Source organism: Bidens hawaiensis, unplaced genomic scaffold (assembly GCF_021521415.1).
Source record: "Bidens hawaiensis isolate Kalapana, Puna unplaced genomic scaffold, B.hawaiensis_p1.1 tig00040191_1, whole genome shotgun sequence".
In the NCBI taxonomy this organism is placed as follows: domain Eukaryota; kingdom Viridiplantae; phylum Streptophyta; class Magnoliopsida; order Asterales; family Asteraceae; genus Bidens; species Bidens hawaiensis.
In genome coordinates, this window is record NW_027497099.1 from 31,945 (window position 1) to 176,123 (window position 144,179).

The window sequence follows — 144,179 nt, forward strand, 5'->3', positions numbered from 1 at the left end:
CTTTAGGGATGTTACACTCTGCTTGGAGCTTTTCCTGTAAATAGCTCATCCATTGAGAGTGAATACAAATCCTGATTGTGAGAGAGAATCATCTTGGTCAGTTTGGAAGCTAGCATCAGTGTAACTCCTTATAGTGATCTCTTCTTCCACTCCTCCAAACACTAAGAACATATCCTTGGTCCTTTTCAAGTGCCTTAGAATTCTTCACTACAGTCCAATTGGCAACGCCAGGACTTTCCTGAAAATGGCTAGTCATGCTTAGAGCATACGAGGCGTCGGGTCTAGTGCATAACATAGAGCGCCTTATAGAACCAATCCCTGAAGCATATGGAATTGCTTGCATGTGCTTATTTTTAATGTCCGTTGCCAGAGATTGCGATTTGTTAAACACGGTTCCTTTAGCAATGGGAACACCTCCTTTCTTGGAGTTATCCATTGAGAAGCATGCCATGACTTTGTCTATATATGTACCTTGAGTTAGCCCTTGAAGCTGCTTAGACCTATCTCGGTAGATCTTGATTCCCAGAATATAAGCAGCTTCACCAAGATCTTTCATTGCGAAACAAGATCCCGACCAGTGCTTAACCAACAGGATATTTAGGATCGACAAAACCTTCAGGCTGAACCATATAGACATCTTCAGAGAGGTGTCCATTAAGAAAAGCGGTTTTGACATCCATCAGCCATATCTCGTAGTCATAATACACGGCTGTGGAAAGTAATATCCTTATTGACTTAGTCATAGGAACGGGCGAGGAGGTTTCATCATAGTCAATGTCCGAGTTTGAGTAAAACCTTTCGCGACTAGTCGTGCCTTATAGGTTTGTAAATTTCCATGCATGTCAGTTTTTCTTTTGGAAATCCACTTGCTCCCTACAGCCCGACTTTCGAGGGGTAGCTCAACCAAGTTCCAGACTTGATTGCATGCATAGATTGCATCTCGGCGTTCATGTCTTCTTGCCATTTCTCAGATTCCGGATCTAAGATAACAGATTTGTAGTTAGTAGGTTCGTCATTTGACTTTTCTACCAATAGGACTTTGAGACCATCTAGATGCCATATGTATATAGAATTTGGTACGCGAGTCCTACTACTTCTGCGAACACTCGTGTTTATGTCAGATGCATCAGCAACAACATCTTGTTGATCAGACGCTCAAACTTCCTCAACGATTGTTTGTGGTTCTTGAATTTCTAAAAGATTGACAATATTATTTCCAGTTCCTCAATCGAGAATTTCTTTTTCGAGGAAGTGGCCCTTCCTTTTGATAGAAATCAAATTTTAATCAGGGTGGAATAAAAAAATCCGCTTTGGCTATAGTACCTGACCAAAACAACTTTCACGCCGCAGGGATCGAGTTTGTCATCAGAATCATTGGTGACATATACATCGTATCCCCATACTCTAAAGAAAGACAAATTGGGTTTACACCCATGCTATATCTCATATGGGTTTTTTTTACCTTTTTAGTTGGAGCCAGATTAACAATGCAGGCTGTGGTTATAAGGGCAAAGCCCCAAAAGGAGTGGAGCAAGTTAGTTCTACACATCATCGATTAGACCATGTTTAGCAAGGTTTGATTTCTCCTCTCGCTCATGCCATTATGTTGGGGTGTGCCGGGTGGAGTGACCTGTGAAACAATTCCACGATCTTTTAGATGATTGATGAACTCTGAGCTGAGATACTCTCAACCTCGATCTGATCGAAGCATTTTAATAGTTTTTTCGATTTGGTTTTCCACTTCGTCTTGAAACTCTTTAAACTTTTCAAAACTTTCATGTTTGTGTTTCATAAGATACACATAATCATATCGACTATAATTATCAATAAAAGAAACGAAGTATCTTTCATGGTTTCTAGACATAGTTTATGAAAGGGCCGTATACATCAATATGTATAAGTCCTAACAGATCCTGTTGGGATTAGAAAATGACTAAGGAAGATTGGAATCTTCTCAACCTCTTCTGAAAATGGCTAAGTATGGAAATCGAGCACACTAAGGCATCAGAGCAAGCCTAAACTTAGTCAAGCAAGGTATTTTGCTTTCCGAGCAAAGTTATCTTTTTGAAGTCTTCTAAGTGTTAGTTCTAGCAAACTAAACTTCATCAAGCATGGTTGTTCTTCAAGTCGAGCAAGATTTGTTTCAGGACAAACTCTTGACTAAACCAAGCTAAAACCAAGTATTCTAGTGGATGAGCAAGGTTTGATAAAACAGTGGTACAAGAAAACTTGAAGGAAATTAATAAAGAACTTACTCTAAGGACTTCCAACGAGCAAGGTTCAACCTCGAGCAAGCTACAGTGTCACCATCACACTTGGATTTGTTCAAATAAGTTAAGGAACAAAAGGTCGAAGGGATCAATGAAGAACAAGTTTGCTCATAGGGTATATATCGAGCAAAGCTTAGTATAAATCAGAAGATTAAAGTCTGCTTGATGAATATTTTCTAAGGAAAATATTCTAAGTAAAGCTTACTCGGAGCTGTTCCTGAGCAAACTTAATGGTTACCAGGTCTGATCGACAAAGACAAACGTTGCCAAGCATACTCGAAGACCTGTTTTACACTTAGTAACTTTTGTAATATGTTTGAATATATTTTTTATCATTTAATAGGGTTTCTAGAAGGAATGTCAGGTGTGCCTATATAAGGAAACTTTAGGGCACGCCTATGACAACAGACACTAAGCGAATAATTGTAATTTGACGACTATCTTTTTCTAGAAACAATATTCTTGTACGAAAAAAGCTGTCGCAAAATACAAACCTGCCACCTAGAAACCTTAATTGATTTTCTTTTTATCTTTCACAATATAAATGGAAACTTTTGAGTTTATTTGTGTGTTTGTTTACTTTTGTGTCCTAGTCAGTAATTATTTGAGTACCTTTGATTCCGCCTTTGATATTCATTATTCTTTCACAAAAAGTAGCATTTTGTAGCCTTCTTGTCGACACGTTTGTGTGGGTTATGAGTGTGATTGAGTGAGTTAATCGGGACTGCAAGTGGTATCAGAGCTTGTGTGGCTACATTTGTGAAGAACGATGCTGATTTGTTGCTGAAAATTATTGATTTTGAAGATGAAGAATGACGTCAACTGACAACTATTCCTTTGATTTGTGACGTCAGTTGCCATGTTTTTCATTTTTCTCAGATCTACGGTTGTTTGTGGTTTAAAAGTGTTCTTTACTCAGATTTACTTTGATTTCTTTCGTTTTTATGTCTAGATCTTGTTATTATCCATCTAGATTTATCAGATCTGAGGATTTATTTCACATATCTGGTTATTTTGAAAAGTTTTAATTAAGTTTTGTTTCCAAAATATTTCAAAATACCAAAAATATGTCTGGGATAATGGATGAACAAGATGCTTCAACTAACAAAATTCCAAGATTGATTGGAAAGGAATATTACATTAAATGGAAGATTATGTTTGAGGCTGCCGTGTGTTATAGTGATGTGGAAATATGGAATTCGATCAAGGATGGACCCTATGTCCCTGATGGCATAAACAACAATCAAACAGTTGAAAGACAGATGAAAAAGAAAGATGATAAAGCTCTGCCAGCGCTAAAGCTTGGTCTGTCTTGGAAAATACTGACAAGTGTGGCTCATCACACCACTACAAAGGCTATGTTTGATGCCATTGTAGAGATGTTTGAGGAAAACACTGAACTAAAAGACATCAAGAAGGACAAACTGAAGCAGCAGCTAGATAGGTTCAAGTTCAAAGAAGGAGAAAGATTGAAATCTATTTTGCAGAGGTTTGTTGCAATTGTCAATGAAATCAGAATCACTGACCTTGCAATAACAGATTTTTATCTAAACAAGAAGCTTTTTTCATCTTTGTCTAGAGAATGGTATACTGCTAGCAAATTCATCAAGGAGAAAGTCAACTTTCCAACTTTCAAGCTTGATGATGTGATCTGTTTCTTACAAGCTGTTGAGCATGAGATGATAGAGAACAACATGATTAAGGAAGACAAGCCAAGTTTCCAAGTGGCTAATGCTCTTATTGCACCTATGGGGAATTTGTCTACCAAGAACCAACAACAAATCCCAATAATTAAAGAACTAAGTGAGTATGGGGGTGAAACACCAAGGGTGTTTGTTGCTGGTCAGCCAAGTAATCAAAATGGACAGTCAAGATTCAATGTTCAATTGATTGATGTTAGTGACTCTTTTTCAATGGCTAGTGGACATGCTCCTTACGTGGTAGGAAATGTGAATCATGGAAATGAATATCAAGCTCTATTCTCCATGTTTACTGAGTCTTATAATGCTTTTGTAGCCAAGAATCTGATTCATACTAGTATGGTTTAAGAAGACCTTCAACAAATTGATGCTGATGACTTAGAAGATATGGATCTGAAGTGGCAGGCTGCAATGTTAGCCTTGAGAAGTAAGAGGCTGTATAATAACTCTAGAAGGTTTTTGGTCTCTGATCCAAATGACAGAATAGGCTTTGACAAGTCAAAAGCAATATGCTATAACTATCAACAGCTAGGACACTTTGCTAGAGAGTGTAATCAGCCAAGGCAATTTCAGAACAACAATCAACAAAGAAATCAGTTTCAATACCAAAACCAGAATCAAGGCCAACAATGGCAGTTTAACAACAGCAACAACTTTCAACAACAAAATCATCAACAAGTGTTCCTACTACAGCAACTATTTTAGTGAAACCAACATGTCCCTCCACAATCTCCTGTTAATCAGAACAAAAATAATGCAAATCAACCAAGAAATCAAGGGAATGTTGCATTAGCTCAACCACAGCAAGAAGGTGTATTTGATTGGAGCAATCATGCTGATGATATTGAAAAGGCCAATGTATCATTCATGGCAAAGATAGAGAATGAAGTAGAGTCCTCTTCATCTCAGGTACATTCAAAAGTCACAAATCTTGAATTACTTGAAATGAATGATTCTTTGAAAATGAAAATTGGTCATTTGCAAAGTGAATGCTTTAAGAAACAAAGCATTATTAATGTGTATGAAATGAGTGAAGTGACTTATGACAATCAAATCAAAAGTTTGGAACAAGAATGTATGGACAGTTACATCATTCAGTCAAGGTATGCTATTAAAATTAAAAAATTGAAGAACTGAAGAAAATGTATCTTGATGAGAAGTTGAAAAATACTCAACTTCAAGTTGAGATAGACTTTCTAAAGAATTTGGTGTCAACTAGAAATATTTTTGGTAAGTTGAAAAGTATCAAGGAAAATGATAAGTATAAGGTTGTTCCTCCACCTTTTAATAATAATTACTCATTGAAAGTGGATAAGGAAAAAATAAATGCTTACCTTAAACAGTTTAGAGATGTGTTTAATGATAGAAAGGATTTTGTTGAAAATTACAAGTTGGTTGAGGTTGATTACAAGGATGATTTTGTAATGAAGGCTGTTGAAACAAAAGTTGAAAATTTTGTTGGTGTGCAAGTCTCAGAAGATGAATTTGATGAAGATCTATTGGATAGGGATGAGTTGAGTGATTCAAGTGACAAAAGTTCAAGTAGTGAAAGCTTGAAAGTAGAAAGGAATGGCAAACAGAAACCAAAGAACAAGATTCATTTTCTATCAAAGATAACTCCCAAGATGAAGAAACATCATGAGCAAATGAGAAGAGAACACAAATAATTTGATATTTGTGATGGTTCCATGTCACACCCGGTCCATAGGCGGAAACAACCGGTGTGCGACTCATGAAAGGTTTTTCGAGAGCGCGGTTAAGCAACAACTATATGATAAAATACATGAGGATTTCATTCATAATATAAGTTTTACAAAAATATCCATAAAAAAAAAGTTGACATATAACATATTGAGATTTCACAGTTATGTCCTGCCGAAGGGAGATATAACCGTGAAAACTCCAAAATATAAAATCCTCATACATGAAATTTCCATAGTTAAACATAAAACCGTAGTGAGACACCGTGACCTCTCCACGTAGCTAAATACCTGAAAGACACGTAAAATAATTTAATCAGTATAAACTGAGTGAGTTCACAAGTTTTGTGACTCGATAAAATGCTTTATAATATAATTCTCATAACGTCATGAATGCAGTATCCATGACTTGCAGTGTAACGTGAATACATGAGTTCGTAACCATTCCTTGACTATATATACACACCATAAAGCCCCACATAACATCCCACGAGTCCACGAGGGAATAAATAAATCGGAAAACTAAGCACCCGTCTTATAAAGTGGCGCGACCACTTACGAGTGGGTTGGTCAGACCAGTAGTACTACCCGTAGAGTTCCTCGGCTATAGTTGCCTATAGTTTATGGTTACAATATATACCGGGGACTATATGTACCATGAGCGCGCCAAATATCTCATGTACACGCACATTGTAAATCAAGATATACACCATGATAAAACATATTTAAACACGTGTCCCTCGCCCCGAAAACAGTTTAAAGCATAGTGAAAATAGTGAAAATAGGGGCTGTGAGACTCACCTTAAATGAGGAATAATGTTCCGTTATACTTGGCGAGTTTCCTGTATTATATCGTATACGTATGCACTTCAGTACATAATATATAACTATTAATACTTAGCCCGATACATACTATGAGGTGACGGTATATATGTATACTTTTTATACATTAGCGATACGGACGTTAGACAACGTCTTATACTTGTTATGTATATCCGTTATATCCTCTTTATATATATATCCTCCGAGCATTAGGGAATGCTGATACAAATTATTCGTCGGTAATCATGACGTTCGTGACATGCTTTAGCCTAATAGGTTTTGGTGCTCTCATCGTTAGTCCCCAGGTAGGTAACCGGCCCATCTATGATATATTCGTTTACCAGCCTAGACAGGACGTCCCGACTACCGGCACCTCCACCCTTCCAGTTACTCGCAATGTCCATCACAAAAACCCGTATTTTATATTTGTTGCACATATATAGGAATATATGTGTATGACTTGTATACTTGTTTTGTTATGTATATATTATAAGTATTATTAATATTCTTTTTAAATCTTATAATTATATTACATGCTTTTACCATTATCCTTGACCCATACAATATTGTATATTTACATTTACTTATATATATCTTACACGTATTCCCCGTGTATTCATAGGATTATACGAGTGTATTTATATATATATATCTCTTTGTTTTAAAGCCATTATATCCATGTATCCTCCGTGCAAAGGATTGCACTTTTATATATATTTTAGTATCCGATTTCCCGTAGTCGTTTCTCTTATTATTTTTGTTACTTTTATTATTATTATTATTATTATTATTATTATTATTATTATTATTATTATTATTATTATTATTACTATTATTATTACTATTATTATTTTTACTTTTATGATAGTAAAAATATTTATTCTCATACTACACCCGATACGGTTTTTAATACGTTAGTTATATACCTTTTTAAAGTTTAACATAACCAAGATTCCGTCTTTACATTTATATTATCTTGTTTATTTATAAGTGGGTTTTATTACTCAAGATCCTAACTAAGTGTTCTATTAACCTTAACCTTCCTTAAACACCCTTTTAACACTTGTAATTTTTACCCAACATGATTTACTCCTCATTATATGTCATTTTAACACACTTCAAGTTTATGTTCATGATTCATCACCTCATTATGTATATGTATCTTAGGCTTAGTCCATGTTTTTCTACTAAACATTACATGGCATTAGTACCTTGGGAATGTCGGTTTTTGAGGCGTTCTTGAGCGGGTTTAAGGCGAGATCCAAGTTCCTTGACGTTAATCACGATGTTGAGGGTCTACATTATGTTTAAATAACATGAAATAGGTGAACTAGGGTCAAGTAAAATGATGAAACCGTGGCTGGACAGAATCTGTGTTTTTTCCAGCCACCATAAACTGTTACAACTCGAGTTTTCGGCTTACCTAATGCTGAAATGAAGCCGGAAATGGATGTTCAAAAGGTGGTTCGTGATCCTTGCGAGTTTCCTTGGATTCCTAAACAAGAATCACCCAAAAATACCAAGTGGTTTGTGAGATATGAACAAAAGAAGAGAGGGGGGTACTGCTGGAAAATGCAGTTTCCAGTAGTGACCTTCGAAGGTTCAAAGCTTCTTACCGAGTTTTCCGGGCAGAGATCCGTTCAAGGCTTTCTACCACGGTTTAAGGATTTCTTCAAGCTTTCCAACGATATATAGGGTTCAAGATGTTAACAGTAGAATTATAGAGAAAACAGGTTGCAAAGAGGCGGCTGTGGCGGTGCACTGCTGCTGCCTTCGGCCGAGAGAGGAAGGGTTTGTTTTTGGAGTTAAGTTTCTTGAGTTTGGGTGGTGATTTTTGATCAAGAAAGCTAGAGTATATATAGAGTGGAGGATGGAAACATAATCCCTTAAATTGGGGAATCACAATCCCATGAATTAAGGGTGGCAAATCACTCATTCAAGTGCAATAGTAGTCAAGGCATGGTGTAAATTGTTGTTTATTTGGGAGGGGAATGGGAGGCCGGCTCTTGGAAGGCTTTTTGGAGACTTTTTGGTGGCTTGCAAATTTCCAAGGTCATGATAATGTTGGTGATGATGATAGTTAGATGGATGATGCTATGGATGATGATGAATATGTTAATACATGGATGTATGTAATGGTGTTTTGTCTTGTGTTATAACCGAATGGGAAAAGTTGGGGTTTGGCTTTGGGCTGCAAAGGGAGGGTATTATGGTCATTTAATAAATATATTGGTTGTCCAAATGTAGTGCTAAGTTCAATCTTGGTTCGGGTCTTAAATGGATAGTCGTTAGGACGAGTAGTTTATCGAATGAACGAGTTATGGGAATTATATTGGACTTGGGTATTATGAGCTTCTCTTAATTTATTTGGTCACCTATAAAGTATTATAGATGGTATGGAACCCGGTATTTATTTCGGTTCCCGGTATGATGTATATTTAAATTTAGCCCGGAGTTATATTCGGTTAAATAGTGCTCCATATTGTAATCTTTCATGGATTGTTTAAATTATTATCTTTATATTATTCCGACTAGTATACCTTTAAACACTTCATAGTTTCATATCTTGATCGTCTCACTGTATAATGTGTCATTAATTTGGCCGGTTCGGCGACTATATTCCATTATTTAAACGTTTTTGACGTTTCGGTCCTAATTAGGGAATTAGGACATTATTGGGCAAAGTCTTATCATTACCCATTATATTGGATCATAGGTATATATTTAGCTTGATATGTTTGTCACCTCTGACTATTACTGGGCTGTCTTTATCATATAGCCGTTCTCATCGGCTCTTTATACGATCCTATAGGCATAACGACTGTTCTCGTTCACATTTCAAGTATACTATGGTTTATACCTCATATAAATTATATAAATAATACGTAATTTAAATCAAATATATACATTAGAGTGTGAAAAATTACCGGGTGTCACATTCCAAGGCAAAGAACAACGAAAGATCAACATACAGAGTGCCACAAAGAAGGGAAAGTGTCAAAGAGAATAAGAAAACAGAAGAAACAATGAAGAATGATGATCTATTCATTCATGTTTATCCTCTCTTCTCTAATAAAGAATTGTTTGATGTTGGAGAGGTGGAAAGCATGGAAGAATATGATAAAAGACAATCAAGATTTATAAGCAACAAAGATGATGAACCAATCAAGATGGAAAAGATAACTTTTGTCAAGAGTTCAGTTGAAATACAAGAGATAAAAATTGAAGAATTTGTACCTTTCTCAATTAACTATGATGGTCTCTTTACTCAAAAGGCTATTGGATTTGATCCTCCAAGACCAAGTGAAAGATTTAAAAAGGGGAAGTCAAGTGAGAGCTTCAAGGGAAAAGTTTGGTGCAAACATAGTGATGTGTATAGACATCACATTGACTCCTATCATGAAAGATTTACTTTTAAACCAATTCATGTCCCTGATACAACAAAGTTTGGACAAGACTTTGGCTTTTACAAGAAAAAGTACAATGATTATTTGGGAAAAAGAAAGAAGATGGTTGATGATCCTGAACAATCTTGCACAGGGAAGTGAGAAAAGTAATGAAACAGTTGACAAGAAAGAGAAAAAGAAGGATTTGATAGAGAAGACGAAGGCTCCAATGAATAGACAACCCCTCAGAATTAACCCTGATTCTAAATCTGTGAAATCTGTTGATTCTGAAAAGTCAACAAATGTGAAGAGAAATTAAGAAGAATGTTTTCAAGAGAAAGAAGTCAAAAGAACTAAATGGTGATGAGAAATTTCTTTTGTGCATGGATTTGAGCCACATGGATTTTTGTGAAAACCAAGGACAGAAACACAAGTAATAGTGGTAAAAAGGGAATATGTGATTGAAGAATGCAAAAGCATAGTTCCTTATGTTGGGAGAAATATATGAATTTGGTTATGAATCTGATGATTCATGTGAGATTGTTTATGATGACCCCAAACCAAATGAAATAGTTGATCATGTTGCTGATGATTTGCATGCTGATTTAGCTTGTATTCCATCACTTAACTGATTCCTTTTATTTGATTTGTGCTGGAACAGTCCACACCAGTGAATGATGTAGGGTATATGGACAGTTGATGTTCTAATCACATGACATGTGACAAGAGGTCACTGGTTAATTATGAAGAAAAGTTTGAAGGACCAGTTGGATTTGTGAGTGATGAAAATAAAGGGAAAATTATGGGGAAACGCATTCTCACTATTGGAAAGGTATTTTTTGATAATGTGTTCTATGTGGAAGGATTACAATATAACCTATTGAGCATATCACAGATGTGTGATAAAGGTTATAAGGTTGGATTTGATGATTCTCATTGTTTCATCCTCAAACCTGAATTTGTATTTCCTCCTGATGTGATTATGATGATGGCTCCTGGAATGGAAACTTATATGAACTGAGAATGAAATATGCTATTTTCTAGAGGTGGTACTTGTTTTGTGTCAAAGGCCACTGAAAATGAAACAAAGTTGTGGCACAGAAAACTTTGTCATGCCAATTTAAAGAATATGAACAAACTTGTTAAAGGTGAGCATGTCATTGGTTTACCGACAAGAAAGTTCAAGCTGGATGACAAGTGCATTTCATGTAAAAAAGGAAAGCATCATAAATCCTCTCACAAGACAAACCTCATAAACACCATTGAACAAGTGCTGGAAATGGTTCATATGGATCTCTTTGGTCCTGTGAGTATTGCTAGTACTGGGAAAAAGAGTTATTGTTTAGTGATCATTGACGATTTTTCAAGATATACTTAAATTTACTTTTTGAATTCCAAGGATGAGGCTGATGAGTTAATTAAAGGTTTTGTAACAAGGATTGAGAATCAACTAGATGTGAAGGTTAAGGTAATGATAAGTGACAATGGAACTGAGTTCAAGAATGGGGTTATGTCTGAATTATGTCAAGCAAAAGGAATCCTTCAACAATTCAGTGCCCCTAGAACTTCTAAAAAAATGGGGTAACAGAAAAAAGAAACAAAACATTGATTGAAGCAGCAAGAACCATGATAGCATATGCTTATCTGCCTGTTACGTTTTGGGCAGAAGCTATCGACACTGCTTGTTATGTTCAGAATAGGGTTCTTCTCAACAAAAGTCAAGACAAAACTCCCTATGTGATTTTGTTCAAAAGAAAACCCTACATCAAGTTTCTCAAGCCTTTTGCATGCAAGTGCTCATTGTTGAATACCAAAGACTACCTGGACAAGTTTCAATCAAAATCTTTAGATTGTCTTTTTTTTAGATACTCCACACACTCAAAAGCTTATAGAGTCTATATGAAAGATCATTTGAGTGTGATTGAATCTTCAGATGTGATTTTCAATGAAAATCAATTCAATATTGTTGATGGGGCATCCTGGTTATTTGATCTTGAGAAGTTAATAGAGTCTTTCGAAATTTATCCTGAGGACTTTGATGAAACTTTGTACAGAACAAGTGTCAATAAAGAAAAAATCAGAAAAGAAGGTTGATTTGGATAAATTATGGTGCAAGGTTGTTGACAGAAATGTTGAATTCTCTTTTGATATAAATTCTTCTGACATTGAATTAGAAGATGACCAAAGTGATCATCTTGAGCAACCACCTGTTCAAGAAAGTCTTGTCATGGATGATGTGCAACCTGACAACCAGCATGATCAAGAACAAAATGAACGATAATCAACTTTTGAAACTTTGTTTCAAACTTTGAACTCTGGAAATGATATTGCTTCAACATTCCAAATGAATGTTGAAGAAGGGGCTGAAATGAACAATACAACATCTGATTTGGTCATTGAGGAACTTGATCTTAATGACATAAATCTTGACTCTAACATTACTTCATCCAAACTTCCTTTGTGGAAAGAAACCATCCATCTGGGAACATAATTGGTGACCTACATGAAAGAGTAATAAGAAGTTCATCTGAATCTGCAAACATTTGTTTGTACTCCCGCTTTCTATCCCAAATAGAACCCAAGAACGTTGTTCAAGCATTAAAATACAATAGTTGGGTAGAAGCAATGCAAGAGGAGTTGTCACAATTGAAAATTTTGCAAGTGTGGGAACTTGTAGATAAGCCAAGAGGAAAGTATGCAATAGGCACCAAATGGGTTTTTAGAAACAAAAGGGATGAAAGAGGCATTGTAATGAAGAACAAAGCAAGACTAGTTGCACTAGGATGCTTACAAGAGGAAGGGATTGATTTTGAGGAAGTGTTTGCACCAGTGACAAGGCTAGAAGCAATCATTATATTTTTAGCCTATGCTGCTTTAAAGAACATCAGAGTATTTCAGTTGTATGTAAAATCTTCTTGCTTAAATGGATAGATTGAAGAGGAGGTGTATTTGACTTAACTTCCAGGTTTGGAGGATCCTGAGTTTCCTAACAGAGTATACAAATTTAACAAGGCTCTATACGGATTACATCAAGCTCCAAGAGCTTGGTATGATAAGTTATCAAACCACCTGCTTGTGAATGGTTTTCAAAGAGGAGCCATTGATAAGACCCTCTTCTACAAGAAAAGAGGAAGATATTTGCTCCTTGTTCAAATTTATGTTGATGATATCATCTTTGGGTCTACAAATGAAAATATGTGTTTGGAATTTAAGGAAGTTATGAAGTCTAAATACAACATGAGCTCAATGGGTGAAATGAATTTATTTCTGGAATTGCAAGTTCAACAAAAGAAGGATGGTATATTCATTTGCCAATCAAAGTATGTGCAAGATATCTTGAACAAGTTCAAATGTCAAGACTTGAATACTGCTTCTACTCCAATGGACACACATGAGAAGGTGATAGCTGATGAAAAAGGAAAGCTTGTTGATGAACATGAATATAGAGCGTAGATTGGATCACTAATGTACCTGACTGCTTCAAGACCTGACATTATGTTTGCTATTTGTGTGTGTGCAAGATTCCAATCATGTCCAAAAGTGTCTCATATGACTGCTGTCAAGAGGATCTTTAGATATTTGAAAGGAAAACATGATAGGGATATGGTATCCAAAGAACCATGCCTTTGATCTGCTTGTTTACACTAATAGTGACTATGATGGCTGCAACATGAGTAGGAAGACTACATCTGGTGGATGTCAATTTTTGGGAGACAGGCTGGTGTCATTGCAATGCAAGAAGCAAATAACCGTGTCAATCTCTACTACTGAAGCTAAGTACATTGCTGCATCTGCCTGCTGTGCACAAGTCCTTTGGATTCAAAATCAACTGCTGGATTATGGTTTGAACTTCTTGAACACTCCTATTCTTACTGATAATACTGTTGCTCTGTTCATATTTAAGAACCCAGTCCAACATTCAAAGACCAAGCACATTGAAATCAGACACCATTTCATTAGAGATTGCAGTGAGAAAGGTCTTACTGAAATGAAAAGAGTTGATACTATTGACAACTTGGCAGATTTATTCACCAAGCCACTGGATAAAACTAGATTTCACTTTCTCCTGAAAGCTTTAGGCATGATCAACTCTGATGAAGTATGATTGATGATGTGTGCTCATTGTGCTAACTGACTATCTTTAGAAAGGTCTTGTGAGTGAAAGTTGTGATTATGTGCTTGGATATGTGTTTCTTAAATGATATATGCTTTGAATGACAATTTGTGTAACTTAGGTGTCTATGATGCTTAGGTTTGATTTCTAAAATTATTGATGATATCTTGATAAGTGTTTCTACATGTGATTTGAAATGATAAATCTGTATGCTTATATGATATCTTGAATATGTTGAATGATTTGAAATGGTGGAGTGCTTAAGACAAGTTAGATTATACATAGTTAATCTTAATTGAACATTGTGTTTGATCTGTTTGATTTAATGCACATCACTCATTTCATGATTATATTCTGAATATGTTGCAAATTGCTTGTGTCAAATCTTTGTTTTGTGATAAACTTGTATGCTCAAATAAATATTATGCAAAATAAGTTTTTCCAAGAAAATCATTTTTGACAAACTGAGCAAGTTGATGGTGTAGAGATATGATAAGATTATTCAGTTCAAAGCTTTGTAGAATCTTAAAAGGTTTTCAATGAAAATTGATCCAACCTTTGGAAAATGAAATGATAGTAGATTGCTTATTTATGCCAATCATATGGATTTAATAGGCTTAAAAGACTATTAGTGCAGTTATTGATATGTATGGTTGCTTTACATGATGTGTAAGAATTGAGGTGATATAAACATAATAAAAAAATGCAAAACTTAATGTGGAGATACATTGTTGAATATGCATGTTTCAAGATAAATCTCTCTAAATGATAGGTAGAAAAATGATTACCCAGTCATACACGAGCTTCACACCAAGGAGGGGATGTTCATGAAGGATAATTCAAGAAAGGGATGTTACCAATCTTGTACGGATTTTAATACACCACATCATACAGGGCTTCACATCAAGGAGGGGTACTTGGACCCTCATGAGTCGGGAGATTGCAAATGGTTGTAGAGTTGCAGTTATTTATAACCAACAATTTAATTTTTCAAGACTGATATTTGAGGGGCTGATGACTAATCTAAGGAAGAGAAAGGAAGACATATTTTTGGTCTATCCTCGATTCTTATAAATAATCTTTAACATTGTGAGCCCTAATTTACCAACCTTGGGCACAACTCATGTCTTGAAAGATCCAAATGTATACAAAAGAATTGCAATGCTGGGGCAACAAGCAATTTTAATCCGGAGGTTGAGTTTGATATTCTCCCATGGCTGGTTGACAATAATACGGAGATAATGGAGGTGCCAGAGTCACCAAGAGTGACTTCTGATGAGGATGAGAGTGATGATTCTTTTGATGATGATTCTTCTGATGATAATGATCATGATGGTGGAGGAGATGATGTTGTTATGCAGAAGAGGGAGATGGATAATGTGGATGAAGTTATAAATGTTGTGGTAACAACTGTATTGGATCAAGCTCAGGGGGAGACATCAAACCTTGACAACCCTATTCCTACACCACCAACCTCACCCGAAAACCCATCACCACCTCACTACCATACCTAAGACCCATATATTCCATCCCCTCCAATTTAACCACCTACCAAAAGCCCAACCCGAAGCCCAACCTAAGCCCAAAGCCCAACCCAAAGCCCAATCAAAAGGCAAACCCAAACCCAAAACCAACCTGAACATGAACCTTATATAACTGAATACATACCAACCCACCTTATAAACCAACCAAAAACACCATATCAATCCCCAACCCATTCACAAACATCTGACCGACCAACTACTCATACATTCCAAATTATACACACATATACACTTACAATCCAAACTTGAAACCCATTACCCTCAACCAATACAAACATAATAGAAAGCCCATCTCATAAACCTATCCAAACCCAAATTACTGACCCATTTCCCATATCACCAATCAACTCCCCTTCCCCTTATGCCAATTTTAGATTATTTGACAGGCGTATGGATGTCTTACTTGAAAATTTTTCCTTGAAGAGAGAAAATGAGGGGTTAAAGAAGAAGAATGCTGAGTTGGAATCCATGTTGGAGCAAGCTCAACAAAGGATTCAAGCCCTGGTCAGTGAGGTTGAGAACACCTCAGCTGCACCAAAATGAGGAGGAGGATGATGAGGAAGAAAGAAATGATGCAAGGGGGTATGAGGCTGATGTGTCAGATGAGGTGTGTCACACCCCAACCTACGGCGGAAATGCCGGGGCGTGGATTGATTGTCACAGCTCTCAAGGTTACTATCATGCAACATTATAACTTTCAATATCTATTTAATAATTTCCATTAAAACAACAATATCTCAAAACAAATAAGTTTCAAACAAATATAGAATTTTAAATAATATTATCTTATTTAAATTTCTTCTAGTATAAATCCCTAAGTAATCTTAAAACTTCAATCATACGATGACCTTCATATGCGTTGAAAATAAAATAGTTTTGTCAACACACGGTTGAGTGAGCAACACACCAGTTTAAATGTACATATAGTATGTATAAAAATAAGTAGTGCACCAAGTCATATGAGAATAACAAATTAACCAAATGAGAAAGTATAACTGAGATGTCGAGAATCACAAGGCTATGACGACTGACGTATGATCATACTAGACTGAGATTATATTGGACCTCTCCGAATGCGAAAGAATATAAGCACATAAACAAGTAAAGTATAAGTTGTTAACGCATAAGACTAAGTTGCAGTTTTGTGTATAAGTATATATGGGAAATATAATTTACGCATATGTCTCCAAAACGTGGAAAATAAGTAATTTGGGGGAATGTGGTAATCACCTGATTGGATGAACGAAATATAAATGAGGATGAAAAGAAAAGTAAACCCTTAGGGATATACCATCAAGGATTCCTAGTTAAATAATTTTAATAATAATTAATTATAAGTGATATAACATACTTTAATGAATTAAGATTTCATGGAGATTGAGTTATGATTGTGGTTGAGATGTTATTACTTGAATTATCGATTAATCTCTTCGGTCATTGATATTAATAGTTTTGTTAATTATAAATTCCCAAATAATTACCCATGATATAAAATTAAATACTTAAATAATTTAGATAACTAAGATATAAGATATGCTTGTAATAATAAAATATACATAATTAAATACTTAAATATACAAACTAAATAAAATATTTTAATTGGAATATACCTTTAATTATTTAAATAAATAAGTAACTAATATAAATAAATAGATAATTAAAATAATTTGTAGATAATTAAATATAATATGTACTAAGATATAAATGATTATTTTGTTTAAATCTTTTAACGAAAAATATACTTATTTTGTTTACTATATATATAATAAAAATAAGTAAGTTTATAACGACGTTCAATGATAACAAAAACATGAACTAAAGTGTCGGGTTTAAATAAAAAAAATTAGGTTTACTATGATTATTAAAATATACTTATACACACACACACACATAAAAGAGAGATTTTAACGAGAGTTGACAGAATAAAAAAAACTCCAAGATTTCAGTTTTAATAAAATAATATTTACTTAAGATTAATTATATTGATTAAATAATAAAGAAATAAGCTGATAAAAAGAAATATCTAAAATATCGGTTGGCCAGGTTCGAACCTGTGACCACCGAGTTCAAACGCACACGCACAGACAATCTGTTCCAGCTTGACAGTTGTTTATAAAATAGAAACAAAATAATAAGTATAATAACTGATTTAACCCAAATAAACTATAAACCTTAGAATCAGTGATTGCCCAAACCAGTTTATGTTCGATCGATTAAAGTTAGGGTTATTGTTAACAAGATCAAAACGAGTCAGAAACATATAATTTATACCTTCAAAAGTTTTGAATTGATGGCGTAATTAGACGGTGAATAGACGGCACGAACGGGTCATAAAACTACGATATACGGCTGCTGAAGTTGCAATTAATCATAGGGCTATGGGTCGCGAGATCATGAAGGAGGTACATACACGTTTATTTGGATTGTTATTGTTGTTTTAGTGTATATTAATAAACGGGTTTTCCCTAATATGCAAACGAGATCAAACAGATCATATATTCCAAATAAAACGTGTCGGTGAGGCCGATTAAGGCAAGATTATCAAAGTGATTAATTCTATTACCAAGTTTATAATGAGAAGTGTGGTGCAAGCTTGATAAACGGTTTGTGGGTATGTGGGATGGATATGATAAACGGGTTCGGGTAATTGGTAAACGGGTCAGGTGGATCAAACCAATAATAATAATATATATTTACATTTTAGTCGCTGGGGAATGAAAGTGGAAACATAATGGGGTGACAATTTTTGTTTGGGTTATAATTGCAATAATGTGAAAGTTATATATATAAATAAATATTAATAAAACAATATTATCACGAATAACGTGATGCTTTGTTGATTAATTTGCCGAATATGAAAACGGGTCGGGTAACGGTTAATAAATAATAATATTGAAAAACCGAGTTGTTACAGTGTCCTCTACTTTAGAGAATTTCATCCCGAAATTCAACACCGTTAGATTTCGAGGAAAAGAAAAAATTTAAATATAACTTTTAAAATTTATCATAACACAGAACTTTGAATAGTCAAAACAACGCTTCAAATGAAAATCCGATAAGGATACTTATATATAGGATGTACCAGCGGCGTATCCACCATGGCATTATCATCTCTACATTTGTACCATTATCCCAACTACTTTTGATTCTATATTATGACACACAATTACACGCATTATGATTCCCATGCGATGACTTCAATAATTATGTTCCGGACCATAATTATTTTCGTCGTCGGATGGTCCACATAACTCGTCCCATCGTGTGGGTTACAAAACATTTGAAAGATATGATTTTCTTTTGAGAAAACAAAATATTAATACATTTTGATTATAAACAAAAGATAGCCTCATTGTATTGAATATTTGTTATAATGAATTGAACTTTTGAGTTGTTAACATATTAAAATTTCAAAACATCTTTTGAAAGTATAGTATTGCAAACAGTTGTCTTTGAAAAGATAGATTTATTGCATGAGCATAATCGCTTAAGATTAATAAATTATTAGAATTGTTTAAATCCAAAAATCGAATAAAGATTTGTCATAATATACGATTGAGAAAGACAAATTATGTTTAGATGGAACGCCTTCTTTATAAACTTAGTTATGCATAAATTGATTAATTAGTGCTTTTAAAATTTGAATAATTAAAGTTGATTGAACTGAAATGTTTTGATTAGGTCGTAAAGTAGGGTTTAATAGAGTAAGTTTGGAAACTTTGAGCTTGATTAATATGATTGAATCGGGAACACACATGGCGTAGGTGATTAGGATTTGCATAATTGTGGCAAGTGTTAACAAGATAATCGAACGATTACATCGGGTACAAAACAATATGAGGATTGAATTAAATAGTGATAGTGGCAAGTGAAGGATACTGAGTGAATTTTGACGTAAAGTTCCTTGTTAGAGACACTATGATTTTGTTGAGATTGATTGTTAATTGGATTAATAGCATGTTTTTGTTGTTTATAATTGCGTTTGTTATTGTTGTGGTTATGAGAATGAGCAGGGGTGAATGAGTTAAAATTACCAACAATTAGTTTAATGAACAAGATTGCATTTATGTTTTGGAAATTGTGTTGTTATATTAGAGATCGCAGGAGCTATCTCCTTGACTTAATATGTGGTCATGAGGCGGTTATAGAAATTAAATGATTGATGTAGTTTAATAATACAGAGAAAACATTCTATGATTAATAAAGATGTGATTTAATGAGAGGATTGGATAGTTGTGTAGATCTCATATGAGCTATTGTATAAAACGAAACTTAGATATGTTATGCTGATGTTTATTTATAACTTAAGGATAAGGTAGAATCTAAATCGATAATCGATGAGTTGATTTGATGAGAGAAAAGTTTTATCAAAGTTTAATATGTTTTTAAAAAATTAGAATTTGAGGTTAAATGCTTGAAATATGTTTAATGGTTTATGTATATGATATCATGAGTAATAAATTGTGATATATTATTTAAATCACTTGAGGTATTGATATTATAATAATGTGATAAGATGAATAGTTGAAAACCAATTTCAATAATATAGTGTAAATTGTTTTGGTTGACTTGTGATAACCGAGTCTTGGTGAATGAATGATTTGTATATGTTCAGGAGAATAAAAATGTTTTGAGTGTATGAGTAGATCAAATCAATAGATCTTGATTCAAAATGATTTAGTAAATAAGGAATTGAATAATTTAATAATAGAATAATTGAAAAGTTAAATCAAATCATAAATTGTTTCGTATAAAATCAAACAAATAAACAAATAACGAATGTTCTTTGATGCGTTGGGTTTCCCATGAGCTTTCCATGACATTTTGTTTCCCCAACTTATTAGAATACCAAAACCAAAACAAGTGTGTTAGTCGGCCTCCCATGAGCATTACATGGCAATTTTAATGGCCCAACTTAATTAACGAATGAACGAATCAATTGAGTTTGTCGGCCCATAAGCGTTACATGGCGATTTGACCGACCAAACTTAATAACGAATAAACGAACTCAAGCATAAGTAGTTTGTAAGGCCCCGTTACCGGTGCCCTACATTGGACGTTGGATTTACTCATAAACACATTTTTATATATCAGAGTTAATTAAAACTTTCACGGAATATAAAACTTCAACCATAATATATATTACACAACCTTCAAATCTCGTCTTAACAAACATTCATCGTTATTTAAACATAAAACATAGTCTTTAAAACATCGTAACATTTCCTTGAGATGCCAGTATCTTCAATTCCATGCCATGTGTCCTCATCAAGCGAGCTGCCTCATTCTACTCACCTGCGTGCATACTAAAAGTCAGCTACGCTGAGTGAGTTCTAATTAATCAGGTAACATACAATACATCCATACACATTCATATATACGCACCCGAAGGTACATATACATACATAGTTCTTTACCTTTCTTCGTACGTTCATACTATCATACCTTACTTCTTTCTTTTTATACATACACATATACATATATCTCATCCTAAAACATTCGCAGATATTATTAGGGTCTGTTCCCAACATTCGCGGATATTATGAGGGTCCGTTCCCTACATTTGCAGATATTATAAGGGTTCGTCCCCTGCATTCGCGGATATTATTAGGTCCGTTCCCTTCATTCGTGGATATTATTAGGGCCCCTTCCCTTTTTAACCATACCTTCCATACCTTTCTCTACATTCATAATTATAACTTCCATACGTACATACGTCATTTTTATATCACACACATATATATATATATATATATATATATATATATATATATATATATCAATCATATCTTTAAACTTTCCCTTGACGATAAATGTAATATCCAAAGATCGTTCATGCATCATCAAGCATTCATTCATACATAAATCATATAAGACATACACTTACCACTTAAGGTAAGTGAATTAACAAATCACAACGAGTATGCACACAGCCCGAAAACATAACAAGGAAGTGGGGTTAGAAACTCACCTGAATGCGGTTACGTTCACCGTTAATGGTAACCCCTTTCTTTTGTTGTGCATGGCTAACTGTATAACAATTACGCGTTTTAATTACTATCACTTTCTATATCACCTTTCTAGTTTAATTATTACCCTCAACGAACGGGGTCCCTAGCGGGGTCAAAGGGGCAGAGCCCCTGGCTGGGGTTAAGCTGCCAGGCCAACATGGAAAAAATTTATTTCCATTAACTGTCTTAACACAATTTCTATTAGGATTTTATATTATTATTTTATTCTCATTCGTTATAGCGAATTAAGCCTAGTTCGTTACCTGAACGTAGCCTGATTCGTGGTCTAATTCATTATTAGAACTTAGCGAATTGGTGAGTAACGAATCACCTGATTCGTTATCGGATTCGTCATCTTACATGATCTGATTCGTTAGATTAGTTCGTTATCTTAGTTCGTTAGCTAATTCGTTATCTTGGCTTGACCTGATTCGTTATCTGAACATAACGAATTGGGTGAGTAACGAATCACTTGATTCGTTATCTGATCATAACGAACTGGGGAACGTATTTGTTATCTTGTCATGATGAATTGGTTAACTAATTCGTTACCTTATCATAACGAATTGCATCAATCTTATCCAGACTTTGACTCAGAGGTCAAAGTCAAAATCGCCAAGAACACCCATAGTTAACCTTCCTCAGATATGCGATTAAACCTTCGTTTCTTAGCGAAACAACATGATTTAGGTACCACTGAACTCGTAATCACCTCGCCTACAAACCCCAACCATCCATTCATCCAAATATCCATGTTTATAGGGTGCGATTTATGCATCTATATTACGGTATGGGTTCTTTTAAGTTAACAATTAACCTATCAAATGTTAATCAATTTCAGTCAGATTTGTTTTTTTGGATTCGTTTTTAACATAATAAAACAGATTTATGATTTCTAGACGTAATCCGGACTTAAACGAACAAGTTCTCGATATAAACGTACCATAAACAAGTCGTTTCACGAATACGGTCTAGTCTTGATGTTGTTTAGGTTTGTCACGATGATCTAGCACCAACGGGTTCGGGTTTTCACCTTCGGATCTTGACTCGGGTTATAGGATAGTGTTTGTGTGTGTTTTTGATGGTGTAGGCTATGGTGTAGAGATAAAAATGGAAAGGATTAGGGTTTAAGGGTTATTTATACTCCCTTAAGCCCATGGACTTAAGGCACATTCCATCTATTATTCCATCTTCTAAAGTCCAAGCCAACTCTCTTATAGATTATTATCTATAAAATAAACAAAATTTATTTTATTAATTCTTAACGAAAGTAGGATGTTACATAGTTGAAATATCTCGTGTATCACCACGGATGATAATGTTCCAACAAAATATCTCAAATAAACCAAATCGTGCAAATGTACAGCTGGCGTGTCCATGGCGTCCCATGGGTATTACACCCGACTAGACATTTTAAAAACAATAAAACACAATAAATGGTGTAACCGTTTGGCTGATTACGTTAAACGGTTAAAGTGTCGGTCGCGTGACAATTTCCACTATGGCGGAAAATCTTGTCCACTCCCTAGTTTTAAGTGAAAACGAGGAAAAATAAAGCTAGGAAATCGCAATGAAATTTTCGACAATAAAAGGCAATCTAATAAAATTTAATATAAATATTTTAAGATTTAGGCATTGCCTCGAAGCTCTAAGAATATTTTGAGAATGAGACATAAACTCGGAGTAATAAAATATTTTGAGAGTGAAGTATAGCTTTGGAGTTGTGTGTGTGTGCATGACAAATAAAATAAACAATTAATTAATCAGTGAAATAAGTACCTAATCTAGCAAGACAAATACGTAAGCTGTAAACAATTAAATAGAACACATCAGGTAAACGAATAAGCACGTATGGGGCTCATAAGCATGTTACTAAGGCACCACTAACGGCCTATCTTAAACCTTTGGCTTTGATACCAATCTGTCACACCCCAACCTACGACGGAAATACCGGGGTGTGGACTGATTGTCACAGCTCTCAAGATTACTATCATGCAACATTATAACTTTCAATATCTATTTAATAATTTCCATTAAAACAATTACAACATTAGAATTCTAAATAATATTGTCTCATTTAAATTTCTTCTAGCATAAATCCCTAAGTGATCTTCAAACTTCAATCATACGATGACCTGCATATGCGTTAAAAATAAAATAGTTTTGTCAACACACCAGTTTAAATGTACATATAGTATGTACAAAAATAAGTAGCGCAACAAGTCATATGAGAATAAGAAATTAACCAATGAGCAAGTATAACTTGTGATACTTGGGAAAATAAGAAGTATTATTATATTTCATAAACGAGATTAAGACTTGTTTAGACTATGTTAAGCAAGAATTAAGACCATTGAGTTAAATATATTATTTTATTTTAAGAATGAAAGGAATATATTTATATTAAATCACATAGAAGTCAGAACGGATAAAGAAATTGTGGTGATATTTTATGAAGGAACGTACGTTTTCGGTTAAATGTGTGAATATTCAACCCAACATTCGAGAAAATGTCCATGGGTGAATCCATTTTAATATTTTAGAGGATTGAAAAGTGAGAACGTCGGCGAAAACGTGACACAATTCTGAGTTATAGCGGAGCGGGAAAATGCAAATTACTATTTTCAAAAACGATCGATAATAGCTTATTAACGGAAATAATAAGTTAACGAGACAAATTTAAGTCGAGAACGTAATAAGAATAAGTATTTTGACAAAATGTATTTGGAAAATACAACGTCACGCGAAGTAGCAGGATCGTTGGAGCGAGAAACCGAAACGCGATCGAAAAACTCGTTTAAAACCGGCACCTATATAAGGTGGGTTACCCCACCATTCTCTCATTTTAACAAAATATCTGCGTTTTAGAGAGAAAGAGAGTAGAGAGAAGGCTGGTATTTCTGGCGGTGGTCAATGGCGGTCCGGCAGCAGCCGATGGTGGCCGGTGACGGTCCAGCGGCGGCCGGCGGTGGTCCGGCGAGGCCGAGAGTGGTGATCGAAGCCCGCTTCTATCCGGAACCATTTTTCGACATTCCGAATGTGATGGTAAGCTCTGATCGTCCTAATTTTGAGCTTAAGTTCGTTAAAAACTCATTTTAAAATCTGGACAGATTGTATTCACTTTGTATGTCTGCAAAGATTAGTCTATTACAAAAGATCTAACGGTCCGATCGTCTTGAGTTTTATACAGAGGGTTCATAACACATAGAAGATAGTTTTTAATGGTGGAGATGAGAATCGGAGTTGTTTAAGTTGGGTTTATAGACTCATTTTCGTGTTCAGTTCCCTTGGTGTTTTTCTTGGAACACAGCAGTGAAGAACGGACTATTTCCGGAGATCCGACCGTCGGATCGACCTGAAAATTTCGGTGAACCTTAATATCATATAGATCTAAGATTCCACCAAAGAAATAGATGACATATGTCCGGATGGTGAGTTATAAGCCCCGTAAGTTTCTGGTTGGATTCTAAAACGAAAAACAATATACTAAAATGAGTTATGTGTAGGTTTTGAGGTGTCGTATGGACGATCCGAGACCGGAGAAACGTTCGTGATGCAAAAACGAACATGTTGATGTACCCAAATCGTATTGCATGCGGGTGTTGAGCATGTTTCGAGATTCGAATCGTACGCGAGGAGGTATACCTTTATATCGTTAAGTGTTGAAAAAGTTAGACAACAAGATATTCGAATAAAAATTTGTTATCATTAATAATTTGGACAATGAAATATTGTTACTAAATATTTAGATAATTGTTGGTTAATATCGACTGTTAAATATGGTACAATCGAAACTTGGACGATTTTGTGTATATTTATGATATAAAAATATATATACAATAGTTGGACAAAAATATTTATTTTTGATATCGATTTATAAAAAGATTATTAGATTTTGCAATATATATATATATATATGTATATATATATATATACTATATTATACATATAGGAGGGACAAAAAGGTCATTTCACACAAACTCTTAATTTTAAGAACTTTACAAGTTTTAAAGCAATAGGTACAAGTCATAACAAATTCTTTTGAAATCCCCTCACGATCGAGCCGCTTTTTATTCTCCCAGCTCTCTTTTTCCCTTCAGGTGTTCAAAATTCAAATTCAAATTCAAATTCAAATTCAAAACCATAATCTCTCTCATTTTCTCTTTCCAAAGCTTGGCTACAAGCTGGCGATTTGTGAATCGGTGGTGATGGAGGTTTCCGGTGATACAGAGACCAGCGGCCAAAACCGACTTTTGACAACTCAGTCGAACGAACAATGTAGCGGTGTAGGTCCAAAATAATGCTCAGTGACCTGGGATGCGTTATTGGTGTCTAGGGTTAGCTAATCAACTTTCCGTGGTGAGTCTGATAGGGAAGTATTCATCTTCGCATGCCTTATTTTCTACTTCATGTCTCTTATTTTTCTAGATCGTTCACACCTAAGGTACATTTCATTGATAAAGTCATCGATATCCTAATTAAAAATTGAAATATTTGACCCTTCGTTTAGTTTTTTTTTCACTTATTAAGTTGGTATATTGGTAGTATTGAAATTCAGAAGAAGTAAACTTTTTCTTGTGTTAGGTATATGGATCTTGTCAACAACACAAAGGTAACCAACCGATGCAGTTTGTGGCACATCCAACAACCCATGGCCTTTTCTGATATGCTGTTTTGTAGGATACGGAAGGTACACTACTAACGTTCTGTAATTATTTTGGTTATTCATTTATTAATAGTTTGGTTGCTACAATATGTATATGATAAATGTTGGTGTTAAAGATTATAAAATGGGCATATTATATAAATAGTTAATGAAATTTTATTACAAAAATAATACCAATATTGGGAAAAAAAATGATTAATTGGTTGTTCGTCTGCGTGGGTAATTTTTGTACAGGTTGAAACGCGTCAAATTATGTTGACCTGAAATTTATATTTTGTGCATTTAGAAAGTTAATGCTTTAATTTTGATTTCAAAAACAGTATTATTATTATTAGTATTATTATTCAAAGTTTCAGCAAAGTAGTTTAGTATGTTTTCATTCAGCTTTCACATTTTGAATTTTTTTTTGTAGTGTAGTTTAACTTTGATTACTGGTTTCATTGCAGATGATCAAACATGCAATCTTCCCATGCAATAAACTTCTATGGATTCTTTTCTTTAGCGAACAACTTAGGAGAGGTTTTTTTTGTTCTTTTTTTTTTCTAATAAAAACTTCTTTTATATTCCGTTCACAATAGATTTAGAAATTTTTTACCGGTTCGTAGATCCAGTTTCTTACCATTGTTAATTCTTTCAGGGACAATCTTAGATACTAAACTTCGCCATACTAAGAACAATGGTTTTTACCTCTGCGCTTCAAATGGACCGATTGTGAGTATTAGTTATCTATATGATCATTTATAATTATATTAATGTTTGACATAAAACACAATAAAAGGAAGTTTCATGGTTTCATTATTTGTTAAGTGTGGTCAAAATGTATATTTAGTAATTACTTTTAAAGTAGAGGTCAAAATTGACATTTTAAACAAACCTGGAGTAAGGTTCTGAATGGCGTTAAATTTTCTAGGTTTCTTGCTCGAGGATTTGATTTTGGGGGATAATGTTCATTCAACCTGCATTGCTTTTGTTGCGCTTAAATGCTACAGCCGTTCCACTTTTTGAGAAGGTTTTGAGTGCCAATGATGTGGGTCGGATTGATCGTTTAGTTCTCCCGAAAGCATTTGCTAAAGTAAGTGTTCACCATTATGGAGTTATGGCTATAAGAGATCAGTTGCTATTTGTTTGTTTAGTTATTAATAATTTTTGCATGTGGAATTAAGTAGCAAACAAAAGAGTACTACAAAGCGATTCTAACGTCTAATTATCAGTTTTAACTTGCTGAGATGGAGCTCAGGTAAGTTTTTAACTTTATGGATCTTTTAATGTACTGTTATTTTAAATGAATATATATCGGTGAACATAAACGAACAACATGGTTATTATTTATGTCAGTTATTTGATTCTACATGCTGATTTACAAGCTATGGCCTGTGCTCATCAGATCGAACAGAAACACGGTTAGAAGTTAGTTAGAATGGACAGTGGTAATCTGTCAAAATATGTTTTGGGTTCAAACTTGGACAGTGGTAATCTGTCAAAAAAGGATGAGATTTGTGTATTGGATTTAAAGTAAATTTCAAATAACTGATCAAGTTAACAAATCTTCTTCTCTCTTAGTTAAATTTAGTTGAAATGATTGATCTTATGGTTGTCAATTTTCAATCTTTTAATAAGTTTAACATTTTAGTTAGGTTTTAGCTATTGCACGTTATTAGAGGTTATGAATGTTTATTTATTATTTCCAGTTGGTTGGGTGATTATTATTATGTTTTGCTAACTGTCTTTGTTTTACAGGTGTTTGGATGCGTCACCAAACTTTGAGGCTGTTAAGAATAGCATGGCAATCACCTTTGAAACTATTATTATCTTCTCTTTATATAGTAAGCATTATTATTTATATCTGTTTACATCTTTTATTGGACCTTAAATGACAATATCACCCTTTATTATAAAATTATGATATCTTATTTTAGTCATAAGTTTTTTAACTTTTTTTGTTTAGGACATGACACGAGTTAAGCCTACACAAGATTATCATTCTTGGATCTACTAGGAACTAAATGGTTGGTTAAACATATTTTTAGAGGTCAACTGAGAAGGCATATCTGCTTAAAACTGGATGGAGTACTTATGTTACCGGTTTCATTTGTATTCCTTAGGTACTATCAGTTGTATTTTGTTTTATTTTATATTAAATTTTACTAAAATATATATTTATAGGGGTGGGAATGATGAATTAAAAGTAGGAGTTAGATATTAAGCACGCCACCGCCAAGAAAGCTCGATGGTGTCTTTGGTAATTTCCAGCTGGAGCATGAGTTTTGGCATGGTTGCAGTCGCCTATTTTTATTTTTTTTATCACCAAGAGTAATTTGAATTTTTGGGCAGAGCGCATTTTAATTTGCAGATTTATACTGTTTGACCTCTAATAAGTCAAATTTTTGATAGTTGCGAAACGAAACTATTAGATTTGATGATTAAATGCTGGTTATATCTGTTAATACCAGTCATTTTGGGGAATTCTGAGCGTGTCGTAGGTTATGTGTGTGTTTCACATCAGATTAAACACAAGTGGGGGGGGGGGGGGGGGGGGTATTCTCCTCAAACTGCAAACTACATGTCAAATTAATAAATTGATTTATAGGGCAGTTTGGTCAGTTTGAAGTTATAGTTTAGTTTGAATTAGATTGCTTAAAATTTGCTGCAGAGGTGGGTTTTGGATAAAGTTGGCTTCGAGTTATGGGTTATTTTTGGTTTGCGGTCAACCTAAAGCAGCAAACAAGAAGTTTAATATGTTGAAAGGGCAATTTGGAAACATAAAAATCAAATTGATGAAAATATGTTGGACAACAGAATCAAATCAAATGTGATTTGCTGCTAATAATAAGTTGAAGCTATAGTTGACTTTGTATAGTCAAGATTAGCCACTGCAGTTACAATTACAAGATTTGGATAAAAAACTTACCTAAAAGTATGCCTTTTAGATTCATAAACTTTGGTTTGAAAAATGGGGGTGGATCTTTGGGCGGTTTTGTCTCAAACAAAGTTTGGTTTATAGGCTTTGACACAAACTAGAGGTGCACAAATCGGGTATTTTCAGGAACCGGGTAGGAACCGGTTTCGGGTATGGTTAACAAAAGTCAAAACCGGTTTCAGATATAGTAGGGTATTTGACCGGTTTCCCCGGTTTTTTTTCCAGGTTTTGGGTAGGGGAGGGTCGGGTTTTGACCGTGTATTTCCGAGTCGATTTCAGTTCCGGGGAGAAATCCTATATCTGACCCTACCCGTGTGCCGGGTACGGGTAGGAACCTTGGGTCGGGTACACCGGGTTGGGTGCGGAACTAGGTATTTTGTGCACCTCTGACACAAACTGGTCACTTATTTAGTGATAACTGCTTGTTATTTGTTGTTTTTCTTTGAAATGGGTATTTATGAACCCTTTTCTCCCTCTTTTGTTATTGTATGAAAATAAATACTATAATTATAATTTTACGTAAAATAAATGTTTAACAAAGATTTGAACAAGGATGTTTATAGGACATATACTTATGATACCATTTGAAAAGAGAGTGACTATATGTTCAAGTGTTTGAAACCACATGGCTTCCACTAAGTACATGTACATGTTGAACATGTGCATAAAATTGCAATAACCATTATATAATACTAAACCCATACAACAACGAATAAAACAAAATATTATTTCAAGAAGAAATATATACCCTATGAGATTATTTTTTTTAAATTAGTATGTTTATGACGGGTTTTTATCTTTCTTAAGTTTGTTATTTTTTAAGTAAGATATATAAGGTCCATTATATAAATAAATCACTCTAATACTATGAGTAAAAAACTAATAAAAGTATCATAAAGTACATCACGAGATGAGTGACAAACTAACATAAATTGAGTATCGTGTTGTAAATTGTCGTCTTCGCCGCCGCATCGCGCGGGTTTCCTGCTAATATACATATATATATATATACACACACACACACACACTTTTATTAAATAATGCCCAAGGTATAATTATAATAAATAAGACACGTGAGGATAAACGAGCTAAATTAGGATACGTTCTTACTTGTATATGTGTATATGTGTAAATATATTTTTCATTAAACATAGGAATCCAGTTATCATTGGATAACTGTTAATAAGACTTTGACGTCAACTGGTTGTGAATTACATCGGGAGTGTTATTCGTGTTGAGGCAAAGGTGAGTTTCTCTATCGACCATTCGTTTTCGAATCGATTTTTATTATGTTTTTGGGGAAAAGGCATATTATTTATATTGATATTTATATTGAAGTTTTATAAAGGCATCTTATTTTACAAAACGTGTCAAACGCGGGATGAGTCTAGTTGGCTAAATAACGGTTAACCCTAGAAAGGAGCACAAAAATATGGGTAGATCTATCGGGGTGACGCCCCCTACTTCTATCGCCCCTATTTTGAGTCTAGTATGTATCAGGTTATCAACAATGATAGTCATACGTAATGTTGTATTCTTTGCTCGTCTACAACAACACGATTTGTTTAAGAAGTAAAACGCCTATTATTTTTGTGATGTAATGACGGTAGATCATTATACACGGGTTTGTGTTATAATGGGGTAACCATTATACACGGGATATTTTTGATATCATTCTGAGTGTGGTGACGATTACACACGAGGTGATATTGGTATATAATGACAAAAGATCATTATATGGATGTTGTTTTGATATATATATATATATATATATATATATGATATGGAATTGCTATTATGTTACTTGATTTGTTGTCTTTTCATGACGAATTATATGGACATTTCGTTATATATATATATATATATATATATATATATATATATATATATATATATATATATATATGATATGGAATTGCTATTATGTTACTTGATTTGTTGTCTTTTCATGACGAATTATATGGACATTTCGTTTGCACTATTTTCATTCTATTATAATATATGTACTTATATATATAAATGTATATGTTATTTTTAATAAAGAGAAACTCACCAACATTCGTGTTGACCGTTTATTTTAATATGCCTTTCAGGTAAATAAAGTATTGAAGCTTCTTGGAGGGCGTGGGAAAGTGAATGTGGTGTGTTTGAATAGGAGTAAAATAACAACTTGGACTTGTAATAATAAAATCGTGTCTTTTGACACATGTAAACTCTGATCGTTTTGTAAAAGTCCAACTTTTGTGGTTGAAAACAATTTCTTTATTATGATTGGCTAAACTTCCACTGTATCAAATTAAGGTTTTCGGGGTGTGATTGAAGTTGGTATCAGAGCCAATCGATATAGTGAACTAGAAATTTTGAATAAAAATTTCTAGACTATAACCGAATATTCAAACACACATGTTTCCCCTCTTAAGGAAGTAAAAAAGTAAAAGTGAAAATTGTTTTGTACTATTCAGTTATTTATATGTGTGCGTGTGTGTGTGTATATTATTTGGTTACTTTATTAGCAATTAATAAGCACTAATTATGTTACATGCCATAGGCGCATGATTCATACGCTACTATCTTGGCACTGACAGTAAGTCGGGGGACCGCTTCCACCGACCTCTGTTATGCTGGCATCCATGAACTCGCTTCTATAACATACTCCCCTACTAGCTTTTGGCTACACGTCGCCTTTTCTACACAAGTCAATTTACGTTTGTTACTGTTGGCTATCCTGTGACTAACTCAAGTAATAAGTAGATTGACGATGACATTGTGACCCCACCTCTAGTGATTCTCGAGGTTGTCTAACTCCGTTGTGAGCGCTATTGTTGTTACGGTTCAGGTGTTAGAACCATAGATGGAGTGCTTGGACCTATAATTTTTTTCTCTTGTTGATCTAGACAGGCATCACAAGCCTTGGATATTTTAGTATAGAAAATTAAAAAAAAAGAAAAAAAAACTTGTGATTGGTGTAGATACGTATTCACACCTATTATAGTTGTTATCTTATTAACTTCTACACAAACATTATAATTTTTCAAGCTAAAATGTCACGATGATATTTGGCTGAGTTATTGATTATTATGCGAATGTGATTATTTCGTATATATAGTCACATGCATTTAATAATTAATAATGAATATTTTTTTTCTGTGTTATTCGAAAATAACATAAACGACAATATGCCACCGAAAACAAGACAAATTTTGCTAGTATAAGATATGAATTATCCACCCATTCTGAAGGATTAGACTAACAAACTCTCAACACGTTAACACTATTATGGAAAAGTAAAACGGGTACTATGACTTGGATATTAAGAACGCCTAATTTATGAGTATAAATATTTCAAGTGTGGCGTGAAAACTTGGTCAACTTAAGTGTACGCGGTTACACAAATTAAAGTTCTTGTATGGACTCTAAAAACGAATAAGTGGAATATGCAATTAGTATTTAATACATGTATCTCTGTGCAATTTGGTGTTACCTACAAGTATAACCCCCAATAGGAGAATACTACAATGACAATTACACTTGATATCATGTAATTGTGAATTTACAGGTACGGGAGAATTTTGGGAAATTCTATTGTGATGACCTACGAGTATACTATGCTAGTAAATTACTATTGACGATGCGATCGTAATCATCAAGTTACCCATCCATTCATATAATATTGTGAAAATAAAATAAAACAATATAAATAAAACAAAAAAAAAAAAATAAAATAAAATAAAAGTGGAATCTCTAATCAGGAGTATATTGAGACAATAATCTGGTTTAAGATCTTAGTGAACTCTTTCTTTCGATTCCTTGGTGATCAACTGTGAAAACTTCATATGAGCCAAGATCTAGTCGCAATTGGATACATCAATGATCAACGAGACGATAAATAACATAGACCAATATCGAGCCGAATGATTACTCGTTTATTGATAGCCGAATGCTTACAATTATCTTCATACGTGAATACAAACGGATAAGCTCGATCCGCCTGTATGTGCACTTCGAAGTGGCCTATCATTCTATAGAGAATCCGGCGTGGTAACGGTACATGTTGAATGAATGGCACATATCTCTATGCACATTCTCTAGGGAAGACCTATTTCTTGGCACCTTCCCCATTCGTTAAACATACCTAACGAATGAGGCTTCCCATAGCGAATAGCCTCCCGTCCGCTAAACACCCTTAGTGTATGAGCTCCTAACTTAACGAATGGGCGGGCTAGTCTAACGAATAGACTCCATTTTCTATACAATCCATAGCGGATGAGCCATATTACATTGTAGCAAAATGACTAATCTACCCTTAACCTATTCGATCAGCTAAAAACAACATATCATGCACTTAAATCATTCTAAAATTTTCGGGCTTGGTTATGTGTACCATGCGATGATCCTTGCACCATGATTTCATATATGTCTTGACTATACTGATCTCTTGATGACTTACGTGTTTCTTCTTATTCCTAAACAAGTTATGCTCCGTATCTAAAATTAATCATGTCATTAAGATAATATATGTACAAATTCCTTTACGGAATTAAGATATTATAGTTGACTCTGGCAAATGCATCAAATAATTTTGAACATGAAGTACATATATCATATATTTGATAGAGAAATCGTCTCCTTTGGAACTTAGGCCTGAGTAGGATATTCCTACTTGTCATACCCTAGATTGACACTACGCTTGAATGAGTTATTTCTTTGCGAAATCACAATGACTTCTTCGCTTAATATTCCAATCAGACACTTCCCTTATGCGCCTCTTGTATAATAAGCGAAGTTATCTTTTTATGCGTGTTATAGCGAAATGTTGTGTAAATACTAAAACAAAGACAAGTAGGCATCGTAGCTATTGTCAAAGTTTACAACTCAGTTCTCATAATGAAAACGTCGACCCTAATTCGACGTAACATAATGATCTTATGAGGATAAGTCTTAAAAAATGTGTGTCCGTACTCGATTTCTGTCAAAAAGGATTTTCGATGCATTGATACAAGTAAGTGTAAATAAAAAGTTATTAGGTTTACGAAACCTAGTTACTTGAATAAGGCTTATTGTAAACGCCTATGATAAAAATCTTGTAAGGCCATTTTTATATTATGTTGTCTACTACTTCACTTTATAATGACACGTGGTCATTTGACAAATCTTTGAAAGTAATATGTATTTCAAACTCTTGTTCGCTCTCTACTTTTAGACTTTAACCGCAAACTGAAATTTAAGTCGATTTATAAATTGCCCAGAATAATAAATATATGATCTTTCATTTGGAATTCATCACCTATGATCTCGTTATTTTCTTCCTTTAATAATGATGACTATCACGCAGTTATTACTAATACCATTACTTGGTATCAATATTTCGCAACATAGGATTATAATTAACACTACTCTTTGTTAATTTGAATTGAACCTCCTTGGTGCTCGCAGCACTCGAGTTTCTCAGTAGGATTAAACACTTTGATCTCAAAAATTTATCTTAAATTCATCCTAACTTCAAATTCGGTCATTAGTTACATGACATGCATCATGTTCATTCTTACTAATGCTTAGTCATATCTTTATGACACACTAACTCCACGGTTTAAAGAATGAAACCCTCGTTAACCTTTACCTTCAATGAATATGTTGGTATAATGTAAAGGGAACCCATCCTTGTTACTATTAGGCCCCATTGAATCTACTATTTCAGATGTATTGCGTATATACACTAATCTTGTCATTTCTTCATATAACATCATATTGTTACCACTTCAACAAACAATGATTGTTGTCGCTGACAATAGTGGATTAATGTATTATCTTTCTATGCTTTATTTCAATTAAAGACAAGTATAGTCTCGTAAGACTATGCTCGAACACAAAAATAAGTGTAATTTATTAACGTTCTATGCTAGGTTGATCCATCCCTTAACTAGAGAAACGTTAAGTAATTAGACCCGAATTTGTTATAAGTATATTATAAAACTTTTAAACACTAGATATTAAATCTTAGTTGGATGCTTGTATTGTGAATTCATAGTAAGTTATACCCAGTACTTACGTTATGAAAAAGTGTGACAATAGTTCATACACAATTCCATGATCTGAATATCACGTATATCTATATCACGTATATCTGTATATACGATCCATCTTCTTAAACATTGTAATGCCAAAATATATATATAGTCACGCTAAACTGTATATAGTGACGCCGAACTGTGTAAGGCTTACGCTCTAACTTAACCAATTCGTATTACATTCCCAGCAAAAGTTTATGAGACAACATCTCTTTGTCAATTGAAGATAGTATTAAGATGTTATCCTCGCATATTTATCAACATCATTATTCTTCGAATATCGTGCAACGTTTGCATCCACAATATTCTAAGATCTTTAAGTTTCGTTGTAACTTCGTCTATAAACTTATTAATCCTGTTGTGGATTCATTCTTGCCATTCTATTTGTATCCAGCGTACATTGTTTACACATATTTCATGGTGAAGTATATTAAACATTTAGGTCCTTTTGTAACATGACATTTAACATTTATGTCATACTAAATGAATATTGTGCCTAAAATATAATTGATTCCTTAGATTAGAGAGATAATATAAGGACAATATTCTTTACCACTTGTCATAGAAAGAAGCAATATAAAAAGAAGGCGCTTACACAAATCTCTTTTCAAGATACGAAATGCACATAATTGTAGCAGGCTATCTAAAGACCGGCTAATACCATTTCGGAAAAGACTAGCTTAGAAGGATGACAAATATGGATGTAGGCATCGAGAAAATAAATTCCTCCTGATGTTAGAGATAAGATTAAGCTCAAAGAACTAGTGTTTAAACTAAAGGCAAGATCTAGTAGTTTATTCGATAGACTTATCATACGTTTGGACGTGTGCTTACATAACGAGGTAGAGTATGTGTTTATGCGCATCACAATTTAACTCATAAAGATAGCTGTTTAATTAATGATTTGGAGTTAATTAAGGATCTTGATAGAAAAACCCATACCATTATAAGTAGATATCGCTACCGTTCCAAGCAATATTACCTTGCGATCAAGAAGAGACATTGTTGTTAATACCGATTGACGATTTCATTCAGATCAAAAACGTTAACCCTGTGACGATAAATAATCTGAAAATCGGTAATTTACCGGTAAGCTAGCAAGAAAAATCAAAGCATTAGAATGTTACATCCTCTAGGCTCAGTCGAATCTCGAGGACGAGATTCAAATAAGGTAGGGAGAATGTGATGCTTGGAAAAATAAGAAGTATTATTATATTCCATAAATGAGATTAAGACGTGTTTAGACCATGTTAAGTAAGAATTAAGACCATTGAGTTAAATATATTATTTTATAAGAATGAAAGGAATATATTTATATTAAATCACATAAGAGTCGGAACAGATAAAGAAATTGTGGTGATATTTTATGAAGGAACGAACGTTTTCGGTTAAATGTGTGAACATTCAACCCGACATTCGAGAAAATGTCCATGGGTGAATCCATTGTAATATTTTAGAGGATTGAAAAGTGAGAACGTCGGTGAAAACGTGACTCAATTCTGAGTTATAGCGGAGCGGGAAAATGCAAATTACTATTTTCAAATACAATCGATATAAATATCAATATAAAGAATATGCCTTTCCCCCAAAACACAATAAAAATCGATTCGAAAACGAGGGGTCGATAGAGAAACTCACCTTTGCCTCAACACGAATAACACTCCCGATGTAATTCACAACCAGTTGACGTCAAAGTCTTATTAACAGTTATCCAATGATAATTGGATTCCTATGTTTAATACAAAATATATTAACACATATACACATATACAAGTAAGAACGTATCCTAATTTAGCTTGTTTATCCTCATGTGTCTTATTTATTATAATTATAACTTGGACATTATTTAATAAGTATATATATATATATATATTGTAAAATGTAAAAAAAATTTTATAAATCAATATAAAAAATAAATATTTTTTGTCCAACTACTGTATATATATTTTTATATCATAAATATACACAAAATCGTCCAAGTTTCGATTGTACCATTTTTAACAGTCGATATTAACCAACAGTTATCTAAATATTTAGTAACAATATTTCATTGTCCAAATTATTTCTGATAACAAATTTTTATTCGAATCTCTCGTTATCTAACTTTATCAACACTTAACGATATATACCTCCTCGCGTACGGTTCGAATCTCGGAACCTGTTCAACACCCGCATGCAATACGATCTGGGTACATCAACGCGTTCGTTTTTGCGTCACAAACGTTTATCCGGTCTCGGATCGTCCATACGACACCTCAAAACCTACACACAACTCATTTTAGTACACTGATTTCGTTTTAGAATCTGACCAGAGAATTACGGGGCTTATAACTCACCATCCGGACTTCTGATCATCGATTCCTTTAATGGACTATTAGATCTTAATGATATTAAGGTTCACCGAAATTTCCAGGTCGATCCGACGGCCGGATCTCCGGGAATAGTCCGTTCTTCACTGCTGTGTTCCCAGAAAAACACCCAGGGAACTGAACACGAAAACAATTCTATAAACCCAACTTAAACAACTCCAATTCTCATCTCGACCGTTCAAAACTATCTTCTATGTGTTATGAACCCTCTGTATAAAATTCAAGACGATCGGACCGTTAGATCTTCTGTAATAGACTAATATTTGCAGACATGAAAAGTGAAAACAATCTGTCCAGATTTTAAAACGAGTTTTTAACGAACTTAAGCTCAAAGTTAGGGAGATCAGAGCTTACCATCACGTTTGGAACGTCGAAAAATGGTTCCGGGTAGAATACGGGCTTCGATCGCCACTCTCGGCCTCGCCGGAAATCGACGGCCGTCGCCGGACCACCACCGGCCACCGCCGGCTGCTGCCGGACCGCCATTGACCACCGCCAGAAATCCCAGCCTTCTAAAATGCAGATATTTTGAGTCACGTTATATAGGTGCCGGTTTTTAACGAGTTTTTTGATCGCGTTTCGGTTTCTCGATCCAACGATCCTGCTACTTCGGGTGACGTTGTATTTTCCAAATACATTTCGTCAAAATACTTATTCTTATTACGTTCTCGATTTAAATTTTTCTCGTTAACTTATTATTTCCGTTAATAAGCTATTATCGAAGTTTTATAAAGGCATCTTATTTTACAAAACGTGTCAAACACGGGATGAGCTTAGTTGGCTAAATAACGGTTAACCCTAGAAAGGGGCACATGAATATGGGTAGATCTATCGGGGTGACGCCCCCTACTTCCATCGCGTTGGGTTAAAAGTAGGCGTATTTGGAGTCTGGTATGTATCAGGTTATCAACTATGATAGTTATACGTAATGTTGAATTCTTTGCTCGTCTACAACATCACGATTTGTTTAAGAAGTAAAATGCCTATTATTTTTGTGATGTAATGACGGTCGATCATTACACACGGGTTTGTGTTATAATGGGGTAAACTGTTATACACAGGATGTTTTTGATATCATTCGGGGTGTGGTGGCGATTACCCACGAGGTGATATTGGTATATAATGACAAAAGAACATAATATGGATGTTGTTTTCAATTTATATATATATATATATATAGAGAGAGAGAGAGAGAGAGAGAGAGAAGATGGAATACGCTAATCCCTATCGTACAAAACCATACGCGACAACAGAAAGCGTCGATCTACACTTATCATTCAGTTGAAAGCGGTTGAGGAGATCCCGTGCATTTTTTAGCGAGAAGGGTTCGATTGTCTTTTTGATTCGTCATTTAAATTTGGAATTTTGCGTATAAATGGTTACGATCCTGATATATAGCTTAATCAAAATCAATTTCTTATTTTACGAAACAATTTTTGTACCAAAAACTATCAATTGAGCTCTCTTGAGTACACGAATCAGTTTTTGAAGCGATTTTTGTGATTTTAGGGGTTTGAAATGGAAGACGATCGCGAACGTAAGTTTTTGCTGTGTTTTTGAATTAATCTACTGTAGATGTATACTATGTTTACAATCGACGGGGTGGTAGTAACTTGTATGTTAGTTCTCACGAGAATCACATGATAATTGATTAGTCATGCTTGTGAGTGTGTTACGAGCGTTCTCATATTAGGACTGTCTTGTTTTTTTGAGGTTTCTTAATACGAACGTATCATGAGCGTGTTACTATAATTGATTATGAGCTAATTATATTGTTGTATAATATGAGCGTCTCATGAGCGTGTTACTATTAGGATTGTTAAAATGGTTTGATTATAATTTTGAGCGTGTTTGAATTATAATTTTTATATTGATGCTTTTGTGTAGATGATTCAAGTGTTTTGGTTGAAGGTCAAGGGGTTGATATCATTCATAAAGTTGCTTCTTCATACAAACCTGTTAAAGGAATGATGTTTTCATCAATTGAACAAGCATTTGATTTTTATTGTGAATATGCCAAAAAAGCTGGATTTGGGGCACGTAAAGGTGGATCTTACATGCATTGTGGTGTATTAAAGACTAAGTACTTTACATGTTGTAAAGAAGGTCACAAGCCAGCTAAAATGTATGATTCAAAAGGTGATTGCAATGAATTAAGCAAGCCATATTACAAAAGGAGGAAGAGGCCGACAGTTAGATGTGATTATATTACAAATGATCTTGATTAATTATTTTCTAACTTAAATTCTTCACTAAGTCTTCACCAACTTGCATTAAATTTCTATGATAACCTGCATATGAGTATAAAATATAATTTTGTCAACAACACATGTTCAGTGAGTAAAACACCAGTTTAAGACACAAAAATAATAATATATAATAAATAAAGAAAGATGCAAACTATTCCCGTGAGAATAAACAGTTAAGCCATAGCACATACACAAATAATCAAACCATAAAGAAAGCAAACTATAAAGAAAGAAAACCATAAAGAAATGGCACAACCAATCCATTTAAATGGACATTGGATATCAAACAAGGACTAAACCGTTGCCATAAAAATGGACATCGGTTGCCGAAGTAAGCAAATAGTGTTCAAATAAAGCAAGTAAGCAAATAGAAAGTTAAGCATAAACTGATATACACACAAGGATTAACAGTTGTGCTGTTGAATACTATATAATAGATAAATATGATGGATACGTACATGTCCCCCAAAAGGTTTAAAAATGAGTTAAAAAGGGGAGTGATTACTCACCTTAGCAATTAAGCAAGATATAAATGAATGCAGTAACAACAGTGGTAAACAAGAGTCACGCTCTTCGGAAGTTATCGACGAGAAATCCTAAGTAACAATAGTTGCGGAATAAATACGGATTGAATACACAGAGGTTCGGGATTTAATGATCTGGTATACTATTACAAAAGTTAAATATTACTTGAGTTTATTACTAATTTTATTAAATAGTATATTTTAATCACAAAATACTTAGATAAATATTTATAAAATTTTGGATAGATTACAATAAGATATTTGTTTTACTCTAAACTAAAAATACGTTTAAGTATATATATATATATATACATATATTATTAATAAAGATTTCTTTTAAATAAATATCGTAAATAATAGATAATAACTAATAACTAATAATATTTGTGCAAAATATGATCTTTTATATAAATGCTTGAAATTGTGCTATGTTTTAACCTATTAAATAACAAGATGAATTTTAAGTATATATTCTATATTGAAACTCTTTTTATAAAGCAAAAACCTTTAACAAATTTATTACATATATATATATCTCTGTGTGTGTGTGTGTGTGGCGTTTAAACAAAATTCGAAAAGATGATCGGTTTATATGTTGGTTTTAGTAAAATAACTTTTATTTAGTATTTGATACTAACTATATTAAATAAATAAAACCCATTTAAATTTATAAAACAATTAAAAAATATATAAAGCTAAAACTGCCATGGTCGGGGCTCGAACCCGCACCATTGGCCGGCTCAAGGTGTTTAACACACACATAGTAGACCAGCCGCGCTGGTGTGTTCAGTTGTTAAGGATTAAGAACGAAACCTTATATGCAGATAAAAAAAAGAATCCCCAAATTGATAAGAACCCTAATTTTGTAAATCAATTAATCAGATATTGTTTGATTAATTAAAGTTAGGGTTAATGTTTCTTGATTGAAGACGAACTGAAAACAATAATCAATTACCTTATTAGATGATCAGATGATGGTTAAATGGTTATGACAGCTGGCGGCTCGGACGGGAATAAATAACAGGTTTAGCAGGTCTTGTTAATCTAATTAATTATAGGGCTTAGATTGGCGCTGCATTAAGAAGGGTGTGGGTAGGTTTAATTGTGTTTTAACGATCGGTATGATGTATAATCAAAAACGGGTTTCGGCCGAACTAATATATCACGCATATAATATCAAATAATATATATTTTACATAATTACGATTGTCGGTTTGCTGAAAAAGGAATGTATAATATAAATGTTGATTCAATTTCCATAATCGTTACGATAATTGTGGTCTAAGAAATGATATCGGGTATACGGGTTAAACAAAAACGGGTTTGGATCAACCAGGTAAACGGGTATATGGATCTGGATAACTATTATATATTAATATATTAGAATTGCAGATTGGTCCCTCTAGAATTAAGATGGATACAAAAATGGTTTAAAGTATATGGTTAGGGTTAAAGTTGGATATATAACAAAGTTGTTTTATATTAAATAAATATAATAAATAATAACAATTCGATAACGCGATATTTTATTGGTAAGATTTCCTGAACATATAAACGGGTCGGGTAAACGGTTAAAATAGAAAATCCGATTTGTCACAGTCTCCCCTACTTTAGGGAATTTCGTTCCGAAATTAAAGAATACTATAACAAAACCATTAAACTCTGAGAAAAAGAAACTCTAATATAAAATTTAAAAATTTATTATCGCACAGAACTTTGAATAGTTAAAATAATGCTCCAAATGAATATCCGATAAGGGCACTGATATATAGGATGTATCAGCGGCGTATCCACCATGTCCTTATCATCTTTACATTTGTACCGTTATCCCAACTACTTTCGATTCTATATTATGACACACAATCTTACGCATCATGATTTCCATGCGAGGACTTCGATAATTATGTTCCGGGCCATAATTATTTAGATCGCCGAATGGTCCACATAACTCGACTTATCTTGTGGGTTTACAAAAACGTTTGAAAATAAAAATTTTAGAATAGAAATCCTTTAGGTCAAGGAGTTTTAAGTGAGGTGTCTTTAAAATAGACAAAAGTTTATAGTTTTGGTTATTTAAAATGGGAAAATTTATAAAACAACCCTTCAATAATTTTAACTTTACTCGAGGGGCATAATATTAAAAAATCTTAATTAGTACCTCCATATTTCATAAAAACGTTAAATATAAATTTATTAAATAGGCGATACAGAGCAGAAAAGTCAAATTTAAGTAAGATAGAATACGATGAGCGACAAAGTCTTCTAGTAGCTTAAATCTTCAGTTGCACATGACTTGAAACCTTGGGACTTGAGCATCTTGAATGATTTGATCGATGCGAGCTTGAGCAGTCGAGGTAGATTGATTCGGCATTGCTTTAATAGCTTGAGCATGAACGATTTGCAAGAGGGTTGATTGGTTAGAGTAAGCTTGGTAAACTCGAGCTTGTGGGTGCGGAATTTGATAAGCCTTGGTTACTAGTGAATGATCTTGCTTGATGAAAGGAGTTTGAAGGACAAAGGATCGATAGATTTGGACTTGATGGGTAATGTAGTATGGTGTATTTATATTTTGAACTTGATTAGTTTGGAAAATCTTAGGGCACATATCAGGGGGGGGGGGTATTAGGATCTCCTGAATGGTAGCAAGCACAGGCAGTAGGGGCATCGGGTTGAGCATGAGGGGTAGGCGGTGTATGGCGAGTATATGCAAGGATAGTTGAAGCAAGTACATTGGGTGCTAAAAACGACATGAGGATCGAGTCGAATGATGAAAGTTACTAGTGGGGTATAACGAGTGAATACTGATGAGAGTTTCTTGCACGGGATACTTTGATTTTGTCAAGGCTGATGATTGATTTGATTAACAACATAGTTTTTATAATTAGACTTGCGCTTGCTGTTGTCGCGAGGATGAGTAGGTGTAAATGAAATAAATTTCAATCAAGGAAGTTAATGAACAAGTTTGAATTGGTTGTATTAATGTTCTGAATTTGAGTTTATATTTTAGAGGTTGTAGCAGTTAACTCATTGGGTATACACGCGTTGGTCATGAGAACTAGACGATTGATGTCGAGGACGACAATGATTTCTTAGATGAGACATTCTACGAGGACCAAAAATAAAGATTTATAGGAATAAGTTGAGGAAATCATTTACTAATAAAACGTGAATTGCTTAGATAACTAAAAATTTTGCTTTTAGAATTGAGGAATTGTGTCGTATTAAGAGGAATAAAGATAAAAGTTTATAAGTTAAGGGGTATATAGCGTAAATAGTTTTTTTAGATGATGTAGTCAATATGATTAAAGTGTGATGACTACACGAGGAGATAAGTCAGTTTAAAATTTAGATTATTAAGTTTACAATAAACTAATGAAATATAAATTATGGATGTTGGCCTCCCATGAGCTTTCCATGGCAATTTGAATGGCCCAACAAACTAACGAAAAAAAAAACAACTGAGTTGGACAGCCCATGAGCGTTACATGGCAATTTGATTGTCCCAACCAATTAACGAATTAACAATGCAATGAAGTTTGTCGGCCCAATGAGCGTTACACGGCGTTTTAACCAACCAAACTAAATAACGAACTATCGAAATGAATATGAGTAGTCGGAGTATATTGTGAATCACCACGTTGATCACTCCAACAAAATACGAAAACAAGTTAAGAAATGGATAGTATGAGTGCCCATGGGTTCCATGGATTTTTCACCTAACTAACCATTTAAATAACGGAACACAATAATCGGGAATACCGAGTTTAGCCACGAACCACATTGAATTCGGTTTAAAAACAACCTAAGGTGTCGGTCGTATGATAGTTGTGTTCCTCTTTGGCCGAGAGGAACTTGTCATGCTACCAAGCCTTAAGATGAACGAGTAAAAACAAAAGTAGGGAACTCTTAAGGAATTTCCCAAAAATAAAAGGCAATCTACTTTGATTTAAAATATTTATGAAAAATTTTCTTTGAAAGTTGAGGCATAGCCTCGGAGTTGTGTGTGTGTGTGCATAACAATATAATAATAATAATCATTATTTAAACAGTTAAATAAGTAATTCATCTAGCAATCAATTACGTAAGTTGTAACAATCAATTAGAACACATCAGGTAAACAAACAAGCACGTATGGGGCACCTAAGCATGTTACTAGGGCACCACTAACGACCTATCTTAAACCTTCGACTCTGATACCAATCTGCCACACCCCAACCTACGGCGGAAATGCCGGGGCGTGAACTGATTGCCACAGCTCACAAGGTACTATCATACAATATTTAAATGACAATATCTATTAATTAAATTCAATTTTCAAATAAATCAAATGCAAACAAGTACATAATCAAGTATCATACAACAATACAACTTATATTACAAATGATCTTGATTAATTATTTTCTAACTTAAATTCTTCACTAAGTCTTCACCAACTTGCATTAAATTTCTACGATAACCTGCATATGCGAATAAAATATAATTTTGTCAACAACACATGTTGAGTGAGTAAAACACCAATTTAAGACACAAAAATAATAATATATAATAAATAAAGAAAGATGTAAACTGTTCCCGTGAGAATAAACAGTTAAGCCATAGCACATACACAAATAATCAAACCATAAAGAAAGCAAACTATATGGAAAGCAAACCATAAAGAAAGGGCTAAACCGTTGCCATAAAAATGGACATCGGTTGCCGAAGTAAGAAAATAGTGTTCAAATAAAGCAAGTAAGCAAATAGCAAGTTAAGCATAAACTGATATACACACAAGGATTAACAGTTGTGCTGTTGAATACTAAATATGATGGATACGCAATTGTCCCCAAAAAGGTTTAAAAATGAGTTAAAAAGGGGAGTGATTACTCACCTTAGCAATTAAGCAAGATATAAATGAATGTGGTAACAACGGTGGTAAACAAGAGTCACGCTCTTCGGAAGTTATTGACGAGAAATCCTAAGTAACAATAGTTGCGAAATAAATACAGATTGAATACACAGAGGTTCGGGATTTAATGATCTGGTATATTATTACAAAAGTTAAATATTACTTGAGTTTATTAATAATTTTATTAAATAGTATATTTTAATCACAAAATACTTAGATAAATATTTATAAAATTTTGGATAGATTATAATAAGATATTTTGTTTTTCTCTAAACTAAAAATACGTTTAAATGTATATATATATTAATAAAGATTTCTTTAAAATAAATATCATAAATTATAGATAATAACTAATAACTAATAATATTTATGCAAAATATGATCTTTTATAAAAACGTTTGAGTTTATGCTATGTTTTAACATGTTAAATAACAAGATGAATTTGAAGTATATATTCTATATTGAAACTCTTTTTATAAAATAAAAACCTTTAACAAATTTATTACATATATATATATATATTTGGCGTTTAAACGACATTCGGAAAGATGATCGGTTTATATGTCGGTTTTAGTAAAATAACTTTTATTATGTATTTTATACTAACTATATTAAATATATAAAACCCTTTTAAATTTATAAAACAATTAAAAACAAAAATAAAGCCAAAACTGCCATGGTCGGGACTCGAACCCGCGCCATTGGCCGGCTCAAGGTGTTTAACACACACATAGCAGACCAGCCGCGCTGGCTGTTCAGTTGTTAAGGATTAAGAATGAAACCTTAAATGCAGATAAAAAAAGAACCCCAAATTGATAAGAACCCTAATTTTGTAAATCGATTAATCCGATATTGTTTGATTAATTAAAGTTAGGGTTAATGTTTCTTGATTGAAGACGAACTGAAAACAATAATCAATTACCTTATTAGATGATCGGATGATGGTTAAATGGTTATGACTGCTGGCGGCTCGGACGGGAATCAAAAACGGGTTTCGCAGGTCTTGTTAATCTAATTAATTATAGGGCTTAGATTGGCGCTGCATTAAGAAGGGTGTGGGTAGGTTTAATTGTGGTTTAACGATCGGTATGATGTATAATCAATAACGGGTTTCGGCCGAACTAATATATCACGCATATAATATCAAATAATATCTATTTTACATAATTACGATTGTCGGTTGGCCGAAAAAGGAATGTATAATATAAATCTTGATTCAATTTCCATAATCGTTACGAGAATTGTGGTCTAAGCAATGATACCGGGTATACGGGTTAAACAAAAATGGGTTTGGATCAACTGGGTAAATGGGTATATGGATCTGGATAACTATTATATATTAATATATTAGAATTCCATATTGGTCCCTTTTTAATAAAGATGGATACAAAAATGGTTTAAAGTATATGGTTAGGGTTAAAGTTGGATATATAACAAAGTTGTTTTATATTAAATAAATATAATAAATAATAACAATTCGATAACACAATATTTTATTGGTAAGATTTCCCGAACATATAAACGGGTCGGGTAAACGATTAAAATATAAATTTAGAAAATCCGAGTTGTTACAGGCGAAAACGTGACTCAATTCTGAGTTATAGCGGAGCGGGAAGATGCAAATTACTATTTTAAAAAACAATCGATAATAGCTTATTAACGGAAATAATAAGTTAACGAGACAAATTTTAGTCCAAAACGTAATAAGAATTAGTATTTTGACGAAATGTATTTGGAAAATACAACGTCACGCGAAGTAGCAGGATCGTTGGTGCGAGAAACCGAAACACGATCGAAAAACTCGTTTAAAACCGACACCTATATAAGGTGGGTTACCCCACCATTCTCTTATTTCAACAAAATATCTGCATTTTAGAGAGAGAGAGTAGAGAGAAGGCTCAGATTTCAAGCGGTGGTCAATGGCGGTCCGGCAGCTGCCGGTGGCGGTCCGGCGACGGTCGTCAGTTGTCCGGCGAGGCCGAGAGTGGCGATCGAAGCCCGTCTTCTACCCGGAACCATTTTTCGACGTTCGAAACGTGATGGTAAGCTCTGATCGTCCTAAGTTTGAGCTTAAGTTCGTTAAAAACTCGTTTTAAATTCTGGACAGATTGTATTCACTTTGCATGTCTGCAAAGATTAGTCTATTACAGAAGATCTAACGGTCCGATCGTCTTAAGTTTTATACATAGGGTTCATAACACATAGAAGATAGTTTTGAACGGTGTAAATGATAATTGGAGTTGTTTTAGTTGGGTTTATAGACTCGTTTTCGTGTTCAGTTCCCTGGGTGTTTTTCTAGGAATGAAATATTCCCGGAGATCCGGCCGTCGGATCGACCTGAAAAGTTTTGGTGAACCTTAATATCATATAGATCTAAGAGTCCACCAAAGGAATCGATGATCAGATGTCCGGATGGTGAGTTATAAGCCCGATAAATTTCTGGTCAGATTCTAAAACGAAATCAGTTTACTAAAATGAGTTGTGTGTAGGTTTTGAGGCGTCGTATGGACGATCCGAGACCGGAGAAACGTTCGTGAAGTAAAAACGAACGCGTTGATGTACCCAGATCGTATTGCATGCGGGTGTTGAGCAGGTTTCGAGATTCGAACCGTGCACGAGGAGGTATACCTTTATATCGTTAAGTGTTGAAAAAGTTAGATAACGAGAGATTCGAATAAAAATTTGTTATCAGAAATAATTTGGACAATGAAATATTGTTACTAAATATTTAGATAACTGTTGGTTAATATCGACTGTTAAAAATGGTACAATTGAAACTTGGACGATTTTGTGTATATTTATGATATAAAAATATATATACACTAGTTGGACAAAAATATTTATTTTTGATATCGATTTATAAAAAGATTATTAGATTTTACAATATATATATATTGTTATTAAATAATGTCCAAGTTATAATTATAATAAATAAGACACATGAGGATAAACGAGCTAAATAAGGATACGTTCTTACTTGTATATGCGTATATGTGTTAATATATTTTGTATTAAACATAGGAATCCAGTTATTATTGGATAACTGTTAATAAGACTTTGACGTCAACTGGTTGTGAATTACATCGAGAGTGTTATTCGTGTTGAGGCAAAGGTGAGTTTATCTATCGATTGTTTTTGAATCGATTTTTATTGTGTTTTGGGGGAAACACATATTCTTTATATTGATATTTATATTGAAATTTTATAAAGGCATCTTTTTTTACAAAACTTGTCAAACGCGGGATGAGTCTAGTTGGCTAAATAACGGTTAACCCTAGAAAGGGGTACAAAAATATGGGTAGATCTATCGGGGTGACGCCCCCTACTTCCATCGTGTTGGGCTAAAAGTAGGCGTATTTTGAGTCTGGTATGTATCAGGTTATCAACTATGATAGTCATACGTAATGTTTTATTCTTTGCTCGTCTACAACAACATGATTTGTTTAAGAAGTAAACTGCCTATTATTTTTGTGATGTAATGACCGTAGATCATTACACACGGGTTTGTGTTATAATGGGGTAAACCATTATACACGGGATGTTTCTTTATATCATTCGGGGTGTGGTGACGATTACACACGAGGTGATATTGGTATATAATGACAAAAGATCATTATATGGATGTTGTTTTTGATATATATATATATATATATATATATATATATATATATATATATGTGATATGGAATTGCTATTATGTTACTTGATTTATTGTCTTTTCATGACGAATATGGACATTTCGTTAGCACTATTTTCATTCTATTATAATATATGTACTTATATATATATGTGTATGTTATTTTTAATAAAGAGAAACTCACCAACATTCGTGTTGACCGTTTATTTTAATATGTCTTTCAGGTAAATAAAGTATTGAAGCTTCGTGGAGGACGCGGGAAAGTGGATGTGGTGTGTTTGAATAGGAGTAAAATAATAACTTGGACTTGTAATAATAAAATCGTGTCTTTTGACACATCTAAACTCTGATCGTTGAGTAAAAGTCCAACTTTTGGGGTTGAAAATAATTGATTTATTATGATTGGCTAAACGACGTCTGTCACTACCCGAATAACTTAGTCAAAGTCTTCCGCTGTATTAAATTGAGGTATTCGGGTTTCTAGACTATAACCGAATATTCAAACACACATGTTTCCCCGCCTCACGAAGTAAAAAGGTACAAGTGAAAATTGTTTAGTACGATTCAGTTATTTATATGTGTGCGTGTGTGTATATATATATTATTTGGTTACTTTATTTGCAATTAATAAGCACTAATTATGTTACATGCCACATGCGCATGATTCATACGCTACTATCCTGGCACCGACAGTAAGTTGGGGACCACTTCCACCGACCTCTGTTATGCTGGCAACCATGAACTCGCTTCTATAACCTACTCCCCTACTAGCTTTAGGCTACACATCCTCTTTTCTACACAAGTCAATTTATGTTTGTTACTGTTGTCTAACTCCATTGTGAGCGCTAATGTTGTTTCGGTTCAGGTGTTAGAACAATTAATGGAGTGCTTGGACCTATAATTTTTTTCTGTTGTTGATCTAGACAAGCATCACAAGCCTTGGATATTTTAGTATAGAAAAAAAAAATAAAAATTTGTGATTGGTGCTAATACGTATTCACAGCTATTATAGTTATTATCTTATTAACTTCTAAACAAACATCATAATTTTCCAAGCTAAAATGTCACGATGATCTTTGGCTGAGTTATTGATTATTATGCGAATGTGATTATTTCGTATATATAGTCACATGCATTTAATAATTAATAATGAATATTTTTTTTCCTTGTTATCCGAAAATAACATAAACGACAATATGCCACCGAATACAAGACAAATTTTGCTAGTATAAGATATGAATTATCCACCCATTCTGAAGGATTAGACTAACTAACTCTCAACACGTTAACACTATTATAGAAAAGTAAAACATGTACTATCACTTGGATATTAAGAACGCCTAATTTTTGAGAATAAATATTCCATGTGTGGCGTGAAAACTTGGTCAACTTTAGTGTACGCGGTTACACAAATTAAAGTTCTTGTATGGACACTAAAAACGAATAAGTGGAATATGCAATTAGTATTTAATACATGTATCTCTGTGCAAATTGGTGTTACCTACAAGTATAACCCACAATAGGAGAATACTAGAATGATCTTGTAAAATAAATTGACAATTACACTTGAAATCACGTAATTGTGAATTTACAGGTACGGGAGAATTTTGGGAAATTCTATTGTGATGACCTACGAGTATACTATGCTAGTAAATTACTATTGACGACGTGATCGTAATCATCAAGTTACCCATCCATTCGTATAATATTGTGAAAATAAAATTAAACAAAATAAATAAAATAAAAATAAAAATAAAATAAAATAAAATAAAAATGGAATCTCTAACCAGGAGTATATTGAGACAATAATCTGGTTTAAGATCTTAGTGATCTCTTTCTTTTGATTCCTTGGTGATCAACTGAGAAAACTTCATATGAGATAAGATCTAGTCGCAATTGGACACATCAAAGATCAACAAGACGATAAATAGCATAGAAAAATATCGAGCCGAATGATTACTCGTGTATTGATATCCGAATGCTTACAAGTATCTTCATACGTGCATACAAACGGATAAGCTCGATCCGCCTGTATGTGCACTTCGAAGTGGCCTATCATTCTAAAGAGAATCCTGCATGGTAACGTTACACCTTGAGTGAATGGCACGTATCTCTATGCACATTCTCTACGGAAGACCTATTTGTTGGCACCTTCCCCATTCGTTAAACATATCTAACGAATGAGGCTTCCCAAAGCGAATAGCCTCCCGTCCGCTAAACACCCTTAGTGTATGAGCTCCTAACTTAACGAATGGGTGGGTTAGTCTAACGAATAGACTCCATTTGCTATACAATCCATAGCGGATGAGCCATATTACATGATAGCATAATAACTAATCTACCCTTAGCCTATTCGACCAGCTACAATCAACATATCATGCACTTAAATCATTCTAAAATTGTTGGGCTTAGTTATGTGTACCATGCGGTGATCCTTGCACCATGATTTCACATATGTCTTGACTATACTGATCTCTTGATGGCTTACGTGTTTCTTCTTATTCCTAAACAAGTTATGCTCCGTATCTAAAATCTTAATTATCATGTCATTAAGATAATATATGTACAAATTCCTTTACGGAATTAAGATATTACAGTTGACTCTGGAAAATGCATCAAATAATTTTGAACATGAAGTACATATATCATATATTTGATAGTGAAATCATCTCCTTTGGAACTTAGGCTTGAGTAAGATATTCCTACTTGTCATACCCTAGATTGACACTACGCTTGAATGAGTTATTTCTTTGCGAAATCACAATGACTTATTCGCTTAATATTCCAATATGACACTTCCCATATGCGCCTCTTGTAGAATAAGAGAAGTTATCTTTTTGTGCATGGTATACCTATATGTTGTGTAAATACTAAAACAAAGACAAGTACGCATCGTAGCTCTTGTCAAAGTTTTAATACACCCATTATAAACACGCGACCTCAAATCTTGGATGAAGAACGAACTACGCTACTACCTTAGTAATCACTAAACCACCTTTATGATTAGAGGAACATTGGAGATTTTGAGTCCACATTCATGTTTGGCATATTCATAGTTGTTCATTAAGCCCCAAAGTTAAATGTATACGTAAAAATTTGTTAACCCCCATGTTTCAAAATTCTCATCTAATGGACAAAAGATAAGTTATCGTCAACTAATCAATTGTCCATAAAGATTATATGACGGTGATTCTATTTTCACTAAATAAGAGTATATTACCAACTTAAAATTTTCTTGGCGGAATTAAGCGAAGTGTGATTTCTCTCACTACCGATAATGATGATGAATATAATCACACCCTTAAAACTCCAAATACTCCAACCTAAGAACAAAATTGTGGAATCATCGTCTAGTAAAAATTTACAACTCAGTCCTCATAATGAAAACGTCGACCCTAATTCGACGTAACATAATGATCTTATGAGGATAAGTGTTAAAAAAATGTGTATCCGTACTCGATTTCTGTCAAAAAGGATTTTCGATGCATTGATACCAGTAAGTGTAAATAAAAAGTTATTAGGTTTACGAAACCTAGTAACTTGAATAAGGCTTATTGTAAAAGCCTATGATAAAAATATTGTAAGGCCATTGTTATGTTATGTTGTCTACTACTTAACTCTAAAATGACACGTGGTCATTTGACAAATATTTGAAAGTAATATGTATTTCAAACTCTTGTTTGCTCTCTACTTTTAGACTTTAACTGCAAACTGAAATTTAAGTCGATTTATAAATTGCCCAGAATAATAAATATATGATCTTTCATTTGGAATTCATCACCTATGATCTCGTTATTTTCTTCTTTTAATAATGATGACTAACACATAGTTAGTATTAATACCATTACTTGGTATCAAGATTTCGCAACATAGGATTATAATTGTCACACCCCGAAAATCTTAACTTAACACAGCGGAAGTCTTAACTTAAGCGTTCGGGTTATGACAGATGCCGTGTCACACCCCGTTAAGCGAATTGCGGAAGCGTAAAACGGAAATGCAACAGATACAACTGGTATCAAATACATTGTTCATAAAGAAACATTACTAACTAGTTTACAATATATTATATCGTTCTAACATCTTTTACAAACTAGGTGATACAATCAAACCGGTTCTTCAATTACTTTACTTCTAACTCAAATGCCCATGACATCATTCACCAATCAGACACGTAACGCACAGGAAATTACTTCTCATATCTGATTACCTGAAAAGCATGTTAAAATAGGTCAACTACGAATAGTTGGTGAGTTTCATAAGTTTAACGAAATCAGTTCTGCGTACCACACAGTCATAGTTTGTATGTACGCGCGTATGTAAAAATATGTGTTTACGTTTGTATAAATATGTACAGCCATATCCTTGTGTGTGCATATGCACACATGTAAATTTATAATATAAATTTGAAATTTCGGTAAAATCGTGGTTGTTTGTTCGTATTACCTGTTTCCAATTTCTGTGTTTAACCAACCACTGTGGACCCCCTTCCTCCCACAACGGTTCCACATAAACTCAACCATTATATAGTGTACACGCAAATAATTAGTATATTCTACACATAGTATTTCCTACGGCTAATCACGTAGCATGTATATAGACACATATACATATATAGTATTTATCACGTATCACCAAATACTGTAGCTCCCCATCCGCCCACAATACGCATAATCACGTTATTTTCTTAACATTCATGTCATAATCAAGTTAGTTCGTTTAATAAGTTGCAGCAGAACTTGGCTCATTGGCCATACTCAACTTTAGTTTATAAGTTGCAGCAGAACTTGGCTCATAGGCCATACTCAACTTTAGTTTAGTAAGTTGCAGCAGAACTTGGCTCATAGGCCATACTCAACTTTAGTTTATAAGTTGCAGCAGAACTTGGCTCATAGGCCATACTCAACTTTAGTTTAGTAAGTTGCAGCAGAACTTGGCTCATAGGCCATACTCAACTTTAGTTTATTACTATTGTGGCCACCCTTCCGCCCACAATAGCCCCATAAATATCATAGACCACGTTATCCCCATGACCATTATAGACCATGTTGTTTCCCAAATTGGTTATGTTTAACATTACATAATGTGTTTGTATAAACATGTTGTCACGTGTAATTTCATTATGTTTTGCAATTCGTATTATCTCCGTTCAATCTATCAATCAACGATAATAATCATCTTTCATCAGCACGTAGTCAATCATTATGTTTGTAGGGACTTTTCATATATAAATGTTCAGATATTTTATATCCTGAACCGTTTTCAGATAGATAACGTGTGTAACCATGCTTTCCACCCCAAAAGTTCGTAAAATAGTTTAAAGAGTGGGGTCATGAAACTCACCTTATCGTAGTTCGCACAGAAATTACGTATCAGTAAGTCAGATGCCTCGTTTATAGCCTGATTCCTATAAACGGTATCGTATCGTTAATACTAGTACAGTGTTTAAGCTAAGTCGGGCCGTATAGATAATCTGGGTATAGCTGTTAAGCCCAGAACATGACCATAGTCTTAGATTGTGACGTTGTATACTATGAAATGTTTAAAACTGGATTTGGCTCAGTTTCACCGTTTCCTGAGCCTAGCTCAGTTGATCGTTTATACGTTTCGGGATTAGGTAAGATCACACAAAACTTAAGTAAATATATTGATTGATAAAATAATTTGATTTATGAAAGAATTTTAAGGTTTCGGTGTCTGGTTTGATCGCAAGGTTTGTTTCCGTTTTCATACGGGTTTGATTATACAAAACGCGCATAATTCACCCGAATTTTCCGGAATTCTCGTAAAAAGTTCGTTTTTATCAATATCATTCAAAAACATGATATTTGACCACTTTTGACATTTTGACATACCAGTCAGTCCGTTAAACACAAAACTGCCGGTTTCGTTAAAACAATTATAATTTAAATCTTTGATTAATCATAACTAAATATGTACTTATAGATAAATTATGTAAATTTTTGTAAAAATACATTAAGACATGGAGAATTTTATAAAAATATTTTCAGAAATTTTATGATTATTTATTTATTTATAAAAATTCATTTAATAGGTTATAATCGTGTAATAAATGGCCCGTTTATATCAAACGACCTCCAAAAAATCCGATAATTTTTACAAATGGCCTCAATGTTATTACATAGCCCCTGCAAAATTTCCAGAACCTAACTCTTTTGACAAAATGCCTTTTTGTGCGTTTTTCGGCTGTTAAAATTCGGTTAAGCCATGATTGCATAAACCATACTTAGACATTTCCAATGATTCCCAAACTTTACCAGTGATCTTACCATCACATATTAAACTCCAAAACCAAGTTTCATAATTTTTCAAAATGTTTAGTTATTTTTCCCAAATAAACGCTCATAAACGGGAATAAATTCACTAAATATTCTCCGTTTATCGAAAAATTACCAAATTTGAACAGGGACTCATTTATATGATCCCTAATGTCCCTGAAAATTTTCACAAGCTAACAACAAGTACGTCACACCCTAATACTAAACAGCCCCTAAACGAGTATTACGGGTTTACCTTGTCGGTTTCCGATGAATTTTGCTAGCTTAAACGACTTTCCGGGTCTCGGGTTGCAAACTCAGTATATCTACATATCATATAATATCAAACCAAGCATAAATCATCCATGTAACAGCCTTGATAATTAGGGTTTCGGTTTTGGGTTCAAACCGAACTTTCTAACCGTAAAAACGTTGTATTCATGTTCTAATCCGCGTTTTTGACCAAAAAAGTATATGTTCCTGGTTTGTAAACATGTTTAACATCAACACATGGTTTTACTTGATTTTTAGGGTTTTTGGATGGTTAAACATGTTTAAAACTAACTAAAACATGTTTATATGTTAATTATACTTAATGAAAATCAAGTTAAAAATAAGGAAATGATCAAGATACCTAGAGTTTTGAAGGAAAATTGTTAGAGCAGAAGTTGGAGCTGCTTTGGACTTCAAATGTTTGAGAATTAAATTGAATAACAATGACTTAAGGAGTAAGTTAGGTATATAAAACAAATGTGATGTTTGGTGGGGCTGTCCGATCGGAATGCTTGGAGACCCCTTAATGGGCTGTTTTGGCCCATTAATCTAACCATACAAGCCCAAACATGAAAATCCCACTTCAAATTTAGTTCGGGTTCGGTTTTTCGCGAGAAAATTAATTCGGGTGTAAGAAATAGCGTAAAAACGAGTGTTTTTCAGCTTATTTTTGTAAAATAAGAAAAACGTACTAACTCGTTGTAAAATTCCAAAATATTTTCACGGATTGCTTAGAACATGTCATATAAGTGTTTTATAAATCTTTTTCGGCTTAACGGATGCTACAATGCTTGTTTTGATATTAACGATTGCGTTTAAGCTTATAGCGTATCGATAAACGAAACCTTTTTCGTTCAAAGAGTTTTAAACGTACTGGGGCCTAAATATCAACATGTTAGCCTCTATAACATATATATGACTCGTATATGACCCCTCAGTATGTATACGGGTCATAATTAGTATCGGTCGGTTACTCGTTTAAGCACTACGAATTAACCGATTTATCGTTTACTTGTTACGTAATGAATATAGTGTACCTCGTTTTGTTTGCTATCGAACTAAGGCCATATTACTAATATTTTAGCTTGCGTAGATCATATATCACTTATAGATGGCACCCTGGGATATCCGGACCATAACCAGACCCGTTTGGTTATTTGTTTGTTCGTTACGCAATAAGCGGTTAAACGTTTATTCGAGTTTGTAAATACTAAGGTGTACTCGGTTTTGCCACGGATGTCACATGCCGATTGCCAATAACAATAGACAATTAATAATAAAAGCATCATCTTTTATTATTGGAAAATATTTTACAAAATCAGAGTTTATTACACGTGCTAAGGCACGGTTTATAACTCTTCATCTTTTGTTCAACACCACACGCTCTCGTTTCCATGCCACCTCGAAATCTTCACTTACCTGAAAATCATATTAAAAAAAAATAATAATAACGATCAACACAATGTGTTGGTGAGTTTCCCTTTATATCAAAATATTCTATATATATATTTATATATATATATATATATATATATATATATATATATATATATATATATATATATATGAGTCGAAAACACAATCAATTTAACAATCAAATCTGATATCAATTCGTGTGTAATCGTTACTACACCCCGAATTATATCAAAATATTCCGTGTATAATGGTCTACCGCCATTATATCACAAATCCGTGTGTAATGATCTACCGTCATTACATCACAAAATAATAGGCATTTTATTTCTTAAACAAATTGAGTTGTTCTAGACGAGTAAAGAATCAATATTACGTATGACTATCATAGTTGATAACCCGATACATACAATACTCAAAATATTCCCACTTTCAACCCAACGTGAATGGAAGTGGGGGGCGTCACCCCAATAGATCTACCAATATTTTTGTGCCCCTTTCTCTGTTACTTATCTCAACTAGACTCATCCCGCATTGTACACCAATTTGTAAAATAAAATGCATTTTAAAGAAAAAACATCAACGAAAATAATATGTAATAAAGAATATGCTTTTCCCCAAAACACAATTAAATATCGTTTTGAAAACATTTCCTGTTAAAAATCGAGGGGGTTCGTTAGAGAAACTCATTGTCTTGTAGCTTTTCCAAAATTCCCGTGTCGTATATTAGAACACGTTTTGTTAATAAAAACTTGATTTTAGTTTACAAAAATCCTTTTAAATTTATTAGTCCTATTCTAATGTACACATAAGCACATAGCACATAAGCGAATACACATAGTTCGGTTTTCTGTTAGTTATTATTTAATTACATTAATTAATTAATTGATATAATAAAATAGATTTAAATTTTAGTTGCTAGAATTTTTAAGAAAATATTAATCTTTTATTTTTTTACAAAACTTGTCGGTTTTGTCGGTTTTGGTCGGTTTTGTCGGTTTTATGCTTAAAATGCGTTATTTCGGTTTCTTGTTTAAAATGTAACTTATAGGTTATGGAAAATACTTGTTGCATAGATATGTTTTACAAGTTTACTTGTGAAAATATATTATTTTTGTTAATATTTTCTTAAAATAGCAACTTTTTAACGTTTTCGTGTCGGTTTTCGCGACACGAACCGTTTAGGACTAAGTTTTATCATCTTGTCATTTTATCATGTATTAACTTATCTTATACATGGGTATTTTAACACTTTAGGGGCTGTTCTAAAAGAGTCCCTAAAAGTTGTGTCGGTTTTGCTTAAAAAACCGATTTTTCGACCGTTTAAGTTACCGAAGAGTCAAATAAATTACACAAGTCTATACTAATCATAATATGAACTAAAAACACATATAATAACATATAACTTACCATAAATAGAAGTTTTGACCATGTATGTTCATAAGACACGTTAATCGAGTTTTTCGGTTTCTAGTTCGTCTTTTAATTTACCTTAACAATGTTACAAGTTTAACTTGTTATTTGTTTATGTTCATTTATGTTTAAATATCCTAAAAATCCAGATTTTAATTTATTTTATAAGTTCCTAATAATCCAAAATTTCACTTTTAAATTGAAGGTTCTTATTCTCTTTTCAAAAGAATCTATTCTTCATATTTTTGAATATTGTCTTTTTCAACAAAATCAAGTATGATTCCTTTAGATGTTTTCATACCTTTATAAATACTTACTTTTATAATATTCTTACCTTTATCAAACCTTAATCAATCTTTCAAATCAAAGGATCATGGATTTTCATAATTTCTCTAAGTGTTGTTTTAACAAAGTTTCTTTTTTAGTAACTTTTAATGTTTGTAATTCTAATTAATCTAATTCTTCCACTTTGATTAATACAATTCTATGTTTAATTTATTCATTTAAGTTGTTAGGGTTTCATACATCCTAGATAATCTATTCCATTTTAATCTTTTAAATTCAACATTCAACAAAGTTTCTATTATAAGTAAGTCATTGTTTATTTCAATAATGTTTTTAACTAATCCAAGTTTCAAACTATACATCCTATCTTGTTTAAGTTGTTATTAATAACTTGTTGTTTCCATATATTACAAGTATTTACATTAAAATCCCATTTTCATCTTTTATTAAAATTAAAGTTTCCTTATTTAGTAGTTCCGACACTTTTCAAGTTTCAACTACTAGATCTAACATGCACCCTATCTTATTTATATTTAATTCATCCCACAACATCTTTTATTTCAAAAATCCATATAAAATCTCCTAATTAACTTTATATTAAAAATCCCTAATTTTCACCATCATGAACATATTTATGTTTTACACATTTCTAGCAACAATCTAGACCCATACTAACAAGTTAAAGACCAATAACCCATTCCAATCTTTAATCTAATACAAACCCTAGAATCAAGTTATCAAATATTCAAGAAGTATTAGTATTCCATATTCAAACTAATAAACAATAAAAGATCTTTTAGGATATATGTATGCATGTGTTTGGATTTTTGGTTCTCTCATACATATATACACGGCACACACACATATATGTACGCTACACACATCATCAATCATCCAATCAAACTCAAGTTTATCAAATCTTGTATATTATCACTCAATCAATATTATCATGTTACTTACTTGGTTATTGAGGTTTTGAAAGATGAGATTAGAGATGTTAAGAGTGTGTGATTCCTAGCTTCAATCCTTCCTAATAGCTCCTTATTAGCCTAATCCTTCCCTTAATCTTGATCTAGACCTCCATGTTATTGATTATGTGCATGTGTGTGTTGATTGTAAATAACAAATTGAGTTGGATGGTTTGGGATGTCTTGGGCCATGGGTTTTTAAGGGGGAAGAGGGAGAGGGAGCAGGGTGGTGAGTTGGAAGGTTAGAGTGGTGATTTGGTGGGTTAGGGTGGATAGGTGCAGTGCTTAGATGGTTAACAACTTACAAGTTTCCAGAAAATAATTATTTGGGGGTATTTGGGAATGTTTGATTGGAACACTTGGGTGTTGATGTGTCCAAGGTGGGGTGGGGGCGGCCTAGGGGGGTGGGGTGGGTATATGAGGGGTTTTAATCAATAACTAGATGATTTTCAGTTTTTCTTTTAACGTATTTCGTGTTTTAAATATCCAAACTAACTCCGTTTTTAATAATTTTTGCCAGACTTTGAACGAAATCAAATTCCTGACAGTATGGACCATAAAAATTATTTTTTTGAAAATAATTTATGTGAGGCCCTTTTCGGGTCTTGTACTGGCTCGGGTTTACTTATTTTCCAAATTTTGTGATTTGAGCCTTCCTAAATTATATTTTTATGTTGTCTCACATGTTTTCATATATATTTTGAATTTTTGAGATTGTTTAATCAACCTAAGATTTATTTACTTTCTGGCTCGTTACCCGAGGTTTTTGCATGTTTTTCTCATTTCGTGCCGAAATTTGGACTTTTTGTTGACTTTACAAGACAATGAACCTTAGTAAAGAGAGATTTTAATAAAACAATATTAGGATGAATAATCATGATTGCATTAGTGAAAATTTTTGCCAGGTGTTACATTAATTAACACTACTCTTTGTTAATTTTAATTTAACCTCCTTTGTGCTCGCAACACTCGAGTTTCTCAGTAGGATTGAACACTTTGATCTTAAAAATTTATCTTAAATTCATCCTAACTTCAAATTCGGTCATTAGTTACATGACATGCATCATGTTCATTCTTACTAATGCTAGTCATATCTGTATGACACACTAACTCCACGGTTTAAAGAATGAAACCGTCGTTAACCTTTACCTTCAATGAATATGTTGGTATAATGTAAAGGGAACCCATCCTTGTTACTATTAGGCCCCATTTCTTCATATAACATCATATTGTTACCACTTCAACATGTCGCTGCCAATAGCGGATTAATGTATTATCTTGTCTATGCTTCATTGCAATTAAAGACAAGTATAGTCTCGTAAGACTTATGCTCGAACACAAAAATAAGTGTAATTTATTAACGTTCTATGCTAGGTTGATCCATCCCTTAACTAGAGAAACGTTAAGTAATTCGGCCCGAATTTGTTATAAGTATAATATAAAACTTTTAAACACTAGAGATTAAATCTTAGTTGGGTGATTGTATGGTGAATTCATAGTAAGTTATACCCAGTACTTACGTTATGAAAAAGTGTGACAATAGTTCATACACAAGTCCATGATCTGAATATCACGTATATCTGTATATACGGTCCATCTTCTTAAACATTGTCATGCCAAAATACATATGTAGTCACGCTACACTATATATAGTGACGCCGAACTGTGTAAGGCTTACGCTCTAACTTAACCAATTCGTATTACATTCCCATCAAAAGTTTATGAGACAACATCTCTTTGTCAATTGAAGATAGTGTTAAGATGTTATCCTCGCATATTTATCAACTTTATTATTCTTCAAATATTGTTGAGTCAAACAATTGACCTAAGGGGGAGATTGTTGAGTCAAAGATTTGACCAAGATGTAGTACATGGAAGATTGGAATCTTCTCAACCTCCTCAGAATTCGCTAAGTATGGATCCGAGCACACCTTAGACATCCGAGCAAGCTTTTACTTAGCCGGGTACGATATTTTGTCTATCGGGCAAGGTTATCTTTAAGTAATCTTCTTTAGTGGATATCCGAGCAGGGTTTGCAAATTAGTGTATTACGGGGCAAGGTTCACTAGTTTATGTAAATCCGGGCAAGGTTCACTTTATCAAGCAAGTCTGTTCTTCATAGCCAAGTAAAGTTCACTCCCGAGTAAGCTTTTGGCTAACCAAGTCCATGAAGCCAAGTGATTGGAAGACCGGGCAAGGTATTCATTAATAATAGTGGTCCGAACATGCTTGTTGATTGAAATGAAATATCACTAAGTAACATCGGGCAAGGTTCAACTCAAGCAAAGAACAGTACTCCCGAGTACACTTTGCTAATAAGTTATTTTATAGCAAAGAGTTGAAATGGATCATTGAAGAACAAGGTTGCTCGTAAGAGTTTGTCGGGCAAAGTCTGGCAAAGTCAAGAAGATTGAAGTCTACCCGGTGAGTATTTTACTTGGTAAAATACTCTTCAAGTAAAGTCTACCCGGAAACTGATCCCGGGCACACTTCTATGTTACCAAGTCCTGAAGGATGGCAGAGTACACAGCGTACTCGGAAAATGAAGATTGATGAAAAGTCTACCCGGAAGACTTGTTTTACACTTAGATTATTTTGAATATGTAATTTGATTATGTACGTTGTATTTAGGGTTTCTAGAAGGAATGACAGCTGTCCAAGGGTGTCAGACCTATAAAAGGAATAATTAGAGCACACCTGAGGAGAGAGACACAACACGGAAAAATAGGCGGCTGAATACGATAATAATTATTGAGTTACTGCCGTTTTCCTAAAAGAAACCCTAAATCGATTATCCACTTTTTATGATGAAAATTTTATAAATGGAAATCTTTTGAGTGAATCTTGTTTGTGTTATCTATCTCTGATTGTTAATTGCAACTATCATGTTTGTTATTGATTCTGCCTTTAACAAACAGTAATCTTTCTAAATATAGCAACCCGTCATTAACTCTCTTGTCGACACATCAATCTGTGTGAGTTATGACATGATTAAGTAAGATCCAGCTGAAATCGGGGACCTGACAAGTGGTATCAGAGCTGATTTCTGCTATTTTAGAAAGATTGTTGCTGATTGAAGATTTGAAGAAGAATGACGTAAGCAAGTCAGTGTTACATTGAAAAGTGACATCAGCAGCTCTGTTCTTCATTTTTCTTCTAGATCTACAATCATTTGGTGTTTTCTCTTCCTTGTTCTATTTAAATTTTTAATCTTTATATTTAAATCTTATTCTTATCGAATCAGACACCTCAGATCTGAACTATTGGTATTCAGATCTGAATATTTTTGAAACTCTGTTTTTATAAAGAAATTACTTTTGTTTTTCACAAAATGTCTGGTTACGAGGAACAAGAACTCTCTATTAACAAGATTCCTAGGTTGTATGGACAGGAAAATTTCACAAAATGGAAGGTCTTGTTTGAAGCAGCCGTTTGCTATAATGATGTTGATATGTGGAACTCCATCAAGAATGGTCCACAAGGAGAAGTTGCAGAAGGGGAAAATGCAGCTGCAATTGCTGCTGTAAGACAAAGAATGAGAAAGGTTGATGACAAGGCTTTAGCTATGTTGAAGCTAGGTCTTTCTTGGGAAATACTCACCAAGGTTGCACATCATCCCAATGCCAAGGCAATGTATAATGCAATACTTGAAATGTTTGAAGGAAATGTTGAGCTCAAAAACATCAAGAAGCAGAGACTGAAGCAGCAGCTGGAAAGATTTAAGTACAAAGATGGAGAAATGTTGAAGTTTATCCTTGAAAGGTTTTTGGGAACGGTGAATGATCTCAGGACCACTGACTATGTTATGAAAAACTTTGATCTGAATACAAAACTGCTCAACTCTATGCCAAAGGAATGGTACACTGCGTGCAAGTTCATCCTTACAAAGCACAACTTTAATGAGCTGAAAGTGGATGATGTAGTGTGCTTTCTCCAAGCTGCTGAAATAGAGATGATAGAGAATGAAATGATTAAGGAGGAAAGACCCTGCTTCAATGTTTCAAATGCATTGATTGCACCTATGGGTAATTTGACTACCAAGACTCAACAGCAGATTCCTATCATTGAAGAACCTGTTGAACTTAATTCTGATACTCCAAAATCATTTGTTGGTGGTAGCACAAGCAATCAAGGAAACCAGCAAAGATTCAATGTGCAGCTGATTGATGACACTGATTCTGCCTCTATGGCAAGTGGGAATGTTCCTCACACTAATGGTGGACATAGTCAAAGCAGTGATACACAGGCATTGCTGTCAGTGTTCACTGAATCATATAATGCATTTGTTGCAAAGAACTTAATTCACACAAGTGTAGTACAAGATGATCTTGAGTAGATAGATGCTAATGATTTGGAGGACATGGATTTGAAGTGGCAAGCAGCTATGTTGGCTCTCAGAAGCAAGAGGTTGTACAACAGGACTGGTAGGTCACTCCTATCAGGACCAAATGAAAGAATTGGTTTTGACAAGTCAAAAGCCATTTGCTACAATTGCCAACAGCCTGGTCATTTTGCAAGAAAGTGTAATCTGCCAAGAAATTTCAAAATGAACCAATTTCAGAAACAACCAAGAAATCAGCAGCATCAGTATCAACAACAGCCTCAATATCAGCAGAGACCCGACACCAACAACTTCATCAACAACTTTAACAACAATCACAACAATAACTATAATCCCAACTTCAACAACTTCCAACCTCATATGAACAATCTTGATCAAGGAGTGCCTCAGAATCAAGCCTTTCAGAGAAACAACAATCAAAATCTTCAAAATGTTCCAAACAACACTGTTCCAGCCAACCAGAACCAAGTCAGAAATTAAGGAAATGTTGCTGTAACAACAAATCATGAAGGTAATTTTTATTGGAGCAATCATGAAGAAGACATTGCAGATGATATCAAGAGGGCAAATGTAGCATTCATGGCCATAATAGAGAAAGAAACTGGATCAACTTCTCAGGTACATTCTGCTCCTGCTATTGATTTAACTAAGTTATCAATGATTTGAAAATAAAGGTAAGCAAGCTGGAAAGTGAGTGTTTTAAGAAACAAAGTATCATCAATGCATATGAATCTAGTGAACTGATAAGTGATGAAAGGATTAAATGTTTGGAAGAAGACTGTGTAAACAGTTACAGAGCTCAGAAAAGATTCACCACTGAGATTGATGGGTTGAAGAAAATGATTATAGAAGAGAAGTTACTGAACACAAAACTGCAAGTTGACAATGAATTCTTGAAGAACTTGGACTCCACTGGAAACATCTGTAGAATTCTAAACCAAGTTAAGGAAGAAGACAAATACAAAGTAGTACCACCACCATTCAACAACTTTATGCCAAAAAATGATAAAGAGAAAAGGAATGCATATCTACAACAATTCAAAGATGTCTTTCAAGACAAAGAATAACTTGTAGATTTGTACAAGAATGTTGAGGTGAGTGAAGAAGGAGAGTTTGTTGTGAAGAAAGAACTGAAAGAAGAAAAGTCAATTGGAGTTCAAGTCTCTGAAGATGACCTTGAGTCAATTGACTTGAATCAAGATGACTTGAGTGATTTGAGTGATCAAATTACTGAAGAGGAACTTAAAGCTGCTGAAAGAGGAAGAAAATATAAGAAACCAGAATCAGTTGATAAACTTCCAAAGTATCCTCCAGTCACATCAAGAATGAAGAAACATAATGAAAAAAAGAAAAGAGAACATGTGTCCTTTGACATATGTGAAAGGAAGAAAGTAAACTACAATGCTGTAAGGCCTCCAAGCCAAGAAGTTTTGGAAAGGATAAAGCAGAATAACAAGAAAAGAGTGAAAGAAGATGTGAATGTTGAAAACTTTATTCCAGTTTACCCTATTTTCTCAAGCATTGAAGATTTTGACATTGGAGAAGTAGAAACAATGGAAGAATATGAAAAGAGGAAATCAAGACAAAGGAAAAACATTGAGGAAGAACCCTTGAGTATAAGAGAAATTGTTTTTGTTAAAGGAAAAGTGGAAAGAAGTGACATAAGGATAGCTGAATTTGTTCCCTTCTCAATTGATTTTGAAAGTTCAAAATCTAAGAAGACCATTGGAGTCGATGAGCCAAGACCAAGTGAAAGGTTCAAGAAACCAAAAGAACATGAAATATTCAAAGGAAAGGTTTGGTGCAAGAAGTGTGATGAGTATGGGCATCATACAGACTCATGTAATGAAAGACTCAAATTCAAGCCTTTTCATGTCCCAGATGAAACAAAGTATGGATAAGACTTTGTGGCTTACAAAATAAAGTATGAAAAATACTTGGGCATGGGAAAGGTTTGTGAAGAGGAAGTACTAGAAAATAAGAGCCAAGGGCATTCACTGAAAGCAAAGAAACATGTGAACAAACCTGTTAACAAGGGTAAATCTACAGTGAAGCATGTAAAAACTGTTAAGAAGGGCTCTCAACCCTTGAGAACAATCCCAAAAAGGGATACTCAATCTGTCAAATCTGATAGTTCTCAAGGATCATCAAGCAGTGAGAAGACAAGAAAAGATGCATATCCTAGAAAGAAACCAACAGAACTCACTAGTGATGAGAAATTTATGTTAAAGCATGGATTTGAACCACAAAGTTTTCTTTGGAAACCTAAAACATAAACAAAGGTTGAGCAAGTTCTTGATGTAAGAGATTACTGTGAAAAGAAGGATTATGTGATAAAGGAGTGTGACACTGACTCTACTGAGCATCAGAACTCAACCTCACTAGTTAAAACCCCAAGAGAGTGTGGTTATGAAACAGATAATTCAGATAATCTAGAAATCACTCATGAAGATCCTGAACCAACAACACTCACTTCCCAAGCTGTGTCTGAAACTGAATCTGATGAGCTGCAAGTTGATAAGGCTTGCACTTCATCACTCAACTAATCAAATTATCTTTGTATGTGCAGGAACAGTCTACTCCTCTAAATGACATATGGTACATGGATAGTGGATGTTCTAGGCACATGACTTGTGACAAGAGATCTCTTGTCAATTATGAAGAAAAGTATGAAGGTCCAGTAGCTTTTGGGAGTGATGAGAATGGTGGAAAGATTGTTGGAAAAGGAATCTTAACAAATGGGAAAGTCTCATTTGATAATGTATTTCATGTTGAAGGTCTTCAGTACAATCTGCTGAGTATATCACAAATGTGTGATAAGGGATACAAAGTCAGTTTTGATGATTCACACTATTTCATTCTAAAACCTGAATTTGTGATTCCACCTGAAATGATTATGATGATGGCACCAAGAAATGGTAACTTGTATGAATTGAATATGAAAGAAGCTATTTCAAGAGGAGGTGCATGTTTTGTTTCCAAAGCCACTGAAAATGAGTCAAAATTGTGGCATAGGAAACTGTGTCATGTGAACTTGAAGAACATGAATAAACTTGTTAAAGGTGAGCATGTCATAGGCTTACCTACAAGAGAGTTCAAATTGGAAGATCATTGTAGTTCATGCCGAAAAGGAAAACAACACAAATCTACTCATAAGCCAAAGCTCATCAACTCAATTGATCAAGTACTTGAATTACTTCACATGGATCTCTTTGGTCCTGTGAGTGTGCCAAGTATAGGGAAGAAAAGATATTGTCTTGTGATCATTGATGACTATTCAAGATATGCTTGGGTTTATTTCCTAAGTACCAAGGATGAGACTGCAGAGTTGATTAAAGGTTGTGTAACAATGATTGAGAACAAGTTGAATAAGAAAGTTAAAATGATGAGAAGTGATAATGGTACTAAGTTCAAGAATGGAGTTATGCAAGAATTTTGTGCAGAGAAAGGAATACTACAACAATTCTCAACTCCTAGAACTCCTGAACAAAATGGTGTTGCATAAAGAAGAAATAGAACCTTGATTGAAGCTGCAAGAACCATGTTAGCTGATGCAAATTTACCTGTCACTTTTTGGGCTGAAGCCATAAATACAGCCTGCTATGTTCAGAACAGGGTACTTGTCAACAAAAGGCATAACAAAAGTCCATATGAAATATTTCACAACAGAAAGCCTTACATTAAGTTTTTCAAGCCCTTTGGATGAAAATGTTTTCTTTTAAACACAAGGGACTATTTGAACAAGTTTCAAACAAAATCCCTACACTGTTTCTTTGTTGGATATTCTGCACACTCAAAAGTTAACAGAGTATATGTAAAAGACCATTTGAGTGTTGTAGAATCATCTGACATCATCTTTAATGAGGATCAATTCAATACAGTTGATGGTGCAACATGGCTGTTTGATCATAAAAAGTTAATAAGGTCTTTCAAGATTTATCCTGAAGACTTTAATGAATCTTTCTACAATACCAGTGAAATTGAAGAGAAAAAGAAGAAATCATTGAACTTGGAAGAATTATGGAAAAAGTTTGCTAGAAAAGAAAAGGAGTATACTTTTGTGAAATTCCTCATGTGATATTGGTGAACCTGATCAAGAAAACAATCACAATTTTGAACATGATCATACTGAGAACAATCAAGACAATCAAGATGTACAGAATGATCAAGTTCAGAATGAGGGTGACACAAGCAACCAAGCAAGTGGAGAAGAAGCTGCATCTACAGCAAGATTTCAAGATCTATTTCAAAGATTGAACTTAGAAAACAATGGTGCATCTACTTCAGGCCAACATAATGATGAAGCACCAGAATTTCATGATGCAGAAACTGATTTGATCATTGAAGAACCAGATCTCAATGAAACAAATCTTGACACAAATTTGTCTACAGATATGATTGTACAAACACCTTATGTGGAAAAGAATCATCCTTCTAAAAACATCATTGGAGATTTGCATGAAAGAATTACAAGAAGTCATTCTTAAATTGCAAACATCTGTCTTTACTCCTGCTTTCTATCCCAAATAGAGCCAAAGAACATTGCTCAAGCACTGAAAGACAATAGTTGGGTGGAAGCAATGCAAGAGAAACTGGCACAGTTCAGAGACCTACATGTGTGGGATCTTGTTGATAGGCCAAGAGACAAATATGCAATTGGAACAAAATGGATTTTTAGAAACAAAAGGGATGAGAGGGGTTTGGTGATTAAGAATAAAGCTAGACTTGTAGCACTGGGATGTCTTCAAGAAGAAGGAATATACTTTGAGGAAGTTTTTGCTCCTGTTGCAAGACTTGAAGCTATCTGGATTTTTCTTGCATATGCTGCCTCAAAGAAAAGATGATTGCAGATGAAAAGGGGGAGCCTGTAGATGAACATGAATATAGAGCCAAAATTGGATCCCTGATGTATCTGACTGCAACAAGACCAGTTATCATGTTTGCTGTATGTGTGTGTGCAAGATTCCAATCAAGTACAAAAGTCTCCCACATGAATGCTGTTAAAAGAAAATTCAGATACTTGAAGGGAAGACCAGACTTAGGAATTTGGTATCCAAAGAACCAAGCTTTTGATCTTATTGCATATACAGACAGTGACTATGATGGCTGTAACATGAGCAGAAAGTCAACCTCAGGAGGATGTCAGTTTTTGGGTAAAAGGCTAGTGTCATGGAAATGCAAGAAGCAGACTACAATATCAATCTCCACTGCAGAAGCTGAATATGTTGCTGCATCTGCCTGCTGTGCACAAGTTCTATGGATTCAAAATCAGATGCTGGACTATGGTTTGAATTTTCTGAACACCCCTATTCTTGTTGACAATACTGCTGCATACTTTACTGTTAAAAATCCTGTTCAACATTCTAAAACTAAGCACAATGAAATCAGACATCACTTCATCAGAGATTGCAGTGAAAAAGGTTTGATTGAAATGCGAAGAGTTGATACAAGTGACAATTTGGCTGACCTATTCACCAAACCACTTGATAGAATCAGGTTCAACTTTCTTTTGAAAGCCTTGGGAATGATCAACTCTGATGAAATCTGATTAAGGATGTGTGCTTGATTGTGTACTTCAATGTGCTAACTGATTACTTTATTTAGAGGTTCCACAAATTGAATGTTATGTGAATATGCTTGAGTATGATTCTGATTATGCTACTGAATGTGTTAACTGTTATGTGCCTTAACTGATCAAGTGTGCAAAGTTTTAATATAACTGTTTGGTTGATATGTTTGCATGTTTATCAGTTGATGTGCATTTGTGATGTTAGGATAAGTGTTCTTGATATGATCTACTTGTTTGAACAAGCTTTTCTGACATCATTGCTTAATTGCTTGAATATGTGCTTTATCTGATCTTCTGATGTTATTAAGATAGGTTTGAATTTGATTGTTAGTACTTTCTACTTGTCTTGATGATATCATGTTTGATTAAGATTTGATTATGTGCTGCAACTGTTTATGTCAAAATATGTTTTATGTCAAAATTAAGTGATAAAATTGAAATTTTCTAATGAATTTTGCATAAATACTTTATTTTGATCAAAACATGAGCAAGTTGTTAATGGTGTAGAGATATGATAAGATTATTCAGTTCAAGCTTTAAAGAAGCTTAAAAGGAAGGATTTTTTTTAGGAAAGACTCTCAAGTAGTTATTTTTGCTGAAAATTATGTCATCTGCCCAGTTGGAAGGACATGCACTTGTGTATGTTTGGTCCTAGAATCTCTACATATTCAAAGGATAGCCATTGACCTGAAAACTGAATGCATTTGGGGGCAATTATGACTTGTTTCTTATTCCTTCACTTAAAACTATGTCATTAGCTCTGACTTTGAAAGGACATATATTCACATGTATGTTTGGTCCTGCTGACCACTTCTGGTCAAACAGGATAGCCATTTACATGCCAATAAAGAGATATTGGGGTGATTGAATATTAAACTGTTTTTATATGGGAAATGATAGTACATTGACTGCTTAGCCAATCATATGGATTTATTAGGCTAAAAAGACCTTAGTATAGTCATTAACATGTATGGTTGCTTTCCCATGATGATGTAAAATCTAAGGTGATATAAACATAATGAATATGCTAATCTTTATGTGGAGATACATAGTTGTCTTTGCATGTCTCAGTATAAATCTCTCCAAATGATAGGCAGAAAAGTGATTACCCAGTCATACACAAGCCTGTTGTTATTTGGTCAATCAAAAATGAAACATCTTTAAATATGACAAAGAAAGTGTGTTAGAAAATTTGAGAAAATATCAAAAACAAGGGGAAGAATGAATAAATCAACCAAAAGTTGATAAGTGTTTTAAATATTTTATCAAACAAGAGGGTTACAACTAAGAACTACAAAGATGTTGACATAATCTGTCTCATCTTGAATGAAAGGCTTGTTAACTAACAGTAAGTCCAACGTTCAACCTCTATATATGTTTGAAAATCAAAAATACAAAAAGATCCAATAAATTCTGTCATACAAAAACAAGTTTTTGACCAAATACAGGAGGTTGGAGTCAAATTGTGGTGATCTGGGGAAAGCTAAATAAGCTTTGAGAAGAGATATGAGGCATCATAGCACAGTGTTGATCATTAATGCATTATGCTTAAATTGAACCTTAATGATATCAACAAAGAGATGAAATTCATGCTAAGTTTATACCTGCTGTTAACCTGTCTAACTGTCATAATAAAGCTGACCATGAATTATTGAGAAAGCTACTTAGTCAATATGATCCCTTTCTTGAGATCTTTTCAGTTAAAGAAAGAAACTGTTTTGAAGAGAAACACAACTGAAATTTGATCTCTAAATGCACCATTTGCTCTTAAACTATGATCTTTAATGAAAGATATAAATTTGACAAGTGGTTTAAGTCAAAAAGTGTTGCATTTTGCCTTTAATTGGCTGAATATGTAAGTTCGGGTAAGGTTTGATGTTTTATAACCTTTCTGGGCACAAAACAGTTGAATATGTTAGTTCGGGTAAGGTTTGATGTTTTATAACCTTTCCAGGCACAAAACAGTTTAATATGTTTGAATATGTTTTTTCGGGTAAGGTTTGATGATTTATGACCTTTCCGGGCAAGCTTAGTCATTTTTGACTAAGTCTATGATTTTCGGGCATGCTTTGAAATGTTTTACACTTTCCGGGTAGAGTACACTGTTGTACTATTTTCTCGAGCAAGCTTGAAGTCTTGAGATTATGTGATATAGCTAGCTTTTAACATGAAATTCTTGTTTCGGGCAAGCTTTGCATTTTTTTTATATACTGATTGTTATTCCAAGCAAACTTTGTGAACTTAACTTAGTACACCGAGTAAGCTTTGTGATTTGTGTGAGTATGTTGTTAGGAAAGATTTGTTAACCTTTCCGGGCACACTTAGATATTGTTATTTAAGTTTGTCATTTTCGGGTATGGTTTGATCTGTTGAAATCCCTTGCGTAAGGGCATACCTGATGATTGAATATGTGTTTCCTAGTAAGCTTATTGCTAACTTTGGTGTTTCGGGCAAGTTGTTTTATGTGTTTTTAATCTCATTTATATAGCATGCTCTGTAATATTTGTTTATGATTTCTTTGAAATTACAAGTGTTTTCGGGTAAACCTTGTTTTTCAGGCACACTTTATATTCCGGGCACACTCTTGTTCCTTCAATATACTTGGTAATTCCAAAACTTGACTTTCCGAGTACACTGTATGCTAAGAGTCCTTTTCCGGGCACACTTGGTACCCTAGGAAGGTTTTTCGAGTATACTTTGCATAAGAAGGTTGTTCGGGCACACTATACATCCAAAAGGTTGCTCGGGCACACTGTATTTCCAAGTATGCTTGATTGAATATGTTCTTTAGTATGATAAATTGATTATGATTCTTATTTCATTAGGGTTTATGCTAGACTAAGTCATTTAATTTGAATTCAAGAAATGTATATGGGGATCTTAATTGATTCCAGTAAGAATGATTATTTGATATTTCATACTTGATTATTTGCCTTGTGATTAATTTCTCAAGAAATCTAGTATTTCAGATAAGCTTTCTTCATAATGTCTTGACTTTAAATTACTTTGATTGACCAAGCAAGGTTTGATGTTTTATTTTTCGGGTAAGCTTTGTAAGTGTAAGTATACCGAGTAGACTTTGGATATATTAAACTTTCCGAGTAAGGTTTTATTAACTTAAAAGATAAATATTGTTTTTAATATATCAAGTGGATAATGTTACTATGTGACAGCTAATAATTCACAAAATGACAAAAAGCATTTAAAAACCACTTTCAAACGGTATATAAGAGGGAGTTAGGAAAAATTTTCAACATTAATTTTCCCTCTCTCTCCTTCCACTGCAACTCCTTACTCCCAAAGAAACCTAACCGACTTATCGCAACCAAACCTTAATCCAAACCCTAGCTTGAATCAACCCTCTAATTCCGACTCGGTAAGCAACATTAATGTGTTTTCTGACCACGATTAGACTATAATGGGCTTTGATTATGTATCTGATTAATAATACTCTGTTTAAGTCTGGGAAGAAGAATGAGACGCCCCAACTACACAGTACAGAAGAATGGCATTATAGCTGAAATTGAATACAAAGAGAATGCTGATCATTTTGTACTAAGAAACTCTAATGGAAAAATACTTGGGATTATTAAGAAAGATGAAGACTTGACCTGCCTGCATAATGAAGATTTGATGGATATAAGGGATTTGGCTATACCAGAAAGTCACACTCACTACCAAGCCCTTAATATCTTCAAAATGAAAGCTGCTTCTGAGATAGTCAATCGAAGACAAGCTGTTCATAATGAAAGAAAGAGACAAGATCAATAGAATAGGCTTTGTTTTGTAATGTCTTTGGACAACTTTTGATTATGTAATCTGTTTATGTTATTTGGTCATGTAATTTGACTTTGAATTTGATGTGTATTTTTGACTAAGTGTAAGTAACCTTAGAAATGTTTTGGGTCAGCTGAGGTGTTCCAATCTAGGGGGAGATTGTTGAGTCAACAATTGACCTAAGGGGGATATTGTTGAGTCAAAGATTTGACCAAGATGAAGTACATGGAAGATTGGAATCTTCTCAACCTCCTCAGAATTCGCTAAGTATGAATCCGAGCACACCTTAGACATCCGAGCAAGCTTTTACTTAGCCGGGTACGATATATTGTCTATCGGGCCAGGTTATCTTCAAGTAGTCTTCTTTAGTGGATATCCGAGCAGGGTTTGCAAATTAGTGTATTACTTGGCAAGGTTCACTAGTTTATGTAAATCCGGGCAAGTTTCACTTTATCAAGCAAGTCTGTTCTTCATAGCCAAGTAAAGTTCACTCCCGAGTAAGCTTTTGGCTAACCAAGTCCATGAAGCCAAGTGATTGGAAGACCAGACAAGGTATTCATTAATAATAGTGGTCCGAACATGCTTGATGATTGAAATGAAATATCACTAAGTAACATCGGGCAAGGTTCAACTCAAGCAAAGAACAGTACTCCCGAGTACACTTTGCTAATAAGTTATTTTATAGCAAAGAGTTGAAATGGATCATTGAAGAACAAGGTTGCTCGTAAGAGTTTGTCGGGCAAAGTCTTGCAAAGTCAAGAAGATTGAAGTCTACCCGGTGAGTATTTTACTTGGTAAAATACTCTTCAAGTAAAGTCTACCCGGAAACTGATCCCGGGCACACTTCTATGTTACCAAGTCCTGAAGGATGGCAGAGTAAACAGCGTACTCGGAATATGAAGATTGATGCAAAGCCTACCCGGAAGACTTGTTTTACAGTTAGATTATTTTGAATATGTAATTTGATTATGTACGTTGTATTTAGGGTTTCTAGAAGGAATGACAGCTGTCCAAGGGTGTCAGGCCTACAAAAGGAATAATTAGGGCACACCTGAGGAGAGAGACACAACACGGAAAAATAGGCGGCTGAATACGATAATATTTATTGATTTACTGCCGTTTTCCTAAAAGAAACCCTAAATCGATTATCCACTTTGTATGATGAAAATTATATAAATGGAAATCTTTTGAGTGAATCTTGTTTGTGTTATCTACCTCTGATTATTAATTGCAACTATCATGTTTGTTATTGATTCCGCCTTTAACAAACAGTAATCTTTCTAAATATAGCAACCCGTCATTAACTCCCTTGTCGACACATCAATCTGTGTGAGTTATGACATGATTAAGTAAGATCCAGCTGAAATCGGGGACCTGACAAATATCGTGCAACGTTTGCAACCACAATATTCTAAGATCTTTAAGTTTCGTTGTAGCTTCTTCTATAAACTTATTAATCCTGTTGTGTATTCATTCTTGCCATTCTATTTGTATCCAACGTACATTGTTTACATATATTTCATGGTGGAGAAATATTAAACATTTAGGTCCTTTTGTAACATGACATTTAACATTTATGTCATACTAAATGAATATTGTGCATAAAGTATTATAGATTCCTTAGATTCTAAAAGATAATATTAGGACAATATTCTTTACCACTTGTCATAGAAAGAAGCAATATAAAAAGAAGGCGCGTACACAAATCTCTTTTCAAGATACGAAATGCACATAATTGTAGCAGGCTATCTAAAGACCGGCTAATACCATTTCAGAAAAGACTAGCTTAGAAGGATGACAAATATGGATGTAGGCATCGAGAAAATAAATTCCTCCTCATGTTAGAGATAAGATTAAACTCAAAGAACTAGTGTTTTAACTAGAGGCAAGATCTAGTAGTTTACTTCGATAGACTTATCATACGTTTGGACTTGTGCTTACATAACGAGGTAGAGCATGTGTTTATGCGCATCACAATTTAACTCATAAAGATAGCTTTTCAATTTATGATTTGGAGTTAATTAAGGATCTTGATAGAAAAACCCATACCATGATAAGTAGATATCGCTACCGTTTTGTAACATCCTAAATATTCTAATATTAAATAAAGAGAGTTGCGTTAAATTGCCGTGTGTTAAAATAATTAATTAGTGTTAAATAAAGAAGAATGATGGACTTGGATAATTAAAAAGGATTAAAGGGTAATGGGCCTTAGGTCCATGGGTTTTAAGGGATATAAATACCCCTTAAACCATCCTAAAACCCTAAATCCTCATACTTTCCATCTTATTCTCTACACACTCCAAAAACACACACATCACTACACACACTTGTGGCTGAGAGGGAATTGAGAGGAATCCGAGATCAAGCGGACGCTAGTTCGTGTAGATATTTATTATACAAGCTTGTACAAGATCTAGAGGGCATAGACAAGCTAAACGAGATCCAAACGAACACAAAAGGTATGTTCTTGGCCTTTAAAGTTTACGTTTTGATAAACGTTTAGCCTTGAAACTTAGAACGAGAATAGATCGGGTATAAACGAAATGTAAAGTTGTAAACTTGATGCTAATTCTAACTGAAACTAATGAACCCATAAACCTGTGCGGCTCGATTAAATGAATCCATAAACTAGTGTCGAACATTTTGAGCTTAAAGGTCCCAACTTTATGCGTTTTCGGGCCAAATCTTATCCAAAAAAGACCATAGGATTGATCGCGGGTTGGTTAAATATCATATCCAAAGATTTCACGTTGAACGGAAATGATTATGGGAGGGTTAAGGACGAACAGCGGCTACAGCTGGGCAACTTCGCCCATGGCTAAGTTCGCTACTGTTAACTACGCCACTAATAAGTTCGCCAAGCTAAGTTCGCTTACTTTAAGTTCGTCTGCAGCTAAGTTCGCTGCTGATTAACTTCGCGGGTTAATTTCGCTACTGATTAACTTCGCTGGTTAATTTCGCTACTGATTAACTTCGCTGGTTAATTCGCTGCTGATTAACTTCGCTAGTTAAGTTCGCTATTGGTTAAATTCACTTACACGTATGTTGTCTTACATTTATAGCCGCTTTCAAATACGGGAGAATTAGAATGGCAATTTAAAATCCTAATGAAAAATACCCAAGCTGACCTGGAAGCTTAACCCCAGCCAGGGGCTCTGCCCCTCGGACCTCGCTAGGCCGAGGACCAGAGCCTACATGTTAACCCAGGAACAAGAAAAGCAGATTCAATATGTTCTCACAGGTACGTTTTTAGTAAACGGTATTTCCGCTTCTGTATTATTTGATTCGGGTGCGAACAAAAGTTTCGTAGCCACGCCGTTTAGTAAATTAGCTAAAATGATATGTTTCCAAGTGTCTGAAACTTTTATCGTAGAAACCGCAAGTGACACCTCAGTTAAAATAATAAGAATGGTTAAGAACTGTAAGAAAGAGTTAAAGGGACATGAGTTCCCTGTTACTTTGTATGTTATGACCTTAGGAGGGTTCGATGTGGTTTTGGGGATGGATTGGTTGTCTGAGTACGAAGCTCAGATAGTGTGTAGGAGTAGGATAATAAGGTTAAAGTCCTTGGATGGTAGTGCGGTGACGGTTTATGGTGATAAGGAAAGTTCTGGGCTTAATGTCATTTCGATGATAAAAGCCGAGGGTTTGTTAAGGCGATGGTGCGGTGCCTACTTGGCGTATGTTGTCAACGCTACGGCCGAGACAAAAGAAATGAAAGATGTTCCTATTGTGCGCGACTACCCAGAAGTATTCCCTGAGGATCTTCCGAGGTTGCCGCCGGAGCGAGAGATAGAATTTCAGATAGAACTAGTACCAGGAGCCCAGCCCGTCGCGAAAGCGCCTTACCGTCTAGCACCGTCCGAGATGAAAGAATTGATGTCCCAACTGTAAGAACTCCTCGAAAAAGGTTTTATTAGACCAAGTGTTTCCCCCTGGGGCGCACCAGTGTTATTCGTGAAGAAGAAGGATGGAAGTATGAGAATGTGCATAGACTATCGCGAGTTGAATAAGCTTACGGTAAAGAATAGATATCCTTTTCCAAGGATTGATGATCTGTTTGACCAACTGCAAGGTTCAAGTTGGTTCTCACGGATAGATCTCAGATCAGGCTATCATCAGTTGAAGGTGAAAAAGGCAGACATCCCTAAAACAGCGTTTCGGACGCGGTATGGACACTACGAGTTTCTCGTGATGTCATGTCAAACCCCTATCTAAGGCTTAGGAAAATGATCAATTGTTGGTACCACAAGTGTAAGTAAATCAGAGTTGCATTCGTTTAGCGGAAGACTTGCAAAACTTGTGGATTTAAGTAGTAAATATTTACAATACAAAAGTCAAGATTATAAAAGATTCCCGAACTATTTCAAAAGATTACTTGTTATATATTACAAAACCACCATCGTATATATAATTAAGTTTAACAAAAGATCCGAGCCATCGGATATTCAAAGCACTTCGTCACTCCAAGTTCTAAACTTGTTCACCTGCAAAATGTAGGAAAATACGTCAGCAACGAATGCTGGTGAACACGCTGACGCAAAATAACTTCTTTTACTTTATTACCCCTCGAGATTACACCTGGCTCGGCCCAACGTGGCTTAGGAATAACAAAGTCAAATAACACATTATAAACAAGAAACTCTACACTAGGTCACCTCAGCAAACACCGCAGCGTTCGACTTAATTAAGTACCCGCAAATATACACATAAGGTCGTACTTAGAGATAGGCGCAATGCTCGGACTCTTTTGGGCTTCTCATGCTCCTTACGACTTAAGGCGTCAGCCACAACGTTGGCTTTACCTTCGTGATAAACGATCTCACAGTCGTAGTCATTGAGCGTTTCCATCCATCGCCGTTGGCGCATGTTGAGCTCCTTTTGATCAAATATGTGCTTTAAGCTCTTATGATCAGTGTACACGGTAAATATAACTCCATAGAGATAGTGCCTCTATATCTTAAGTGAAAAGATTATGGCGCCTAACTCTAGATCTTGAGTAGTGTAGTTCTTCACGTGTACTTTGAGTTGACGAGAGGCGTTGGCGATTACTTTCTTGTGTTGCATTAGTATGCATCCCAAACCCGAGTGAGACGCATCACTAAAGACTACAAAATCCCCAGTACCTTCCAGCAAAGCCAAGATAGGTGCTTGGGTGAGTTTTTGTTTAAGTATATCAAACGCCTCTTGTTGCTTCGTTCCCCATTCATACTTGATATTCTTAAGAGTCAAGGAAGTTAAGGGAACGGCGATTCGAGAAAATTTCTCAATGAATCTATGGTAATAGCCGGCCAAATCTAAGAAACTTCGGATCTCGGTTGGTGACTTCGGGACCTCCCACTTAGAGATAGCTTCAATCTTAGCAGGGTCCACTTGAATACCGGTAACGTTAATGACGTGACCAAGAAATTGCACCTCGTGCAACAAGAACTCGCATTTTGAGAACTTAGCGTACAACTTCTCGGTTCTAAGAACTTCAACCAACGTTTGAAGTTGAATTTCATGATCGGCCTTGGATTTAGAATAAATAAGTATATCGTCGATGAATACGATAACAAGTTCATCCAAGTACTGCTTGCAAATACGGTTCATCATATCCATGAACGCAGCTGGGGCATTAGTGAGTCCAAATGGCATAACCGTAAACTCATAATGTCCATACCTTGTTCGAAACGCGGTTTTCGGAATATCTTCGGATTGGACTTTGAGTTGGTGATAGCCGGAACAAAGATCGATTTTAGAAAAATAGCTAGCACCTTGAAGTTGGTCAAAAAGGTCATCGATACGAGGAAGTGGATATCGGTTTTTGATTGTGACTTTGTTCAACGCACGATAGTCGATACACATCCTCATGGAACCATTTTTCTTCTTGACGAATAGAATTGGCGCTCCCCAAGGCGACGAACTTGGTCGAATGAAACCTTTCTCTTAAAGCTCATCAAGCTGTTTCTTCAACTCCTTCATTTCGGTCGGTGCTAAACGATATGGAGCTTTGGCGATTGGAGCAGTACCAGGAATAAGATAGATCCTAAACTCTACTTCACGATCAGGAGGGATTCCAGGAAGTTCATTAGGAAAGACGTCAGAAAAGTTAGAAACAATAGGGACGTCTTTGATTTCTTTTGGCTTTGATTCTTCAGTGACGTAGGCCATGAATGGGAGACATCCTTGATTCAAACATTTTTTAGCCCTAATCATAGAAATTATGCTAACTTGGCCAGCTACTTTGTCCCTTTATATTCGAATCGTTCGTTTATCGGGGGTTTGAAGTTCAACAGTTTTGCTATTGCAAATGATACGAGCATGGTTATCGGATAACCAATCCATACCAAGTACAATATCAAAACCAGCCAGACTCATGGGTAACAAACAAATAGGCAGAATATAACCGGCTAGAAGGATTTTTCCGTTTTCAAGGGCTTCGGAGATCTTAACGATTTCGCCACTAGCAGTCTCAACGCTTAGAGTTTTATCTAATTTTGTTAATCGTTCGTTTAATAGACTACAGAAACTATAATATATAAAAATTAAATTGGCACCCGAATCAAATAAAACTCTAGCATAGGTGTTTTTGACTAGAAACGTACCGGTTATGGTTTCCGGCAAGTCAGCGGCCCTTTTTGTGTCGAGTACGAAGACTCGAGCGTTTCCTTTCTTGTTTTGGCCACTTCCACCCGCACTACCAGCAACAGGTTTGTTCTTTGGGCACTCAAAACTCATATGGCCGATCTCCTTGCAATTAAAGCAAGTCATCTTCTTCTTCCAACAATTAGTAGCATCATGTCTCGTACGATTACAGGACTCACAGACTTTAGGAGACGGGGCGAAATTGCATCGGCCCTTATGATACCTCCTACAAGTCTTGCATGGCGTAGAGTTGTTTCGATTTACGCCCTTGCATCTAAAGTTGGAACTTCTTCCAGTCTTTCCTTGAGCAGCTGTTGGTGTCACCTTTTTGTCCTCTTCCTTATTGCGGACCATGCCGCCCATCAAATAACCTGCCAACTCCATAGCCGAGTCAGCAGTTTGAGGTAGGTGAGACCTCACCATGTCGTGGATTTCCCGCGGAAGTCCCCAAATGTATCGGGTAACTTTGCTGGATTCCGGACTCACCAGCTGTGGAACTAAACGACAATACTCAAGGAATTTAGTATTGTACTCACGAAGATTTGTGCCCACGACCTTATGATTTAGAAACTTAGTTTGGGCTTGGTCGGTTTCGTGCATCAGACAAAACTTCCCCATCACCATGGCTTTAAACTCATCCCATGTCAAACTATACATCTTGTCTCTTCCCTTACTCATCAACAGCGCATTCCACCACTCGTGCGCTTCACCTTTGAACATGAGAGCGGAGTACTGAATTTTCTCCTCCTCCGAACACTTGCTTGTGATAACAAGAGTTTCCATCTCCTCGAGCCACCTCACAGTTGTGATGGCTCCCTTGTCACCATGGAACTCTTTCGGTCCAAAATACTTAAAATCTTTGAACGTACAACCACTCATTTTTAACTTCTTAAACTTTTGCCTAACGCCTTCTTCGGCATTAGACCCATGATCGCTTTCTTCATCACGAAATGGTTTAGGACGAGATTTAACAGATTTCGATGGATGAACGGAAGGTTAACAGTTCGGGAATGTCTAGATTGTCGAGATTGAGATCTAAACGCGGATTCTTCCCTAACCGCATCTTTAATCATCTTTTGGATTCTATTCATGTATTTCTCAGGAATTTCTTCCTCTCGCTCGTTCTCAGGGCCTTTCCCCTTATCTCTCATCTCTCTTTCTTTTCGAGCGTTATTATTGTTGTTACTTTGTTCAGACATATTTTTCTTTTCCTTTTCAATTTAAGTATGAAATTTTAACAACATTTCTTTATTAAACATACGTTTATTTCATATATACATATCTCAAACGGATATGTATATTTTATATTACATATATATATATATCGTATCAATGATATATATATACAATTCGTCCTATCATTACAAGAGAACGTTTCAGACGTTCTTTATTTATACACATAGCATACAGGACTATTTTACACACAGTTTTCACATGGCCACCATCTTTAGTTCTTCAAAAACTTCTTCACAACCTTCGATATTTTGTTGCATTTTCGAAGGAGTGTTTCCCCAACTTGCTTCTTTTTCTTCTCTTCCTCGTCTACCTTCTTCCTCCAATCGTCGGTTTCGTGCAATGCATGATCCAGATGTTCTTCATACAATTGTGGGATTATATTGGGGTATCCATGCTGCGGAGGTGGGTCACAGTAACCCAGAGTCACTATCTCGTAATGATTCCTCGGCTCTGGATACGGAACATAGTCCATGTAGGATGAAAGGTAGAGGTAAGTCCTGGCAGCTTGATTATGCTCTCGGAGCTCCTCTGCTTGCTCTTGAATTGATGGAATTTCTCCTTGGAATGGTGGGAAGCTTGATGAAGCTTGATTCCTCAATTTTTTAAGATGCTGGACATATGGATCCACAGAACCATAGTTTGGATTTTGGGAAGTGAGTGATCCATCCATTGGGTTCGACATCTCATTTGGATTCTCAGGATGCTCTTCTTCCAATTCCTCTTTAGTATCTTCCTCTGGATCCTCCTCTTATTTAGGATCCTCCTCTTATTTAGGGTTCGGCAATTCAAGCTTTCTTTGCCTTACGCACAAAGTCTTCGATGTGAGCTTTGAATGACATCTAATATTATGGGTGGTTTAGAATGTAGAGTGGGAAAGAAAGGTTACCAGCCTATCTTATCCATAAAACATATAAAAAATTATTTCCTAAACTTGGATCGAAGCTTGGGTATTGTTTTTAGATACCTAATTCGCTAAGATCGATGGCTCTGATACCAACCTGTCACACCCCTATATAAGGCCTAGGAGTATGATCTATAGTTGGTAACACAAGTGTAAGTAAATCAGAGTTGCATTCGTTTTGCGGAAGACTTGTAAAACTTGTGGATTTAAGTAGTAAATATTTACAATACAAAAGTCAGGATTATAAAAGATTCCCGAACTATTTCAAAAGATTACTTGTTATATATTACAAAACCACCATCGTATATATATTTAAGTTTAACAAAAGATCCGAGCCATCGGATATTCAAAGCACTTCGTCACTCCAAGTTCTAAACTTGTTCACCTGCAAAATGTAGGAAAATACGTCAGCAACGAATGCTGGTGAACACGCTGACGCAAAATAACTTATTTTACTTTATTACCCCTCAAGACTACGACTGCCTCCGTCCAACGTGGCTTAGGAATAACAAAGTCAAATAACACATTATGAACTAGAGCCTCTACACTAGGTCACCTCAGCAAACACCGCAGCGTTCGACTTAATTAAGTACCCGTAAGTATACACATAAGGTCGTACTCCCTGCATGAGAGCGTCCTACGACGAAGGTGGTGCGATCATGCCCATACATCGCATAGTACCACCTATGTAAGGATCCAGACATACGTATATCACAGTCTGAGGGCTAGGTTTATGCCCATAGTTATAAAGGTTTTAGGAACACATAGTTCCTTGTAAACAATTTCATATAACAAGTTTGACTCATTTAAAAACAAGTTGAAAAGTTTGGGGGCGTATTCACCTTTTCTCTTTAGGATCGGCTTCACTCACCGTCCAAGGGTCTTTCCCTTTCTTTATCTCGCACCTATAGTACGAGAATAAATATTTGTTAGTCGGATACACGATCCGGCTTAAGACCTTTAGTCTTATATCTCAATCCTCGATTGAACCTTTAGTTCAATTCTTTATTTACTTTAAAACTTCCAGTTTAAAAGTAAATTATAAACCTTTAGTTTATATTGAAAACCCGACGTTTCTTCTTCTCCAAGAAACGTAATCTTTTCTTTTATTATTTAAGAATATTCTTTATTCATTAAATAATATTCTCATAACAAAGAATATATGCATATATACTTACACACATATATATGTTATCACAATATTCAACAATCATACTTTCATTTGTGTCTTTGTTATGTTTTCTTTTCTTTTATCGAGGCATCCAGTATAACCTCGACATAAGGCTTAAGCCTTGAATATAATATTGAATTATATTGTATTCATTATAACGCCTAACCTTAGTGGTGTATCGAAACTCTAGAGAAATAAGCAGCACTCCGATGCCGCTTTACTTTTCTCGATCAACTTTGATATACCAACTTCAACACTTGTCATCACGTCTTTCGGGACTCTTTGCTATTACAACAATGCCTTCTTGATGAATGAGGGTGGAGGGTGGCACAAACTCTAAGGAAACGTTGGTACACAAACTAGAGATTCAAGGAAAGCTTATCGAGGAAATGAGGCATGGATTTCGAGGTATTCTAGAGAGAGAGTAGAGAGATGTGAGAGCAATGTTGGTGTGCAGAAATGAGCTGTCCTTGGCCGCTATTTATAGACTTCAAATTGGCTCCCATTGCGGTACGCGATGGGTCCCTGGGCTGACCTATCGCGTACCTCGATATAGGTCAGCTGAGTTAGAGAATAGGTCTGCCACGTGTCGACACGTGGCAGACGCCGCTCCACGTGGCAAAACGTGGCGAAACGTGGCGGCAGTGTTGCCACGTGGCAGCACATAGTGCCACCGTGTGCCACGTGTCACACGTGTCACACTGTGTCAGAAGCTCCATCGCGGTATGCGATGGGATTCTCCTTTTGTCCATCCCGTAGCGGGATAGGACAAGAAATAAGATTTTTCATTTTTAACCCTCAAGTTTTGATTTTGGCAATTTTAGTCCCTAGACTTTGGAAAGTTGATACTTTGAACTCGAAATTTTCACGGTGTTACATCCTCCCCACCTTGAAACAAAACTCGTCCTCGAGATTGCTTTTCAAGAATAGTTGGAGTTATTTCTTTCTCATTTCCGATTCGAGTTCCCAAGTATATTTGGGCCCTCTACGCGAGTCTCAATTAACTTTCTACGAATTTTAAGTTTTCCTTTATTTCTATGTCTTTCAATGGCATTGCCAAAGATTCATCGGTCAAACACTTACGCAGATTCAAAATATGGAACACATCATGTATTCCTTGCATTTCCTCAGGCAGTCGCAAACGGTATGCAACGGTGCCGATTCGTTCGAGTACTGAAGCGAACAACGCCTTTCCTAGGCGAGACTTTTAATATATCCTTATCACCGATATTAAATTCTAAAGGCTTATGACGGACGTCGGCATAATTCTTTTGGTAATCACGTGCCGTCTTAAGTCGTTCTCGAATTTGAATAACCTTGTCGGTGGTTTCTTGGACTATCTCGGGTCCAGATAATTGGTTGTCTCCGGTTTCAGATCAGCACACGGGCGTTCTACACTTTCAACCATATAACGCCTTGAATGGTGCGGCTTGAATACTTGTGTGATAGCTATTATTGTATGAGAATTCCATTAGGGGTAAGTGGTCATCCCAACTTCCACCTAAATCGATCACACAAGCGCGGAGCATATCTTCCAACGTTTGAATCGTCCTTTCACTTTGCCCATCGGTTTGTGGATGATAGGCAGTGCTCAGGTTCAACTTCGTACCAAGAGCTTGTTGGAAGCTTTTCCAGAAATGAGACGTAAAACGACTGTCTCGATCAGATATTATAGACAACGTACTCCATGCAAAGCAACGATGTTGTTTACATAAATACGCGCTAATATATCCATTGATGGGTATGAAGTGTGCAGACTTCGTTTAACGATCCACAATTACCCATATTGCATTGTGTTGTCGAGTCGTAATGAAATCCATGGTTATTAACTCCCACTTCCAAACGGGAAGTTCGGGTTGCTGAAGCAATTCCGAAGGCTTTTGGTGTTCAGCCTTGACTTGCAAGCAAGTCAAACATTTCGCAACATGCGAAGCGACATCCCTTTTCATTCCGTTCCACCAATAATTCTCTTTTAGATTGTGTTACATCTTATCACTTCCGGGATGCATCATATGTTTTAACTTATGAGCTTCGTTCAAAATTTTCTCACGCAATCTTCCAACGATTGGTACCCAAATCCGGTTTCCCATTATAAGTATACTATCATTACCTTTGACTAACGAGTCAATGGTGCCATTACGTTTTTCGTCGGAGATTTGGTTTTCATTGATTGCTTGAGTTTGAGCGGATTTAATTTGCTCTATGAGATCTATTTGGAGTTCTAGGCGCAACGCTCGGACTCTTTTGGGCTTCTCATGCTCCTTACGACTTAAGGCGTCAGCCACAACGTTGGCTTTACCTTCGTGATAAACGATCTCACAGTCGTAGTCATTGAGCGTTTCCATCCATCGCCGTTGGCGCATGTTGAGCTCCTTTTGATCAAAGATGTGCTTTAAGCTCTTATGATCAGTGTACATGGTAAATCTAACTCCATAGAGATAGTGCTTCCATATCTTAAGTGAAAAGATTATGGCGCCTAACTCTAGATCTTGAGTAGTGTAGTTCTTCACGTGTACTTTGAGTTGACGAGAGGCGTTGGCGATTACTTTCTTGTGTTGCATTAGTATGCATCCCAAACCCGAGTGAGACGCATCACTAAAGACTACAAAATCCCCAGTACCTTCCAGCAAAGCCAAGATAGGTGCTTGGGTGAGTTTTTGTTTAAGTATATCAAACGCCTCTTGTTGCTTCGCTCCCCATTCATACTTGATATTCTTAAGAGTCAAGGAAGTTAAGGGAACGGTGATTCGAGAAAATTTCTCGATGAATCTATGGTAATAGCCGGCCAAACCTAAGAAACTTCGGATCTCGGTTGGTGACTTCGGGACCTCCCACTTAGAGATAGCTTCAATCTTAGCAGGGTCCACTTGAATACCGTTAACTTTAATGACGTGACCAAGAAATTGCACCTCGTGCAACAAGAACTCGCATTTTGAGAACTTAGCGTACAACTTCTCGGTTCTAAGAACTTCAAGCAACGTTTGAAGTTGAATTTCATGATCGGCCTTGGATTTAGAATAAATAAGTATATCGTCGATGAATACGATAACAAATTCATCCAAGTACGGCTTGCAAATACGGTTCATCATATCCATGAACGCAGCTGGGGCATTAGTGAGTCCAAATGGCATAACCGTAAACTCATAATGTCCATACCTTGTTCAAAACATGGTTTACGGAATATCTTCGGATTGGACTTTGAGTTGGTGATAGCCGGAACAAAGATCGATTTTAGAAAAATAGCTAGCACCTTAAAGTTGGTCAAAAAGGTCATCGATACGAGGAAGTGGATATCGGTTTTTGATTGTGACTTTGTTCAACGCACGATAGTCGATACACATCCTCATGGAACCATTTTTCTTCTTGACGAATAGAATTGGCGCTCCCCAAGGCGACGAACTTGGTCGAATGAAACCTTTCTCTAAAAGCTTATCAAGCTGTTTCTTCAACTCCTTCATTTCGGTCGGTGCTAAACGATATGGAGCTTTGGCGATTGGAGCAGTACCCGGAATAAGATCAATCCTAAACTCTACTTCACGATCAGGAGGGATTCCAGGAAGTTCATCAGGAAAGACGTCAGAAAAGTTAGAAACAATAGGGACGTCTTTGATTTCTTTTGGCTTTGATTCTTCAGTGACGTAGGCCATGAATGCGAGACATCCTTGATTCAAACATTTGATAGCCCTAATCATAGAAATTATGCTAACTTGGCCAGCTACTTTGTCCCTTTATATTCGAATCGTTCGTTTATCGGGGGTTTGAAGTTCAACAGTTTTGCTATTGCAAATGATACGAGCATGGTTATCGGATAACCAATCCATACCAAGTACAATATCAAAACCAGCCAGACTCATGGGTAACAAACAAATAGGCAGAATATAACCGGCTAGAAGGATTTTTCCGTTTTCAAGGGCTTCGGAGATCTTAACGATTCCCCACTAGCAGTCTCAACGCTTAGAGTTTTATCTAATTTTGTTAATGGTTCGTTTAATAGACTACAGAAACTATAATATATAAAAATTAAATTGGCACCAGAATCAAATAAAACTCTAGCATAGGTATTTTTGACTAGAAACGTACCGGTTATGGTTTCCGGCAAGTCAGCGGCCCTTTTTTGTGTCGAGTACGAAGACTCGAGCGTTTCCTTTCTTGTTTTGGCCACTTCCACCCGCACTACCAGCAACAGGTTTGTTCTTTGGGCACTCAAAACTCATATGGCCGATCTCCTTGCAATTAAAGCAAGTCATCTTCTTCTTCCAACAATTAGTAGCATCATGTCCCGTACGATTACAGGACTCACAGACTTTAGGAGACGGGGCGAAATTGCATCGGCCCTTATGATACCTCCTACAAGTCTTGCATGGCGTAGAGTTGTTTCGATTTACGCCCTTGCATCTAAAGTTGGAACTTCTTCCAGTCTTTCCTTGAGCAGCTGTTGGTGTCACCTTTTTATCCTCTTCCTTATTGCGGACCATGCCGCCCATCAAATAACCGGCCAACTCCATAGCCTAGTCAGCAGTTTGAGGTAGGTGAGACCTCACCATGTCGCGGATTTCCCGCGGAAGTCCCCAAATGTATCGGGTAACTTTGCTGGATTCCGGACTCACCAGCTGTGGAACTAAACGACAATACTCAAGGAACTTAGTATTGTACTCACGAAGATTTGTGCCCACGACCTTATGATTTAGAAACTTAGTTTGGGCTTGGTCGGTTTCGTGCATCAGACAAAACTTCCCCATCACCATGGCTTTAAACTCATCCCATGTCAAACTATACATCTTGTCTCTTCCCTTACTCATCAACAGCGCATTCCACCACTCGTGCGCTTCACCTTTGAACATGAGAGCGGAGTACTGAATTTTCTCCTCCTCGGAACACTTGCTTGTGATAACAAGAGTTTCCATCTCCTCGAGCCACCTCACAGTTGTGATGGCTCCCTTGTCACCATGGAACTCTTTCGGTCCAAAATACTTAAAATCTTTGAACGTACAACCACTCATTTTTAACTTCTTAAACTTTTGCCTAACGCCTTCTTCGGCATTAGAACCATGATCGCTTTCTTCATCACGAAATGGTTTAGGACGAGATTTAACAGATTTCTATGGATGAACGGAAGGGTTAACAGTTCGGGAATGTCTAGATTGTCGAGATTGAGATCTAAACGCGGATTATTCCCTAACCGCATCTTTAATCATCTTTTGGATTCTATTCATGTATTTCCCAGGAATTTCTTCCTCTCGCTCGTTCTCAGGGCCTTTCCCCTTATCTCTCATCTCTCTTTCTTTTCGAGCGTTATTATTGTTGTTACTTTGTTCAGACATATTTTTCTTTTCCTTTTCAATTTAAGTCTGAAATTTTAACAACATTTCTTTATTAAACATACGTTTATTTCATATATACATATCTCAAACGGATATGTATATTTTATATTACATATATATATATCGTATCAATGATATATATATATAATTCGTCCTATCATTACAAGAGAACGTTTCAGACGTTCTTTATTTATACACATAGCATACAGGACTATTTTACACACAGTTTTCACATGACCATCATCTTTAGTTCTTCAAAAACTTCTTCACAACCTTCGATATTTTGTTGCATTTTCGAAGGAGTGTTTCCCCAACTTGCTTCTTTTTCTTCTCTTCCTCGTCTACCTTCTTCCTCCAATCGTCGGTTTCGTGCAATGCATGATCCAGATGTTCTTCATACAATTGTGGGATTATATTGGGGTATCCATGCTGCGGAGGTGGGTCACAGTAACCCAGAGTCACTATCTCGTAATGATTCCTCGGCTCTGGATACGGAACATAGTCCATGTCGGATGAAAGGTAGAGGTAGGTCCTGGCAGCTTGATTATGCTCTCGGAGCTCCTCTGCTTGCTCTTGAATTGATGGAATTTCTCCTTGGAATGGTGGGAAGCTTGATGAAGCTTGATTCCTCAATTTTTTAAGATGCTGGACATATGGATCCACAGAACCATAGCTTGGATTTTGGGAAGTGAGTGATCCATCCATTGGGTTCGACATCTCATTTGGATTCTCAGGATGCTCTTCTTCCAATTCCTCTTTAGTATCTTCCTCTGGATCCTCCTCTTATTTAGGATCCTCCTCTTCATCGGGGTCCTCTTATTCTTCTGGTTCATCTTCCTCCATGGGTTGTGCGGTTTCATCGTTTATTGAGATCATCTGGAAAGTCTTAGTGGACATCATTATTCTCATCTTGGGTCTACGGGACGGTCCTTCACCGTTGTTTGGTTGGAAACTAACTTCTATGAAGGTGGAACTTCCGACATGCCATTCCTGTTGTTCAGAAAGATATTTCATCCACTCGGAGGATGGTTGAGAGTTTGGTAGGTATCCGGTTGGATAGTATTGCGGCATCTCTGAGGGTTGGTAAGTGGGAATCCCTGTTGGGTGATACGTCGGTATTTCGGAGGGATTATACATCAGTATTGTCGGTGGATGGTGCTTGAATGTCTTGGTGGCTCAATTCCTTGCTTCGGTGGACTATCGGGAACATCTATTGGGTAGTGTCTGCTTCCGGGGAAGTACACAGGTTTGATCAAGTCGTGTTCCACATCTTGGTTAAAGTATGCTTCATAATAACCTTCGCCCATGTTGTCTTCGAGGTAGGGTTCGGCAATTCCAGCTTTCTTTGCCTTGCGCACAAAGTCTTCGATGTGAGCTTCGAATGACATCTAATATTATGGGTGGTTTAGAATGTAGAGTGGGAAAGAAAGGTTACCAGCCTATCTTATCCTTAAAACACATAAAAAATTATTTCCTAAACTTGGATCGAAGCTTGGGTATTGTTTTAAGATACCCAATTCGCTAAGATCGATGGCTCTGATACCAACCTGTCACACCCCTATATAAGGCCTAGGAGTATGATCTATAGTTGGTAACACAAGTGTAAGTAAATCAGAGTTGCATTCGTTTAGCGAAAGACTTGTAAAACTTATGGATTTAAGTAGTAAATATTTACATTACAAAAGTCGGGATTATAAAAGATTCCCGAACTATTTCAAAAGATTACATGTTATATATTACAAAACCACCATCGTTTATATATTTAAGTTTAACAAAAGATCCGAGCCATCGGATATTCAAAGCACTTCGTCACTCCAAGTTCTAAACTTGTTCACCTGCAAAATGTAGGAAAATACGTCAGCAACGAATGCTGGTGAACACGCTGACGCAAAATAACTTATTTTACTTTATTACCCCTAGAGACTACGCCTGCCTCGGTCCAACGTGGCTTAGGAATAACAAAGTCAAATAACACATTATAAACTAGAGCCTCTACGCTAGGTCACCTCAGCAAACACCGCAGCGTTCGACTTAATTAAGTACCCGTAAATATACACATAAAGTCGTACTCCCTGCATGAGAGCGTCCTACGACGAAGGTGGTGCGATCATGCCCATACATCGCATAGTACCACCTATGTAAGGATCCAGACATACGTATACCACAGCCTGAGGGCTAGGTTTATGCCCATAGTTATAAAGGTTTTAGGAACACATAGTTCCTTGTAAACAATTTCATATAACAAGTTTGACTCATTTAAAAACAAGTTGAAAAGTTTGGGGGCGTATTCACCTTATCTCTTTAGGATCGGCTTCACTCACCGTCCAAGGGTCTTTCCCTTTCTTTATCTCGCACCTATAGTACGAGTATAAATATTTGTTAGTCGGATACACGATCCGGCTTAAGACCTTTAGTCTTATATCTAAATCCTCGATTGAACCTTTAGTTCAATTCTTTATTTACTTAAAAACTTCCAGTTTAAAAGTAAATTATAAACCTTTAGTTTATATTGAAAACCCGACGTTTCTTCTTCTTCAAGAAACGTAATCTTTTCTTTTATTATTTAAGAATACTCTTTTTTCAATAAATAATATTCTCATAACAAAGAATATATAAATATATACTTACACACATATATATGTTATCACAATATTCAACAATCATACTTTCATTTGTTTCTTTGTTATGTTTTATTTTCTTTTCTTTTATCGAGGCATCGAGTATAACCTCAACTTAAGGCTTAAGCCTTGAATATAATATTGAATTATATTTTATTCATTATTAAGCCTAACCTTAGTGGCGTATCGAAACTCTAGAGAAATAAGTAGCACTCTGACGCCGCTTTACTTTTCTCGATCAACTTTGATATGCCAACTTCAACACTTGTTAGCACGTCTTTCGGGACTCTTTGCCATTACAACAATGACTTCTTGATGAATGTGGGTGGAGGGTACAAACTCTAAGGAAACGTTGGTACACAAACTAGAGATTCAAGGCACTCTTATCGAGGAAAAGAGGCACGAATTTTGAGGTATTCTAGAGAGAGAGTAGAGAGATGTGAGAGCAATGTTGGTGTGCAGAAATGAGCTGCCCTTTGCCGCTATTTATAGACTTCAAATTGGCTCCCATCGCGGTACGCGATGGGTCCCTGGGCTGACCTATCGCGTACCGCGATATAGGTCAGCTGAGTCAGAGCATAGGTCTGCCACGTGTCGACACGTGGCAGACGCCGCTCCACGTGGCAACACGTTGCGGCATTGTTGCCACGGGGTGACACTTGGCAGCACATAGTGCCACGTGGCACACGTGTCACACTGTGTCAGAAGCTCCATCGCGGTACGCGATGGGCTTCTTCTTTTGTCCATCGCGTAGCGCGATAGGACAAGAAATAAGATTTTTCATTTTTAATCCTCAAGTTTGGATTTTGGCAATTTTAGTCCCTAGATTTTGGAAAGTTGATACTTTGAACTTGAACTTTTCACGTTGTTACATGTCATTCGGTCTAACACAATGCTCCTGGAGCATTTATGGACATGATAAATAGGGTGTGTCTGCCGATGTTGGATAAGTTAGTCATCGTCTTCATCGATGATATACTGATTTATTCAAAGAGCGAGTCTGACCATGCCGAGCATCTGAGAGAAGTATTGGAAACTCTGAAGAAAGAGAAGTTGTATGCTAAGTTTTCGAAATGCGCGTTCTGGTTGCGAGAAGTGCAATTTCTAGGTCACGTGATAGATCCTGAAGGGATTACCGTGGACCCAGCTAAGATTGAAGCAATAACTAATTGGAAGACTCCACAGAATCCGACTGATATACGAAGATTCTTAGGGTTAGCTGGCTACTATAGAAGATTCATCGAAGGTTTCTCCAAGATAGCCGCACCGTTGACCGGTATGACCCGAAAGTCGATAGTATTCAGTTGCGGTAAGTTTCAGGAAGAGGCTTTTCAGGAGTTAAAGAAGAGGCTCACACAAGCTCCAATCCTTTCTTTACCCGATGGTGACGAGGATTTGGTTGTTTGTACGGATGCTTCGCATCATGGGCTAGTTTGTATGCTGATGCAACGAGGAAAGGTGATAGTTTACGCGTCTAGACAGATGAAAGTCCATGAGAGTACTTATCCGATGCATGACTTAGAGCTAGAAGCTGTAGTGCATGCTCTCAAGATATGGAGACATTATCTGTATGGTACCAAGTGTACCATTTACACAGATCATAAGAGTTTAAAGTACTTCTTCGAGCAGAAGGAATTAAACATGAGACAAAGGAGATGGTTGGAGTTGATTAAGGATTACGACTGTGATATTAAGTACTATCCTGGTAAAGCAAATGTGGTCGCCGGCACGCTAAGTCGTAAGATTGAGGAAGTCATTGTGACGATAAAGTCATACCAGTTGATTATGAACTCAAGTCTATTCGAAGAAATTATCAAAGTACAGTAAGATGTGCTGGTAGATGAATGGCTAGTGAAGAAAGAAAGGATTTTTGGCCAAGAAGATGAATTGATGGAAAACACGCATGGTGTTAAAACTAGGTTTGACCGTATGTGGATTCTACTCCATGGAGATCTCAGAGATCGAATTTTAGATGAAGCTCATAAGTCAAGATATTCAATTCATCCAGGATCCACAAAGATGTACCAAGATTTGAAAAGAGATTACTGGTGGCCAGGAATAAAGAATGATGTAGTAGGTTATGTCAGTTAGTGCCTAACTTGTTTACAAGTCAAAGCAGAGCACCAGAAACCTTATGGAAAGATGCAGCCTCTAGAGATACCAGAGTGGAAATGGGAACACATCACTATGGATTTCATAACTAAGCTACCTCTTACAGCTAAGCATCATGATACCATCTGGGTGATTGTGGACTGTTTAACCAAAAGTACTCACTTTCTGCCCATACGAGAGGCCATCTCGTCAGAAAAGTTAGCAAATTTGTTCATAAAAGAGGTTGTTGCCAAGCATGGAGTGCCGTTATCGATTGTGTTTGATAGAGATACTCGATTCACTTCGAAGTGTTGGAAGAAGTTCCATGAAGCTATGGGGACGAGGTTGAACATCAGTACGGCGTATCATCCTCAAACTGATGGATAGTCTGAAAGGACGATCCAAACCCTTGAGGATATGCTACGTGCTTGTGTTTTGGACTTTGAAGAAAGTTGGGATGATCATCTGCACCTAGCAGAGTTCTCCTACAACAACAGCTACCATTCAAGTATTGGTATGCCAACGTTTGAGATGCTTTACGGTAGACGATGTAGAACCCCGGTATGTTGGGGAGATATTGGTCAGAAAGAGATGGGGAGCCTAGAGGTTGTTCAAGAAACCTCTTCGAAGTTCGATCAGATCAAGGCAAGAATGAAAGCTGCTCAAGACAGACAGAAGTCGTATGCTGATAAGCGGCGACGACCGATTGAGTTTAACGTTGGTGACAATGTGATGCTCAAGGTATCGCCTTGGAAAGGAATCATTCATTTCAGGAAGAGGGGAAAGTTGAGTCCAAGGTATGTTGGACCGTTTAAGATTATAGATCGTGTAGGTGAAGTGGCTTTTAGGCTAACTTGCCAGAAGAGTTAGAGGGAATTCATTCAACCTTCCATGTTTCTCACCTAAGGAAATGCCTAGGTGATGACACGTCTCATGTGCCATTAATGGACATTGAGTTTGATGAGCAGTTGAACTATATTGAACAACCGATCGAGATAGTTGTCTGCAAGGAGAAGCAGCTTCGTCACAAGGATATACCTTTAGTGAAAGTGATATGGAAGCATCGCAAGGGTTCGGATGCTACTTGGGAAGCCGAGCATGAGATGCGCAAGTTTTACCCGAATTTTTTTATGTAATAGTTAGGTTTTGGGGATGAAACCTCTTTAAGGAGGGAAGACTTGTAACATCCTAAATATTCTAATATTAAATCAAGAGAGTTGCGTTAAATTGCCGTGTGTTAAATAATTAATTAGTGTTAAATACAGAAGAATGATGGACTTGGATAATTAAAAAGGATTAATGGGTAATGGGCCTTAGGTCCATGGGCTTTAAGGGATATAAATACCCCTTAAACCTTCCTAAAACCCTAAATCCTCATACTTTCCATCTTATTCTCTACACACTACAAAAAGACACACACCACTACACACACTTGCGGCCGAGAGGGAGTTGAGAGGAATCCGAGATCAAGCGGACGCTAGTTCGTGTAGATCTTTATTATACAAACTTATACAAGATCTAGAGGGCATAGACAAGCTAAAGGAGATCCAAACGAACACAAAAGGTATGTTCTTGGCCTTTAAAGTTTACGTTTTTATAAACATTTAGCCTTGAAACTTAGAACGAGCATAGATCGGGTATAAACGAAACGTAAAGTTGTAAACTTGATGCTAAAACGAAACTAATGAACCCATAAACCTGTGCGGCTCGATTAAATGAACCCTTAAAACCAGTGTCGAACGTTTTGAGCTTAAAGGTCCCAACTTTATGCGTTTTCGGGCCAAATCTTATCCAAAAACGACCATAGGATTGATCGCGGGTTGGTTAAATATCATATCCAAAGATTTCACGTTGAACGGAAATGATTATGGGAGGGTTAAGGACGTACAGCGGCTACAGCTGGGCAACTTCGCCCACGGCTAAGTTCGCTACTGTTAACTACACCACTAATAAGTTCGCCAAGCTAAGTTCACTTACTTTAAGTTCGTCTGCAGCTAAGTTCGCTGCTGATTAACTTCGCGGGTTAATTTCGCTACTGATTAACTTCGCTGGTTAATTTCGCTACTGATTAACTTCGCTGGTTAAATTCGCTGCTGATTAACTTCGCTAGTTAAGTTCGCTATTGGTTAAATTCACTTACACGTATGTTCTCTTACATTTATAACCGCTTGCAAATACGGGAGAATTAGAATGGTAATTTAAAATCCTAATGAAAAATACGTTAAGACAGTTAGCGAAAAAATTCGTTGTGGGTTATATAAAGATAGAAATACAATATCAGTAGTAATAGTTAATTAATAAGTGTAATTGATATACAGTTAGCCGTGCTCAACTAAATAAAGGGATTACTATTAACGGTGAACGCAACCGCATCCAGGTGAGTTTCTAGCCCCATTTCTTTGTTATGTTTTCGGGGCTGTGTGCATACTCGATGTGATATTTAATACACTTACCTTAAATGGTAAGTGTATGCCATGTATGATTTATATGTTAATTATGTATATCTTGAATGTGATTGAAAGCTTGTCGGTATGAGAACGATCTTCGGATATTGCGTGTATTGACAAGGGAGGTTTGTATATGATAGATGGATGTGAATGATAGATATATGTATGAATGTGTAGGAAAGATTAAAGAATGTTATGTATGTTACGGGTATGTAAAGACATAATGTACGAAGATGAAGAAGTAAGGGATCAGACCCTAATAATATCTGAGATAGACAAGAAAGGGATCAGACCCAAATAATATATGAGATAGAGAAGTAAAGAGGGATCAGACCCTAATATTATATGAGATAGACAAGAAAGGGATCAGACCCTAATAATATCTGAGATAGAAAAGGAAGGGATCTGACCCTAATAATATCTGACATAGAATGGACGGTAAATATATAGTATGAAAGTAATAAAGTATATATGTGTGCATGTATGAAGTTATGTAATGAAAGTAAAATAGTAACGTAATCATTATGCATCTTCGGATGCATAATTGAAGGTAAGTGTATGTATTGTATGATATGTGATTAACTAGAACTCACTCAGCGTAGCTGACTTTTAGTATGCACGCAAGTGAATAGAATGAGACAGCTCGCTTGAGCGGGGGCACATGGCGGTGGAATAAAGAAGCTGGCATCTGAAGATCTATTTGTTAATGTTTTGAACTAAAAGACATGTATAAGTTATGTTTTAAAGACAAGTTATGAATGTTTGTAATGACTGTTGATGTTTTATGTTATTCCGCGAAAGTTTTAATTAACTCTGATATTTAGAACTACGTTTATGAGTAAATCCAACACCAAGTAGGGCTACCGGTAACGGGGCCTTACACGTTTCAAGCAATATTACCTTGCTATCAAGAAGAGACATTGTTGTTAATACCGATTGAAGATTTCTTTCCGATCAGAAACGTTCACCTTGTGACGATAAAGAATCTGAAAATCGGTAAGTTACCGGTAAGCTAGAAAGAAAAATCAAAGCATTAGAATGTTACATCCTCTAGGCTCAGTCGAATCTCGAGGACGAGATTCAAATAAGGTAGGGATAATGTGATACCTGGAAAAATAAGAAGTGTTACTATATTCCATAAACGAGATTAAGACGTGTTTAGACTATGTTAAGTAAGAATTAAGACCATTGGTTTAAATGTATTATTTTATTCTAAGAATGAAAGGAATATATTTATATTAAATCACATAAGAAGTCGGAACAGATAAAAAAATTGTGGTGATATTTTATGAAGGAACGAACGTTTTCGGTTAAATGTGTGAATATTCAACCCGACATTCGATAAAATGTCCATGGGTGAATCCATTTTAATATTTTAGAGGATTGAAAAGTGAGAACGTCGGCGAAAACGTGACTCAATTCTGAGTTATAGCGGGGCGGGAAAATGCAAATTACTATTTTCAAAGACGATCGATAATAGCTTATTAACGGAAATAATAAGTTAACGAGACAAATTTAAGTCCAGAAAGTAATAAGAATAAGTATTTTTACGAAATGTATTTGAAAAATACAACGTCACGCGAAGTAGCAGGATCGTTGGAGCGAGAAACCGAAACGCGATCGAAAAACACGTTTAAAACCGGCACCTATATAAGGTGGGTTACCCCACCATTCTCTCATTTCAACAAAATATTTGCATTTTAGAGAGAGAGAGAGATTAGAGAGAAGGCTGGGATTTCTGGCGGTGGTCAATGGCGGTTCGGCAGCAGCCGGCGGTGGCCGGTGGCGGTCCGCGACGGTCGTCGGATGTCCGGCGAGGCCGAGAGTGGCGATCGAAGCCTGTCTTCTACCCGGAACCATTTTTCGACGTTCGAAACGTGATGGTAAGCTCTGATCGTCCTAAGTTTGAGCTTAAGTTCGTTAAAAACTCGTTTTAAATTCTGGACAGATTGTATTCACTTTGCATGTCTGCAAAGATTAGTCTATTACAGAAGATCTAACGGTCCGATCGTCTTGAATTTTATACAGAGAGTTCATAACGGATAGAAGATAGTTTTGAATGGTGGAGATGAGAATCGGAGTTATTTAAGTTGGGTTTATAGACTTGTTTTCGTGTTCAGTTCCCTGGGTGTTTTTCTAGGAACACCGCAGTGAAGAATGGACTATTCCCTGAGATCCGGCCGTCGTAACAACCTGAAAAATTTTGGTGAACCTTAATATCATATAGATCTAAAAGTACATCAAAGGAATCGATGATCAGAAGTCCGGATGGTGAGTTATAAGCCCCGTAATTCTCTGGTCAGATTCTAAAACGAAATCAGTTTACTAAAATGAGTTGTGTGTAGGTTTTGAGGTGTCGTATGGACGATCCGAGACCGTAGAAACGTTCGTGACGCAAAAACGAACACGTTGATGTACCCAGATCGTATTGCATGCGGGTGTTGAGTAGGTTCCGAGATTCGAACCGTACGCGAGGAGGTATACCTTTATATCGTTAAGTGTTGAAAAAGTTAGATAACGAGATTCGAAGAAAAATTTGTTATCAGAAATAATTTGGACAATGAAATATTTTTACTAAATATTTAGATAACTGTTGGTTAATATTGACTGTTAAAAATGGTACAATCGAAACTTGGACGATTTTGTGTATATTTATGATATAAAAATATATATACAATAGTTGGACATAAATATTTATTTTTGATATTGATTTATAAAAAGATTATTACATTTTACAATATATATATATATATATATACTTTTATTAATAATGTCCAAGTTATAATTATAATAAATAAGACACGTGAGGATAAACGAGCTAAATTAGGATACGTTCTTACTTGTATATGTGTATATGTGTTAATATATTTTGTATTAAACATAGGAATCCAATTATCATTGGATAACTGTTAATAAGACTTTGACATCAACTGGTTGTGAATTGCATCGGGAGTGTTTTTCGTGTTGAGGCAAAGGTGAGTTTCTCTATCGACCCCTCGTTTTCGAATCGATTTTATTGTGTTTTGGGGGAAAGGCATATTCTTTATATTGATATTTATATTGAAGTTTTATAAAGGCATCTTATTTTACAAAACGTGTCAAACACGGGATGAGCCTAGTTGGCTAAATAACGATTAAGCCTAGAAAGGGGCACTGGAATATGGGTAGATCTATCGGGGTGACGCCCCCTACTTCCATCGCGTTGGGTTAAAAGTAGGCGTATTTTGAGTCTGGTATGTATCAGGTTAACAAATGTTGTATTCTTTGCTCGTCTACAACAGCATGATTTGTTTAAGAAGTAAAATGCCTGTTATTTTTGTGATGTAATGACGGTAGATCATTACACATGGGTTTGTGTTATAATGGGGTAAACCATTATACACGGGATGTTTTTGATATCATTCGGGGTGTGGTGACGATTACACACGAGGTGATATTGGTATATAATGACAAAAGATCATTATATGGATGTTGTTTTCGATTTATATATATATATATATATATATGTATAGAGAGAGAGAGAAGATGGAATACGCTAATCCCTATCGTACAAAACCGCACTCGACAACAGAAAGCGTCGATCTACACTTATCATTCAATTGAAAGCGGTTGAGGAGATCCCGTGTATTTTTAAGCGAGAAGGGTACGATTGTCTTTTTGATTCGTCATTTAAATTTGGAAGTTTGCGTATAAACGGTTACAATCCTGATATATAGCTTAACAAAAATCAATTTCTTATTTTACGAAACAATTTTTGTACCAAAAACTATCAATTGAGCTCTCTTGAGTACACGAATCAGTTTTTCAAGCGATTTTTGTGATTTTAGGGGTTTGAAATGGAAGACGATCGCGAATGTAAGTTTTTGCTGTGTTTTTGAATTAATCAACTGTAGATGTATACTATGTTTATAATCGATGGGGTGGCAATAACCTGTATGTTAGTTCTCACGAAAATCACATGATAATTGATTAGTCTTGTTTGTGAGCGTGCTCATACTAGGATTTGTCTTGTTTTTTGATGTTTCTTAATACGAACGTATCATGAGCGTGTTACTATATCTGATTATGAGCTATTTATAATGTTGTATAATATGAGCGTCTCATAAGCGTGTTACTATTTGGATTGTTAAAATGGTTTGATTATAATTTTGAGCGTGTTTTGAGCGTGTTTGAATTATAATTTTTATATTGATGTTTTTGTGTAGATGATTCAAGTGTTTTGGTTGAAGGTCAAGGGGTTGATATCATTCATGAAGTTGCTTCTTCATACAAACCTGTAAAGGAATGATGTTTTCGTCAATTGATCAAGCATTTGATTTTTATTGTGAATATGCCAAAAAAGCTGGATTTGGGGCTCGTAAAGGTGGATCTGACATGCATTGTGGTGTATTAAAGACTAAGTACTTTACATGTTGTATGATTCAAAAGGTGATTGTAATAAATCAAGCAAGCCATATTACAAAAGAAGGAAGAGACCGACAATTAGATGTGGTTGTAGAGCACATATACAGTTGAAATCTGTTGACGGTGAATTTTTTCAAGTAGATGATTTTGTTGAAGGCCATAATCATAAAATGGTTGCAGATTTTGATACAGTAGAAACTCGATAAATTAATACTCGATTATTTAATAAACTCTCTAAGATAATATTTTTTGCCGATCCTGACTCGGGGATAGGGTGCTAAATTAATAATTCGTTAAAATTATAAGATAATACATTTTTAATAATTTATTTAGACCTCATATAAAATATAAACTAATAATTCCTTATATATAGCATATTACATGAATGATTTATGAAGGTTTCTTGAAAAATGACTCAATTTTCTTTTGTTTTTTGTTGAAATCAATTTCCCCTTGAATCTCGTCTCTAATTTTCCTTAGCATGGTAAGAACTTCTGGTGTTGTTTTCTCATAGCTTAACAAGAAATTGTTCAATGTGATTGCCGCTTTAATAGCTTCGTTTCGCGAAGGGGGCTCAATTTTAGAACTTTCATCATCTTCATCATCGATATCATCTTTATTAATTCCAATAACGCTTTCAATAATTTCTTCATCAGTCAACAACTGTGCAACTACATTTTCTTCTGGGTGAGTCAGAACATCTTCGACATCCATTAAATTGCGATAACCCAACTCTTTTATCAAATTCTGGAGTTCTTGAGGGCTTTCACCACCTTCATCTGAGTTCTCATAGTCCATGCTGAAATTGCAAGATTCGTTGCATCTAACACATTTATTTTTGCTGGATTTGGAATCCCTAATTCATAACCCTCCAAAAAGACTTCTATAAAATCGACGACGATAATGCATCTTAAAAGCTCGTATGATCCCCGCGTCACAAGATTGAATTTTTGAAGTTGTGTTTGGTGGAAAAAAAATAATTCAACATTCCGTAATCCTTCAATAATTTTTGGATGAGCAGGGAAATTATCCACAATCAAGAGATTTTTCTTCCAACCATTTTTTTATCAAGTTGGCGAACATATTCTTCAAATAACACACCAGTCATCCAAGCTCGTTTGTTAGCACGGTACTCACAGTTCAGACTGCTCAAGTTTACATTCTTGAAGCACCTTGGTTTAGCATATTTCCCAATAATCCATAAAGGAAGTTTTTCCGAACCGTCCTCATTACAACAAATAGCAACAGTTAGTGAGAGATACTCTAAATACCGCTTAACTGTATTTGATATTGTCGCTTGACTCACCTGCAAACCATAGTTACTATAACCCATTCTTGCAATTGCTTTTGAGTGAGACTTGGATTATCCTTGTTGTTCTTGCATAATGCTCTTCGAATCTCGTTTGTCATTATTGTTTTTTTCACACCTTTAAGATGGGAAGCCATGTTGTGTGTATGATTTGTTTGTGTTAACCTATTTTGATCTTGTATTTATATAGAAAATATTTTTAATGTCCATAAAGTGATACATTGAACACAAGAAGCATAATAAGGTGGGAGATTGAAGGTTTCTTTCAAATTGGGCCGTTCATTTGATATACATGCATTGTATACAATAATTAAGTGGAAGCTTGAAAGGTGTTTGTAAACTAAGTATTTTACTATAAATTAATAAAATATTAATTAATATATAAATTAATAATTATTAGTTTATCGATTAATTAATAACTCTTTTAATTAATAAATTTTGGTGGTCCCAAGTGTATTATTTTATAGAGTTTCTACTGTATGCAGTTTGTTCGTTCTGCTAGGAAGTTAACACATGTCCAAGAGGAAGCTATTTATGAGCTGTCTAATAAGAACTTGGGACCTGTTAAAGCGTTTAAACACAGTACTGTGGGTTTGAAAAGGTAGGAGCAACTAAAGATGATTGTAAGAATTTTAAACAAGGTTTGAATTGTTATGTTGGAGAGTATGATGCTGAGATGATTGTTCAGAGATTGTGTGCGAAGAAAACATGTTCATCCGATTATTCTTTTGAATATGATTTCAATGATGATCGTGAGTTAATTCGTATGTTTTGGGCTGATGAGACTTCAAAGAGTAATTATATTGCATTTGGGGATATTATATCTTTTGATGCTACATTTAAGACTAACAAGTAAGTTTGTGTGTATGTATAGGATTTATTGTATGTATATGTTTTTGTGTCTATTTTATATGATTTTATATGTACAGGTACAAGATGGTTTTTGTCCCGTTCACGGCAATTGATAACCATTGTCATAGTGTTACTGTCGGTGCTGGATTACTAGCTTCTGAAACTATTGAATCGTACAAATGGTTATTGCAAATGTTACTTAAGTCATTTGGTCATGCACCGAAGGTTGTTATTACTGATCAAGACCCTGCTATGAAGCAAGCTATTGCAGCTGTGTTTCCAAATACAAGGCATAGGTTATGTATGTGGCATATCATGAAGGAAGTTGCTGACAAGGTAACTTTTTTTTTTTTTTTTTGTGTTTTTAAGCAGTTTGAATAATGAGCGTTTGACAAGCGTTTAACGACAATAGTCTCTTTCTTTTGATGTTTAATATATAAGTGTTTTATGAGCGTAACATGATTATATATTGTGACAACGAGCGTTTACAAAAGAGTTTTAACATGTTGTTTGTGTATCAGGTGGGTGCTGATTTATGAAACAACGAAGATTTTAAGAGTAGGCTATGTAACATTGTGTGGACCGATTCAATTAGTCCTTTAGAATTTGAGGAAAAATGGCAGGCTATAATGGTTGAGTTTTAGCTTGACAAGAATAAATGGCTTACTAATATGTATGAAATCAGATTTGACTGGATACTTGCTTTTTATAGAGATGAACTTTTGTCTGGATTGATGCGTACAACATCAAGATCAGAGAACGAAAACCATTTTTTTGGAAATGCTACAAATTCTCAATTAACATTAGTTGAGTTTTCCAACCATTTTGATTTTTGTATTGAGATACAGAGATATAATGGCAGACGGTGTGATCATGATAGTAGGTACACGTATCCACAGTTAGAAACCAGAAGTTATCTCGAAAGGGAAGCGGTTAGGATATATGCAAGAGCTATATTTAATTATTTTCAAGATGAAATGAATGAAATTGTTGGTGGTGTTTCACAATTCAGTTCTTGTGAAGAAGAAGGAGGGTTTTTGAGGTGTAAAATAATGGATTTTAATGCGTATGTTCCAGGTTTTTTGGAGGTAATTATGAGCGTTTATTAAGCGTTTAGTTTAAAATTATTTAAGTTTAAGTTAATTAACAAGCGTTTAATAAGCGTTTTATTTTTTTTAGGTTGTGTTTAAGAAGGACGGTGAGTTTGGTGAAGAGTCTACTGCAACATGCTCTTGAAAAAGATTCGAACAATATGGTTTGTTGTGTCGGCATATTTTCTACGTCATGAATATGTATCAAGTCAAGAAATTCCCTAAAAGATATATAAATGCCCGATGGAGGAAAGAGGTTGCGGTGAATATTAGAACAGTTCCAATGTCAGAGTTTGGTAATGATCAGAATAGGAAGATAAAAGAAATTTCAAGAGAAATAAAGTATGCCGGTGAATACATCATCAATAGTTATGTTGCAGATATTGATGAATTAATTAAAGTTAGAGATGAGATGAATTTGATGATTGAAAAAGCAGACTTAACTCGGTATGAAAGGGTACGTCCACCTAAAAGGGATAGATTTGCTGCTGTTTTAGGTTTTGAACAGCCATCAAAGTTACCGTTCACGTACCTACTGGAATAAGAAACAAGGGTCGTGGCTCGCACAAAAGAATTAAATCAAAGAAAGAGATAGCCATTGGTCTCTTTGGGAGGGGTTACAGGGAGTGTTAAATTTGTCATCTACATGGACACAACAGCAGAACTTGTAAAGCATTGCAGCAGCAACCGCATCAATGATTTCGTAGTTGATTGTTTTAGATTGAAAGAGTTAGTTTTTTGTGTTTTTAGTTTTGTTTGTTATTTAGTTACCTTTTTCTACACAAGCGTTTCACAAACGTATAACAAGAGTATGACAGGCGTATGACAAGCGTATGACAAACGTATAAATAAGAAAAAGATAAAGATTTTGTTTATTTATTTTTTAAATAAATGGGGTTAAACCCCATCAGACCCCATCATCATCAGACCCCCATCATCAGACCCCCATCAACTAAACCGCATCAGCCCCTACCGCCCCCTGTTCCTTGATCTTCTCATGCCCATCTTCCTTGAACTCCATGGTGGCTGACAAATTTGAAACCGTGTCAACCAAAGTACCATACACGGAGTCGTAGCATGTAGTCTGCTTCTTGAGGAACTCAGCAGTCTGTGCCTTGAACTCACTGTCTGGTAGCTTCATGAGTTCATTGTATGCATCACGAGTTTTTAAATTCTCTTAAAGCACGTAGGCCTGTGAGTGCTAAAGGGCATTGAGAAAGTTCTTGTCCTTTTCTTTCTCAAGATCAAGCTAGGCTGTCACCATCTTTTTACCGCTTTATCACTTGAAAACATCTTTTGTGTGTTTTTTTGATTTTTTTAGTGTGATATGATTAACAATTATGGATGTGAATATATAGACATAATTTTGGATGTCTACTAATTGTGGGTAGTTGAGATAGTGTTTATTTATTCAATGTCATTTAATTTGATCATCACACAAACTGCATTTATTATTTATCAAGCGTCATACAGGCGTGATATATATTTATTTTTTAATCTTTTTTTGGTTGTTGACATAGTGTAATTTAATTTAAGTGATTTGATGTAGGCTATCATTACAAAATCTTTTTCCTTTGGTCTTAAGCGTTATACAATCGTGATATATATTTATTTTTTTAATCTTTGTTTTGGTTGTTGACATAGTGCAATTTAATTTAAGTGATTTGATGTAGGCCTTCATTACAAAAATCTTTTTTCTTTGGACTTAAATTTTGGCAGATGAGTTGTAATAAATGTAATTTTAAGTTTTTGACAAAACTAGATTATAAATCATTTTATTTCTGACGAGATTCGACTGCTTAGCGTGTGAAAGCATACAGGAGCGTATAATGAGTGTCTCATAACATCGCTCATTATACGTGAGCATATAGTAATGAACTTACACTGTTGCGTCCGTGAGCATGTAGTTATGAGCGTTGTTCAAGCGTCTTGTCCTTTTAATATTTTTTTTTACACTATTTTGATCCGTGACAATGCAGTTGTTATGTTGTCCTTTTTTTCACTATTTGGTCCATGATATTTTTCCTATATATATGCTATATTTTGTCACAGTTATATCCACCCATCTCAAAATCAGTTATAATGGATTCCTCATCATCATCATCATCATCTTTCAAGGAAGCGTTGAAGATGAAAATTGTTGAGCAGGTAGCCGCCGACAAAGCTTGACGTGACAAGATAACACATGATTTTGTGATGCTTATTAATAACATGGATTATAGGGATGTTATTACGAATGTTCTTTTCAAGATGCCTGCTAGTGCTATCCGAGATCTTGCGGTTTTGTTTATGGTTGACATAGGGAAGAATTAGATAGAACAGTTCAAAGAATTATCAAAGGCAATTCTTGAGCTAAACTTTTCAATGAAATTGAAGTTGGATTTTCTCAAGTCACTATTAGATTAGGAGGCAAGTGGGTGATGTTTGAGAGTTTGATGAGCGTTTTGCAATTTTTTTTAATCATGAACTCCGTAGTATTTTGTGTGGTAATAGTAATATTCCAATGTTTTTGTTAGTTGATTTTTTCAAACATAAGTCCATTGACTAAAATAAACAACAAAGTCAAATTAGTTGTTGTCTTCTTTTGAGTTCTTCAACAATCTCCTCCCTAGACATTTCGGTGTCGTTATTTTCACTAAATTGTTGCACCTTCTCGATTAGATTATCTCTTTTCTTATGTAACATCACGGAAAATATCGAGCAAAAAATGCCAAAAACCAAAGTCAAGGGACTAATTCTGCAAAATTCCAAACTTCAGGTTTAAAATTGAAAATTCTAATTTACTGACCTATCGCAATGGATTAGAAGGGACACCCATCGCGTACCGCGATGGGGTGTCTGACAAAAAGTGACACGTGTGCCACGTGGCACACAATAGCACCGTCTGCCGCCACGTGGCAACACGGCCGCCACGTGTCGCCACGTGTCGCAACGCCTGCCACCTGTTGCCACGTGTCAGGTCTAGTGGTGACTGGCCAAGCCTATGTCGCTGTACGCGACAGGCTAAGCCAAATTTTGGCTATAAATAGAAGGCCACGGGTTCTCACAACCCACACCTCAAATCACATACACAACTCTCTCTCTAACATCTCTCTAAACCTCGAAAAGCGTGCCCTCGATCCACCTCGATAAATGTGCCCAAATCCTCGTTTTCCGTACCCATTACCTCGATTTCCGTACCACATTCCCGACGTTCCTTTTAAGAAGTGTTGGTACCTCGAAGTGTGTGCCGTGAAGAGTTGGCGTCTCGATAAACGTGCCAAAGAGAAGGTGTTGATCAAGAAAAGTTGATAAGGAAAATGGAGTCGAAGTGCTGCTTGAGCGTGTAGGGTTTATTAAGCCACGAAAAGGTAAGGCATAATGCCTGAATAAAATAATAATAAAATATTGAAAAGGCTTAATACCCAAAGTCGAAATTATACTCGATACCTCGAGAATAAAAGAAATATATAAGAAAGAAAAGAAAAAGGAAGAAATGTAATTGTATATGTATATGTAAATATAATTCTTATAAATATTATTTAAGTATTGAGTATTCTTAAATAATAAAATAAAATAAATACGTTTCTTATAGAAGAAGAAACGTATGGTTTTATAAATAAACTAAAGGTTTATAAACATTACTTTGTTTGTCTTATAGAGTCTTAAACTTTTTATTAGCCGACACTTCTTGATGTGCACTGTTGTCAAGAAACTCTTTCACTCCGGTTTGAAGGTTGAAAACAACCACATAGAAGTGATCATTATGTAGTATTGTCAAGAAGAAAATAGCAACTTCTTTCATAGTTTTGACATCACACCTCATCATCTGTTTCTCAACGTTGTCCGTAACCACATCGAGTCTTTGTTCGTTTGTGTGACCAACTGCCTCAATATAATGGTCACTTGTCTGAATAAGAATTCAAATAATGTTAAAGAGTTTAACAAGCGTTTAATGAGCGTTTTTAAGATAACATGTATAATTAAAGCATACCAGCAGTGTGCTTGTACCAAAGAGTCTGAATGGTGATTCTGCAGATTTTTTCTTTTCTTCAAAGTTCAAGAGTTCACAAAATGTATCCATTGCGTTTGTTGTTATATAAAAACCAGGACAAAAACTCTCAAAAATCACCTTAAATGAATCTGTGTAAGTAGTCTTGAAAACCTCTTCCCATATGTCATCAAGGCAAAAAAAATATATACCCCGCAATTGTTTTTTCATCAATAGTTCAACCGCTTTTAAAACATATGGTGATCTCAATGCAGGAGGTAACTTTCTCTTTCTTTCTTCTCTAACCAACTCTTTGTCTTTATTTTCTTGTTTTTCACTTGGTGACATACCAGTGTCAGCTTTTGAGTTTTTCACTTGGTTTTTCTCTTCAACTATAGTAACTGAAAAACAAGTTCAAGTCACTGAAGCAGATTCTAATTTTTTTTAAGTATAAAGTAAATGCATTTTTTTTCTCTTACCTATGATATCTTCTAGAGTTGAATCAGTGTTTATGAGATCAACACCATCTTTGTTTTCACCTACCTGTATCATCTCTGATGAAATGGCACTAGACACTTGGGTATTTGTAGGAACATGCACCACATCAGCTCCAAGTGAGATAAATGTGAAGCAATATAGTGTGAGCGTTTAGAAAGCGTTTATGTATGAAAATGGTAAAAAAATATATATAAGCGTTTAAGAAGCGTTTAATACCTTCAGATTCTTTTGGAATTTCAGCTTCCTTTGGACTTTTTGCAACAGTGTGTTCCATGTTGTCGTGTTTCGATCCAACTTGTGTAACTTTCATATGAAATATAAACATATTAACAGAGCGTTTGACAAGCGTTTAAGTTTATTATTGAAGCTTGTTAATACCTTCTTTTGCCCATGCAAGTACTGTAGAGACAACTGAATCAAGTTTATTATTCCCTTCTAGCTCTGTTGCTATAATTTCTTCATCTTTGTTTACTTGAGATTCATTACCAATGAGAGCTGTCATATAAACTTTTATAAATAATATTCTTTTAAGTTGTATAAAAGAAGTTTTTAATTTATTACCTTTCTCAGGCTCCTTAACCTTTGTATTTGCCACTCTATCACCACACTTTGCATCACCAACCCCTGCACCACTAACCCCTGCATCATCAACAGTTTCCCCAGATTTTTTGTTTTCTTCTGATAGATTATAAACTTCAGGAATCGTACCACTTCCTTCTTCACCATCCGCATTATCTGAACCAACTACTGCATTTGAATGAACTGACTCAATTGCGGCAGCTGTATAAGAAGTAGGAACTTTCAAAGACATATATATTTTTTTTGTTAAAGAATTAGATTGCTTTTCTCACCTAAATTAAGGAGTGTGTTGTTTTCCATGGTTTCAGTTTCTTGTGTTTTGGGATTAGGATTGAATATGTCTTCCCAATCACAACACCTAGCAAAGATTTGTGGATTGATAGATGTTTTTTCTTCCATTCACGGACCAATTTATTGATTTCTTTGCAAAGTATTTCAAATTTCTTCATCTTCTTATCCATTTCCTTATTCCAAGACTGTAAATTGAAGATATAGTTATTAATTAAATTAAGATATTCTGATTTGATGGATGTCTCACCTTTTGTTCCTTTGTTTCTTTTGGTGGTAGGTAAGCAGATATTCCAGACAGTTGAAGCGGGTTCATATAAAAGTCGACCAGCTATTGCGTGTGTGTTCCCAATGGAATTTACAAACTCAAATGTGAACACGTATCATCATCATCATCAAATTCGCCTTCGAAATTGTGATCGGCATTATCTGATTCTGTTTCACTTCCCCCATCTGTCCCTGACATATGTTAATGTATCATTAAAAGAAATATACATTAGAGTTTTTTAGATGAAAATAAAAAGTTTTTGGTTGTCACCATCTGTATCAGGCTGATGTATCGTGTTGTCACCAGCAGGTGCATCACCAACTGTTTCTTTAGGTTTATCAGCAGAAGGAATATCAACTGTATTATCAGCAGCAGCTTCATTATTTATCTTGTTACCGGTGGCTGCAATCTCACAAACAGTTGCAATCTCACTAGTAGCTGCAATTTAACCAGCAACTGAAACGTCATCTCTCCCAACATCAACATTATCAGTTGTAGGCTCAAGTAATCCTTTGTTTTCAGTTTCAACATTAGCTTTCTCGTTTTCGACATCATTCTCATATGCAGGAGCGTCTTCCTCGTTTTCGACATCATTTCTCCATCCTTGCATGAGTTGTTGTTGTTATGTAGTTGACTGTAGGTGTTGTGACCGGTAGGGCTGTTCAAAACCGGATATCCGAAATTTCAGATATCCAAATCCGGATATCCGAACCTTTCGGATAGTGAAAATCACTATCTGAATCTGAATCCGAAACTTCGGATATCCGAAGTTCGGATATCCGAATATCCGAAAAAGAAATTAAAAAAAAAACCTTGTTTTATACTAATAAAAACCAAATATATAGTGATACAACAAAATAACAAAAAACATGGTGATAACTCCACAATCTAAAACACGTATATTTGGTGTGAATGGATGTTGGGTGACTGAAGCCTAAATGGATGCTGGAATATGATGGATGGTGACGGTCGGGTGGCTGAATGGTGGCTGAGTGGATGATGATGATGATGATGACGACGGGTGGCTGAATGGATGCTAGGTGGCGACCGCCGACGGGACTAGTTGTGCTGTGATACTGTTTGACGAGATGGCGACAGGACTGGTGGAACTTGTTTAGAGACGGGATGGCCAGAGACGGTGGCCGCAGATCTTGTTGGAGCGCCGCTGATTTTTATTAAGTGTGAGAGAGGGAGGCACTTGTTATGTGATATAAGATATTGTGATCTAGGGTTTTTGTATAATATAAAACAAAATTAAAAACATTAAAAATAAAATACCGGATAATTCGGATAATTCGGATATCCGAAAAATCTGAAAACTGCTATCCGAATCCGAATCCGAATTTTCGGGTATCCGGGATTCGGATAGTTCGGATACGGATAGTCGGATAATTCGGATACGGATTCGGATTCGGATAGTTTTGAACACCCCTAGTGACCGGAGCCCCAAATGTACCATATTTCTTCTGGTACTCATGTGTGTAAAACATCGTAAGAAAGGTGATTGGACCGTTGTATTGTTCATTTTCATCTTTCCATTCTTCCTTTGTTATCTTTAGGTTTTCAATTACATAGCCGCACCAGTCCATATTTGGAATATCTACGAGCTTATCCATTGCGGAGATGAATCGTTGGTTGATTGTTGTTGATTTTGTAATAAAACCTATACATGTGTTGAACAACACAAGGAAATTAATTTTAAACATGTCACTAACTCCTTTATCAGCTGCCATCTTGTCTCTCACATGCTTTATAGTTATTCTTGTAGTCGGGAATTGTTTCTTGAACAGATCCATAGTTGCATCATCCCGAACCTTGGTCTACTCCTGTCTAAAACGGGTATCTTACCCATTGGTATACCCAACACCTCATGAACTTTTGTTGCTGTTATCTTAATAACACCACTGCCGATGTTCAATTCATTAAACCGGTGATCATAGTTCATCAACAACCAATGACTTAAATGTTCAAATCATTAAACCGGTGATCATAGTGCATGGTTTTGCGTCTTGAGTCTTTGTAATTATCGTTAAAGTATTTGTTTTATATTTAATGTAATATTTAGTTTAATTATTGTCTAGTTCGTTATGTTTAAGGTCTAGTTCGCTAGAGGATGTTAGCGAACTAAGACTTAAGCTTATTTCCTCCTGATTCGTTAGGGGATTTTAACGAATCAGGGGGTGTTTCGTCTTATTAACGTATGTAACGAAGTTGCGTCTGGTTCGTTAGGGGATGTTAGCGAACCAGACCTATCTTCTATATATAGTGAACACTATTCATGTTTAATTTAAGTTTTGGAGAGTTAATTAACGAAACCCTGTCAAAATCCTCTCTCGATCTTCATCCTATTATTATACGAACTATTAATCTAAAGTAATTATGAGCTAGATCTATTATTAAGATATTAATCATATATATATACAGATCTGAGATCTGTTATTGTTATTAGATTGATATACCGGGTAACAACAAGTGGTATCAGAGCTGTTGGAGCTCCATTTCACTTGATTTGGTGTTTATTTAGAGTATTAGCTTGATAGTGTTCTGTTTTAGCGAATTTGGATCAAATTAATGATAATTGAATGTATTATGGTCAAATAGGATTAGATTCGAGTTGTTAAAGGTATTAGTAAGGGATTGTGAGTTGGAATTAAAGTTTGGTTTGGTTTTGAGGTGATTAGGTATTGCTTTGGTGGGTGACCGAAACAGGGTTCTTATTTTGGTAAAATTGAATTGGTAATCAGAGATATTTGGTTAAGAGGTTTAGTGTGTTGGATTCGCAATCGATTTACGAGTGTTTTGGTAGGTTGTTTGTGAGTTTTGGTTTAGAATCGAGATAGTATTACGGATTTAAGGTTTCTGGGTTTCTGGGTTTTGGTGTTCATTGTTTCCAGATTTCTGGAAATCCTTTGTTGAAGATTTGAAGATTTGAAGATGAGCATGATTCTTTATCATCTTCATGTTGATTCGCTGTCTTGTTTCCTTTGATTCGTTCATTAAGTTTGTTAATTCGTCATTCATTTCAAGTGATTCGTTAACCGGTTCGCTAAAATAGTTGATTCGTGTGATCTAATTCGTTATTTGGGATTAACTGATTCGTGTGACACGTGTTCACTTTGGAATTTGTGTCATAACAACCTTTGCCACTTGGCATAAGGTGTCAGAGTTTGTTACAAACAGTTGTAACAACCTGATTCGTTATAGTTGATTCGCTAATCAACTGTAGCTAGTTCGTGATCTATTTTGCTAAGTCTTTCTTAGTGATTCGCTACTGAAGACTTTCTAATTAGTTAAGTTTTTCTTATCAGTTTGATAGCTAATTCATTGGCGAGTTCGCTAGTCAATTCGTTAGTTTGACTTTCTGATTCGTTAAATTTCTGATTAGTTAGATTGATTCGTTAAACTCAATTATGATTCGTTGCCTGATTCATCTTAACTTCGTTAAGATTTGATTCGTTATCTTAATGTTCACAGTTCACTACAACTGTTTACAGTTAGTTAATCTTATTCGCTGGTTGATTCGTTACACTCTTAAATTTTTGAAACTTGTCAAAAATGGCTGGTATGTATGCATTGGCATCTCAAAATATGTTGATGCAACAAATGTTGCAACTTGATACCGAGATAGGTTCACATTTGAAATGTCCAAGATTGATGAAGTTCAGTGACTTTGCCAAGTGGGAACCTCGGTTTCGTGCTCATTTAGGATCAGTTCATCCTGATTGTTCATACTGCTTAGATGAAGTCTATACTGTTCCTATGATTGAAGATGAGACTATTGGTTTTACACCAAAAGCTATTTCACAGTATTCTGTTGAAGAAAAGAAAGCATTAGAGATAGAGACAAAAGCTTATTCTACTCTAACTATGGCTTTGCCTGAGAATATTTTTCACCAAGTGGGTAGTATAAAAATATGTGCTTCTCTGTTTCAACATATTCGAATGAGAAGTATGGGTAAGACGGCTGAGAGCAAAAAGTTGATGCTTAAGTTTCAATTCAGAAACTTTAATTTATTGAAATGTGAGACGGTTGAAGAAATGACAACAAGATTCAATCACTTGATTGCTGAGATGGACAAGATGAAATTAGATGTTTCTGAGAGGGATAAAATTGACACTATTAAGACTGTACTCCCAAGTTCTTATTCCACGTTCTTAATGCTTCTCAAGGAAAACAATTATTTCTTGAATGAAGATTTGACAGCAATTGAATTTTTGCAAAAGATTGAAGCCAGAGAATATGATCTTAAGTGTCAAAAATCTTCAAAGGAAAGTCAAGATCCTTCTTTCAATGGTGGTAGTATGCCTCTTAGTTCAGCCATCTCTCCACTGAATGCTTTTCTTACTCAAGCTACAAGTGAGAATGCAACTACGTTGTATAGTGATCCACGAGCTTGTTTTTACACAACGTGAAATACTGGATCGTCTGGTATTTTTGGATCATCTGGAATGTCGGGTAGTTCATCCACTACAAATCAACATTTAACACCTTCAAACGTTAATATGAAAGAAGCTGAACAAAACTTTGCCTTTCTATCCGCTTTCATGCCGTCTTATGAAAATCTGGTTAGTAGCAAAATTGCCACTAGTGATTTAACTGATGAAGACTATGATCAGATTGATCCAGATGACTTAGAAATCATTGATTTAAAGTGGAATATGGAAATGATTGTTCGAAAGGTGAAAAGACTCATGCAAAGAACTGGAAAAGATCTTCCTGCTCTAAACAAGAAGTTGGGATTTGACAAGTTGAAAGTGAAATGTTACAATTGTCAAGAATTCGGTCATTTTGCAAAAGAATGTGACAAACCGAAAAAGGAATATACTGGTCCTCGTGGTCAAAATTCAAATTCTTCAACACCACAAGGTAATGATGCTGAGAAGAAACCTTCAAGTTCTGGATCACAAGCAATGTTAGCTAATGGAGATGATTGGTCACAACGACTACTGTGTAATGATACTCAAGCAAATCTGGCAATGTTTGGGTCTACTGAAAATTTTCAAGATGCTAGTGGAAGCGAGCTATCTTCTGATAATGATTCTGGATCTGAGTCTGATGATTCAAGTGAAAAAGTTCCAATTAATTTTGTTTGTATGGTTAAGATCAGTGAGTCTACCACATCTGCTTGCATGGCCAAACAAAGCGAGGTTAATAATTCTGCTTCTAAGGTATCATGTGTTGATTGTGATTATAATAAATCTAAAATTGATTCATTAAAACTTCAAAATGATAATTTGCTAAAAGAGATTGTGTCCTTAAAAGGTACTTATAGGCAATCCTTGACTTCTCAAATAAACTCGAGAGAGAAAATTGAGGCGTTGACTATCAGTAATCATGAACTTAAAACTGAGTTATTTGTGAAAATGACAATTAATGATCAAAAGTTTCAAGAAATTTTGAAACACCGTTCAAAGATAACCGAGCTTGAGAATGAGGTTCTTGAGTTAAAAAATAAATTGGGTAAATTTCAAAATTCATCTTTTCTGTTGAATGAAATTATTGAAGTTTCTGGAAAACAAAAGGATTCAAAGAAAGGTATAGGTTTTGTTGAAATTCCACCACCATTTCACAACGATTATAAAATTAATCCTTTTGCTTCAACTGAAGAAGATGTTATTCTTAAAGAGCCTGTGAATTCAGAAAATTCTAAACCAAGTAAGTCTGAAACTGTTAAAACCCAATCTGTTTCTCAGAAACCTCATGTTCAAAGCAACAAAGTTTTTGTTGAAAATGTTGAAAAAGTTATCATTGAGGATGTGTTTGAACCTAAAATTATACACAAGAACAAGAACATTCCAAGTTCTAATCACATACTGTGTGAACCTCATGAATTTGAGGAGGCTGTGAAACAAGATGTTTTTGTCAAACCAGTGAAGGCTAAGAAACCAGAAAAACCCAAAATTTTTGATAAGGATTTGTTGTGTTTTATAAATCCTAATGCACTTAAGCCGTCATCTGCTCGTGTATTTAAGTTAAAGGGGATGGACACAATGTTCACTGAGAAAGACATTCCAATAAGTATCATTAAACCTGAACTGAGAGTGTGTTTTACAATGAAACTTCTAAAGTTCGTGAACTTGAACGTCAATATGCTCAAGAAAAAGCATCAGTTTCATTTGATTCGTTGACTAATGCAAAGCAAGTTTTAAAATAAGCTAAAAAAATTCAATTTGTGAAGTCAACTGGGACAGATACGTTGAAAAGTTTTTCGAACTGTTCTAATTTAGATTTTTACTTAAAAAAGATCTGAATTATCTGATGATTTTGCTAAGAGCATGACCAAAAATGTGAGTCATCAGACATCATCTGTGTCACACGTTCCATCAAATTTTCAACATCATCATGTTGACATGCGAAGTTGTTTTCTTTGCGGTCAACAATGTCATGTAGTAAGAAACTCTGGCCAGAAGAACTATCAGAATCTTCATCCTTTTATCAAGGACCATCCCAAGCCGGTTCAGTGGTAAAGGAGATTCTGAAAAGACCTGTGTCATGTGCTGATTATACTCATATTATGTTTTCGAACGTACATCCTCGAAAAGTTATTCATGTGAATGAAGCTCATGGTTCCGTTAAACCTAAGTTTATTCCTACTGAACCATTATGCAAAAATGTTAATTCAAATGTGGTTCAAGCTGCGTATCTAAGATGAAAGTCGAAGAAACCTGTAACTTATTCTCAAGTTGCTGAATAACAATTGAATGCAACTAAAGTTAACTTTTCTCAAGGAAACCAAAAGGTGCCCAAGACCGAGGCCTGGGCTGCCTTTTTGAACAAATCCTTTTCATTTGTGTGTAGGGTACATCGAAGATCATTTCTGGTGAAAACTGGATCATGGATAGTGGATGTTCTCGTCATATTACTAGAAATCTCTACCTCTTATCAAATGTGAGAAATATTCAAGGGGGTTATGTGGCGTTTGCTGTGAATTCTGGGGGTATGATTACACAGGAGGGTGATGTTTCAAATGGGAAGATTACGTTTGAGAAGGTTAAGTATTGTGATTAAGTGGATCATAACTTATTGAGCGTATCGCAGATTTGTGATAAGCAATACACTACGATATTTACAGATAAAGAGTGTCTGATTTTGAAACCGGGTTATGTGATTCCCGAGGACATGGTTGTCATGCGATCCCCACGATCAAATGATATTTATGTCTTGAACATGAAATCTAAAGTATTTATGTCAATCGAAACGTGTTTTGTCTCGAAAGCAACCGAGAAAGACTCAGTGCTTTGGCATCGACGAATGGGTCACATAAATGTTCGAAAAATGAATTATTTAATGGCAAACGATCTGGTAGAGGGGGTGTCGTTAAAGAATTTTAAGTTATCCAATCACTGTGTTGCTTATAAGAAGGGCAAACAGAAGAAGAAATCGCACCCATCTAAGGTATTGAATTCCATTGATACTCCGCTTGAACGACTTCATATGGATTTGTTCGGTCTAGTGAATCCTGCGAGTATTTCTGGAGACTGGTATTGCCTAGTTGTGACTGGTGATTATTCGAGATATTCATGGGTTTTATTTACGAGCTCTAAAGATCAAACACCGAGTCTTGTTCAAAATCTAATCACTAAGATCGAATCACTTTACAAACTGAAAGTGAGGAGAATTCGATGTGACAATGGTACTGAATTTAAAAATACTGTATTGGATTTCTTTTGTGTACAAAAGGGAATTCATCGTGAATACAGTGCTCCATATGTACCACAACAGAACGGTGTAGCTAAAAGGAAAAATAGAACGTTGATTGAAGCTGCTAGAACGATGCTTGCTGACTCAAAGCTTCTTGTCCAATTTTGGAATGAGGCGGTGAACACTGCTTGTTATACACTCAATCGTGTTCTAACAGTTAAAAGACTCAAGAAGACCAGTTATGAATTGTTGAATAATCGTAAACCTAATTTAAAGTATTTGGAACCATTTGGTTGTCCTTGTACTATGCTGAAAAGGGATGTGGGTAAATTTGATGAAAAGGCCATTGAAGGATATTTCTTGGGGTATGCGTCTCCTAAGAAACAGGTTTTTAATTTTACGTCTGGTTGTGTTGAAGAGTGGTACCATGTTGACTGTCAAAAGTACACTACTCCTTCACAAGGGAAAGGTCCCGACTGGATGTTTGACTATGATGGTTTATTTAATTCATTTACTCCATCAACTGATCATCCAGATGAAGATTTAGTTCGTGCTTATTTTGAAAAACATTTGGATATTCCAAGGTTTGCAAGTTCAAATGATATTGAAGCTCCAATTGCTGCTCCAATTGTAGAATTTTCTACTCATGATGAAAATGCGTCTACTTCATCTTATGATAATACAGTTGTGGATCAAGTTATTACACTTGACAGTGATGTTTCATCTCCTGAATTGGGTGAACATTACACTAATTTATTTGAAAACGTTGCTGTTTCTGAAAATCCTACTCTCAGGATTCATAATTACCATCCACAAGAAAACATTATTGGAGATCTTGATGTAGGGGTTCAGACACGACATCAAGTTGCTTCCTCAAGTGACAATAATGCTCTATGTGTTTATGCTGACTTACACTCATATGAAATTGCAACTATTGCTAAATTCACTTGCTTTCTATCCCAAGTTGAGCCTACAACTCCTCGTGTGGCTCTGCAAGATCCATCTTGGGTAGAAGCCATGCAAGAAGAATTACAGCAATTTGCACGCTTAGGTGTTTGGGATCTTATTGACAAGCCTGCTAGAGTCAAGAAGGCAATTCCGACTAAGTGGGTATATAAGTGTAAGAAAGATGATCGTGGGGTAATTGTGAGAAACAAGGCACATTTAGTGGTGCAAGGTTTTCATCAACAAGAGGGTATTGATTACACTGAGGTTTATGCTCCAGTTGCAAGATTAGATTCGATTCGAATCTTCCTGGCATATGCTGCTTACAAGAATATCAAGGTGTATCAAATGGATGTTAAGAGTGCTTTTCTCAATGGTGAACTTCACGAAGAAGTGTTTGTTTTACAGCCTCCAGGTTTCGAAGATCCTGATTATCCTGACCGTGTCTACCATTTAAACAAGGCGTTATATGGTCTACATCAAGCCCCGAGAGCTTGGTATGGCACGCTCGCCGACTATCTGACGGATAATGGTTTCAAACGAGGGACTGTCGACTGCACATTGTTTTATAAGAATATTGGTGATGATCTTCTGCTCGTTCAAATTTATGTTGATGACATAATCTTTGGGTCTATGAACGACATGTTGTGTAAGGAGTTCGAGAAATCTATGCAAACCAAGTTCGAGATGAGTTCGATGGGAGTGATGAATTTCTTTTTAGGGTTGCAGGTTCATCAGTCTGCGAAGAGAATCTTCATTCATCAGACAAAATATGTGAACGACGTCATGAGCCGATTCAAGATTACTGCCAGAAAAATCCCTTCTACTCCTCTTCCCGTGGGTCACAATTTATCACCGGATGAATTGGAGGATAACGTTGATTCGACCCTCTATCGTGCCATGATTGGTTCTGTGATATATTTAACTGCTTCTCGATCCGACATAATGTTTGCTGTTTGTTTATGTGCTAGGTACCAAGCAAGTCCCCGAGTGACTCACCTGGCAGCGGTCAAGCATATTCTTCAATATCTATGGGGAAATCCTGACATCGGGTTATGGTATCCCAAAGATGATACGTTCGATTTTACCGCTTACTCAGACTTAGATTATGGAGGATGCAAGATTAATTTCAAGTCTACTACAGCAGGATGTCAATTCTTAGGAAGCCGGCTTCTTTCCTGGCAGTGTAAGAAGCAGACAACGGTCTCCACTTCAACCGCCGAAGCTGAGTATGTTGCAGCCTCGAGTTGCTGTTCCCAGGTTTTGTGGATACAACAACATCTTCGCGACTACGGTTTGAAGTTTATTACTACTCCCATTTTGATTGATAATTCTGCTGCCATTAGTATCACCAAGAATCCCGTACAACATTCTAAAACAAAACATATTGAAATTCGATATCATTTTATACGGGTTTTTTATGAAAAGAAATTAATTGATCTTGAGAAAGTGCACACTGATTTTCAAAAAGCTGATCTACTTACCAAAGCGTTTGTAAAAACACGTTTTAAAACACGTTTGATAAAAAGCCGATATCCTAAAATTAGGATAATTATTTTTATTTTAGTTTTGGTCTAGTTTAAATTTTATTTTGTTTTTAGGTTTTAGGGGGTGAATCTTAGGAAATACAAAAATATTGTGTTTTTTTAGTTTGTATAGATAAAACCCAAAAACATTAGAAAACGTTGAAAAATTAAAAATATTGTGTTCTTTCTTGTTTTATTTTAATATCTGAAAAACCAAAAACATTTTAAAAATTAGAAAATTCCAAAAATATTGTGATTTCTGTTTGTACAGATAAATTCTGAAAAAGTGAAAAAGAATGTGAATTTTCTTATTTTGAAAAGAAAAATCCGAAAAGACAAAAAGATTGTGTTTTTTTTGTTTGTAAAGAGAAAAACCAAAAAGATTTTTTGTTTATGTTCGCTGAAAATTATGTCATTTGCTTCTATTTTGAAGGACATATACTTGTATATGTTTTGGTCCTGATAATTTCTTGTAAATCTTCGGGTTAGCCATTTACCTGACGAATGGATAGTACTTGGGGCGTTCTTTAAACTTTCTATTTTATCTTTAGCTGAAAATTTAGTCAGTTATCTAAGTTTGTGAAGCGTGCTTGCATGTTTTGGTCATGTTCTCTACTTGTAGATGGATAGGATAGCCATTAATTTATGAACTTAAATTAACTTGGGCAATTTAAATCACTTTATTTTATGTTCCTCAAAATTTTGAGGTTTTTTTTTTTTTTTTTTTTGAAGCAAAAAGAGAATATGATAGTACATTGATTATTTGACCCCAAATCCAGAAAGAATTAAGCTTAAAAGACTGTGTGTTTAATCATTGGTGCATTGATAGGTCTTAAACAAGCTGTTAGGGTAAAGTAAGTGATATAAACTTAAAGAAAAGCCAAATTGAAGGAGGTGTTAGTCTCTAGCAAAAGTCTCGGTGAAGATGGCAAAAATGTAATAACCGATCATACTCAAGCCTTATAGTTGTTGATCACCCAAAAATATAATAAAGCAAATAACAAGCGTTAGGATTCTGGACACTGTGAGTCTTTATGCGGCTTAATCATCTGGGTATTCATAATCATGAATATTTCACTCGCTTTTAGAGCAAACCCAAAGTCATTAAACTTGATCACCGCTGTACTTTGTACAATTTAAATTACTGACTTGATCAAAATCCGTGGTTAGTCATACAACTGTTCCTCCCTTGCGTGCGTCTCATTACCAATAAGAAACGGACCCCAGGGGATACAATGTATGTAAGCCGACAGATGGACTCGTGCATATTCACTCATAGTAAAGGAAATTTGATGCATTGCTCAAAGTTATAAAATTCTCAAAATTTTGATCAACACTATAACGGTTTTAGTCAAGTTGGGTTGATTTGGCAAAAATCAAATTAAGCTTGAACCGAGATTAGGGGCTGATAGTTTCTGATATTCTGTGCGCAAATTGAACCATTAATCATATCACAAAATGCTCGAAGGTTTGTTATAAGATTTAAGTGGACAACAATATCAATGATCGACTTAACGCCAGTCATAATATCCCTGAAATATAAAACTGTGATGGAAGGGCATTTTGGTCAATATGATTCTCTGCTCAAACTCAACAAAAATACAAAAATATGTTTTGTTTTTGATAAATCATTAAAAAACACAAAAAGATTGTCTATTTTTTAATGATTCGGATATTCATTTGTAAATACATTCTTTAATTTTTGCAAAATACCAAAAATATTTTATCTTTCGTTCTTTACATATTATTTAACGTTTTTAAGTTATGTTTCGTAAAAGTGAAACGTTTTTAAGTTATTTAGTTATCGGAATAAAATGTTCTCGGTAATTAATTTAAGTTAAAATCTTTAGTTATTTATTGAAATTTATTTTATTAATTCCTTATTTAATTCATTTTATTTTTTAAGTTAAAATTAAATAAAAATTTTAATTCGTTAAAAGCTACTTCGTTAATTATAGATAACGAACTAGGTGATTCTTTAGCGAACTGGTTTCTAGCTCGCTCACCTAATTCGCTTCCGCACTCTGTAACGAATCATCCCTTCTTCGTTATTCATATTTAACAAATCAAGACACGAGTCATGTCTTGTTCGCTACTCTAAGGTAACGAACTGGAATAGCGAATTATCTAATTCGTTATTTATAATTCAAACGAATTGTGTAATTCGTACAATAAGTACCTCGGGTAGCGTGCTAGGTTATATAAGACAGAAAAAGACGAACAGTCCTTCACTGTTCATCTTTTTCTTCATCCTAAAGACACCTTATTCAAATTTTTCTCTGAAAATCGACTTTCAAATTTCGACATTTCAAGGCTATCAGTGTGTTTATAAGGTATCGATGATCACAGCGATGTGATTTTCGTCAAAAATGACTGAGATTTAATAAACTATTTATGGATTGTTGTGGTCTAAGGGTTTTCCGTGTTCATAAACTCTGATTTATTTGTGATTTAGCATTTTAAAGTTACTTATTTGTGATTCAATGTCTCCGGAAAGTGATTCCGAGACCTTGGGTAGACTTTAATCAGTGTTCGATTATAGTTTGCTAGGTTGATTGAATGATTATATGTTTGACGGCTTAGACTCTGTTTACTGAACCAATTGTCCTTGTGTATGTTACGATGTTAAGCCTCAATCTTAACACCGTGAGCTTCGTATTGCAATTCCGAGTCACATAGACCTGCTATTTTGATTGTTCGACGATAATCATGCGCTAATTGTAGCTGGGTTTATGTTGTTGACCTTCGGTGTTCTTATTAATTTTGACCTTGACTATGCGAGTCAAAGATCAAGTCTAATGTTATTGACCATTCGTTATCTTTAGCGAATTGGAACTAATTCGTGTCAAATTCGTTACAGACATACACGAACTAGCCCAGCGAATAAATTACTTCACGAATCAGATGTGGATTCGTTAAAAGTTTAACGAACTAGATCCATAGTTCGTCATTTTGAATAGTAATTCGCTAAGTCTACTTCGTTAGCTTATTTACCTGATAGCGAATCACTTGATTCGTTACTGAATAGTAACGAATCAGTGTGATATTTAACGAATGACATTTATGTTTATTTATTTAATTCAATTTAAAATTAACATTTAAATTAAATAAAGTGTTTCAACCGTCCAAACGCGTAAATAAATTGATTACACATATCATATGAAATTAAATATATCTTTAGATATTTAAATGTCCTAAATGTATATTACATTTTCACATTTCTTATATTCGTTCATAATTATACAGTTAAAATGGCTGATCAAATAAATCAAGATCCACCGGTTGCTGGTCAAGGGCAAAAAGAACAACCACCACAGGAGCAACCACCTCAAGAGGATGTTATCTAGTTACCATATGACACGAAACACAACATCTGTGCATATATTGATCAAGATATTGCTAACGTTGACGTATTTGGAGACATGTTAGCATTTTTAAGACGTTCAGTGATACGTTATGCAATCACTGCTCAACCCAGAGTGTCTTTGAGTATTATTAGACAGTTTTGGGACACTATTGAGGTTATGGAGGCGGAAAAACATATTAAAGCCATGATTAATCAAACTGCTATTACAATTTGTGGAAGTGATTCGCCGCGTGCTTCAATTTGGTGATAACGATGACAACCCGAGTGAATTTGACAAGCAGTTGATCAAGGGTTTATTTACTCGTCTACGTTATGGTGGCAATATTGATAAGTCTATGTTGAACAAGAATTGTTTATGCCCACCATACAAGTATCTTCTTCATGTTTTAATTCATTGTATGAGTGGTCGACGTGGTGGATTTGACGAGTGTAGAAGTAGTATACAATCGGCTTTCGTTGCTCTTATTCTCAACAAGCCGTTTAACTACTCTGAGTTAGTTTATGATCATCTGCAAGAGCAAGTTCAGCAAACACTTCAAAAGAAGAAGTTTTTAATGTATCCTCGCTTCCTACAGCTGATTATTCAAGACTTGATTCCCGATTTAGTCATTGATTAGACTGAGGTGAATGATGAGCTCCCTATGGAACATATGAAAGTTGATACAGTACATAGGATGTTGGTGTATAGAAAGGAGAAGCCAAGGGATAAACGAATGATTGGTCATATAATTAATCCTAAATATGTATGTCCTCCTAATGAACGCTGGATCCACGATGACTCGGATTCTGAGCGTGAAGGGGGAGAAGGTGGGAACGATGATGATGGGAATGATGACGGTAATGATGGTGATAGTGGAGCTGGTGATGCAGCTCTTAGAGAACAACAAGCTGCAGTTGAAGCTGCGTTAGCTGCCACCATTGCAGCTCAACAAGAACGAAAGAGGAAAGGGAAAGCGGTGGCAACTAGAGAGCCATCGAAGAAAAAACGTGTTTCCACTGGGGCAGGGGTAATTATTGGTGTACCACCACCTCGTCAATCAACGCCTCAACGCTCGGTAGTGCCGCCTACTACTAGCACTCCGATTCTTACATTGACTATGACGATGGTGTCTCATGAAAGTCTTGGTTTAATTTCTCAAATGGCGTTATCTGAAATACCAAGGCCTCCTGCTACATTATCTACTGTTCCTTCAACACCATCGATGAGGCCTCCTCCTCCTCCTCGTCCTACTCCACCTCTTCCAAGTGATGTCTCGTTTATAAGAATCACTCGGCCTCAGGGACCGATTCAACCTGTTCATCCCTCACTATACAACTTGCCACCAAACCGTCAGACTGGGATGCTGCTGAATCTTCTACATCTTTATGAAAACCAAATGGGAGCTGACCGTCAGAATCAAGAACGTCTTATGGAGAATCAAAGACGGATGATGAGTTATATCTCATTTTATCAGAAGGAGACTAAAGCGTTGCGGGCGATTGTTGAGTCTCAAGGGGTGAAAATAAAAGAACAAGAAGAATTAATTTTGCAGTTGACTTGCAAAGAAGATGCCCTAAAGAAACTCAAAGACGATGATCAAGATCCTGATGATTCTGGTGCAGGAGGTGAGCCTAAACAATCACATGGTTCATCTTCCGGTGCTGGTACAAGTGGCGGTGAAGACTTTGGGAAACAGATTATTATATATCAAGATCCAACTGCCGCCAAGCCAATTGAGATGATAACGGCTAATACTGTGATATTTATGGATGGTTCGGGGGTGGTTAGAAGTGTGGTGAACAGAGATGAGATAGAGGTTGGTGAGTTTGTGGATAGGTCTCTGACACGGGAGCAGATTTCTATACTGCTTGGGCTGAATGACGATCAGTTGACTGCTTTAGAGACTGAGCCTGATGTCGAGGTGGTGAATGAGGAAGGTATAACGGATGATCCGTCAATTCAGATGAATATGGACTTTATTTATGAAGATGAGGATGTTGAGATTGTTGGGACTTCTATTTTAGACCGACGCATCTAATTTACATGTGAGTGAAAAATATATTATTTGGTCTCAACCAAGGGTGGATGGCTTGAAGACCAAGCCATGGTAGACTAGTATAAATAGATGTTTTTATTCATTTGTCTAGTATGAGTGACTGTATTGTGTATGTGTGAGATTTAGGGTTTTATCCCTTTGAGAGAGTCTCCGCCTCAAGGATGAGCTCTCCTGGTGGCGGCTGATATTTTTTAATCGATTGTATGTATGAATGTATGTATGAGTGTTTCATCTTAATGAGAATCATTCGGCTAATATTTCATACTACCATTTCTATCTTTTGTGTTTTGATTACAATTGTTCATCCTACTTTATTGTTGATTGTTAATCAAATCAGGCTCTCTCCCAATACACCTCATCCGTCCAAACATCTTTCAAGAGTGAATACGAGTGAGATTCGATCCTAACCTTAGACGCGAGCTCCACACCGTAGTTTAAGACCGAATATTCACGCTTCCGCGCCGGGGCTCGGTCCTGTCAATTGGTATCAGAGCATGGGTTACCGAATCGTTCAGACTAACCGCTGAACAGATTCAGTTCGCTCTTGAATCCACCATGGACGTTAAACGATGAAGTTCATTGAAATTATTTTTTGGGGTTTTGAAATTATTTGATGATTCGGAGAAAAGTATATGGATTGATGTTTGGGTTGATGACTCGTTTGGAGATCCATCATCAATTTCATGCTTATTTGGTCAGAACGGTCCAGATCTGATGTAACAGTGTTATTTGGCTCGTTTTGGGGCAACACTGTTCATCTGATTATTTCTAGATATGAAAAGGTTGATTATGATATGAAGATAGGTTTCTTTGATTTCGAGATGAATTGGATGGTGCTACAATGATTTATTTCAGATGCCGAAACTTGATTTTGGATTTGAAAAATTAGGGTTTTGTGTGCTCGTGCTGCACAAATAGTAGATGTTTGTTGAAAAATATTGCCGATGGTACAAACTGATAAGGAGAATGTACAAGTCAAAAATGAACAGGTACTAAAGGCAATTTCATCATTGTTTGTTGCAGCAGATGCAAAGTGAATATTCGAGCAGGTTCTACCAGGGAAAATCAGTGACCGATGACGCAGAAATGAAGTTTTGATGTCTCGAGCACACTATGAACAAATAAGATTGGACCCGAGTATGAAAAATGACTAAGTGTTGCTTCGAGCACATGAGGTGTTTGCCCAAGCACATCTTTGTTTGGCTCAAGCACAGGTTATTTCGAGCACATCTTATAACGAGCACATCAAATTCGAGCACACTTTGTGAAACCCAGAGCATGTCCTTTGTCTTCTCAAGAAAACTATCTTCTTTAAGTCTCGAGCACACTTTGTTATTTATTCGAGCAGACTCTTTTTCGAGCATACTTTGTTTTGTCTTGAACAATTATGCTTGTGAAGAGAAAACTCAAGTTTGTGTCGAGCACACCCTTGCTCCCGAGCATACTTTTGCTTCCGAGCATGTTTGGTGGAAAATGAAAACGCACTAAGTAATTCGAGCACACTTTTGTTTCCGAGCACTAAGTAATCCGAGCACACTTTTGCTTCCGGGCACACTTTGTGCTAGTTGAAAATTAAAAAAAAAAATCACAAGTGTTTTGCTGTCCGGGTACACTTTGTGCTAGGAAAGTGCTTCCGAGTACACTTTGTGCTAGTTGAAAATTGAAAGAATCACAAGTGTTTTGCTTTCCGGGTACACTTTTGTGCTAGGAAAGTATTCCGAGTACACTTTGTGCTAGGAAAGTGCTCCCAACACACTCTGTGCTTGGAAAGTGCTCCCAAGCACACTTTGTGCTAGGAAAGTGATCCCAAGCACACAGTGTGCTAGGAAACATAGTTTGTGAAACATTTCAAAGTTTTGAAGAAACTTTTGAGATTTTTGGTACCGTTGACCGTTTGACCAAGCTGTTCTCTACGTAAGATAATACCAGGGGTATTTTGGTAATTTTCTCCAATCATCAACAAGCTTATGGAATTCAAACCTCATCCAATTTCATGACTTCATCAAAAGCTTTACAAGAACAAGTGTTGACCAAGCTTAAGGATTTAATCACTTTTAGTGTCAACCAACTTTTGAATATGTTTATCTGAGATTTTCACAATCTTGATGAGGATGATCAAGATTGTTTCACCCACACTTGATTTGAAGACACATTTATTAAAGACAATTGCAACGAAATTAGGGGAGTAAAAATACTTGAATTTCATTGCAAATGGCATGCTTCAAATCAAGTAAAAGACTCAAGTTACCGAAAAGTTGATCAAGATCAATAATCCAAGGTTTTTCAAAGATGTTTCATCGTTTGGAATGGTTTGAAGATGATTTACAAGGAAGAGACAAATTTGAAGAATTGAAGATTATTTGATGATCACATTGAGTTTATTTCTTTTTGTGGTTACCTTGTTACTTGAAGTTGATCTTTGAAGTTCAAAGCCTCGTTCATATGCCCATACAACTATATCCAAAAGTGGTATAAGAGTGATAATTCGAAATAAACAATTGGAGAAGCTTAACGTGAGGGGGAGAATTTCAACGAAAGACAACGAGTTATTAAGTGATCATGGAAGAAATTCGATGGCATCGGTCTATGGGGGAGATTGTTGGGACTTATATTTTAGACCGACGCATCGAATTTACATGTGGGTGAAAAAATATATTATTTGGTCTCAATCAAGGGTGGATGACTTGAAGACCAAGTCATGCTAGACTAGTATAAATAGATGTTTTTATTCATTTGTCTAGTATGAGTGACTATATTGTGTATGTGTGAGATTTAGGGTTTTATCCCTTTGAGAGAGTCTCCGCCTCAAGGATGAGCTCTCCTGGTGGCGGCTGATATTTCTTAATCGATTGTATGTATGAATGTATGTATGTATGAGTGGTTCTTCTTTATGAGAATTATTCGGCTAATATTATCATACTACCATTTCTATCTTTTGTGTTTTGATTACAATTGTTCATCCTACTTTATTGTTGATTGTTAATCAAATCAGGCTCTCTCCAATATACCTCATCCGTCCAGACATCTTTCAAGAGTGAATACGAGTTAGATTCGATCCTAACCCAGATCCGAGCTCTACACCGTTGTTTAATAACGAATATTCACGCTTCCGCACCGGGGCTTGTACTTATCAGAGATAGAAGGTGTAACTACTGAGGAGTATCCGGACTTGTTTCAACACACTAATGTTGATCAAGGTACTCCGATATTTGATGAATAGATGGTTAAAGCGGTAGAAGACGAATCGGAAAAAGTATTGAAGTGTAAGCGGACAGTTCATTCACTTGAAGTTATAACTGATAATGATATTGCAAGATGGTTCAAACGCCAGAAGGTGGGTAAAATTATCAGTGCATGTCGATATGTTGATCAAGAACGAAAAGACACTGCTGCTGCATGGGTTAAAGAAAACCAAATGACCTCCTTCAAGACTGTTTCCAAGGTACATGGTGAAATTATCTCATGGCTTTATGATCCTGAGCTGAAAATATGTATAATTAAGTGGTAGAAGGGGATCCAGTACTATGAAACGATGACGGATGTACTTACTTTACCGCGTTGGGATGTTCGTACCCTCGCGAGACGTCCTTTTATCAATCGTGTTGGTTACCGGACAGCTACTCATCAACACTTACTGTTCGAGGTCAATCATGGCTTCAAGTTCTTCAAGCCCCAGGTCCCGAGACGCAAACGCATTGATGAGATTGATCCAATGACTGGCTGGAGGAAACTTGTTCTTAAGGTAAAGCCGCCAAAGACGATAAAGCGGGTTCCTTTGAAGAAGATGCCCCAACAGATGCATCTATCATTCAACCGCTGGTATTATGACAATGGTACTGGTGACGCCGTCATTGTCCTTGGTAAAGGACTGAAAACTTAGCTCATAAAGATAATGGACCCAATGTGGTTGGTTAATTTATCTGAGACCGACAATGGCGTGCTCCACAAGAAACAAACCTTGATCGAGCGCAATGAAGACTACGACCTGGCTATGCAATTCCAACGCGTTGTGCGCGTTTGTCATGAAAATGAAATTCATAGTTGCAGAGACTGGCAGTCCAAGCGCTTCAAGTAATTTAAAGACAGAGAGCTCAACACGAGGGGGTGTCTGTTAGTGTACGGTTTTGCGTCTTGAGTCTTTTTAATTATCGTTAAAGTATTTTTTTTATATTTAATGTAATATTTAGTTTAATTATTGTCTAGTTCGTTATGTTTAAGGTCTAGTTCGCTAGGGGATGTTAGCGAACTAAGACTTAAGCTTATTTCCTCCTGATTCGTTAGGGGATGTTAACGAATCAGGGGGTGTTTCATCTTATTAATGTATGTAACGAAGCAGCGTTTGGTTCGCTAGGGGATGTTAGCGAACCAGACCTATCTTCTATATATAGTGAACACAGTTCACGTTTAATTTAAGTTTTGGAGAGTTAATTAACGAAAACCTGTCAAAATCCTCTCTCGATCTTCATCCTAATATTATACGAACTACTGATATACACATACTGATAATACATATACATATATAACACTTAATCTAATGTAATTATGAGCTAGATCTATTATTAAGATATTAATCATATATATACAGATCTGAGATTTGTTATTGTTATTATATTTATATACTGGGTAACAACACTAAATTTGATGGAGTTTGGGTAATTTGCAGGTTTAATATTGAACAAAATCCCATTTCATTCAAACAAACTTTTTGGTCAGAGCTCATTGCACTCACTGCATCAACAATGTTAAATGGTGCACATCTGAGCCGCAACTTTCTGTCTAGAAATTCAACAAAAGGTTTCCTTTGTACCCTCTCAGCTGGTTTCTTTTCTTTAACAACCTTCTTCCTTTGTTTTTGGATGTCGGAGTCCGAACTACTCTCTTCCACCTCTTTCCTCTTCTTTGATAAAAATTTGTTTATTGGAACTTCAAAGTCCGAATCAGAATTTGCTTCAACATGTTTTGTCTTAAGCTTTTTGACTCCGGCATCAACTTGTTTTGTTTTAACCTTTCGCTTAACTGATCACATGTTAAATAACTTCAAAATGCTCAACAAACGCCTAATACTATATGCAAAACCAGTTGTTCAGTTATCACAAACAAGCTTACCACACGCTCATCAAACGCACAAGATCAGTTAAAGAACCTATTATTCAGTCATCTCAAAAAAGCCTACCAAACGATTGTTAAACGCTCATCAAACGCACAAGACCAGTTATAGAACCTGTTATTCAGTCATCACAAACAAGCCTAACCAAACGTTTGTCAAACGCTCATCAAATGCACAAGACCAGTTAAAGAACCTGCTATTCAGTCATCACAAACAAGCATACCAAACACTTGGTATACCCATATGGTGAATCAACCCAAACGCTTTTCAAACGCTTATAAACAAAGGTTAATTAACAACGTAATAACCAATAATTAATACAATTTAAGATAAAATTAAACCCTAAAACGATTACATTTACTTATTTGTTTGTCAAACGCTCATGAAAACAACTGTTAAAACCTCTCAACAACCTAAAACGATTACAAGAATAATAAACAAACACCTGATTTATTAGTAATCTAAGGTTTATCTTGTTTAAGCTTTAATCTTCGTTCCTTCGTTGAAGCAGATGAGTTAGGGTTATTTGTTTTATCCATCTTCATTTTTCGATTGAATGTAGTATGCTTCAGTTGCCGGAACAGTTGATAGGTTTAGTTGATTGAATGAGTACGCTTCGTCACCGAGATTAGTTAATTAATAGGTTGATTATTGCGAGTGATTTTAGGAGACTAATGGAAACTAATTGACGATCATACCCTTTTTGAAGAATAGAGACGCGTGTTTTGAAAAATTTGATCGACGCTTGCTATTGTCGCGTACGCTTCGTACGATAAGGGATTAATGTACAGTAACAGCCCTATATATATATATATATATATATATATATATATATATATATATGATATGGAATTGCTATTATGTTACTTGATTTATTATCTTTTCATGACGAATTATATGGACATTTCGTTTGCACTATTTTCATTCTATTATAATATATGTACTTATATATATATATGTATATATATATATATGTATATATATATATGTATATGTTATTTTCAATAAAGAGAAACTCACCAACATTCGTGTTGACCGTTTATTTTAATATGCCTTTCAGGTAAATAAAGTATTGAAGCTTCGTGGAGAGCACGGGAAAGTGGATGTGGTGTGTTTGAATAGGAGTAAAATAATAACTTGGACTTGTAATAATAAAATCGTGTCTTTTGACACATGTAAACTCTGATCATTGAGTAAAAGTCCAACTTTTGGGGTTGAAAATAATTGCTTTATGATTGGCTAAACGGTGTCTGTCACTACCTGAATGACTTGGTCAAAGTCTTCCACTGTATTAAATTAAGGTTTTCGGTGTGTGACAGAAGTTGGTATCAGACCCAATCATTATAATAAACTAGAAATTTTGAATAAAAATTTCTAGACAATAACCGAATATTCAAACACACATGTTTCCCCGCCTCAAGAAGTAAAAAGGTACAAGTGAAAACTGTTTAGTACGATTCAGTTATTTATATGTGTGCGTGTGTGTGTTTATATATATTATTTGGTTACTTTATTAGCAATTAATAAGAGCTAATGATGTTACATGCCACAGGCGCATGATTCATACGCTACTATCTTGGCACTGACAGTAAGTCGGGGGATCGCTTCCACCGACCTCTGTTATGATGGCAACCATGAACTCGCTTCTATAACCTACTCCCTTACTAGCTTTAGGCTATACATCGCCTTTTCTACACAAGTCAATTTACATTTGTTACTATTGGCTATCCTGTGGCTACCTCAAGAAATAAGTAGATTGACGATGACAATGTGGCCCCACCTCTAGTGATTCTGGAGGTTGTCTAACTCCGCTGTGAGAGCTATTGTAATTTCGGTTCAGGTGTTAGAATCATTGATGGAGTGCTTGGGCCTATAATATTTTTCTCTTGTTGATCTAGACAGGCATCACAAGCTTTGGATATTTTAGTATAGAAAATTAAAAAAAAAATGTGATTGGTGCTGATACTTATTCACAGCTATTATAGTTGATATATTATTAACTTCTAAACAAACATCATAATTTTCCAAGCTAAAATGTTATGATGATCTTTGGCTGAGTTATTGATTGTTATGCGAATGTGATTATTTCGTATATATAGTCACATGCATTCAATAATTAATAATGAATATTTTTTTTCTGTGTTATCCGAAAATAACATAAACGAAAATAAGCCACCGAAAACAAGACAAATTTTGCTAGTATAAGATATGAATTATCCACCCATTCTGAAGGATTAGACTAACTAACTCTCAACACGTTAACACTATTATAGAAAAGTAAAATGGGTACTATGACTTGGATATTATGAACGCCTAATTTTTGAGTATAAATATTCCAAGTGTGGCGTGAAAACTTGGTCAACTTTAGTGTACGCGGTTACACAAATTAAAGTTCTTGTATGAACTCTAAAAACGAATAAGTGGAATATGCAATTAGTATTTATACATGTATCTCTGTGCAAATTGGGGTTACCTACAAGTATAACCCACAATAGGAGAATTCTAGAATGATTTTGTAAGGTAAATTGACAATTACACTTGATATCACGTAATTGTGAATTTACAGGTACGAGAGAATTTTGGAAAATTTTATTGTGATGACCTAAAAGTATACTATGCTAGTAAATTACTATTGACGACGCGATTGTAATCATCAAGTTACCCATCCATTCGTATAATATTGTGAAAATAAAATAAAACAAATAATAAAATAAAAAATAAAATAAAATAAAATAAAATAAAAATCGAATCTCTAATCAGGAATATATTGAGACAATAATCTGGTTTAAGATCTTAGTGAACTCTTTCTTTCGATTCCTTGGTGATCAACTGTGAAAGCTTCATATGAGACAATATCTAGTCGCAATTGGATACATCAATGATCAACGAGACGATAAATAGCATAGAACAATATCGAGCCGAATGATTACTCGTTTATTGATAGCCGAATGCTTACAATTATCTTCATACGTGCATACAAACGGATAAGCTCGAACCGCCTGTATGTGCACTTCGAAGTGGCCTATCATTCTAGAGAGAATCCGACATGGTAACGGTACACGTTGAATGAATGGCACGTATCTCTTTGCACATTCTCTAGGGAAGACCTATTTGTTGGCACCTTCCCCATTCGTTAAAAATACCTAAAGAATGAGGCTTCTCATAGCGAATAGCCTCCCGCCCGCTAAACACTCTTAGTGTATGAGCTCCTAACTTAACGAATGGGTGGGCTAGTCTAACGAATAGACTCCATTTGCTATACAATCCATCGCAGATGAGCCATATTACATGATAGCATAATGACTAATCTACCCTTAGCCTATTCGATCAGCTACAAACAACATATCATGCACTTAAATCGTTCTAAAATTTTTGGGCTTAGTTATGTGTACCATGCGGTGATCCTTGCACCATGATTTCACATATGTCTTGACTATACTGATCTCTTGATGACTTACGTGTTTCTTCTTATTCCTAAACAATTTATTCTCTGTATCTAAAATCTTAATAATCATGTCATTAAGATAATATATTACAGTTGACTCTTGCAAATGCATCAAATAATTTTGAACATGAAGTACGTATATCATATATTTGTTAGAGAAATCATCTCCTTTGGAACTTAGGCATGAGTAGGATATTCCTACTTGTCATACCCTAGATTGACACTACGCTTGAATGAGTTATTTCTTTGCGAAATCACAATGACTTCTTCGCTTAATTTTCCAATCTGACACTTCCCTTATGCGCCTATTTTAGAATAAGCGAAGTTATCTTTTTGTGCGTGTTATAGCTAAATGTTGTGTAAATACTAAAACAATGACAAGTAGGCATTGTAGCTCTGGTCAAAGTTTTAATACACCCATTATAAACACGCGACCTCAAATCTTGGATGAAGAACGAACTACGCTACTACCTCAATAATCACTAAACCACCTTTATGATTAGAGGAACATTGGAGATTTTGAGTGTACAATCATGTTTGGCATATTCATAGCCGTTTATTAAGCCCCAAAGTTAAATGTATACGTAAAAGTTTTGTTAACCCCCATGTTTCAAAATTCTCATCTAATGGATAAAATATAAGTTATCGTCAACTAATCAATTGTCCATAAAGATTATATGACGGTGATGCTATTTTCACTAAATAAGAGTATATTACCAACCTAAAATTTTCTTGGCGGAATTAAGCGAAGTGTGATTTCTCTCACTACCGATAATGATGATGAATATAATCGCACCCTTAAAACTCCAAACTCTCCAACCTAAGAACAAAATTGTGGAATCATCATCTAGTAAAAATTTACAACTCAGTTCTCATAATGAAAACGACGACCCAAATTCAACGTAACATAATGATCTTTTGAGGATAAGTCTTATAAAAATGTGTATCCGTACTCGGTTTCAGTCAAAAAGGATTTTCGATGCATTAATACCAGTAAGTCTATTTAAAAAGTTATTAGGTTTACGAAACCTAGTTACTTGAATAAGGCTTATTGTAAAAGCCTATGATAAAAATCTTGTAAGGCCATTGTTATATTATTTTGTCTACTACTTCACTCTAAAATGACACGTGGTCATTTGACAAATCTTTGAAAGTAACATGTATTTCAAACTCTTGTTCCCTCTCTACTTCTAGACTTTAACTGCAAACAGAAATTTAAGTCGATTTATAAATTGCTCAGAAAAATAAATATATGATCTTTCATTTGGAATTCATCACCTATGATCTCGTTATTTTCTTCCTTTAATAATGATGACTAACACGCAGTTAGTACTAATACCATTACTTGGTATCAAGATTTCACAACATAGGATTATAATTAACACTACTCTTTGTTAATTTGAATTGAACCTCTTTGGTGCTCGCAGCACTCGATTTTCTCAGTAGGATTGAACACTTTGATCTTAAAAATTATCTTAAATTCATCCTAACTTCAAATTCGGTCATTAGTTACATGACATGCATCATGTTCATTCTTAGTAATGCTTAGTAATATCTGTATGACACACTAACTCCACGGTTTAAAGAATGAAACCCTCGTTAACCTTTACCTTCAATGAATATGTTGGTATAATGTAAAGGGAACCCATTGTAACACCCCGTGACCGCAGCGGAAACGTAAACGGGATGCGACAGACACCTCTGATATCAACCACATTGTTTATAAAGAAAACTGAATGCATTAATATACTTCAAAATTACATTATCTCATCTTTCATTACCGTCTAGGTGATACACACATCATACAACACGATTCATAATTCTATCTGTTATAATGTATCCTAACGTCCAGCACGCAAACCTTACACACATCAAGCACTTAGCACGTAATCAATCACTTTATCTTAGTTGTACCTGAAAAACATGTGAGAAAACGGGTCAACTACGAATAGTTGGTGAGTTTCACAATTTTAGTAAACCATGATAAATCCATATCATAATATAATATTATCTGGGGACACTGTTAACCCATAAATACATTTAATAACCTATGGGGACACTGTTAACCCAGAACTTCCAATAACCTCTGGGGACACTGTTAACCCAGAACACTTCCACTAACCTCTGGGGACACTGTTAACCCAGAAACTTCCAATAACCTCTGGGGACACTGTTAACCCAGAACACTGTTGCGGGACCTTACAATATTAACAACTCAAACAATTACCATTTTAATACATTACCGTACGATTCCCGTACAATAAACATTATATAAATACATTCATTTCCATGCGTTCAGCATGTACTTAATCATTTTGATAGAAACATGCTTTCCGCTCCGGGAAAATATTTAAAACATTTCAGTAAAAAGGGGCTCGTGAAACTCACCTTAGCACTTGCAAGCAGGTAACAACAATCATTATCAATTAACACGTCCAATCTGTAATATGATCCCTACGATCGTTATTATACAATTATTGTTTATATAATCTTTAACCTTATCAATCGGTACATCTGGGGACACTGTTAACCCAGTACTGTACCTGTTCCGGGGGCAATGTTAACCCAGAAATACTTCTCCGGACTCAGATTGTGATGTCGTTTAGAGTTCCATGGTCACAATTTCTATTAGTCGTTTTCTCGTTTTGCGTGCCTAGCACAAATATCCGTTTTATGTTTCAAAAATGAGTTTCGTCACACACGACCCGAAAATAGTGGTTGTCTAATAATTTAATTTAAAATGTGAAATTATAGCTCGGTTTAGACTTCCCGATTGGCCGCGGACTCGTTTCCGTCTTTGGCGTACCGGAAACCGTTAAAATCGGTTAAAAATACCAAAATCATCCGACTTATTTTCGGATGATTCATTTTTACATGTTTAACTCAATTATATGAAAATGGTCCATTTTTAAGGTTTTTATACACCAGTCAGCTCGCTTAAGCGAACTTCACCGGTTTACGCGTTTTAACTTTAAAAGTTTGATAATCAGCACGATTAATTATCCGTTTACTCTCGGATCTTGAAATTTGGCACAAATCGGTTTTTAATAGTGGGGAATTTTATAAAAATATTTCCAGAATTAATTCTTATATTTAAAATTTATTTATCTATTTTTAAACACCATTTAAACACTAAATATGTCGTAAATACCAAACAACCTTAGAAAAATCCCAAATTTTTCCTGGATGTCCCCTGCCATCCACATAGTCCCCTGTAATTTTTCCAGAACCAAAATCTTCTTTTACATGCCCTTTTTTCCAAAACTGAGCTAGAAATCCCTAGAACTCGTTTAATCGAAAAGCCTACTTAGACTTCTCCAACGGACATCAAATTTTGTGTGTGACTTATACATGATATGAAAAGCTTATCTGAAATTTTCCAGAATTTTTCATGATATTTAACTATTTTTCACCAATTTTGGCCAAAACCGAGCATTAAATTCACCAAATATTCATCCTTTATCCAAAAATTACCAAATATTCACAGAACTCATCTTTTCATGTGTTTAACACCTCTGTAAAATTTCATGACCTAACTCTAAAGCATCAACAATCTGTCCAAATTTCCCAAAACCGAACATAACCGAATATACCTTTCGTTTTCCGCCACTACAAGCTACAAACTCATCTTTCCGCCTTATCTACCACTAAATACAGAGCCTACAAACATAATACCACAATACCAAGCAAGTTACACTCACGATCAAGCCATTTCTTTCATGGTTACGGTTATGATACTAAAACAAAGATTTAACCGTAAAAATTCGTTTTTGATTCGTTTAACTCCTTTCTTGGACCAAGATCCCTTGTATAACCCGTATACATCACTTGATCATGCAAGAATCGGTTTTCATCTTTGAAACCTCATTTTCTTGCAAACAAACTCAAGAAACGAAGATGGAACGTATATAATTCGATCTTTACCTTGGTTTTTCTTGTTAAAAGTCTCGGTTTTTGATCAATGAGTTGAGAGGATTTGATGAAGCTTGTGGATTGTTGATTGAAAAAAGAAAAAAAAGAAAAATGGAGGCCAAAGAGGCCGATCGGAATTGTTAATGGGGTGGGGTGGGACCCACAAGTTCATTCTTGGCCACAAACTTGGATTTCCGAAATCTGGATAATGTTTTGGATAATCTGGTTCAGTTCGTTTCTCGGTTAAATATTTAATTCGGCTTAAAACGAGGCTAAGACGGTCGTTTTTGGTCTAAAAATTGAAATTTATATAAAACCGATTTAAAAACTTAAACCATGACATTTATTAACTTAAAACGTCATATTATTAGTTATTACGCATCTTTTTCGGCTTGATCGATCGTCTCTTGCTCGGTTTGGTATTAAAGGTTTCGTTTAACGTACCGACGTACTATTAAATCGAAATCCTTTTTCTGTGCTTTAATCCACTTATCCCGAAGCTTTAATACTTCGTAACATCACTAAATATCATATATCTCGTCTATAATTGAAACCTCGATTCATTCGGGTTTCAATAACTATCGATCGTTTGATCGCATATTCAATACGGTGAATTATATATTCACGTACAATCCATACAATGAACCATGTATTCTCGTATAATTACCATGGTAACTCTTGTACCCGACATTACATATGACGTAACTATCGTCTACCGGTTAGGGTATACCTGGTTTCGTCGGAATCGTTACATTCTCCCCCCGTTAAGAAATTTCGTCCTCGAAATTTTACACGCTCACTATCCCTTTCCGAGGGAAAGGCGGGGGTTTTTCCTTCAGAATACACCCTCGCGTTACCAGGTATAATCTGGTCCTCGCTGTGAATTCCACTTAATCTTAATCAATAAATCTTGGTATGTCCAAACTGTTTAGTTTTCCCGTCTACTATCTCTGTGGAATTAGTTATGATATCAAACATGTCTTCTATGAGTACCTCTATTACTAGTACTTTCGTTGCCTCATCGCTTAGGCACTTTTCAATCCGTATACATGGCAAAATATCATGTATAGTACTTAGCCCTTGGAGTACTTTAATCAATAAACCAAATGATCAACCATGGAGGTAGTTCTCATGCGGTCCAATATATTAAGAAGCTATTTTCGGTTTTGCCAAACCTCATATCACCTCTCTCTAAGGTGATGCCTTAAAATGCCTTGTCACCTCTATTTAGTGACAATGGTTTCCTTTGAATGTTGACATAAATCCTTTGCCAACCTCGCGCTACTTTCAACTTCTCTTAAACATTATAAACCCGATTGGTTGTTTCTCGAATCAATTTAAATCTTATGGCTCGATCGACGCCCATTTTCAATTTAACAAAATGGTGATAACTACTTCATCCATAGAAAGCTTCAAGCTCTTGATGCTTCCTTCCCCTCCTTCCAATAATGGAAGTAGGATGACTATTTCGATCTGAGATCATTGAAAATGGTACTCCACGACGAGTTACCATTTCAACATCATGAATTTGGGCGAGAATTCATTGTGGTAATCGTCATAGATTGGAATGAAATGCGAGGACTGGTTAATCGATCCGCGATTACCTAATTTACCTCATGCCTTTGATATATCATGGGAATTTGCGTCCCAAAATCCATTGTAATTTATTCCCACTATCATTGGCGAATTTTTCTGTCGTTGTGGCGTTCCCTAGGGTTTTCGGTGTGCAGCCTTATCTCTGGCATAACTCAATATTCACCAACTCACGTAACCATATCTTTCTCCAAACTCGGCCATTAATAAAAATCCTTTCAGATATCCGTATCATCAATAGTCAAATCCGATCCCGGATGTATGGATTATTTCGATCTATGCACTTCGTCAATGATTAATTCACGAAGGTCATGGAGGGTCGGGATCCAAACCCGATTTTTGAAGTAGAGAATTTAGTCCACGCGCTGTTCGAGATTCCTCTCTTTGCCGTAAAGTCCCTCTTTTTCCAATTGTTCCTCTTTCAACGCCTCACGTCGAGCGACTCGAATCAGGTCCGAAAGGTTCGATCGGACTATCATCCCCAGTGCTCGCACTCGCAATGGCTTAACCCGATCTTTCCTACTCAAGGCATCGGTTACGACGTTAGCCTTGCCGGGGTGATAACGGATGTCACAGTCATAATCGCTTAACAACTCGACCCATCTTCGTTGCCTCTTATTTAGTTCTTTCTGATCAAATATGTGTTGCAAACTTTTATGATTGGTGAAGATGGTGCACTTTGTACCGTAGAGATAATGTCTCCAGATTTTAAGTGTGAAGATAACCGCTCCCAGTTTTAAGTCGTGAGTAGTGTAATTTTTCTCGTGTACTTTTATCTGTCGGGAAGCATAGGCTATAACCTTATTATACTGCGTCAACACGCAGTCTGACCCTCTACGCGATGCGTCATAATACGCGACAAAACCATCGTCTCCATCGGGGAGACTTAAAATCGGCGCTTGGCACAATTTTAACGGTTTCTATCTTATTTGGATCTTTGCGTAATCCTTGTTGCTTTACAACATGACCAAGGGATTATGCCTTCTTTATTCAAAATCACATTTCGAAAACTTCGCGTATAGCTCATCTTGCTTTAACACTTCCACAATTTTCCTTAACCGTCGATCGTGCTCTTCCTTACGTTGCAAATATATCAAAATATTATCAATGAATGCTATGACAAATTTGTCAAAATAAAGTTTACAGACTCTATTCATGAGTTCTATGAATACTGCCTGCGCATTTGTTAACCCGAAGGGCATAACTAAGAATTCAAAATGGCCGTAGTGAGTTCGAAACGCTGTTGTTGCAACAACGTCCTCTCGGATTTTTCATTTGGCGATAACTATATCTAAGACCAATTTTCTAAAAACAAATCGCCCTCTGCAGTTGGTTTAACGGATCATTTACTTCGAAGAAGTGAATACCTATTCTTGATCGTCACTTTATTCAATTCTCCCTAATCAACACATATCCTACCACTTCCGTCCTTCATTTCCCAATTAAAACTGGTGCACCCCATGGTGACTAACTAGGTCGTATAAAACCTTATCCAACAATTCTTGTAACTGATTGGATAATTCTTGTATCTCGGACGGTGCAAGTCGGCAGGATGCTTTAGCAACAGGGCCAGCTTGAGACATTAAATCGATTCTGAATTCGACCTGTCGGGCTGGCGGTAATCCAGGGAGTTCTTCTGGGAAAACTTGTGGAATTCGCGTACCATCGGGATATCTTCTATATGTTTTCTTTTAAATACTTTGGCAACCGCGTTTGTTAAGTATACCACGTCTTCTTGTCGTAAATATTATAACACCTCAAGATGAGATTAGAGTGGCAACATATACCGTACACTTTTCTCTGGATGTTATATATTTCTTTGTACCCAACACATATATATTTCTATATATATGTGTTTCTCCTTCTAATCATCTTCTTTTCATATTTGATTTCAGCTTCATGTTGAGTTAGCCAATCCATGTTAACTATCACGTCACAACTTCTTAACTTTACGGGTCGTAGGTCAATAAAGAAAGGTTAATCGTTCAGGATAATAGGACAATTCCGAACCATTTAGTTAACCCTTAGGGATTTGCCGTTAGCAAATCTACAGTATAGGGTTCTATAGTTTCACTAATCGGTATCTTTCCAAAGGGTAGGAGGTTAGCAGGAACTAACTTCTATCGACGACCGTAAAAGTATCACTGAAGCCAATTGATTTAAAACTACAACGTACTTAATACCCCTTTTGGACCATGACGTGCTTTATTTGAATTACTCACAAAAGCACGGTTCCTTGCTTGATCAGAGGTTGATGCTTGTCATGAGGTTCATCTTCCACAACACCTTGGTTCAACTTTGGGCAATCTCTCTTGAAACGTTCTGTACTGCCACAGTCATAGCAAGTGCAACTGTTTGGCATAATTTGATTTCTTCGGATGGATTGTTATTGAAGTTGTTGGGTTCGGAGTGGTTGTACACGAATGGGTTGGGGTTGTCGGTTCACCTGGCTTCAATTGGTTCCACAATTAGGGCATTACGTCCATCTTTACCACACATGTGGCCTACTATCACTCGACATTCTTCTTCCTGCCGATAACCATATTTTCCACATTTAGGGAAGGACCCTTCATGCGGTTCATGTTTCACACCAGAACTGGTCTCAGTATAATTCTGGGTTGTAGGACACACCTACTTATTCAAAGGCCTATCTTGCACTATGCCTTTATCACTTCTCTTCTGTAACACTCAACGTCTCACCTAACGTCCTTCCAGTCCACTTCTCATAGAGTCAAATATATCAATGATGGCTTGTGACACAACCCTTCCAAAGGTTGTATATTTTACAGGATTGACTATACTCCTTATCGATGGAGTTAGTCCCCAATATTGCGCTTACTTCGCTTAGTTTCAGGAGTAATTAGCCATGTTACCAGACATGACAATTCCTTTAAACGATTAGCGCGTTCTAAGTGATCAGCACACAACATTTCTATCTTTCATAGCTCAGTTTCAAATCTCTGAACTCAATTACTCGAATAAAAGTGCTCTAGCACAAGAATTTTAAATCCTGACCATATTATCTGAACAAAAATTTTCTAACTATAATTTTACACCATCGTGTTCCATCACGATACAACATAATCTCCCAACATATCTGTAACATATTTCACTACACAATGTTCTAGACTCTTACCAATATCCTTAACCATTTCGATCTTTTCTATCCACTCGCTAATCTATTCCTCCCTTTACCAACAGTAAACCATTAATAATCCCCTTAACACAACCAATAAACACGTCCTTCATACCGGATCTAATTCATTACGACTACCATTCATGTTTAGTTTATAACTAATACTTGTAGTCATAATAGTATTTGATGGGACATTAACACTCTTAGTAATAACACTAAGAATTGAAATATTCATAATCATGTGATTGCTCGATCTATAATTCTGTGATCACATTTGCATCAACACTAGCAGTGATCTGTGATACGACGTTCGGTATCATCATCTGCTATCTTTGAGCAATCAACTGAATCATATCAATCTCCATCATTGGAGTTACTCTTTTTATGTCATTCTGCCGTACTCATCCCGTACGCAGTAATCAATACTAATCTCACCGTATAGCTCGTTGCCAGCTCAATCATAACAACAGGTACACATACACACCAAATATTATCATATATATTACACATACCGGCATCTAGTATATATATGTCCCATAAATATAATAACATACGGACTTATCCTGACGTCGGTTAATGTTTAAATATGCTTCATAACCCTTGTCACCAACTGACATATAGATTTTTCTCAACAAAGATTATCGTTTAATATACTTGATTTTAATATCCTTCTGCATATCAGCATAACCGATACATGCTCACCGTGAGCACCAAACGATTACATACCACGGAGTTATAATATCCGTGTTTATTCGTATATCCGGCATACACAGTATACCTCCTACGAACGAACAACCAACTATGCTATAATGATTCCAACACTTCTTTGTGTATAGGTAATCATTCTATTCAAGCATACATGGGTGTAAACATCTAACGGATGTATGGATAACATAGGGAGTTGCAAGGTTCAAGGTAATTGCGCAACATGGGTTGCCTTCAAATATTATTAATTACTATTATGGGAAACTCTACACTCGCTCAGTCAATGTCCTCAGGCGTTCTAGGTTTGCTAAAATCGGTAATTATCGATCTGAAGTTGGTCCGTCTCATATGTTTGTGAGTGAGCAATACATATATATATATTTCAATATATTATTTTATTTTATTTATTTACTCCTTTACTTTAATGAAATAAGAATGGGTTCATGTACGGATCCGTTCGTACGTGAGGGTCGACGGTTCGGGTGAACATCTGGGGTTATTAGGATATACGGTACCGATGTTGGTAGGGTAAGGGATTCATCAATTTTGGTTGGGAGTGACGGTTACTAGATATTTCTGGTTAATGTCAAACGGGAGATCTAACTTGGTACTATCATAACTATGGCCCGATAAGTCAGACTTATCATCAACCGATGCTCTAGAAATTTCGGCATCCTCGGTACTTTTTACTATTTCCTTCCCCGGTTCGTTATCCGGGTCCCATTTCTCAATACATGTACCCACAAGATATGTACATACATATATATATATATATATATATATATACATATTAGCACGTATAAATAATATTATACACTTTACACATATGTTGCCATTTTTACCTATTAATGTACCCCGTGACTTCCCCTGAATTCCCTCGTGCGGACAAGTCTGTTATTATGTTCCGGACCATAATAACTCACTTGTCCATCCAAGTTCATCCAGACCTCGTCACTATAAATTATTAGTTGATATTCAGATCCTATAATACTTGAGTTACTGGTTATATTTTAGGTATCTTTTAAAGAGATCCTAATTCTATTATAACCAATGGCTCTGATACCAAGTTCTGTAACACCCCGTGACCGCAGCGGAAACGTAAACGGGATGCGACAGACACCTCTGATATCAACCACATTGTTTATAAAGAAAACTGAATGCATTAATATACTTCAAAATTACATTATCTCATCTTTCATTACCGTCTAGGTGATACACACATCATACAACACGATTCATAATTCTATCTGTTATAATGTATCCTAACGTCCAGCACGCAAACCTTACACACATCAAGCACTTAGCACGTAATCAATCACTTTATCTTAGTTGTACCTGAAAAACATGTGAGAAAACGGGTCAACTATGAATAGTTGGTGAGTTTCACAATTTTAGTAAACCATGATAAATCCATATCATAATATAATATTATCTGGGGACACTGTTAACCCATAAATACATTTAATAACCTCTGGGACACTGTTAACCCAGAATTTCCAATAACCTCTGGGGACACTGTTAACCCAGAACACTTCCACTAACCTCTGGGGACACTGTTAACCCAGAAACTTCCAATAACCTCTGGGGACACTCTTAACCCAGAACACTGTTGCGGGACCTTACAATATTAACAACTCAAACAATTACCATTTTAATACATTACCGTACGATTCCCGTACAATAAACATTATATAAATACATTCATTTCCATGCGTTCAGCATGTATTTAATCATTTTGATAGAAACATGCTTTCCGCCCCGGGAAAATATTTAAAACATTTCAGTAAAAAGGGGCTCGTGAAACTCACCTTAGCACATGCAAGCAGGTAACAACAATCATTATCAATTAACACGTCCAATCTGTAATATGATCCCTACGATCGTTATTATACAATTATTGTTTATATAATC

At 35.5% G+C, this 144,179-nt stretch overlaps 2 long non-coding RNA genes and 2 pseudogenes across 2 annotated transcripts; all 4 read left to right on the forward strand.

Moving 5' to 3' along the window:
* Positions 1-39,531: 39,531 nt before the first annotated feature.
* Positions 39,532-103,411, forward strand: LOC143591943 (protein FAR1-RELATED SEQUENCE 5-like; annotated as a pseudogene).
* LOC143591944 (uncharacterized) lies at positions 47,533-49,247 on the forward strand. Its single transcript, XR_013145814.1, has 4 exons — positions 47,533-47,640; positions 47,715-47,847; positions 48,247-48,337; positions 49,087-49,247. It is a non-coding gene; the product is annotated as an uncharacterized LOC143591944 (long non-coding RNA).
* Positions 97,755-98,833, forward strand: LOC143591945 (uncharacterized). Its single transcript, XR_013145815.1, has 3 exons — positions 97,755-97,866; positions 97,941-98,073; positions 98,480-98,833. It is a non-coding gene; the product is annotated as an uncharacterized LOC143591945 (long non-coding RNA).
* LOC143591942 (uncharacterized) lies at positions 103,346-103,950 on the forward strand (annotated as a pseudogene).
* The last annotated feature ends 40,229 nt before the right edge of the window (positions 103,951-144,179 follow it).